Source organism: Ambystoma mexicanum, chromosome 13 (assembly GCF_040938575.1).
Source record: "Ambystoma mexicanum isolate Mex_15411 chromosome 13, UKY_AmexF1_1, whole genome shotgun sequence".
Lineage (NCBI taxonomy): Eukaryota > Metazoa > Chordata > Amphibia > Caudata > Ambystomatidae > Ambystoma > Ambystoma mexicanum.
The window spans coordinates 56,847,951-56,992,129 of NC_090938.1; the positions used below are offsets into that span (position 1 = coordinate 56,847,951).

The 144,179-nt window shown below is 46.7% G+C and overlaps 1 protein-coding gene across 1 annotated transcript; it reads left to right on the plus strand.

Moving 5' to 3' along the window:
• Positions 1–2,363: 2,363 nt before the first annotated feature.
• Positions 2,364–3,290, plus strand: LOC138520249 (olfactory receptor class A-like protein 1). The gene has a single exon (XM_069632713.1). The coding sequence runs from the start codon at positions 2,364–2,366 to the stop codon at positions 3,288–3,290; it is 927 nt and encodes a 308-aa protein (XP_069488814.1).
• The last annotated feature ends 140,889 nt before the right edge of the window (positions 3,291–144,179 follow it).

Sequence of the window (144,179 nt, forward strand, 5' to 3'; positions counted from 1 at the left end):
TCCCGAGTCCTCTAGGTGCAGTACAAGGAGTGACTGAGGCAAAGTGCAGCAACTACTCCTGAGTCCTCTAGGTGCAGTACACTGCTCCTGAGTCCTCTAGATGTAGTACAAGGAGTGACTGAGGCAAAGTGCAGCAACTGCTCCTGAGTCCTCTAGGTGCAGTACAAGGAGTGACTGGGGAAAGTGCATTGTGCAAAGTACACCGCATATGTCACACTCATTAACACATGTTCAGATGCAATTGTGTTTTCTTTGTGTAAAATAGCAATTCATTTTGTAATTGCTGTAAGGTAGTAATGTCTTGGACATGGTTCGTAGTAAGTCACAGAAACACTCAGTTTCCACCTCTAATGGTGAACTTTGTGATGTGGGCATTTAAAGCAAATACTACACGACATTCATTTATACAGAAGTCCACCAGTTCTATTCTAACTTCTTGTGCCTGGCAGGCGCCTACTTGGGTCATTAATGGCACACACATATACCTCCCTGACAGGATTCCCGGCTCTGTCCGTGGCACCTCGAGCCACTCCTGCTCTTTGCTTCCAATTGCATGCTGGAACTTGTAGTATTGTTTTTTTTCCCATTGCAAGGTTGGACCTACAAGTCTGAGCATGCAGTGTGAGAAAAAGAAACACAGGCCTGGCTCAAGGATTCTGCATGGAACTGGGAAACTTGGCAGCTATGCATACAAAATAAAAAGTAGAAGGAGCTGGTTCTTATTGACTTACATAAAAAATACTGTACATTCCCATTGCCTCCTCCTCTTCAGCACCTTGCCGTCCTCTAACCACAAAATGAGGGTCTAGGTTGGGTGTAGATAAATGAGCTTCCCCTTGTGGAGGAGTTGTCTGCAAGTTGCGCGCTGTCCAAGCCCCGGAGAAAGGCTTGACTCGCCTGCTTTAATGGTAGGGCAGCACGAGGTAACCAGGACGATGGTCAGGGTCACACCATGATGACAAATACAGAAAGACTACAGGATGGAACATTCATCGTTACTCTAGAGCAGGAGACTGCAACCTGTGTCTGTCCAGAGGTTTTGGACTACGGCTGCCACGAGGCCTCACCATTTGCTGTGCTGACAACCGCTGATGGGAGTTGTAGTCCAAACCAACTGGAGAGCCCTGCACTAGAGATTAAAAAGTGTTTGGGAAGCAAAATAAGACACTTTAAAGAATATTCTGGATGGATCCCACAGAGTATTTGCAATTTTGGTCTAAGGGAGATTGAGGTGTTATGCCCCACACACCGCGAGTAATAAATAATAAGCAGCGCTCAGATGCTTGAGGGTTCGTAGCGCTATATAAATGCAAAATTATTATTATTATCATTTATTCTTATGGACAGGGAGAGGGAGAGAATGTGGGTGTGTGTGTGTAGGGATTCTCGTCGATCTTAAGGGCAGTGACCTGCTCAAAGGGAGAGGTGTTACGCACCTGGCTGTCTTGAAAAGGCTTCCTTTTGATTGGATGGCAGTTTGGTCACATGGAAAAGGCTCTGGTCCGCACCAATCAGGAATGCCCCATGTAGGCCCTGAGAGTCAGAGGAGCCAATGGTGCATCGTGTCACATTTGCCCATTAGAACCTTTGCCTCTAAGTACGGGGCCAGGCGGCGGAATCCGTTCCCCTCTGCCCCCTTGGCAACCCTTCAAGCCGCTAAACTGTTGCGCCTATTTTCTGTAATCGATTTTTCTAAACCTCTGCCACCAGAGGGCACAGAAGAGCCCTTTTGCTTTAGGGACCCCCGTCCCCATCATTCCAACTGTCTTTCAAAGTCCTGCTGTTTCATGACATTTTGTACTGCTTATTTATTTAATTGTATTTATTTATTTATTTGTAAAGCGCCGAAAACCCGCAGGCACAGGGCGCACAGGTACACAGTGGGAAAAACATGAAGGGAAGGAGACAGGGGGAGGCAGCAAAAGGTAAAGGCATACTATGGGCGTCGGCTTCAACTGAAACCCCTCTTGGCGAATTCTTCGTGCCCGCCCCCATTTCTTTGGAGGTTGAAGTTATTTATATTTGACCAATGGGGACATGCACTGCTTGGAATGAAACGGGTTGTCTTCTGATGTATTCAGTTGGGACCCGAGGACTCATTTATATCTTTGTATCATTGGAAATCTCGAATGAAAACTTAATGAAAAGAAAAATCATGGCCGGCAGTGCATAATCCAGACCTGTTAATTCCAGAATCATAAACGGAAAAATCCTTGAATTTGAGCCCATTATTTTATTGATTGAAGATGTCATTGACTTTTGTGAGGTCTGTTGTTGCCCAGCTGACTTTTTCAGTTCACTTTTAATGTCTTCTTTCATAGATGGATCTTTATAGAGCCGCCCAGGGGGGCATCTATTTCCTGATGGCGGCCCTAGGAAGTCTGAGCAACTTCTCCACCCTGATCTGCCTCACCCACTGCATCATCAAGGAAGGCAAGAGCTGCATCCCGGAAGTTATCCTGGCCCACATCTCTGGTTCCAACCTATTGGTTTTCCTAACCAGGGTGTTGCCTTCTTCGCTTTCGGCCTTCGGGTTCCGGGACCTCTACACGGACGTGGGCTGCAAGATCAACATTCTCATTTTCCGGACTTGCCGGGGCGCCGTCATCGGCTTAACCTGCCTCCTAAGCTGCTATCAAGGGATCACCCTCAGTGCAACCAGCTCAAAGTGGATGCGTGTCAAGGCACGGCTACGGGCCTACATGCCCATCATTGTGTATATCTGCTACCTAGTCAACATGGCGTCCAATTTAGACGTTGTATACTACGCCGTATCACTCGACAATCGTAGCATTGTTCCATACACCTATAACCTACGATATTGCCTGGTCATCTATCCAAACAAAGTGATATTTGAGGCCATGGGACTACAAATCTTTATCCAGGATCTGGTGCCCGTGTTGGCCATGGCCGCCGCAAATGCCTACATCTTGCTGGTATTGTATAGGCATAAGAAGGTTCTCCGGGGCCTCGTGCAATCGGATCGTCAGAGGGGCAAAACAGCCGAGTCTCAGGCGACCAAGACTGTTGTCATCCTGGTGACGCTCTACGTGACCTTCTATGGAATCGACAACGCCATGTGGCTATACCAAACGGTCTCAAACGAGACCCTCGCTCTCGTGACCGATGTCCGCATTTTCTTCACCATGTGCTACGGCTTTGTCTTTCCCGTGGTTACGGTGGCTTTCAACCCAAAATTGAGGAACACCATGAAGGTCCTGAGAAGGGAACGCGAGCAAACACCACAAAATCATGACATGGGCACGTCCAGCTGTGCAAAAACTCTTTAGAAGCCTAAAATACCCCAGATGATTAGCCGTGTAACAACAATATCGAGACCACCAGCTTCTGAAAACCAACATTGGCAAAGCAAAACAGTTTTGCTTTTTTGTGTGGCCGTGATAGTGGCATTTTCCAGGCATGGCCACAGCAGAATTACCCGTCCAGAACATGCAAAAAAGTGATTACCTACGCACGTGACGTCAGTGCCTGGCAAACGCCTATCCAATGCTAGTAAACAACCCAAACCTGTTGGCTTGGCTAGTTCTTTTGTAGATCAGCTTTCGGCTTGATCCGCCACTTGCCATTACCTACACGCCCCGGATTATACCATCACATTCTCGATGCCTACATTTCTCATCTCTTCCCTCCTTGGTAGTGCTGGGCATCGCTGTCCTATCCCCACACCTTCCTCTCCTCCGTCACTATAGCCTGGTTTCTTTCTTCTTCAGCCACTCACTGCAGTCTGATTACCCCACGAGAATGCACAATATGCCAAGGAACCGGCGCCGTTACACGGTTCTATGTTCTTTCATCGTCAGGCAATATTACGAATGCCTTTTAAACGAGTATAACTCATTTTTGTATTGGGGGTTACCAACCAAACCCCTCCTACTCCACTTATTTTTACCTATTCCATACCCCCAACCTCTTATCTGCCCTTTGCCAGCCCTCCCAAAAATGCTGTTTAGCTTTTTCGTAATTTTGTACACGTTTAAAAGCCAGTCTTAAAAATGACTGCCGATGAAACGACGTTACACCCGTTACACCACTGTGGTGGTGGTTGGTGCAGTAATGAAGCTTTTTAACATAACTGCTGTAAACACACCCTTTCGCCTTGTGTTATCAATAAACCTCTCACGTTAAGAAGTCATTAGAGCATGCTTGGTGTTGTGCCATGTAGTGTTGTGAAAGTCTGGTTGTGCACTTGTATTTTACAGTGCACTCAGTCAGTGGGACTTTGAAGGAGAACAACACTGTGTCCATTATCTATTTTTCCCCTTCCAATCCTATGCACACACTTTGATAGCCTTTGCACGAGTGAAGGAGTGTAATAATTACATTTCATGAAAATATATGGGTAGGAGAGTAGAGTTTCCATGTTTCTTGGCGGTCATGGCTTCTGAAGCAAGCAATCACTGTAAGTGGTGGCGTGTTGCTAAAGGTACTATGCAGGCACATTGTGTCGACCCTAGAGCTGTCCATAACGCAGTAGTCTACAACCTTTGGATCTCCAGATGTTTTGGACTACAACTCCCATCAGCCCCAGCCAGCAAAATCAATGGCGGAAGGGCATGGAGTTCAAATCGAAAACACCTGAAGTGCCCAGGTTGCAATGGGTGTCTATCCAGAATGCTGTTTAATGCTAGCGACTGTAGCTCACAAAATCGACATATGGGAGCTACCCCGCAAGGGTTATGCATCGCAGAAGAGTACCTGTCCAAAGAGCGCGAGCAAGTGGTATATACAAAGTTATCAACAGAACCTTCGAATGCCTCGGACGGATGAAGCGGGGCACTCACAGGTCAAGCGCAAAAACAGAGATGGAGACTTGGTGTACAGTTTGCAGCTGTGGCAAACTGTTAAATAGGCAGACAGGAAATTGCTGAAAGTTTGCTCTGCCATCAATAGCCTGGCATCTAGGAAAGGAGATGGCTGTGCTGCACCTTGATGAGGGGGTAGGCAAGCTCCATAGGGTCTTGGCTTCACCCTCAGCCCTGCCCCCACCATGGCTGCCCAGATCACCTGGCACAGCACTTTCTAGTGACTTGGTTTCTGTCGGGCAATGACTTCAGTCTGAATCCACTCCATGTTTTCAGGATAACAACGCAAAATGCATGTGAATCTACATTGGAATCATTGACCCAGTCGTTTACCCTGAGGGCCCGGTTCTTAAGTTGGCGCAGTGAACGTGCTAAAGAGCACGATTCACTGCCCCAAAGCAGGACGCCCAGGCTCCACCACTATTCTCAAGAGGGTGTGGGCATCCTCGTAGTGCTCTACAGTGCAATGTCAGAACAGATCCGTTATTTTACAAACATGCTGCTGAGACTAGAAAATGTTTAATATGGTGCCACTTGGGAAATTATTTCCAGGGCCTCTCAGTCCATCCATGCAAACCTATGTTAAGGAATTGCATTGGGTCAGTTTATCGTAATATATAGCAAAACGAGCTCAGGGGTGCAGACATGTCTCCATTGGGATACGTTTCAATATTATTATTCTATTTGCACCCGTGAGTTCTTTTTAGCTTAATCCAGTGCTATTCCTTAACATAGGTTTGCATGGGTGGAGTGAAATAAACATTTTCTGCCATCGTTGAAGCAGCTTACCTGTACTGCGACCCGGCTTCTTGTGGCACTCCTCCAGAATAACTGTACTGCGACCCGGCTTCTTGTGGCACTCCTCCAGAATAACTGTACTGCGACCCGGCTTCTTGTGGCACTCCTCCAGAATAACGGCACCAAAATGGTACCGTATATGTGCGCGACTTTAGCGCACATATAAAACTGGAGGAGTGCCACAAGAATACCAGTCTAAAGTGGCAGGTAACGAATGTGGCGGTTGCTAGGAAATTCCAACACATCCTAGCAACTGCCACATGTATTCATGAAAGTGCCGCATTCCTACCGACTTCGGAAGAATGCGTCACCTTCAGAATAGGTCTTAACCACCGAAAAGGTCGTTAACGCTTTTAACAACCTTTTCGGTACTTAACACCCAGCTGAGAATCGGGCCCTCAGTGTGGTAGGAGAGTGTTGTTATGTCCAGAGGTGACGTTGGAGAGAGTCAGCCAAGGTGGAGGTGGCTTTTTGAACGCTGTACTTCTGAAACACTTAAAACAAAGAGGAATGCACCCAGGTAACAGAGTGGTTATCCGGAAAGCCTGGCATTCTCGGGGCGCTGGAAGGCTGCACTTTTTGTAGGCCCTGTTATTATACCGCGTACCACTATGCCACAATTCCACTATTTACACATCAAGTACAGCCGTGTGACACCGACACACAAATGGGGACCTTTTGAACACATTAAAATGTCAGTGAAGCAAGATGCATTTTGTGTTTATTTTTAGAATTCGGACAATGCAATGACAGCAGCCCCAGGTGCTGGCCGTGCGTCTCTGCAACGTGAGGGCGCAAACTGTCGCAAGTTTGCGGGTCACCCATGTTTTGATGGAAACGTTTGTGCTTGTACGTTACATCTAGTGCTTTTAGTGGCACGCACACTGGAACCAGGGCTCTTAGGGGGCATGGTCTGGCATGGGGGTCGGTGCCACAATTAGGAGGCAACACTTTCCTCACCTGAATGCTGCCTGTTGCCACAGTAAGAGCCCCGGCGAGTGTGCCAAAGGGTAGGGGCTGCGGCCGGCCTAACAGTCACCATTTATGTCTGGTGTTTCCTTGCCTTTTAATTGTGGCGCTGAGCCCCTGCCAGACAACCCTTTCACTGTAGATGCAGGATGAACACCCTCTCACCTGCGTCTCAAATGAAAGGGGTGACTGGCATCGGGTCAGAGACGCAATGAAAAGCAAGGATTTTTTTCTTTGTAAAGCTGAAGTTCTCTCTTACACGTGAGAGCTTCAGACTTGGCAAAAAAGCCTTGCCTACTACAGCCTGGTGGGCTGGGGTAAGTAGAGGACTTCAGGGGCCCCGGCAGGACCGCTGTCTCAAATACAATGTTCAGAGCCTGCCAGAGCTCTGCCCTGGCTAGCCCCAGCCCACTTAAAGCCCTGGTTACATCATCAGTATGCCAGTGAACTGAGGCAATCCCCTTAGGGTGGGAGGGGCAAAGGATGGGCAGCACCACCTGAGCAGTGCTTGGGCTGGTCTCTGATATCTGGATTCACCCCTAGAGCTCTGTTCATTTGGCCGATGTTATTAATAATTGTAATAACGTGGCACCCGGTCTGTTCTGGAAATGGTGATCGAAAGCATTAACCAATTGAAACCACAGAAAGCCCCTGGCCCAAAGGCGCCCGTGTTGACCGTTACAAATCTAAACTTGAGCTATGGCTTCCTGTGCGGCTAGCTGTTCCAACAAATATAAACATACCCCTATTTGGTATATAGGTGCAATTGTTCCTATTTTTAAAAGAGGCAATCAGGCTCACCCAGTTGTTATCGAACTATGGCCATAATGGATGTTTTCCTTACGACCTGAGGTAAAATGGTGTATAGAAAGCCACCTGACTGGGTGTATTCAGGTAATATTTCACCGGAGACTCAACTTGGGTTTGCCCCCCCAGATTAGGTACAGTGGAGCAAAGTTTAAATCCTTCCTTATTGATCATTAGTACCCCGGTATGATGTGCCAGCGTACTAATGCCAATATGACCCTCATGGGGGGGCATTAATTACTGGTCGGGTAATGACCCTCGGGTTCCGTTAAAGCCCTCGCTACACTCTGGCAACTAACTATGTCCCCGGAGGGGCATTACCTTACTGGTAATGCCCTCCTTCTTTGGGGTCATATTGCCTAAATAAGTATTTCTTTGTTAAGAAGTGGAACCTCTACAGAGTTGTCCTGGATCTTTAAATAGCGTCCGATACAGTGGATCGATCGATTTCTTGGTGTCATCTACGCTCAGTAGAGAGCAGATAGATCAATTCCTTGGTGTCATCTATGCTCACTAGGAAGCCTTATGGCCCTCAATTCTTCTTTTATCGCATTCAATCCCTTTATGGTGGCATTGACTGTCTGGAGCAGCTCCCATCTGGTGATTTGTAACCATCTGGCGTTGGCAGCAGTCTGAATCCCATGTATGAACATGCATGTGAACAACACTGCAGTTTTACTGAACAATTTGTGCTCATCAGGAATATCGTCAAAAGCTTGTTTTGATTTTGCTTAGAAGTAATTCTACCTCTTTCTTCGCCAGAGTTCTATTGATCTTCTTCTTCTCAGGTGATCATCTACTTTTGGGAACACTTCAATCTTCAGGTGACTCTGTGAAATCACCGACGCTGGAACATGGATGTAGACAAGAGTGCACACTCCACCCCAATTCCAAGGTAACTTCATATATGCTCTAGATCCGCACGCCCAAGTAACGATCCATTAGGACAGCCACCCCTCTCCTCATTTCTGGAAAATCCATGGTTTTTGCACACCCCTTATTATGTCCAACATAATTCTTTCCCTTGCTTTGAAAGCACATAGTCGCATGTATTAATGGGACTATGGACACTGGCCCTGCTTCATCCTCCTCCCATGATAGCAGTTTAGAGTATTTAGACCATGACTTCAAACACTCATCGTTCACCTTCTGTACTCCTTGCACTGCTTCTTTTCTTAGTATATGAGCTGCACAGTACATCATTCCATCTTCCCATGATTTACAGGTGTGTACTCGGCGATAGATCAACAGCTGTGACAGTTTGCAGCATCCAGACATTCCAGTCTTCTGTGTCATGTCAGAACAGTTCATTCTCTTCATTTCTTCAATGATCACCTCATCCTGCCCTGCAGCAGGGTGCACAAGCATCCTGTCTGTCCATCCAGGTTCCTTCTCCACTTGTGTTGTTTTGATATAATCATCGTGGTATGAAAACGTTTGTCTTCATCTCCATCGCAATGTCGCCCATCTCCCTTGGAACTGTCCTCTGGTAGTATATGCCGCCAGATGACTGAGGCAATTTGCTTCCTGTGCTGGCATTTCTTTCTAAATGAAAGCTTTGACAGTATTCATGGCATAAGGGATGAGAGAGCAGACATAGCAATTCTAATCAGATGCTCTTTCCCCACCTTGTTCATGTGCTGATACCACATAGTATTCCCCTGCATTATCAAGGTAAGTATACATTCCCTGATCATCATCTTCTGCACCTCTCTTATGTCATTTAACATGCTCATAGAGATTAACAAAATTGGCATCATTTGTGCCTGCACTGGGAAGTATCATAGACAATCTTTTTTCAATTTTATCAGTAGGAAAATAGATTTTCAGAATGTAAGATACAGAAAGATAAAGAGAATACACATGCATATGTATATCACGCATAAAAGTCTGTAGAACCATTTGTTGTGATATCCTAATGCATGCTGAGCTAATGCTCTCTCTACAACCACGTTGCCCTCTTCTGATATCATTTTTACTGTAAGTATTCCATTTTGCAGCTACAATTGTACGATGTGCTCAAAAATCGCTGTCAATAATCTCCTTATCACTTGACCATTCTTGGGATTGTGTAAGAAGGTGTGAATATCAACGTCTCTCCTAACAAGGATAGCGTAGGATTGAAGTAAGAACACAAAAATAGCAACCACAAGACTGTTTGTATTAGTGCCAACGGGTATCATGTATCTTATTCATTAAAACAGATATCCTCCCGAAAATGAATCTGGATATTGATCTCTTTTCCAATTTCTAATCAAAAACCGACGTTTAGGTATAATACTGATGTATTTATTAATTTCCTCAATATTTCTAAAAGTTCATTTCAGCCTCTGGAATTCTTGTGCACGTCTTTGCACTTCCTGCTAAACTATATACCGAGTGTCCACTGAATTCCATACAATAAAAGCATGTGCTAATCACTTGCTGCTTTATCGTCCTTCTTCTTGGTCATCGATCGTGTCTACAAACGTGGAAATTCTTCTTCTTGTCTTGCTTCTGATTCAGCAACTGTTGAAGGGGGGGGTCTCACCTTTATAAACCTTCATGTCGCTCAAATGCAGCCAAGCTTGTCTTCCTGATACCTTAACTTCAGACGGGGAGACGTCCTCAACGCAGAATGGTCCATTATATCTAGGTTAGTGCCACCTTCTGGTAAATTTCTTTATCAGTATTAGGTCCCCAACATATAACTTTGGTGGTGGCAATAGTTCACTTGGATTGGTCAATGGATGATCCTCTTCTGTGTTCTTAGACCTCTCCCCTCAATGCTTGACTCGATCTGAAATTAAAGAAATACTGGTGGTCATACATGTCCAATAATCGTGCATTTCATCACCTAGAGTCTTTGCTACACTCTGGGCATCACTCCTAACCCTCGATGGAGGAGGCGTTCTCATACAGCGCCCAGTCACTAAATTCATGCAGGGGGAGGGGTGGTCAGAACCTGGCTTATTACGAAGGGCATGTAAGGCTAGAGGTAGTCAATATAGCCACCCCTTCTTAAAAGTCAATTTAATCTTGGCAATCGTTTCCTTGAGAAGCCTGTTTAGTCTCTCCTATATCCCATTTACTTGTGGGTGAAAAGCAGATGAAAACCTATGTTTTATGCTTAATAGAAGTCCTATCTGTTCAGATAACTAATTGACAAAACATGGGATATTATCGGGTCTTAGTACTTCCCACACACCACATCTTGGGAAGACTTCACGCACTAAAAGCTTTGCTGTGCAAGTGGCATCAGGGTGTGCACATGGACCGGCTTCGATCCACCTGTAGAAGAGACACACCACCACTAATAGATACCTGTAGCCATTACATGTCTGCCGCATAGCGACATAGTCGATAGGTAAATGCTGGTACGGACGACTCGGTTGAGGTATTACTCCTCTAATTGTTCTTATTGTATGCCCAGCAGTAAACCTTTGACAAACAATGCAATTCACCATGAACTATGCAATGTGTTCCAACAAATTGGGAACAAACCAGTCTTCTGCAATAGTGGCAGCAAGACTTTCTCTGGTTATATGCACAGGGTAATTCAGTTGCTCAAGTGTGACTTTCAATAATGCTGTCAGCATTACTGGTTTTCCTGTGCTTTCCTGTCACCATAATGCTTTTGTGGGGATACAGAACACCCTGTTGGTTTCCATAGCTCTTGCTCTTCCTGTGGGGCTCTTCCCTACATTTCTATTAATTGGGTAATTGATAACATATTAAACCCTTCTCGTACAAACATGGTTCTAGTTAAACCCTCCTTAATATCTTCAGTATCGAAACTTGAAATATCTGTGGAATATGCAACTCTATTGGCTTCTAATGTCCGTGGCTTTGTTTCCGCGAGAGATAAAGTCTGTTTGTTTAGTATGGGCTGCGCATTTTATGACCGCTATGGCTACTGGGAGTCATAGTGCCTTAATGAGTCTGTCCAATAAGGACGCCTTGTTGTACTGGAGAGCCGTCTGCGCTGAGATAGCCCCTCCTTTTCCAATGTGACTGCCTTGCGTATACAGTTGACGTCACATAGGCAGAGTCACTGTACACTGTCACTTGCTGTCTTTCATGTTTCTCGAGTGTGACAATAAGTGGTACTAATTCTGCTGCTTGCACTGAAAAGTGAGACGGTAGTCTTGCACTCGCCACTACTTCAAATTCACCATTTAATCTGTGTCTTACTACTGCAGAGCCTGAATGCCTCTCCCCACTATTTTGGTCAATTTTTGAAGAACCATCAATAAAAAGAATTCTCCTCCTCCCGCCAAAACATTTTCCTTCACAGTGGTTATTTCATTGAATTCAACATAATTTGCAGTCATGCACATGATCACCTTCTTTTACAGGTTCAGTTACAAATGTGGTTGGATTCACTATTTTGCATCTTACCATTTTTTTACTTGCTGGATTTGAAATCATTCCTTTATAAGCAGAAGCTCTTTGGGATGTTAACACACCCATGGGTTTCTCTAAAATGGCAAATAAGGCATGCTCTATGTAAAGAGTCATAGAATAGCCCTTGACAATACTTGTGGACTTCTCAATTTCAAATGCGGCAGCCTCAAAGATTGTTCGCAAGGGAAGTGTCCTCTCATAACTTTGTCTAAGATCCCGCTGTAATATGCCAAAGGTTTGTACCCCAATGTTGTCCTTTGTGTAAGCACTGCTGCCATGACTGCCCCATTTGTGTGCAAGAATAAATAACATTTCTGTATCTGTACACATTTCTCTTTACAACTCCTCAAATCCTTCCTCCATTTCTTCAGTCCCTTCTATCTTTTCCTTACCAACTGTTAAAGATAGCGTCACTAGGGCGCTGCGTACCTGTTCGTCCAATTGAGCGCCTTGAAGATGATGCCAGGCTGTCAAGAGTCCTGTAGAGATGTGGTGGATGACGCGGGGAACCAGCCCAGCTCCCGCCAAATGGGGACCGGGTTGGAGGTGAACCAGCTCCCAACGCCACGGGTGCGCTCTCCCCTGATTTGCGTGGTGTCAGGACAGTGCAAGCACTGACAGGGGGAGCCTCTGTAGTAGACAGTTCAGAATCCACTGAAGACAACTGGATCCGGATAATGGAAGGACTGAAGATCAGATGCTAATAGTTGTTGGGTCTCCAAGGTAAGGTATCAAGGCAGAATGGAGGCAGAGGAGGCAAGAAGGCAAGGGACAGCAAGATGGAAACGATGACCCAAACCAACCAAGTGGAGAACACAGGGGAACCACCCCAGAACAGGAATGGGATCCTGGGAGGACAGCTAGAAGGAGGGGGAGCCCCTTCCCCAGGACAAGGAGGAAGGAGGGTCAGGACAGCACAACCAACAGGTGGGTGACAAGAGGGTACCAGGAAAAAGGAAAAACGGGAATCAGGCAACAGGTAAGTGGAACGCAAGGAACCGGCGTGGAACAAGGATCCAATTCAAACCGCGTTGAGACGCGGTTTGAATGAATGGCCGGGCTCCTTATATGTGGCTACCAACAGCTGGGAGGCTTGGAACGCAAGCCATGCTGTCTCCCAGGCGTTGGTATGCCCAAAGAGAGGCTTGGACCGCAGGTCCGTCCAAACCGAGTGCCCTGTGCACCACGCATGCGCGGAGAGCGGGACACGGCCGCCCGCGCATGCGCAGATCAGCGCGTCCCGAGAACCCGGAAGCACCCGAGACCCAAGACAACCCCAGACCCCCCAGACAGAAGCACGGGTACATCCTCCAGGATGGGGCGCGCCGCTTCAGGTAAGGGGACCCCGAGGCAGGCGGTGTGACACAATGCCCCCTCCCAGAAAGGCCCAGGGCCCCAACCTTCCAAGGATAACGAAGGAAAAAGTAACGGACAAGACGGGGTGCATGCACATGACAGCGCGGCTCACAAGTGCGATCACAAGCAGGGTATCTCTTCCAATCAACCAGAAATTGGAGCACACCCCGATGAATCCGTGAGTCATATATTTCCTGTACTTCAAACTCAGGGACCCCTCGCACCTGCACAGAGGATGGACGTGGACAGGAGCGCCCAAAGACATCCTTCACAAAGGGTTTCAAAAGGGAGACATGAAACACAGGATGCACTCGCCAGGATTGGGGCAACACTAACCAAAAAGCCACTGAGGACAAGCGTTTTGAAACCCTGAAAGGCCCATAGAATCGGGGTGCTAACTTAGTGGGCAAATTGCGTACTGGCAGGTTCTTGGATGATAACCAAACCAAATCACCCACTTGGAAATCAGGTTCTGCGGTCCGACCCTTATCTGCTTGCCTTTTCATGTGCTCTCGTGCCTCCGCCAGGGTACTCCGGGCCAAGTCGTGTTGCTTCTGGATGTCGAAGACCAACTGATCTGCAGATGGAACAGTGCTGGGCAGTACAGGACAAAAAGGAACCAGCTTGGGATGTTGTCCTGCCGAGCAAAAAAAAAACTGATGCCGGTGGCAGCATGGGTTGCATTGTTATAAGACACTTCAGCCATATCTAGATACTTCATCCAGTTGGATTGAGTGGCATTGGCATAGCAACGTAGGTACTCATCCAGGGTTTGATTAGTTCTCTCTGTCTGACCGTTAGTGTGTGGGTGATAACCAGAACTCAAAGCTTTGCGGATACCAAGATGATTGCACAACTGATGCCAAAATGAAGAGAGAAACTGTGATCCACGATCAAAGATGATCTTCTCCGGCAATCCATGTAACCGATAGATGTTGTGTAAAAACGCCAAAGCCATCTGGGAGGAGGTAGGGATTTTAAGAAAAGGAATAAAGTGTGCATACTTCGTGAAACAGTCCACTACAACCATAATGCAAGTGTAACCCTCAGAAGACGGAAGCTCGACAATAAAGACTGTGGCGATGGTATGCCATGGGTAGGGCAGTGTTTCGGTAGGTCGAAGAAGACCCAAAGGCTTTCTCCTGGGTGTCTTAGTCTGAGCGCAGATAGGACAACTCTCCAAATACTGTTTAACCTCCTTGGCCCAACCGGGCCACCAGAATTGTCTGGAAACCAGTTCCTGGGTAGCCTTGATGCCACGATGGCCACCAACTTGCGAATCATGGAACCCATGAAGTATGTCCAAACGAAGGGAGCTTGTTGGTATGTACAATCGATTCAAAAGGAACAGGAAACCATTGCGTTCTGTAACTTGTGGTTGTTTCAGAAGGTTAACTCGATCCGGGTCAACCAGAGTTTCTTGCAAGATTCTCTGCAGGTGAGGAGAAATCGTCAGAAGAAAATATTTGGGGGAAATCAATGGGGTGTTCAAACCAGTATCTTCCTCTTCTTTCTCCAGAGAGCGAGATTAGGCATCAGCCTTCAGGTTCTGAGCATTGGGAATGTAAGTAATGCTGAAGTCGTAGTGGGAAAAGAAAAAAGCCCATCGGGCTTGACGGGCGGTACAACACTGCAAAGATCGCAAAAACTGCAAGTTGCGATGATCTGAACGGACTTCTACAGGAAAACGGCCACCAAGCAAATGATGCCTCCACTCCTCAAATGCTGTCTTGATGGCCAGAAGCTCCCTTTCTATGACTGCGTAGTTCTATTCACTAGGAGTACATTTTCGTGAGAAATAGGCCACAGGGTGTTCTTCGCCAGATGTAGGATGCTTCTGCACGAGAACCGCGCCAACAGCGTAGTTGGAAGCGTCAGCCTCAACGATGTCGGGCATCTCATCGTTGGGATGACGAAGAACGGGAGCTGTAATGAACGCCGTCTTCAAACAGTCAAAAGCAGCTGACGCCTCCAGATCCCAAAGGAATGGTATCTTGACACTGGTCAAACGCGTCAATGGAGCTGTGACACGTGAAAAATGTGGAATGAAGCGCCAATAAAAATTGCCGAATCCCAAGAAACGCTGAAGAGACTTCAAGTCGTGAGGTTGTTTCCAGTTTCGGATTGCTTGAACTTTATCGGAATCCATGTGTATCCCTGCATTGCTGATCACGTATCCCTGGAACTCCACATCATTTTGATGAAACAAACATTTTTCAGCCTTGGCAAACAACTGATTTTGTAACAGACGTTGAAGTACTTCTCGGACATGGGAGACATGTTCCTCCAGATTGTCGGAAAAGACCAGGATATCATCCAGATATTTCCTAGACCAAGATGCCAATCAAGTCACTGAAGATGTAGTCCATAAACCGTTGGAAGACGGCCGGGGCATTACACAACCCGAAGGGCATTACCCTGTATTCGTAATGCCCAAATGGAGTCTTAAAGGCCGTCTTCCACTCATCGCCCTCTTTAATTCTGACCAAATGGTAGGCTCCGCGGAGGTCTAATTTGGTGAAGACTTTGGCAGATCGTAAGGACTCCATGTTGTTCCGAATCAAAGCTAATGGGTACCTCTCCTTAAGGGTGATGTCATTCAGTTGGCGATAAGCAATACATGGCCGTAAGGTGCCTTCCTTCTTCGACACAAAAAACAGCGGGAAACCCGCGGGGGATTTGGAAGGTACAATGTATCCTTTCTTGACACAATCGTCAAGGTAGTCCCGGAGTACATGTCTTTCGGACTGAGTCAAGGCATATACCTTCCCAAGAGGAATCACTGCACCCGGGATCAGATCAATGGAACAAACGAAAGATCTGTGAGGTGCAAGGGGTATGTCTCCGGGCTCAGAAAACACTGTCCTCAGGTCAGCATACACGTGTGGAATCTGAGACAAAGAACACAGACCAGATGAGTCCCTACCGGAAGTAAGAGGGGTTGAGGTCGGCGACTCCAAGGATGTATCGGAACTGCAACATTCTTGAAGACAAAGAGCGGAGGTAAGCACAAGAGTGTGTGACTCCCAATTGATCGTGGGATTGTGTTGCAGAAGCCAAGGTAGTCCTAACACCACTTGATATGAAGGTGACTTGATAATGTCGAGAGCAATTCTTTCCTCATGTCCCTTGATTCGTAACAGTATACCGACCGCATGCAATCGTATGGGGCCGGAAGTCAAAGGAGTGCCATCAATAACCTCCACAGGTATTGCAGTTTTTCTGGCAAGCAATGGTATGCCGTTGTTGGTGGCGAATTCCTCATCCGTATAATTTCCGGAAGCCCCATAATCCAATAATCCATGGATCTCAACTGTTTTATTAAGCCACAAATTGATCTTCAAGATCATCAAGATAGCCGGCTGCATGGGTGGAAGCACAGGGCTGGAACGGGAAAGTCTGGAAGCAAGAAAGGACCTGTCGTAGCCTTTCCAGTAAATGACAGGTCTCCTAGTTTCCCCCTTTCTTGATAGAGCGCAAAGGACAGGTACCCAGATAGTGACCAGCAGCTCCACCATGTAAACACAGTTGCAGACTTCTCCTGCACTTCTTTTCTTCTTCAGATAATGGGCCCCTTACTGCACCCAATTGCATAGGCTCTGGAGTAGAATCCGAAGGTGCTGGCACACCAGTTGGTAGATTCGGCGGCCTGGGGTACACCTTCTAAAACCGATGTCTCTCACCTCTTCTCACGGCCAATCTCTGGTCTATCCTCAATACTTGTTCAATGAGTTTCTGAAAGTTTTCAGGTTCGGGCATGTGTAACAACTCGTCCTTGTATTCCTCTCTTAATCCCCGGCGAAACAGAGTCTTCTGTGTTAGCTCTGGCCATTGGGAATCGGTTGCTAGTTGACGGAAACGACCGATATATGTGATTATATCGGTATTGGCTTGTTGTATATCCATCAATTGGTTCTGCACTGCAGAGGCCAGATAAGGAGACTGGAAAACTTCCAGGAATGCCTTTTCAAAGGCCATGAAATCACTGAGAAGGGGACTGTTAGTAACAACCAGGGGTGCAGCCCAAGCAAGAGCGTTTCCAGACAAGTTGCCCAGTATGTAGCCGATCTTGGCCTTATCATTGTTGAAATAAGTTGATCGGTAAAGAAAATGTATCCGACAATGGTTGCAGAATTCACCCACACGTCTGGGATCACCATCAAACTTAATCAGTGCGGTGTGAGCCATGGTGTTTTCAGACTGTGGAATAGCTCCAATGTTCTGCGTCACTGTTTGGCATAATGTTACATTCTCCTGGCGGAGTGCTGTCATCTCAGCGTGAAGAGCTTGCATCTCATTACGAAGACCCGGGTCCTCTTCCATCTCAGAGTCCGAAGAGACCGAAGGCTGGTGTCTCAATCTGTTAAAGATAGCGTCACTAGGGTGCTGCGTACCTGTTCGTCCGGTTGAGGGCCTTGAAGATGATGCCAGGCTGTCAAGAGTCCTGTAGAGATGTGGTGGATGATGCGGGGAACCAGCCCAGCTCCCGCCCGAATGGGGACCAGGTTGGAGGTGAACCAGCTCCCAACGTCACTGGTGCGCTCTCCCCTGATTTGCGTGGCGTCAGGACAGTGCAAGCACTGACAGGGGGGGCCTCTGTAGTAGACAGTTCAGAATCCACTGAAGAAAACTGGATCCGGATGGTGGAAGGACCGAAGATCAGATGCTAATAGTTGTTGGGTCTCCAAGGTAAGGTATCAAGGCAGAATGGAGGCAGAGCAGGCAAGAAGGCAAGGGATAGCAAGATGGAACCGATGACCCAAACCAACCAAGTGGAGAACACAGGGGAACCACACCAGAACAGGAATGGGATCCTGGGAGGACAGCTAGAAGGAGGGGGAGCCCCTTCCCCAGGACAAGGAGGAAGGAGGGTCAGGACAACACAACCAACAGGTGGGTGACAAGAGGGTACCAGGAACAAGGAAAAACGGGAATCAGGCAACAGGTAAGTGGAATGCAAGGAACCAGAGTGGAACAACAATCCAATTCAAACCACGTTGAGACGGGTTTGAATGAATGGCCGGGCTCCCTATATATGACTACCAACACCTGGGAGGCTTGGAACGCAAGCCGTGCTGTCTCCCAAACCGAGTGCCCTGTGCACTGGGCATGCACGGAGAGCGGGACACAGCCGCCCGTGCATGCGCAGATCAGCGCGTCCTGAGAACCCGGAAGTGCCCGAGACCCAAGACAACCCCGGACCCCCCCAGACGGAAGCGCGGGTACATCCTCCAGGATGGGGCGCGCCGCTTCAGGTAAGGGGACCTCAAGGCAGGCGGCATGACACCAACGTGTGCTTTCTTTAGTGCTTGCAAAAGTGGCTTGGTATATGTGCTGTAATCAAACACCCAGGCTCTGCAGCAATTGCACAAACCCAGGAACTGCTGCATCTGTCTCACTGTGTTTGGTTTCGGTTTTTTCATAATTGCCTCAGCCCTTTCAGATGTCACCTTTTTTCCCTTCATGTGAAATTAACTGGCCTGTGTCAACACCTCTTCCTAGCAATACTGTAATTTTTTTCTTGTCCAGCTTATATCCTTTGCCAGCTTAAATAAGAACTCGTTGGACAGAGTCTTGCCTCTGTTGTACTGCAAATCAATATGTCATCTACGTACTGTATCACTGCACTTTGAAGATAGATATTGCCTAGATCCATCTGTAGGACCCTGTTAAAGATTGATGGCGACTCACATTACCCTTGAGGTAAACAAGTATGTTTTAGTCTTTTTTCTCTAAACGTAAAGGAAGTCAGGTCTTGTGAGTCCTTATACAGTGGGATCGAGAAAAACACATTTTTCAAATCGAGCACCATGCCTCAACTGGGATGCTGCACAATATTGTGGGAGGATTAGGAACAAAGGGAAACACTGCCTCTACAATCTGGTTAAGAGGTCGCAAATCCTGGATACATTTCCATGACTCCCCTTAAGATTTGTTTATCGGATACACTGCGGTATTGCACGATGACTCCAATGGCACACTCATCCCCTGATTCATCAGTGTTGAAATAGTCTGGAATATACCTTCATCAGCTTCTCGGGACATGGGGTACTGCTTTGCTCTGAGTAAAATTGCTTCTGGTTTCAGCTTTATTTTAACCACCCCTATCCTCTTCAATAAACCTACCTCATAGGGGCCTGTGGTCCAAAGGACACTTGGCCCCTTTTCTAGATCTTCCTGAAAAACTGCTGGTCATTGCCACCCTATCACCATTCGCTGTGGATTTTCTCTCTTCTCGATCCTTATCCAGTATGTGATGCTCATAAAGAACAACACTTCATTATCGATATGTTCATCTCTGAACATATCTTCATCTGTTATGTCAGTCGATCTGTACCCTTCTTCAAGAATGATCACTGTTCTCCATGATCTACCTTCGTCATCTATCCCTTCAAGCATTTCTATCTCAGCTTGAACTATAGCTGCTTCCAACTCTATAGGGATAGTCTATCCATCTTCCTCATCTATAGGTATTCGTGGTCTAAATAAAAATACATCAGGTATCCTCATAATCTTCCCTACCAGACCAGGTAGCCATGTAAGCAAAATGCTTACTCCATATAAAAAGACTTCTGGATCTACCGGGAAGCCTCGCAGAGCTTCTTGCTTTGTGAACGCCAGTATATACTCTCTTACATTTAAATAGTGTATTGCAGGAGTGGAGCACAATATTCCTTGATCGGTAAAGGAAATCATCATGTTAAGTTTTGTCATCAAATCTCTCCCCAAAATGTTAACTGGTGTCTGTCGTGAATATAACAAAGGAACGGACATGTCACATTCCCCTATAGAGACTGGTAATTTGTCAGTAAAAGGAGTTAGATTCGTAGCTCCAGAGAACCCTTGAGCATTCATGGCAATACCCGACATTGGGTATTTTCCCTCCCGCATGCACAAGCAAGTTGCCCCAGTGTCTACAAGAAAAGAAATGGATTTGCCCCCTATCGTCACATCGACCTTTGGTTCCTCTTGGGGGTCTCGTGTCACAGATAGTACTGAACACATCAAGTCACCCTGTGAGCTGTCCTATTGAGGATACAAGCTCATCCCGTCCCCGTGAAAGTATTTCCTCCTACCACAGCGACAGCTCCTATTTTAGGTGTCAATACCTTTCCTGTGTTTGCATATTGTTCTGTCTACATAGGTGCTTGTTGCGATTGCCCTTGTGGTGGGTGCATTTGTACTTGTCCCTGCTTTTGCATTTGCTGTATTTGCAGCGACTGTACCTGATAGTATGTGTGATCCTGGGCAAAGCCCTCTCTTGTTTGTGTGCTATATGGCAGCGGAAAAGCTTGCCCCTCTCTTGAGAACTGCCCATTTTGTACACTCCCTCGGCTCCTGCATGCGCGCGCAATATGCCCTGTTATCCGCATGTTTTGGCAGTATCTTACAAAGGTGCATGAGAGGAGTGTCTTTCACAATGATACGTCTCAATTGACTGTCGATACTTACCAGATTGTTAAATAAACCTTTTATTTTACCTCAAATCGCCACCTTTTAATGTTTTAAAACAACAAATATGAGCAAGCATCACCAATCGACACACAATCCTCCTTTGTTTCAATGACCTAGCTATCTTTTGATTGGCGCCAATTGTTTACTACACCTTAACTTCAAACACTGTTACTTTTACAATCTTTCACAGTTCTATTGCTCCTTGACACTTCACACAATAAACAATATTTAGACTAATCACACACTACACATTAATAACCCCTGTGATCACCTTCCCTTCATTATTAAGCATTTATAATAAAGGGTATACTTCTCCCGCCTCTACTTATTTTACCCTATACAGGGTTTACGAAATCACCTTTCACGGTGCTGACAGCACGTATTCTCTATTTTATCCCTATTGGAGTTTGAAATGTCTTCTTCCAATTCCCTTGAACTAGGATTTCTAGGTGCTATCTTTGTCTACTCAACATTTCCCAAGACTCAAAATATCACAATCCCGCCCCTCTATATTGCCATTTCCCTTAGTCTACTTGCATTTGTTAATTGACTCGAGGCCTTCGGTATCGACTCCTCCTTCAATCCGACTACTTCGCCTTCCATCTGCAGAATTCCTGTGGAAACCGAACAGGGATTTTGTTCAAAGGGGGACCTGCCCACCGTCTTGATTCTTCTTGCAAGTTTATTTCTATCAGCCGCTTACCACAGGAAACTGCGATCTTCCTGCTAATGGCAGAGGATGCCCTATCGTCCAAACTACTGGAGCAAAACAACTTTTGATCTTTAAACCATCTGCACTACTACCACGTGAGCATATGGCCTTTTAGGTACGTGCATATTTAATGGATGGGATCAGACCAGAATAATTCTGAGTCCAAATAACGGGACTAACTCAGAAAGATGGCAAAGTACTGTTTTATTAGCAATTATCTAAAACAGGGAGGTTACACCGAATTCAACGGACGTACGCTCAGTCTCTCAATGATCTCTACACAAAATATGTTATTTATATGAAGAATGCATCAGAGTGACATCATACTACATGGCAATAATGAAAAACCTATTAAAGGTTGGTATTGGTTAAGAGAGACATCTAAGTATACTCTCCTATAGGAGATAGGATTGTTATTGGTTGTCCATTATCAGGTGAACAACTTATGACTATCTCTAAAAAACATGTCATTTCAGAAACATTAGATACACAGTTTCTCGTTGGTCGTTGAACTGTAAGGTACTTCGTTATATGGACTAATACAATTGGCTGGCATGGCTGTGCCATGTCTGGAACATTCCGTTAATTTAGCAGCACGTGAGCCAAGACCCAGGTGCAAGGAGATGAGATATGAAGCTACCCCACCAGCCAATTAGCCCAACATCTCTCATCGCCCAGGACTTCTGCCATTATATTGTCTTTGTACTTGGCCTTGCAGAATATTCTTGTCTTTGAGAATTCATGGGAGTGAGGGCACTCGCTATCGTGCCTGGGACTTCAAGTTCAAGCTCTATTTCCATCCTTGGCTCACGTGACGTGATACCACGATTTGGTCAGTTTTGCAGCTTTTAAATGCTCTAAATGAATTAAAGTTTGGCATCCTTTGCACCTTAATGCGAGAAGGTTGATCCTCTGCATATTCGTTCTTCTTCAGAATAGATAACTGACCTTTCTTCTTGCATCTTCACTCCAGGCCAGGCTGCCTTGCCATACAGTTTCACAAGCTTATCATTCTTGCCGCGACAGTTTTCCATTCCAGCCTCATGGGTTATGACCTACTGAATTTCATGATGCCAATGTCCAGTTTCTATACAATGGTGGCATCACCTGCATCCTATTCGCTACTCATAGCCAGCTTCTCTGATTACTTAATCTACCTTGCGTTTCAGCCACTGTACATTTATTGAATGGTTGTTTTTCTACAGCACTTTCTGCACGTGTCATCTTCCTTTTTTAGATTGGGAAACTCACTGGATTCTCTACTTCGCCATTAGTTTCTTCTAGGACCTAGGAATATATGCCGCAGATAAGGACCCAACGGAGCCACGCCTGTCTACAGAACAGCACCCATACCAGGACCAGGACCCCACAGGGGGCTAAAGACCTTTGACAATAGCCTTGATAAAGACCCACAGGTCAAAACAGATGTCGGCTGACAAACAAGGCGCACAATTGCCTATAAGTGTATGCGATGCTTATCAATTAAATGTGGAAAACAACCCAGCACTAGCACAAATAAAAGCAAAACTTGTATCGCATTAACTACAGTGTTAGAACTATTATTTCAACCACTGAAGCAAGATAACCAGGAGAAAAAACTTCCTTCTTCTCTTCTTGAAGCAGATGGCAAGACAATATTGCCTTTGGAGCAGGCAGCAGGCCAGTTTGTCAGAGGGTGCACCTGAGGCCACTTCTGCACAGCAGCTTTGCACTTGCACATTAAAGCTGCCAAGTCAGAGTCATACCAAGAGTTGCCTTTGGAGGCAGGCTTCATGCGGATCCTCATGACAGAGGCAAAGGTGTCACGGGTGTTAGAGATAGAGAGATGAAGGTTAGCCAGAGCAGAGTTGGAAGGAGAGTCAGAGGCAGGGGCAGGACGAGGGATGAAGGTAGAGGCAAATGCGGCGACTGACACATGCTTCATCAGTCAAATGATGGAGAAGGAGACTTGCAGTGTGGGCAGAGGCATCATCAGGGGAGAGGGGAGCTGAAGATGGGAGGAGAGGAGAGAGTGGTCAGACCATTAGAGAGGGTTGGTTAGAAGGTTGGAGAGAGGGATGTCTGTTGAGATGAGAGATTCCAAGCTGTCCCCAGCAGAGTGGGTTGGGCCAGGGGGAGGAATATTGATGGAAAGAGAGTCACAGAGGTTGCTAAGAGTACAGTGGAAAATTCGGAGAGTCAAGCTGGATGCTAAAGTCCCCAAGGAAGAGAGCTTTGGTGGAGGATGCAAAGAGAGAGGAGGAGAGGTCCGCCAATTCTGAGACGAAGAAGGAGCTGGGTCTCTGTGGCCTGTAAATGGTGGCAAGAGTAAGGGAGATGGTAGGAGAGGCAGACAGCCTACAGAGGAGGCCTTCAAAGGTTGAATAGGATTGGGTGGGGATGATGGTGGCAGGAACTCACTCAGGGAAAATCAGAGCCACTCCGGCACCGCCCGGGAAGGCCTGGGACTGGACAGGATCTTGTATCCCTTGGCAAGAAGACTGCCAAAAGCAGTGACAGAGCTGGCCATGAGCCACATCTCAGTAAGTGCAAGAACTTCAAGGTCAAGGTCTTCAAGGAGGAGACAGATGTCAGAGGAGCGTTTGAAGCAGAGCGAGAGTTGAGGGTAGCTAAGTGAAGCTGGTTGCCCCCTTTACATGTTTTCTGAGGGGAGGGCACAGGGCAGAGGTGCCACCAGTGAGGAGGGGGGGTGAAGGGTGGGTGGTAGATGGGCAGGTGGCAGGTGGCAGGTGGCAGGTGAGGGGGGTAGTTGAAAAGAGAGGGAAGATGCCTGTCAAGAAGGAGGAGGCTGGGCTGAGAGCCTTGGGCATGACAGTGCCACTGCGATAGAAAATAATGATGCACCTGGAAGATGCGAAGTGAGCCAAGAGCACTTCCCATCTGGTTCCACCATGAATGGGTAAGGAAGGAAAAGGGGAGAGGACAGATACCATGTGGAGAGTCCATAAGTCAGGTGGAGGAACAGCAAAGAGAATGTCAGTGATTGTCTGGAGGAAGCATTGACGTAGGTGTCGGCAATGGTAGGTGTCCTCAGATTAATTTGTCCATACTTGAGTGAAGGAAACTGCATAACCGTTCCAAGAGCAACCATACAGTTCAGATTGGATTATGGAAATGCACTACTACTCAGAGCCAATAAAGGACAAATCACCAAATGTCAAATAATTCAAAACAACGAGGTGAGAATTATAAAAGGGAAATTCAGAAAAGAACATATCAGTGGAGAAAGGAGAAGCCTGCACTGGTTAGCAGTGGACAATATGGTCAATTTCAAGGCTCTAACCTTGGCACACAGATGTATCTTATGGGAATGCCCCATTATACCCCAAAGGATGATAATCAGCTACACGTCAGGGCGCTCTCTTTGATCTGCGACACAGGGCCACTTGATGATTGTTAATTTCAAGAAAACCAATGCACTTTGAAAAGCATTTCACATCAAGGCCACAATAAATTGGAACAATCTCCCGACACAGCTAAAACTGGAACCCTCCTACACAATTTTTAGGAAGCTACTTAAAACACACCTGTTTAAATAATTGCCATGGGAATTAAAATAACGGTCCACTGACTGCGTGTTTACTGTTTATGTCATGTAGTCCGTATTGGAATTGTATCTTTGTATAAATGTTGCGCCCAGATGCCCACAGGCTTATGGCGCGGTATAAATAAAAAATAAAAAAATAAAAAAATGGACAGACCAGGGTTGGAGAACAGGAGTGCCCTCTTAAATTTCTTCCTTCCGGACTTCGAGAGGGAGGGAGGGAGGGAGGGAGGATAGGAGATGGAGAAGCAGTTAGAGTAGAGAGGAGAGACGAAGAGCACCATCGGGACAGAAAAAGGGGGGTTCAGGAGGATAACCGTGGAGCGGGAGGGACAGAAACACATTGCACAGTAGAATTCACCTTGCGGCCTAGCAGATATGAGGTACGAGACAGTCAATAGGTATCGGGCACAAGTCCCACATTCAAAAATCATTTTGCACACTAAAATGCCTGAAATAAAAATTAATTTAGCATATTAAAATGCCCAAATTCAAAAGTCATTTTGCACAATAAAATGCCCAAGTTTAAAAATCACTAGGTACAGTAAAAATGCCCAAAATCTAAATTCTTTTGGTACAGTAAAAATGCTTCAAATCAAATTTCACTTGGTATAGTAAAATGCCCCAGAGCACGAGGGCCAAATGTCACCGTGAGATTATGAGCTACAAGAGTTAGGAGATATAAGGAGATGTCACAGGTTTAGAATGTAGCATGGAGGTAGACAGGGACTTCAGGAGGGAAAATGCAGTCTAGGCAGAAACGTGTGGCCAGGAAGGATGCAAATTGCTCAAAGATCCTATCTGCTGGAGCAAAAATGTAAAGCAGGAACATGTATGCTGACAGACAGCGCTCACCATGTTGTCAAGTGGGCCAGAGTGCCATAAATTGAACCAGCAAGGAACTGCAGGGCGGCAGGGCAGACAGCATGTGGACCAGCGGCTTCAGACATTTAGGCCGGACAGGCGAGACAGGGGAGACAGGGGCCTTTGTGTGGGCCTTCATGCTGGGGCCGGCTCCCTAGCCTGCCAGCTCCCGGTAGGCCAAGTAACACCAAGGGAAAACCAATCAAGAGCCTTGTGACTCAGGCTCCACGCCAACCCTCGGAGGCACTCCAGTACCGAGGATGAAGGCGGCCATTATGGAAAGGTGTAAATCAACTGCGTAAGTGCTGACCACACGTGTTGTTGACGAAATAAAAGCAGGCAATATAGTACATTTCCATCATGACGTTTCTTTGCAGTCTGCTGCTGCATGTAATTTACTATGAAACAGCACACCACAATGCGTGCTGTCACCCAAATGGGCTTACCTGCAGGGGATGGCGCTGCGTAGTAATCCGGTGCACAGGACAATCTGCTGGGTCAGGGGGGTGGGGTGAGGCAGGCACCCACACGCTCCAGAGAATAGCAGGATCCATGCCCGGCTTACTCCGGTTACTTAGACCTGCTTGGGAGTACTGGATCTGCTTTGCAAAAAGTATGAAATTCATATGTAACTTTTATGAACAATAAGATAATTAAGGTAAATCTATCTAAAACACATGTTATAATTTATAAGAGAAAAAAGCACCCATATTTTATTATTTAATGTTGAGTTGTCTAGGGTGAAGAATTTGTATTATTTAGGTATCCGATTTTCAGACACAAATTCTTGGTGTGCTCAAGCAGCGTGCGCATCTTCCCGGTTGAAACAAGCCAATATGTGTATCCTTCGATTTTCCTCTATGTCTGATATGATATGATTGGTTATTTATAATGCAATTAATACCCAGAGGTTTCTAAGCGCGGACCCGGGGATCGAACCTGTGGTCCTCCGTGTCGTCTTGCTTCCAAGGCAACCACGTTGGCCTCTACATGAACGGTTTATGAAGCCCAGTGTGCGGGTACTGCACTTTGCAGTGCAGGCGTATGGGCGATAAAGTGCTTCAGTCAACTTGCTCGAACAGAGCGCACATTTCTCGATGCAGTGCTTGGCGGTACTCAGGCCACTACCGAGGAGCTTATTCATTGTAAGAGCACTGTAACTTCTCTGTTTCACAAACTTCAATATGTGCTAGTTCAATATGGACTATATTGTGGTCCAGTGATAACAATATTTTAAATAAGGCCATCTTTATAGATATCTCAAAATTGCAGAAGTCCCTGGATATCCCAGGGCTGTGTTGACCTAGGATGCAGTCCTCTATCAACCAGAAATGATAAAACAGAAACAACAGTAATCAGCCTAAAAAGGTGATTTAGACTAAATCAGATTTAATTTCTAACTTCCCAGGTGATTGTAAGCTTCTGTGCGAGCTCGTTTACCTTTTCAGTCTATTTCGCACGACTGTACAACAGACAACAATGTCCTTAGTGAGGATAGAACAGATGGAACACACTAAACAGATGGGAAGGATGAAGTAGATCAACAGTTTGGATGGAGTACTTTATGTAGATGAAGGATTGAATGCTGGAATGGACGGAAAGACTAGTAAACTAAATGATGAACCAGACGAAATGTATGAAACGACGAAACTGAGTGAACGGACAGAGTGAATAAAACAGATAGAATAGATGGTACAGATGAGCGCTTGATCTCGAGCGCCTTACTGAAAACCACCATATCACACTACCACGCTTACTCTCTCCTATACACCACCACTCAATCAGAACACAGTGATACTATGACACATTCAGTAAAGCTGTTCTCATACTAACACCCCCCCACATACTCCGCATCATCCTAATTAAACACAGCTAGATGAGAACATACCGCTAGCCTAAGCATCTCCTCAGGCCTAACGCAGCCAGAAACCAGTCTGGATATCAACCCACCAGAATGAACACATATTCCTGACCTCCCAACAACCACACTTACCGCTAAGAAGCAGCTATCATACAACTGCCACACCAGCTGCACACATATCCAGTGCACACACGCACCTTATGACTCTCTCTCTCTCTCTGCTGACTTGAACCTCGTTTCTCGATGGCGTTCAACCTACCAGCGCTTTGAGGTCATACCAATGATACATAAGGCGCTATATAAATGCAAAGTAACATAACATAACATAAGTTGGCGAGGAAAGTGGTAACTCGCTTTGCTGTTCCTTCAATTACTGTTATTTTGGAATGCACAAACCTGGAATGAGTATCCTACAACGTTATTCTTCTGTGTTAACGTATCAATTGAAAGAATTGATTGGGTTGCTACAGGTAGTCATCCGAACCCCTAATTTGCTGTTTAATAGTAGGCTTCGAGTTTTCATTAGAAAATGCACTCATCGTCGAGGTGAAAGAGCAGGTGATGTCAGTTACTCTCAAGTCAAGGGTCAAACAACATCACTTCTAGTTATGTCACTGACGAGTCAATGTTACTTCCTGCATCCAATATGATGCTATCAAAATAACCTCTGCATGATATCACTTCCTTTCAAGTTACTTTTTTATGGACTGCATTTTTGTCACTCTATTTTTCATTTCCTTCCACATGGTACCATCCTCCTTCCTTTAATAAAAGTACTCACACAGGAGATTGTGGTACCAGTTAATGCTGGTTTGTATTTTTATGCAAGGTTTCCCATTGTTGGCACTCCGGCTGCTTTAGACTACAACTCCCATCAGCCAGATTCAGCATCGTCAATGGTAAGGAATCATGGTAGTAGTAGTGCATAACATCTGCAGAGAGACCTGTTGCAGACCCCCTGTTCTAAGTTCTGTGACACAGCCGCTTGGGCTACTGTGTATCATGGGGGCTGTCAGCGCTTTTTGGCGGAGGGCGATTTTGCCAGAGGTTCCTTTGAGCAACCTTCCAGAAGCACGTAGAACACCTCGAGACAATAAGGAACAGCTTGTGCCTGGCCTGTGTGTTCTTTGTAACCTCTGATAGTGTAAGTTACTGCCCTGTTACTCGTTTCACCTTTCACTTATATTGTTTCTTGCTCCAGATAAAATCGTGTTGCTTCTTGCTTTGTAGGATAAAATCTCCTTGCAGTTCCCAAGGCTCTTTGTGTAATTAAATAAAGCTGTGAAGAGAAACAATATTTAAATGATCCAATCCATAAGCAACCGCGCAGTGTGACTTTCCATGGTCTGTGCGTGGGATAGTCTTGAAAAACAGGACGTGGCTGCCATCATAGCGCTGCAATTCACTATTTAGGAAGGAATTGCCAGCCAAACGTTGCCTTACCCCCCTGTCCTGCCCCCTACCCCCCTCTGAGGTGCGATTCTTGTGTATTTCTGTGCAGTGTGCCTGCATTTATTTGAAGAACAGGGATGGTGATTGTGATCAGGAGTGGCATACAATAACACATTTACAGATGGCTGAGGCTGTGCAGGAAGCAGGCCCGTGCAGTAGCACACACATGAAAACAAGTGGTAAGGCCGTTTACGAGGGCGTGGACAAATATCGACAGCTACCAGGTTACTAAAGCCAAACAAACGATAAAAATATCAGAAACAGACGACTAATGAAGGTAACATTACCCTGCGGGCAGGGCCGGGGCAGGTCCTTAGCTTAGCACTAGAGAGTACTACATTTTTATGCTGCACTTACGAGAGTGGTGGGGTCAAGCAAGGAGGATGGGGAGATGGAGTCTTCACTGATCCCCAGACTGGGATCTCTTCCCATGTGGCCTGGGGACGGCAGCCGATACCTGATCCTGACTCTGGGGGTGGTATTATGAGGGAGGATCTCATGGAAGGAGATGGATGTCGGGGGGATGTGGTGACCCCATTAGGAGAGACGCAGCATTCTTCCCTTCTATGTCAAGAAGATCCTGTAATTCATAAATTCCCGATGACATGTTGTCATTATACAAAGGTCTCATTTATAAAACCCTAAAAACCCATCTTGCTAAACATTCTAGGCAGGATAACATTCACACCTCAGATGTACACACACACACACACACACACACACACACACACACACACACATGACACTTCCTGTCTCTGATTTTTTCGCCGACTAAAAATAACAAACAAAATCACATCAAAAGTCCCATAAGTTTTATGGACTCCAACTCCCATAAAACCTCCAGTACTGGAATGAGGAAGAGGAGAAAGGAGTTAATGTGGAGCAAAAGAAACACTAAACTGGATACGCAGGCTAGTTGTCATGAAGAGGTTCCACTATGCGGGACATTTAAAAATGGGGTCTGCTTTTATCGAGGAGAGAAGTCGGACGGAGGAAGAAGGAAGTGAATCCCCAGGAGAAGGCACAGGCTCGAGAGCAGATTGCGCTGGTGGGAACAGGTGTTCCCAGGTTGCTGTTTGCAGGCAGTGCTCACCAGGGAGGTGCTGGGCCATGGAGGAAGCCACAGGCAGTGGCAGAGGACTACTGGGAAACTTGCAACAGTGAACAAGCTTCCAGCAGCGTGGTGAAGTGTTGGAATAGCAGGCTTACCGGCAGACGAGCGCACAGTAGACGCCATCCCAAGGGGAAAGCTTCACTGCAGCAACGTGATCAGAGGCAGTGCCAGACACCGGCGAGTCTGCCCAGAGATGTGGGGGGCCCCGGAGCATTCCTACAGGCATGTGAACCATTAAGAAGGCATTTTGAATCTCGAATAAGCAGAAACCAAAGACAGAATTTGTCCAAGTCCTCATATGTGAGATGGCAATACAGGGAATGTTGGAGCAAGGGTTTTCACAAGCCAATAAATGTTAACGAAGGAATTGAAAGACCAAACATGAACACCTCTCCATATCTGAGATATCAGTATGGGGAACATTGGAGCAAGTATTGCCAAAAGCAGATGGATACCATCAAAGAAGTAAAAAGATCTAACTTGAATAAGTCTCCATAAATGAAATGTCAATGTGGGAAAGTTAGGACAAGTAATGGCTTAAGCCAAGAAAACATATGCAGTGAAGGAATGCAACTGTGGTATACTGCGAGACGGCGAGAACATTACAGAGAAGCTCTGGTGAAAGAAAAGGCAGTGGACAATTGGGGGAGAAGATACCTGGCAAGACAGTATACCAGGGTATCTACAAACCCCAGAAGGGGATTCCTTGAAGCAGAGTAGACCAAACAATCCATTTAAGTTACTCAGAGATTACAAACACTGTGAATAGATACCTGGCAGGAGAATATACCAGGAAATCTGATTAACTTACTAGAGGGTTCCTGGCATGGGAATATAGCAGGAGGGTCTTTGTAAGAAGTGGTTGTTTTAAAATAGACACTTTCATCATTTAAAGAAACTACTGTTAACATCTTGTGCAGTGTCTGGCTGAGCTTGTAGAGGCTTTCAAATCTTGCCACGAGGGCTTATAGGATCCATGGAGACCTGCAAGCTGTCAGGCAGAGGTGTTGCAAGGGGAGCCCTGTGGGGGGGGGGGGCTATAGCCCTGGGTCTTTAGGTTGTAGCTCCAGATAGAAGCGCAGGGGCTACAATCAGAAGGCTATCTAGTCCTGAGTCCCAACATAAGCATAGCCCAGATCTTTTCCAGACCTAGCTATACCCCTGCTGTCAGGTACTGGATTATAATAAGAGATGGCTTGCCATTGGAATCCTAGAAATCAGAGTTTATTGCACAGATGAAATCTCAACCAGTGGCTCGAGCATGTTGCTTCACAACACCCTGCCAGTGGGCTCAAACTGTGCTCCATGCCAGTGCTGAGTGGATTTAGGCTTCAGAGTGGTAAACACGGCTATTTCGTGAATGGTTAGCTGGCATGGCACACATTTACCTCTTAACCCAGGGATCTGCAACCTGTGGTTCTCCAGATGTTTTAGACTATGACTCCCATGATCCCTCACCATTGACCAGAGGCGTTTCTAGGGGGGAGCTAAGGGTACTAAAGCCCCGGGTCTTTTGGTTGAAGCCCCGGTTAGATGCTCAGGGCCTGCAACCAATAGGCTAGCTAGCCCAGAGTCTCGACAGTTGCGACATTAGCCTAGCCCTGGATCTTTTCCAGACCTAGCAACACCCCTGCCTTTGACTTTGATGGCTGGGGCTGATGGGAGTTGTAGTCCAATATGTCTGGGGAGCCAAAGGTTGCAGACTCCGGTCTTAACCACGCCACTAAGACTGCTGTTACAGCCACCCCTATATACCCCACTTACATAAATCATATGCTTAAAAATCATATAGGTTAGGTTGATTACATCAATAAATGTAACATTTTTAAAATATAAATAATTCACATGCAACTGTTCCTTTAACAGTTTAAATCAAGTTGTGACATTTGTGTTCTCCTGAATTTGCAAAAATCGTTTTGTAAACAACTGAGTGCGTTTTATTTCTCAAGATAGAAAGTAGCATTAAATGTTATAATGTTGTAAAAATACTCTTAAATTACTTTAATGCATTTTAAAAAGCATTGGTCGTGCCCACATTTCTTGAAATAATGTCCTTGTACTAGAGATATGACAAACTTTAGATAAAAAAATGCGCATACGGTGAACCCAGACCGTAATGAGTTTTCAACAACACAAAATTGTCCTTGTGGGTGGGACAATGCTCCTCTCCCACACAGCCCTGGTTGGGTGTAAAATGTAACGTTTTGCACAGGATGAGCAGACTTCCCGGTTTTGCCGGAACTGTCCAGGCAATTGGGTGCTCTGTTCCCCTTTGTCAAGATTATGTTTCCATTGGAAACTGCAGGGGTCCCGGTTTTTGATAGTAGGTCTTCGTAGCTGGCAGGCACAGCCTGCACAGAAGAAATGCTGCATTTTACAACTTAAGATGGTGTTCGTTTTTGATAAATGAATTGTGATATGTGTTTCTTTGAAGAGTACCACTTAAGCCCCCTTCTCCTCCAACCACTACTGAGGTGTAGACCCTTGGCAGCCACTTTCAAGAGTTAGACCTACTTTTATGTTAGTTGCCCGTCCCGGTTTTTTACTTTTTTAAATCTTCATCCTAGTTTTGGAGCATGAGAAAATGAACACTGAGACCCAAAATTGTACTTTCTGTTTAAACGATGCTTAATTGTTATAACAGACATATATTGACAGAATCTCCCTTGATGTCAGCCCACTGTGCTCCCCTGTTGAAACCTGCTGTGCTACCTTGCAACTTTCTGCTGTGGGTCCCCCTGCCACTATGCTGTAAAGAATTCAGCATTGCCGTTCGACCCCTGCTACTGCTCAAAGTCACTGCATGATCAACAGTGCAGTTCATGTGCACTGCTTAAAAGCCACTCGTTTCATCCCCTGCAGCACCGAGAAGGCGTTCAGTCTCATTTGGGAAGTGCAGTCGGCAGCTGAAAAGTGTAAACATCTATACAGGGGCAAAGTGTGGCTTCTGCCTCTGTTGCTAAAGAACTGAGAGATGCCTGCGCTCTTTGCCCCTGTACTAAGTGCTTATGTGCGTGTGTGGAAGAGGGAGAGGGAGAGGGAGAGGGAGAGGGAGAGGGAGAGAGAGAATTAATTAATACAGGACGTTAGGATTGTCATATTTATAATGACCACAAGGGGGCTCTCTGGTAACATTTATGGCCGGGTGTAGTAAGGGTGGAATTTGAGTGGGGAAAAAGGATGTCCCAAAAGAATGAGTGCACTGTTGTCTGTCTGATCATCTAGGGATCATCACTTAAGGACAAACATGTGCAAGCCAGGTGCTGATTGGAGGAGGCTACTTGACTGGCAGACACATGGAGAGAAGGCATATTCTATTGAGGGTGCAAAGGGAAGGAGAGCGGAGAATGCCCGATGCATGGCAGGGCTCTAAGGTAAAATGCGGCCTCACAGCTTTATCTGTGCTGCAGCACTTTTGAACCTCAGTGTCAGAGGTCGCTGTGCAAGAGGACCTCAAGACTGTAGCCTCAGGCAAGGGAGCAAGAAGGTCAGGCGGGGTGGAGATAGGAGGGGGAAGGATGCCATTGGAACCCGGGAGAAAGATGACTTCCGTTTTTTTGAAGAGTCCAGCATGAGGCAGCGGAGAGCCTTCCAGTGAAGGGAAACAGTTTGTAATCCATTCCAGAAGGCTGGAGAAAGGCTCCGGGATGCAAACACGGAAAGGCTGCGGTCAGAAGTTTGTGAGTTGTAGGAGATTTAAGGATTACCCTTCCAGGTAGGAGGTGATCCTGGCAAGAGCTGATTTGTGAATCCCAAGGTCCTGGAGAGTGAGGATCCGAGAGGAGTGGTTGACAATGTCAAAGGTCACAGAAAGGTCCAAAAGGATGACTATAGAAGGGTTTGGAGTGGTGAGTATTAGCGAGACAGTTGTGGACATGTATGAGTGCCTTCTCAGTGGAGTGTTTACAATGGAGGTGATCTGGTTGAAGACCAGCCACTCAAAGACTTTTGAATAATGGTGAAGGAGAGAAACTGGGCAATAGTTTGCTGGGACGGTTGCCTAGCCAATCACAGTGCTTCAGATTGTTTCAGACTTGCAGGCAGAATCTTGGATGTTGTAGGCCCAGAGAGCTTTGTTTGGCAGGTGGGTCCGTCAAATGGTGTACAGGGTCTCTGGCAAAGCAGGATAACGCCAGACAAAAAACACCTCTAGTTGGTCACATGACCATCTGGGAGCCAATCACAGTGCTACAGAAGGCTTCAGACTTGCCAGCAGAATCCTGGATGTTGTAGGCGCAGGGAGCTTCAGTTTGCACGCGGGGGACCCTTATATGGTGTACAGGGTCCTCTGGAAAACCAGGATGTGACCCAAAAAAGAAGCTCCCGTCAGTCACATGACCCTCTTCTAGCCAATTACAGAGCTCCACATGGCTTCATACTTGCAAGAAGGGACCAGTATGTTGTAGGTCCAGGGAGCTTTGTTTTGCATGTAGGACCCTCAGATGGTGTACAGGGTCTCTGGAAAACCTGGGTGCCTAATTGGGTGAAGCACGTCGAAAGGAGGCTGCTGCATTCTACATCTTAACCAGAAGAGGGATGTGTGATGGCTGCGTCTAACGTTTTGTATTGCACAGATGCCTTCTGATGCTATACAAGAAACCTGAAAAAATGATTGCACAAACAGAAGAGAAAGATCATAAAGGGAGAACAAACGATAATATCCTTCACATTTTCCACCTTCAGACCAATTCAATTTCCCAGCTCCTGAAATTTGATAAAGGGGTTCTGTCGACGGGGCAATCACGTATATAGAAGTCGGGGCAGCACCAAGACTTGCATGAAGGGTGTGGGTTATCTTACCGGGGCATTCCTTGTGCAGTCTACTTTATGTTGGGGGGCACTGGTGGTCTCCCCTGTGAAGAGAAAGACAAAGAGCAAAATACAACAGGAGAGCTAAAGTGGAGGTGGCAATGGCAAAGAGAAAGCATGCGGTAGGTTAGCTGTGAAAACAATTATGCGGTCCAATGACCGCAATCCGAATAAACAATCTCTCGCTTTTCCTGATCGATCTGTACAACTCCTTCCAAGGTGAAATCTACTTCCTGATGGTGGTCGGTGGAAGCTTGAGTAACTTCTCGATCCTCCTCTGCTTCGCTCACAGCCCGAACAATGAGCGCAGGTTCCCCGTCCCAGAACTCATCCTGTCCCACATCGTCGGATCCAACCTGCTGGTGCTCTTGACTCGTGCATTGCCGGCCTCGCTCTATGACTTTGGATACTGAGACCCCTATAGCAATTTGGGTTGCAAGCTCATCTGTGTGACCTTCTGGACCTTTGGGTAGATGACCATCTGTGCAAGCAGCCCGATGACCTTGCACTGCAAAGATCTCTTCCAGAAGTACCTCTCACTGTCCATTCTGTTCTTCTGCTTGGTGAATATGGCGTCCAATATCGACAGCTGCTTGTTGAACTTGTCCTTCTCGAACCCAAACCAGCTAGCATTAGAGGCAGTTAGCCTGCTCAACTTTATCCAAGATCGTATCCCTTTCTTGGTCATGGCTGCTGCAAGTCTCTAAATTTTGCTGATATTGTACAAGCAGAAGAAGAGTGTCCATGGACTCCAGAAATCGGAGAAGCCTGCAGGACAATCGACAAAGTCTCAGGCCACCATGACGTTGGTTAAACTTGTCACTCTGTATGTGAAATTCTACAGAATTGGCAAAGCCATCTGGCTCTACCAGACCTTCTCCAATGCAACCCTGACCATCGTCTCTGAGGTGCGAATCTTCTTCGCCATGTGCCATGGTTTTGTGTTCCCCATCATCACCGTAACCTTCAACCCCAGGTTTTAAAGCATGATCAAATACAGGAGAAGAACAGAGGAGAAAGAGAGTCCAGAGGAACCCTCTTCATGCCATAGAGGGAACATGGGACGGCAAAATAATTTAAATTCCCAGAGCAACTCACGGGTGCCTGTCAACTTGGGGGCTCAAGACCTCTTTTAGGTTTAACCAATCCTTTCCATTTAGAAATCACAAGACATGCCTTTTCATGCAAATGTCAGTCCTGAATTTATAATTTCACCTCTAGATGATGTCAGCTGTTTGGTGGAGTTCAGAGGTCATCAAGGAATAAGACCACTGTTTCCTGCCAAGCTGCACCCCTCCTTCTACTCGTGGCTACCACCGCAATCAAGCAACAAGTCCAATCCCATAATGCTAGGCCCAGCAACACTTCCTCATCAAGAATGCATCCAGGGGTGTTGCTAGGTCTGGAAAGGTTCAGGGGCTAAGCTAATGTCAGGACTGGTGGGACTCGGGGCTACCTAGCCTTTTGGTTGTAGTCCCTGAGCTTCTATCCGGGGCTACAAGCAAAAGACCAGGGCTATAGCCCCCTCAGCCCCGCCTAGCAACGCCTCTGAATGCATCCCACCCTCTTTCCCAGCCCCGCTCAAACACTAATGCAGGTCTCCAAATGTTTTCGACTACAACTCCCATCAGTTCAGGCCAGCATAGTCAATGGTGAGGGACCATGGGTTTCGTAGTCCAAAAGGTGTGGTGAGCTACCGTTGCAGACCGCCTGCTCTAATGTCTTTGTTGATTACTGGCTATTGGCATTCCTTGGTTATTTCTTTCCAAAAATAATGACATTCCTTGTGGGAAATTAAGAGCACAAGTCTTTCTTGCCGCATCATAGTCCCAATGATGAGATAGCAATGTCAAGAATTAAAATATTGCATCAGTATTTAAAGTCAAACGCTCTTAAACTCAACAGTGCGCACCTGTAGCAAGTACTGTTTAAGTACTGCTTGGCTGCCACGGCTGCTTCGCTGTCTTTCTGCCTCCCTGCAACTTTGCTGTTTTGCCACGTTGCTGCTGTGCCGCTTTGGTGCTGCTGTGGACCTTTAAGGAGAGCTCCTCCTCGAGTTGGCTCGGATTGGTGTGTGTATTCAAACTATTCTACACGCGCACCCGTGCACGCGCACCTGTAGCAAGTACTGTTTAAGTACTGCTTGGCTGCCACGGCTGCTTCGCTGTCTTTCTGCCTCCATGCTACTTTGCTGTTTTGCCACGTTGCTGCTGTGCCGCTTTGGTGCTGCTGTGGACCTTTAAGGAGAGCTCCTCCTCGAGTTGGCTCGGATTGGTGTGTGTATTTAAACTATTCTACACGCGCACCCGTGCACGCGCACCTGTAGCAAGTACTGTTTAAGTACTGCTTGGCTGCCACGGCTGCTTCGCTGTCTTTCTGCCTCCCTGCAACTTTGCTGTTTTGCCACGTTGCTGCTGTGCCGCTTTGGTGCTGCTGTGGACCTTTAAGGAGAGCTCCTCCTCGAGTTGGCTCGGATTGGTGTGTGTATTTAAACTATTCTACACGCGCACCCGTGCACGCGCACCTGTAGCAAGTACTGTTTAAGTACTGCTTGGCTGCCACGGCTGCTTCGCTGTCTTTCTGCCTCCCTGCAACTTTGCTGTTTTGCCACGTTGCTGCTGTGCCGCTTTGGTGCTGTTGTGGACCTTTAAGGAGAGCTCCTCCTCGAGTTGGCTCGGATTGGTGTGTGTATTTAAACTATTCTACACGCGCACCCGTGCACGCGCACCTGTAGCAAGTACTGTTTAAGTACTGCTTGGCTGCCACGGCTGCTTCGCTGTCTTTCTGCCTCCCTGCAACTTTGCTGTTTTGCCACGTTGCTGCTGTGCCGCTTTGGTGCTGTTGTGGACCTTTAAGGAGAGCTCCTCCTCGAGTTGGCTCGGATTGGTGTGTGTATTTAAACTATTCTACACGCGCACCCGTGCACGCGCACCTGTAGCAAGTACTGTTTAAGTACTGCTTGGCTGCCACGGCTGCTTCGCTGTCTTTCTGCCTCCCTGCAACTTTGCTGTTTTGCCACGTTGCTGCTGTGCCGCTTTGGTGCTGCTGTGGACCTTTAAGGAGGTGAATCGAGCACTTTGTGGATTGGATTGGACTTTGTGGACTTTACAATTTGCCGTTTGCTGAGGTCCTCTGTGTTTATTTATTAATTGTTTTCTTTTTTTTTTTCTTTTCAGAGCTCCTCCTCGAGTTGGCTCGGATTGGTGTGTGCATTTAAACTATTCTACACGCGCACCCGTGTGCGCGCACCTGTAGCAAGTAGTGTTTAAGTTCTGCTTGGCTACTTAGCTGCGCAGCCACCGGTGGCAAAGCCCATTGCAAATTTTTCCCATTTTTTTTTCACTTTAATATTTGCCGTCCGTGTGACAAACTATAAGTTTTCTTTTTAAGTTGGTGTGCTATTAACAGCAGTTTCTTTACAGGTTTGCTCGTGCACCTTACATCTACACACACGCTCATGGCGTACTCCTTAAAGACAGGTATGCCTACAATGTTACAATAGAAAGGGCTAATTACCACTCTTGCACTTGTTTCGTGCTTATCCCACAAGACTATCACTCTATCCCCGGTGAATGCGGTGGCCTGCTCCAAAAGTGCAATTATGTCAGTGCCTCCATGCATAAGTACCGAGGCTTCACACGCTGCAAGAACTTTCTTTCTATGTGTCCCAGTAGTATCCTCTCAACCAAAGCTTGATTCAAACTTCTCAGCGCTCCCCCTATCGGATAATACCTCTTCCTCGCCTTACTTCTTCCAGCAAAGGTGTCAAACATATAGTGATGACACAAACTTCCTCCCCCCACACTGATCCTGATCTTTCATTGTACGCCAGCCAATGTGAGTCACCAACCTCTATGCTAATGGGCCATAATGGGCCATAGAACTCACTTCAGGCTCAGAATCTTCCACTACTTCCCCGTCCATATCTTTCGCTTACCCTACTCCCAGAAGGGCGCGTACTCGGGATATACAGACTTCATCCGTCCTGTGTCCCAATGAAGATTGTAATTCCCTGAGTCTGCATACTTCTCCTGTGTCTCGCTCGCTGGATGCCACAGCAGCGGCATTACCCGCCCCCCCTGCTGTGCGTGATGTCACCTTAGCCGCCATGCATTTAAACCTCCAAAGTCTCTTCAAATTATATGAAGGTCTTGATGCAAAAATTGCTGAACAATCCTCTCAGTCTCGTGAAATGCTGTCTCTACTAAACACATTGGTTCGACACTCAAAATCGTTTCCGCATGATGTCTCGACCACAGAGGATGTTCCAGCAAACGAGGTTTCCATCATCACTATTGGCTCGGCGGGACCTCCATCTCCCAGCCACCTGCCTATCCTAGCTTTACCAGCGTTTACTAACATCATCATCCCAGAGGTCGGAGCTAGTGTCCACACCAGTCCTGTCCCCTCGAATGAGTCATGGACTAGTCTCCCGCCCTCTCCAGTTGTCTCCGCTCCTAAACCAGCCCCTTTACCAGTCATGAATCCCCCCAAGGAGGGGAACAATACTTCCATTCATCCAGTCCCCAGAAGAAAAAAAAATGGCTTCGAGGGTCGCTCGCCCTCTGCCTAAAAAGAATTCAAATCACTTCACACTGAGACTTCCGAAACAAACGATGAAAATATTTTTTCAAACACTGAAACCAAGCACCGAGCCAAATAATGTGGTGGAATCCACCCGGTGCCCAGTACCCCTGCCAGCTTCCTTACCCACCAGGCCACTCAGTCCCCATCCAAAGGCAGCCAGCTCATTTGAACAGGCACCAGTAGTGCCTTTAATAGTGGATTTAGTGTCACCATCAAAAGAGAACCCCCCTGCCTTGCCACCTAAACTGGTATCTTTGGAGGCGTCCTCCAAGCCTCATGATCCTGATGTGCCCCCAACACCTACCACAGCTGCGGCTTCAGCATACCCACCGTTGGATGCCCTCATTCGTGAATTGGATCTTGCAACTACTCAAAAACACTCTGACTTTGTTAAAAGCATCATGGGACAGGTCTCGCAACCCAAGATTGTAACCCCCATTACCATTCTGAGAGAAAAAAGGCCTGCGAACTTACAACAACTCAAATACGTGAGGCCGTGGATTCTTATTTAGCTTCTTGCATTCAGCCCCCTTCCTCCAACCCGATTCAAAAGCCCCACGAAGTGAATGATAATCTGCGCCAATGGCTTCTACCAAGTCCCTTTCCTATGTGTGCAGATGGCCCTTCGCCCTCTTCTTTACCCAGCAACCTGCCTCAGCCGACTGCAGTCCGACATAAGGAAACTCCCTCATATCCATCATCAAATGAAGTCGCCCAAATTGCAGACGCTAAAACACAATCTGCTCCTGCACTGAAAACTAAACCCCATGTCCGAGTCTCCCGCAAATGTCACTCCTTAATTTTAAAATGTCGGGGAGGTAGTTTTGGCACCTACGATCTTAATCAGCGTAGTGTGCTAAACATCTTTTCAGAACTGGTGGAACTTGAAGATATATGTTCTAGTGACATCGAACAAATTGAATTTATCTCCGAATCCACGTGTTCAGTGGTGCACCTGTGGATTCCCTCAGGAATTGTGTTAAACACTGTGTGGAAATCAAAAATGCAACTGTTTAACATGGGTTTTTTATTAGCGCAGGATCCAGCACGTATGAATGCGGGAGTGGATGTAACACGACTGGCTCCATATATCAATGCGAATGAAACAACAGTGAAATACAGTTATTGTGATCTGCACCGCATGTCATAACCACCAGTACCCCCAACTGAGTGTCCCTTTACTATTGTAAACTGGAACACAAGAGGTCATTCCCATTTACAGACTTCTATCTCTGGTTTTCCTGTAGCATATGATATAATAGCACTTCAAGAGACTTGGCTTTTGCAAACCCCTGCTTGGAATAACTATGAAGTCGCTCTACTTCCAGCTATGGCAGGCCAAAAGGGTCGACCATCATCGGGCCTGATAGTGGGAGTAAACATGTCTAGGGGATTTGCCATTCAGCCCTGGGCCTCGGTATTTGTCTTTATACAGCTGGTAAAAATCACATGCCCATTGCACACAATTGCATTGATTAACATTTATCGCAGTCCACTTGGGGTGACTGATACTGCATTTTATGTAGGCCTGACTAAACTTTTAGATCTTGTACTGCTTACTCCGGATATAACAGATACCTTCATTGTGGGAGACCTCAATTTAGACTGTCTTCATCGTAAAGAAAAACTACAATTGACAAGGTGAAACGATGGTCCTCATTCATGTTGGAACGCAATTTCCACATGACCAATGGCTCTATACAGGGTGACATTCCAGCTCACCCAACGTGGCAAAGAGAATCTGTATGTACCACAATTGATTACATGTACATTCATTCCAATCTAAATGCGCAGATAAAGACCTTTCAAGTTATCCCCCAGGTACACAGTGACCATCACCTGCTTGTTCTTACAATAAACTGGAACTACGTACCTCCGCATAAGTCCTATTATGTGAACCATCTGGTTGCTAACAATGCTGGATCTCGTTTTCGATGGTCGGATTCCAACTTACTAGCCTTGTCTCAATTGATCACTCACAATAATAATTCCATAAACCCAACACAGTACACCAATCTTCTAATCACATTTAAGAATTCTGTGAAACGTGGTAGTCACTTAGAGTTCTCCCACCAACATTCCTTCAATCCTCTAGTGAAAGCTAGAAAGACTGAATACCATTGTGAAAAAAGGTCTATTTGTAAATTCAACCAGCCAACCCGCAATTAGCAGTTGAGACCAGCCAAATGCAGATATCGCAATTGGATGTGGCAATATCAAGCACACCTCTTACAAGCAGATAGTGAACATATGCTTAGACTAATAGCGAACAAAAACACAGCTGAAACATGGACCATATTCAATCAGTGTGCTCACCAGTCCCAGTGTGCTATGCAGATCTCTAGCGTGAATGAGGCACAATGGATCGAGCATTATACAAACCTATATGCAGACCCGACTTTTGCCAACCTGGCTCACCCGCTTGATAGCCAAGAAATCTGGTCTCTTGAATGCTCTTCATCTATCCTCGAAGATTTCATTAAGCATATCAGTTCCTCCAGAGCCATGGGTCCTGATGGCCTTAGTAATTTCATGTTCAAATCGAACCCCTCAAGGTGGGCTAGAATTTTGAACAATCTCTTTCAACATATCATTGCTTCCCGTGTTATTCCCATCTCATGGAAAACCTCTATCATAGTACCGATTCACAAGAAGGACGATCATACCCTTCCTTGTAATTATAGGCCTATCGCACTTTTGGATGCCCCTGGAAAGCTCTTCTCCAAACTCATCCTTCGAGACTTTAACTGGGCTAAATCTTCCCATACAGGAGACCCCTTCCAGACGGGCTTTCTTGCAAGTTTAGGCACGAATATCAACATGCTTTGCCTCAATGCAATTAAATCTCAAGCACAAGCTTCAAAACAAGCACTCTATTTCGCCTTTGTGGATCTCCACACGGCCTTCGATGCCATTTCCCGTCCTCTTCTTTTTGCTAAATTCACCAGAGATAATTGCCCTTTCACATTACAGCAAATCATCCAATCATTGCATTGTGAAACATCAATTCGCATCAGATTAAACCTAGAAGGGTTATTATCAATGGCTATCCCTAAAGCCCGCGGCCTAAAACAAGGCTGCCTTCTGGCGTCCGCAATTTTCAACTATTTTATGTATGATGTACGGCAGGTTTTTGAGGCAATGCCATCTGACTCACCCTTAATAAACAATTATAAGATCCAGACTCTCATGTATGGCGAGGACTTGGTCCTAATTTCAAAGACCCAGTGTGGCCTACAAAATGTATTGGATGGCTTTAACGGCTACATTTTGAAGAACGAACTGCGGGTTAATACTTCTAAAACCCAGATAGTCATTTATAGACCCACTAACTCAGCAAGATTCAAACCTAGTTGGACTATTAACCACATAAACTTGGCGACAGTACCGAATTACGTTTATTTGGGCATGGTTTTCGATGGTAGTGCCTCAGTTACTGCCCATTTAGATGTTGTTAAGCGTAAACTGGATTCAGCGATTTCACAGACTAAGATTATCATGCACCGTTATGGTGCGTTTACCATGAAACCAGCATTGCTTTATTGGAAACAAAAGGCCATCCCGTGTATATGATATGGCCTCGAGTCTCAATCCACCTGGCCGGCAGTAGTCTTGGATAGGTTGGAAGGCAGACTTTGGAAGGCGATTCTTCACCTTCCACACTGCATTCCAGTGGTGTGGGTGCGTACGAATTAGGGCTCTCCTCTCTACATGCGCAATACCAGTGGAGAACTTGTGCCCTTCTTCGAAAATGCCTGATGCCTAATAGCGAAAACAATATTCTGCAATTCCTGTCAAACTACATATTCCAAACCACTCATCTTTTTGTTAAACATTGGCTACGTGCCATCTATAACATCTTAGGGCAAGCAGATGCCTCCCTTAACATGCTTTTGACCAATCCTGATAAAGTAAAACAACTAATATATCGTCATGATTGGATCAAGACTAGATCTAGATGCCTTCAATACAAATCTGCCATACCTGAAAAATGTAGACACAAAAGTTTGGGGTCTATGGAACCGTATCTCCCCAAGTTCCCGTGGAAAAAATTACGATCTGGTATCTTGAGAATGTGTTTCAATTTATGGCACACGCGTGAACTACTTGCTCAACGCAAATGTAATGAGGGGGAATTAGTCTCTTGTCGGTTTTGTTTGGTCCCCAAGGTTACAGAATCCTTGCAAAATATTCTGTCCTTGTGTCCAGCTTTAATTCAGGAGTGTTTGACATTTTTTTTCAAGTCACTGTAGATATCTGGGAAATCTGAATCCAATTCAGAGATGGTCTACTATGCTGTACACTACAAATGTCGCCTTGCAAATTGTGATAGTCAAGTTTCTTTATGCAGTAAATTTAACTTGTTGAAGAATTTCGCTGTTCAATTTTTTTTTGGTTCTTCGAAAAGTTTTTTGTTGTGCGCCTTTCTATACTCCTAATTTGGTTTTGTTTAAAATTAATTGAAACTTTTAACAACTGTTAGTCTGGATCTACTAACTGTGTAATTGTGTAATTAAGACCTATGTTTGTTTTACCCTATATTCATCGTAGCTCATGCTTTGTTGTTCCTTATTTATGAGCATTTGAATGTAAAGTTTATATTGATTTGTTTCAACTATATCAATAAAAAAAAATAATAATAATAAACTTAACAGTGCATGAATTAGGCAAAACAAAATGCTAGGATTACTTACTAGTAATCATCATAACTCCAAGTCCTAGCCTTTCTCGTCACACTCCTTACTCATGTCAAAAGGACTGTGACGAGGACGATGGATGAAAAGGTAATATCTGTATTAATTACCAGCAATCTTAAATCCCACCAATCCATGTGAAAGTGTTTCCTAATTCCTTAAGGGCTTTACATGAGAAAGACAGACCCGGAGGTAATACTTAGATTAATTATTAGCAATATTTATTACTCCAAGCCCCAGCATTCCATTTTACATAATGACTGTCAGGAGAAAGATGAAGGAGGAGCCAACACCTGCATTAATCACCAGTAATCTTCATTACTCCTGGTCGCAGTCGTCCTCGTCACAGACCATACGTACCACGCCCATGCCTGGACTAAGCTACACTTCTCAAGTGAGAGGTCAACATGGGCGATGAAGAAGTTGCTTTAATATCGTCCATGGTATGGCAAATGCTTCTCCCATTTTCTGGCTGGGTAAACCTCAGTAATTGACTAATTAAATGGTTTAAACGGTTGTTAGAAGCAGGTGGGTGTGACTGGTGCAATTTAAACCGGTGTGCTCTATGGCTGCAATGGGCCTTGACCCCGATGTTCCTCCTTTTGCTTTGAGTCACTTAAGTTACAATTAAGTTAATCTGCTTTTTATTCATAATATCGCTACAAACGCTTCTGAAATTTTCTTAAAAGATCGCTTCAGCTGTTCTCCCATACTCCTTCCTTCCCTCTCTGATAGGCAAAGCGCTTCGACGCCATAAACCGTGGCAGAAGGCGCTATACAAATGCAAGATAACATAACATCAAAAGCACAAAACAGGTCTTGAAACTTTTTATGAGACTGACAAATCCTACACTAAGATGGTTCAGATACAAAAGCTTTGGAAGCGCTGTTTTCTAAAAACGACAACATGGTGAGAGAAATGGAAACCAAAACCACTGGGGAGAAAAGCTTTGAGCCCAGAACCAGTCGTTGGGGTAGGGGTAGCCCAGACACAACCTAAGTTTCTGTAGGTTCAATAAAACGTATCAAAGCCTGTAACTGTGGTACTCGTGTGTGCATTAGTGTGTGATCTAGTGGCTGCATTGCACGCTCTACGACTACGATGACGTTTTTGTGAAATGAATGACATTCAGGAACTTGTGTTCTCTGGTGTAAATGTCTTTTGACTTTTGCAATGTTTCACATTGGCATATAATCAACGTGTTATTGTGCCCAGCTATATGTGTTAGGGAGATCAAGTGAGGTGTCCAGGATCACACAAGAGGGTTCAGCTGAGAAAGTCCAGTTTAGAAATGCTCTTGAATGCACAGCCAGGAACATAGCTGTGTAAGTAGACCCTCTTTATTAGGGATGCTGTATGTAATTCACAGCCCAGGGAATGGTGGCGGATGGGGGTGGGGAACACAACCTGGATGTGTAGTGGAGAGTCGAGGGGTTGTGGTGTGGACACTTCGCTCGTTAAAAGCGATGGAGCAACAGAGGAAGGACACATCTGAATGCTAGTAGGGCAATGTGTTGGGTCAGGGATGTTGTCACGTGGTCGCTCTGAAATAGAAGGCTTCTGCCTGTAGCACGTCATAAAACACCGTAAATAATTGGTGGGTGTTCTTGGGAGGATTTCATTCCTAGCCCGAGCCTCGGTGTCATGCCACCATCATCAAACCTCAGCGTGTGTGTATTCAAAACTCCAATGGCCATGTTTGGGCTGTGTGCAGCTATTATGGAAACTGACATATAGTGAGGCGCTGCAGGAAATGCGGAGCCTCAAGGTGAGGTAACCACTTCATCTTCTGGGTGGCCTCACTACTGCACCCCTCCACTCCCACCACCGCCGGGGCTACCCGTGCAGGTCTCTGTCTCCCCTGCTCCTTGCCATCTCAATGTCCTATTCCTATACTGAATGGCTGTGTCCTCTCGAGGTCAGATGATAAAGGGTTTCTGGGGAAGCGATTGCTGTTACTTCTGTAGCAGGTGTGATTGTGAGCAGAGGCGCTGTCCAGGACATTGTCAACTGAAAGCCCCCACACAGCTGATATGACATAAAAACCTCCGCCTCCCCTCAGAACATTCAAAGTGAGTAACATGGGGTTCATTTCCAAGCAAAAGGCACACACTTTCGGATTTTAACAAATAAAACCATACAATGTGATAAAACCCCTTAAGGGCTAAGGACTTTTTGCACAGTTTTGCGTAAGGCTCAGCGGTTATTAATGGCAAGAAGGCAGCTCTTATTTAAGTCATCTGAATGCCAGCCTTTGCATCTGAGGAGAGTGCTTGCTTTGCCTTCAGGGACTTGCACTTGGTCACATGTATGTGTTTACATCCCGTCAAAGCATTCTTTCTCCAACCTTTATGCGTTGTTATGCTACGTTATGTGATGTTAGGCTAAGTCAAGCTACGTCACTATGCATGGCACAACTTCAGAGCCCACAATTTGTGGTCAGTTGCCCGGGGACTCCTTTCTGACACCTCAGAGACACTCAAACCGTGGCAACATTGCATCTTCAATGGGATTATGGTACATGCAGATGGACAGGCACAATGAACTAGCAGTTTAGAAAGTCAACCACATACCACATCCCAACCACAGCATTACCATGTTGACAAGTACCAGGTGAAACATTCACAAAGAACTAGTAGCTGACCAAGCCAACCAGACACCACAACCCAACCACAGCATTACCATGCTGGCATGAGCCAAGAGAAATCTGCACAATGAACTAGCAGCTGAGAAAACGAATCACACACCATATCCCAACCACAGGATTACCATGCTGGCAAGTACCAAGAGAAACATGCACAATGAACTAGCAGCTCAGAAAGTCAACCACGCACAACATCCCAACCACAGCATTACCATGCTGGCAAGTACCAGCAGAAACATGCACAATGAACTAGCAGCTGGCAAAGCCAACCACAGCATTACCATGCTGGCAAGTACCAGGAGAATCATGCACAATTAACTACTAGCTGACCAGGCCAACCACATACCACATCCCAACCACAGCATTACCATGCTGGCAAGTACCAGGAGAAACGAACCCAATGAACTAGCAGCAGACCAAGCAAACCACACACCACATCCCACCCACAGCATTACCATGCTTGCACAAACAAATAGAAATCTGCACAATGAACCAGCAGATCAGAAAGTCAACCATGCACCACATCCCAACCAGAGCATTACCGTGCTGGCAAGTACCAGGAGAAACATGCACAATGAACTAGCAGCTGAGAAGGTGAACCATGCACCACATCCCAACCACAGCATTACCATGCTGGCATAAACCAATAGAAATCTGCACAATGAACTAGCAGCTGAGAAAGCCAACCATACACCACATCCCAACCACAGCATTACCATGCTGGCAGGTACCAGGAGAAACATGCATAATGAACTAGCAGCCGACAAAGCCAACCACAGCATTACCATGCTAGAAAGGACCAGGAGAAACGTGCACAATGAACTAACAGCTGACTTAGACAACCAGACACAACATCCCAACCACAGCATTACAATGCTGACACAAACCAATAGAGATCTGCACAATGAACGAGCAGCTGAGAAAGTCAACCACACACCAAATTCCAACCACAGCATTACCATGCCGGTAAGTACCAGGAGAAACACACAAATGAACTAGCATCTGACCAAACCAACCACAGCATTATCATGCTAGCAGGTACCAGGAGAAACATGCACAATGAACTAGCAGCTGACCAAACCAACCACAGCATTACCATTCTGGCAAGTACCAGGAGAAACATGCACAATGAATTAGTCGCTGAGAAACCCAACTACACCCCACATCCCAACCACAGCATTACCATGCTGGCACAAACCAAGAGAAATCTGCACAATGAACTAGTAGCTGACCAAGCCAACCACAGACTACATGCCAAACACAGCATTAGCAAGCTGGCAAGTACCAAGACAAAAATGCACAATGAACTAGCAACTGAGAAACTCAACTACATAACACATCCCAACCACAGCATTACCATGCTGGCACGAACCAATACAAATCTGCACAATGAACTAGCAGCTGAGAAAGCCTACCCCATGTCACAACCCAACCACAGTATTACTGTGCTGGCTAATACTAAGAGAAACATGCACAATGAGCTAACAGCAGACCAAGCCAACCATACAAGACATGCCAACCACAGCATTACCATACTGACAAGTACCAATAGCTACATGGACAATGAAATAGCAGCTGAGAAAGCCCACCACACACCACATCCCAACCACAGAATTACCATGCCAGCAAGGAGCAAGAAAAACATGCACAATAAGCTAGCAGCTGAAAAAGCCAACCACAAACCATATCCCAACCACAGCATTACCATGCCGACAAGAAGCAAGAGAAACATGCACAATTAACTAGCCCACACACCACATCACAACCACAACATTACCATGCCAGTAAGCACCAAGAGGAAAACACATATTGAACTAGCAGCTGTCCAAGCAACGCACACACCACATCCCAACCAAAGCATTACAATTCTGGCAAGTACCAACAGAAACATGTACAATGAACTAGCAGTTGACCAAGCCAGCCACCCACCACATTCCAATGACAGCAATACCATTCCGGCAAGTACCAAGAGAAACATGCACAATGAACTAGCCGCTGTCCAAGACAAGTACACACCAGATACCAATCACAGCATTGCCATGCCGACAAGTACCAAGATAAACATGCACAATTAACTGGCACTTGAACAAGCCAACCATACACCACATGCCAACCACAGCATTACCATGCCAGCAAGCACCAAGAGAAACATGCACAATGACTAGCAGCTGTCCAAGCCAAGTACACACCAGATACGAAACACAGCATTACCACGCTGGCAAGCACCAAGAGACATATGCACAATGAACTAGCAGCTGTACAAGCGAAATACACACCAGATACCAACCACAGCATTACCATGCTGGTAAATACCAGGAGAAACATGCACAATTAACTGGCACCTGAAGAAGCCAACAATACCCCACATACCAACTACAGCATTACCATGCTGGCAAATACCAGGAGAAACATGCACAATTAACTGGCACCTGAACAAGCGAAGAATACACCACATACCAACCACAGCATTACCATGCCAGCAGGTACAAGAGAAACATGCACAATTAACTGGCACCGAACAAGCGAAGAATACACCACATGCCAACCACAGCATTTCCATGCCAGCAGGTACAAGAGAAACATGCACAATTAACTGGCACCTGAACAAGCCAACAATACACCACATACCAACCACAGCATTACCATGCCGGCCAGCACCAAGAGAAACATGCACAATGAATTAGCAGCTGTCCAAGCGAAGTGCACACCACATACCAACCACAGCATTGCCATGCTGGCAAGCACCAAGAGACATTTGCACAATGAACTCGCAGCTGTCCAAGCAAAGTACACACCAGATACCAACCACAGCATTACCATGCTGGCAAGCACCAAGAGACATATGCACAATGAACTAGCAGCTGTCCAAGCGAAGTACACACCAGATACCAACCACAGCATTACCATGCTGGCAAGCACCATGAGAAACATGCACAATGAACTAGTAGCTGTCCAAGCGAAGTACACCCCAGATACCAACCACAGCATTACCATGCTGGCAAGCACCATGAGAAACATGCACAATGAACTAGTAGCTGTCCAAGCGAAGTACACACCAGATACCAACCACAGCATTACCATGCTGGCAAGCAACAAGAGAAACATTTTTTAACCTTTATTTTAGGGTTTTTCAACTTGATACAAACATTCTCACCCACGTTAGGGTGGATTTAACTGTGTGCTGTCCCCACTCCCAATCCCCCACCTCCCCCCTCCACTCCACTTCGTCTCACGATTCAATGCCTCCATGGGTTTGTTCTCCACCTCTGCGTTTCACTCTTTCGAGGAGTTAAATCGATAGATTGGGCTGGTTACCAGTTCGTGCCCTGCATTCATTGGGTACTTGATGGAGAGGGAGTGGATTCCTCGGCTTCGTTGATCAGGAATACTACCACTGGGCCCCAGATGCATGTTGGGGCAGCAATTCTAGAGGATGTCCTTGCGCCAATTGGAGACTGTAGGGGGGGTCCACGACCCCAAGACATGGCGACTCTCCTGCGGGCGAGTGTTAGCAACAGTCCTGCAAGTTTTCTTATTGGCGGCGAGAGCAGTCTCGTCATCCCCAGCAGAGCTGCTGTCAAGATGGGTTGTATCTCCTCTCCCACGATTGCAGCTGTAGTCTCCAGAACTTGGTTCCAGAATGGGGTCAGCTTGGGGCAGTCCCATGCAAGGTGGACAAAATCGGCCGCGGGGGTCCCACATCTTTCGCATTTTGAAGAAGACTTGGAATGGTGTTTCTTTGCCTTCGCCGGTGTGAAATAGGTTTGATGGAGGTAATTAAAATGAATCAGCTTAAAGCGTGAGTTGAGAGCTATTTTTTGTGTTTGTCTCAGGATGAATGTCCAGGCTTCATCTGGGATGGTTATTTGCAGGGACTTTTCCCATCTTGCTTTTACGCGAGCGTTGGTAGGGGTAGTGTCGGTGATGATGGATCTGTAAATTTGCGATACTAGTCTGCCTTCCCCTTGCACCTGAATTACGTTATGGAGCAGTCGCCAGGTCGGAGGTTGTTGTGGAAAGGTGGGCAAAAGTGTTTGTAGTGTATATCTGTTTCTGAAATAGATGAATGTGTCGAGGGCGGTGTCGCCTCCTCTTAGTTTTGCTTGCTGGAGGGTCATGAAACTACCCTCGGTGAAGAGTTCGCCCAGGGTGTTTATGCGCAACTTCTCAACCCATTGGTGAAAGACCTTCTCTGACGTCAGCGGGATTCCTGGTATAAATTTGACGGGGAGGAGGGGTGAGTAACGTATTTGCCCTTCCTACTTTTGGGCGATTCTCTTCCAAATCTTGTATGTTGAAAGCACTATGTTCATGGTATTGTTGGGGACCGGGATCTGGCCGATGATGACTGCTCTCAGCAGATTGGGTGTTGCCAGAGCTCGCTCTACTTGTATGTGAGGTCTAATCATTTGCGTGGAATACCAAAAACTGAGGAATTGTGCCTGTGCCATCCAATAGTATTTCTCTGGGTCTGGGAGGGCCGGCCCTCCGCTTGACACCAGGAGGGTCAGTGTTGAGTGCGCAACTCTGGCAGGTTTGCCCACCCATAGCAGCTCGAGAACCATGCTTTTCAGTCTCTTTAAAAAGGATTGTGGTAGCAAGATAGGGATGTTGGTGAATAAGTACAAAAGCTTCGGCAGGATTACCATCTTAACCAGAGCAAGAGAAACATGCACAATGAACTATCAGCTGTCCAAGCGAAGTACAAACCAGACACCAACTACAGCATTACTATGCTGGAAAATACCAGGAGAAAGATGCACAATTAACTGCAAACTGAACAAGCCAACCACACACCCCATATCCCAATCACAGCATTACAATGCCGACAAATATGAACAGAAATGTTTGATCCTCAATCCTAAATCTTATCAAGGTTATAGGCAATATCAGTGGGCTGATGACCTTTAAATTGCTCCATGTAATGCTAGCTTGCCACTAGTTTCCACGACCATTGCTTGGTGGAGAATACCCCCCTCAAGTAAGATTGCCCCATACAGTCTCTGGAGGTAACCCCTTCCACTCAATTTGAACAGTTACCCCTTCCCCCCACTCCCAGAGGTTTCATTCTACTTGTGCCCCTGTATCAAACACCCATGATTTCTGGCTCCCATATGCCTGTGGCATGTTCCCCGTCTAACCCCAACTCCCCAACTCCTGAAACTATAATTAGCGGAGTGAAGAAGCAGAGAGTGGTCTGCTGTGGCATTGTGAAAATAGAGTATTTTCTTCATTATTGTGGATGTGAGGTGGAGCTGCATTGAGGCTTGTGAGAAACCTTAAAAACCGCCCAGTTGCGCAGAGCGCGGAGTGGAGAGCAGATGCAGATTTATTAACACTGGATCAGTGACTGGGTCCCAGGCGATTGCTCCCTTGGCTGCTCCTTGGTAAAGGAACCCTCGATAGCAGCAAAGTCACTACTGGGGACATGAGCATAGAAAATGCCCCCCTTTATATTGTTGGTGATAATTTGAATATGGCCATTCACATAGAGGAGGAGCTGGTCCAGTTAATATGTGTAGGTCTTAGAATGGTAACTGAGTCTTAAACTCAGACCGCGGTGCTTATACCTTCTTCATCGAACCATGACCGAGACCTAAGAATGGGTCCCATCTCAGTAACAAAGCCATTACTGAACCTTAATACTACTCCTATCGCTGGCAAGAAGATTACAGACTTCTTCCCCCACGCTGGAGCGAGTACTGAGATCAGACGCCCAGAACTATTGGTGGCGCAATCGCGTGTGCAGGTGGACAGCTTGTCCGATGGTAGCTTCCTGGAAGGCATAGCTACTACTGGATGTTTTGCCATGGGAGCTGTGCAATTGGACTCAAAAGATCCCGAAGAACAGAGAGAGGCCCGGATTGATGCAGTTGGACAAATAAACATGTCGAATCTGGAGGGCTCCATATCTGCAATTGATTATGATTCCTATTTGGGAACTCCCTGCTCGCCTTCTCAGGTAGTTGATGTATCGTCCCCTAAATCATTCTTAGGCACAGAGGCTCATAATTTGCATCCCTTGCACCACACTTTAGAAGAACTAGAGGACCAGATCAAGCTGTCATCCCCGTCAATCTCCATTCTTAATTCCACCTTGAGCGCCTCGGTGGAGCTCTAAGATAATATTCGAGACGAAATGAAGGCCAACAATCTTATTTCGAGAGAACTTAATGTGAACTTGGATATCTTAAGTAATTGGGTCCTTAACTCCAAAATTGTTAAAACATAATTGGTAGATAAGCAGGTGGGGGCCAACAGCAATGTGTTTGTGTCCATAAATGATGGTGTCCACGTGGGTGCCCACCAGAGCAAGAGCTGCGTAGAGACTGTGAAGGTGAACAGGGGGCAATCGTGCCAAGGCACAGGGGAAATCTAAAAAGGAGAGGAAAATCCAGAGAAGACGCAATTTGAGAAAGTTCCTTAGGAACTTACATTTCTTGGAAGAAGATTAACATAGTGCCAGATCTCCCTCTACTATTTCAGAAGAACCAAAAGAGGCAGCTATTGATCAATCCTCTACTGTAGCTGTTGTAATTGTAATTGGTTATTCGTAACGCACTTAATACCCAGAGGTTTCTAAGCACGAACCCGGGGATCAAACCTGTTTTGCTCCACCTCGTCTTGCTTTCAAGGAGAGCGCGTTGCCCTGGGCTGTACTCCCGGACCGATCCCGGCTGTTGAGGTATTGGATGGTCACCAGGAACCATTATGCAATATAGAAAGGCCCGTTCAAACTAATGGCCTACTATAGGATATATTGACTTAAGTAGACCTCAAGACGCAGCTGGCGAGAAAGTCAAAACGCGGTCTGTGGGGGTTACTGCTTCCAGGGCTACACAAAACATAATTTTGTGGCAGCCTGGAGGATTTATCGGAAGAGGAAGCTTCAACACAACAAAAAATTGATAAATCGTCAAAAGGCGGGGGGGAAATGTGAATACCTTGATAGCAGAAGTTGCAGATTACATCACGAAGAGGCAGTTCCCAGGTGTTCTCGATGGGAGCCTATTTTTAATATAACAAAGAAAGCCCAGTGCAAAACTAAAAACGATGAGGTCAGGGTGGATACAAAAGATGGCACTGCTGGCCCTTCCCCCGAATCTAAGGTAATAGAAGTCCAAGCACAGATTGTGATGGCAAAGTCTGTCGCCATCCTGCCATCAAATACTGGTAAGAATGTGCAGGAGGGAGGCGCAAAAGAGCGGCTAATTCATGTCTTTGGGCTTCAGAGGAACATTGTTAAGTTCACCGGAGGCCATCAGCAAGAGTGAGTGTCACCTGCTACTCCTCGTTTGTTGACTAGTGGAGATCTTTCATCAAACAAGGAGCATAGAAAAAATGTGGGAATTGCGGTAAGGAGGGTATTTCTTGAAGTTAAGCCTCATTTGAATTTGCAAATTGTGTTGAACCGCACTAGTGCTTTGAAATTGCTGCAGTAAATCCCAGCGCTAGATGGACACCTGAGACATTGATTATATTAGCTTCCCTGTTGATGCCTGCACAGATTTGGTGGAGGTGGTCTTACATGCAGCGTATATTGCCAGATCTATACTAGCGATCAAGGATGAGCTAAATTAAATTTGGCTTTTGATTTGTGAAGAGCTGGAGGACGAGAGAACCACGACAGAAAACAGTGCAGATGAAGCCGTGAATTCATCGAGTGGGAATAAACTAGTAAAGAGGACAAAGATTGAGACCAAGAGGGTTGGGCTTGGTTGATGAACATTCTAAAACAGGGGTTTGCTAAGCACAATGAAATCTCGACAACCCTCCGATACCAACTCAAGTCCAGATTTGACTAGAGGTTCCTCTTTAAATGTATCAATGTTCGACTTCTCCAAGGCCTTTGATACTATTAGTCATGGAAAACTGTGGCAAAAGTTGAAGTGCTGGGGAATTCCACCTCCATTACTGTCTATATTGGAGTATATACATGAGGACACCAGAATATAAATCAGGATGGATGTGGGGGGATATTTGACTGATGCAATTAGGACAATTAGAAGTTTAATTAGAAGGGTGCATACTGGCACCCTGTCTCGTTAACTTGTAATTGGCTGATTTAGATGTTGCATTAAAAAAGGTGGATTTTATTAGTCCCAAACTCAGCGGCAAAGGCATCAGTTGGATGGCATAAGCTAATAATGTCCACTTGTACGATTCAACCCCGATTGGCCTACAAAGAATGTTGGCCGCCTTAAGGGAATATGCTAAAGATAATTAATTGATCATCAATAAAAAAAATCATGCGTGATCCATCTTGCTAAATCTTTTAAAAGAGGGGGCAGTTTTAAATGGTCCATGTGACAATGAGGCAAAATAGGCGGTTAAAGGGAAAGAAAATGTTGGTCTTTATTCAGATTTAACCAAATAATGCTGGTTAGCAAAATTAAGTTCTTTTCCCCGAGTCCTTCTGGGTGTTCGTTTTGTGGAGCAAATGTGTTCCTCTGTTTTCTTGTAGGGCACACTATAAGGACCTCTGGCAATCTTCTTCCACTTAGTCCTCATACGCCCAGGTGCTTCCTGTCGTTCCGGAATCCAGGTCTGATCGGCTCTGCAAGGAGAACAAGAATGAGCACCCCTCTTCCAACTATCTGGCTCTTTATATAGGCAGGTAAGGATGGGCCTATCAGGGTCTACTTCCTGTCTTGGAGCATAAAAACCCCCATAGGCCCTGCCCCATTTTCCTTGTGAGCCACCCTCCGTGTTCTTCCCTGACCCTGTTCCCCTGAATGTCCTGCTGCCGCCCAGGTAAGTGTCTGCTGTTTTGGTTGCCCCCCTGTTCGGGCTATGTATCCCGGGTAATAGGACTCCCCCTGTGGGTCTGTGTCTTTGCTGAAGCGGATCGGCTTCCACCAGTCTGCGGGACATGTGGTTGGTGTCCTGCTCGCGGTTGCAATACACGCGGACCGCGTCTCCATGCGGAGACTGGGCTTCTTCTATCCGGCAGCCGGTTGTAGTCAGCTCCTCATCGCGGCTACAGTTTCCTTCCTCCCTCCTGCTGGTCGTCAGTGCCGCTCTGACAAGGCGAGTCTTCCCCGGCTGGACTCGGCGTTCTGCTTCTCGCTCTGAGAACTTGGGGGCTTCGTTCCAGCGGGGACGGCTATCCTTCCGTCTTGCCATCAGTGTCGCTCTGGCAAGGCGGGACCTTTCCGGCTGGACACAGCTCTCTGTCTCTCGGCCCGTGTAGTCAGGGTTTTCGTCCTCGCGAGGACGTTTCGGTAACCTCGTCTCTGCGGGCAGACCCATGGTCGGCTGTTCGGGGTTCTTACCAAGCACTGATGTTTGGTTCTCCCACTCATTTAGATCCTCTGTTCGGGGTACATTGGGTTTGCCTCTGTGTTCCCACCACTCGTCTTTCATACAGGTCACGTTTGATTCTTTTTCCAGCCCGTATGTCTCCCTTCCATATTCCTGGGTTGTGTGGTTCCCCATGACTGGGTCCTTACATACACCCCCCGAAGAGTTCAGCCGATCGGGCTGATCAATGCTTCTCAAAAGATAGTCAGGTACCAGCTGGAAGGCAGCCGGTTTGTGTATGGTTTCGAAACAAAACTCCTGAAGTGTCAGAAACCACCTTAACACACGTTGGTTGGAATCTTTGTGCTTGGCCAACCATTGTAGAGGGGCATGATCCGTGAAGACAGTAAACTTACTTCCCAATAAATAGTATCTGAGTGTCTCGATTGCCCATTTTATCGCTAAACATTCTTTCTCAATGGTAGAATATCCTATTTCATATGGCAAAAGCTTGCGACTGATAAAGGTTGCAGGATGTAGGTCGTCCTCAACTCCTTGTGAGAGTACGGCTCCTAAGCCTATTCCTGAAGCATCCGTTTGTACAAAAAAACGTTGGCAAAAATCTGGACATCTCAGCAAACAAGTTTTCATGGTAGGTCAATTTAAGAGCTTCTGTTAAAGGGCTGGCTATAGTTGAGAAATGAGGTATAAACTTCCGGTAATGTCCAATAAACCCTAGGAATGCTCTAATCTGTTTCTTGTTGCATTGCATGGGTAGTTTCTCAATAGCCTCTATTTTATCGAGTTGAGGTCTGATAGCCCAGTTTTCAACCAGATGTCCCAAGTATTTAGTTTGATTGGTAGCCAACACTGTTTTCTTTGGATTGATATTGAGACCAGCTTTTTTGAGTGCTGCGACCACTGATATGAGATGTTCTACATGTTCACTCCATGTCCTGCTGAAGACCACTATGTCGTCCAGATATGCAGCGCTATACCGGTGATGGGGTGCCAACACTTGGTTCATAAGTGCCTGAAAGGTTGCAGGTGCCCCGTTAGCCCGAATGGCAAAACCGTGAACTGGAATAGTCCGGACGGGGTGGAGAAAGCAGTTTTTATCTTGTCTTCCACCCGTAGAGGTATCTGCCAATAGCCCTTGGTTAGATCTATAGTGCTGATATACTGGGCAGATCCTAACTGTTCAATGAGTTTGTCGATCCTGGGCATGGGGTACGCTTGGTATGTTGATATGGAGTTTAACTGTCTGTAATCCATACAGAATCGAATGCTTCCATCGGGTTTAGGCACCAACACAATGGGAGAGGACCAGTGGCTGCAGGAGGGTTCGATACTCCTAGTTTCAACATTTCTTTTATTTCCTCTTGTACTACCTCCCTTTTTGATTCTGGAAGGCGATAAGGCCGGATTCTTACTATTTTACCCACTTCGGTTTCTATTTTATGTTCCGTTAAATGGGTTTTTCCTGGAAGGTACGAGAACACGTTTCGGAATGGGTGTAACTGTTCTTCCATTTCTCGTCCCTTCTGGTCGGTAATTTGTTTTCCCCACTGGACGGCCGAAAAGGCTGAATCAGATTCTTCCTGCTTCATGATCTGAATGCTAGCGGTACTCCGGACCGATGACTTCCATTCCTTTAGGTGGTTTATATGGTAGTTTTGTAGCTTGGTTTTCCGATCAGGTTGTTCTATCATGTAATTGACTGGGCCCAATACTCCCGTCACCTTGTAAGGCCCCCTCCACTGGGCCAACATTTTGTTATGGCTTGTGGGTAACAGTACCACTACTTGGTCACCAATTTTGTACTGTCTGATTCTGGTCCTTTTATTGTAGTACTTCTCCTAGGCTATTTGTGACCTTCCCAGATTTTCCCTTGCGGCTTCTCTGAGCTTGGTTAGGGTTTCTCTCATTTCTATAACATAGTCTGTTAGAGTAGTGGTTTCTTCCTGTTCCTCCCACTCTGCTCTCGCAAGGTCTAATACTGTCTTTGGTTGGTGTCCGAACAGTAATTCGAAGGGTGAAAACCCAGTGGAGGACTGCGGGGTGTCCCGAAGTACCATAAGGACCCATGGTATCGCTCGGTCCCAGTTCTTCCCGGTGGGTGCTGTCACCTTCTTGAGCATTAACTTGATGGTTTTGTTATAACGTTCTACGAGTCCGTCAGTCTGAGGATGATACACCGATGTGCGGATCTGTTTGATATTCAGTTGCTGACAAACTTTCCGCATTACTCCTGATACGAGATTCTTGCCTTGATCCGTTATGATTTCTGAAGGTATTCCCACTCGTGAAAAGAACGGAACTAACTGGTTACATACTTGCTGAGAACCAATACCCCTCATGGGAAATGCTTCGGGATATCTCGTTGCGTAATCTACGATCACCAGCAGATACTGGAATCCATGACTGCTGGGTTCCAAAGGTCCCACGATATCCATTCCAATCCTGAAAAATTGTTCTTTTATAAGGGGAATAGGCTGTAGAGGAGCACGTGGAGACTTATATGGGTTTATCTTCTGGCAAGTGTCACACTCATCACAATATTTGGCCACTTCTCTGTAGATACCGGGCCAATAAAATCTTTTTAGTATTTTCTCTAGGGTTTTTTCCCGAGCCATATGACCCCCTGTTTGGTTGTCATGTCCCATCTCCTGGATGGACAACCTAAAACTGTATGGCACTATAAGCTGTTCTAGGATTTGATCATTCTTGATCTTGGTGATCCTATATAGTAACCCCCGCTTAAATGCGAATTTTGGATATGAATGTTGACTGTCTGGGTCCTCCACTGCTCGTTCTCTGGCATTCTTTAGGGTTGGGTCTGAGAGGGTTTCGCTTCTAAAGGAGACCCTTTTATCTTCTGGTATCCAGTCCACTAAAGCATTGAACCTTTCTGTCCATTTTCTTTTTTCTACCCTCACTTCTCTTCGGGTTTTCCTCCCTGATCCTTTTTGATTTCCTGCCACCTCATAATCGGCAAAGGGAGCTGTGGATAACCATTCTCTTTCTTTGATACAGTCTTTTAAGTTGGGTGCATCCGTGCCTACTAACACTTGTGTGGGTAGGTGTGGCATGACGGCTACCTCCATTGGTGTGATAACCCCGTTTACCTCTAGGGTCACCTGCTCTGAAGGGTACAACCTGACATCCCTGTGTACACATTTAACCGGTATCTCTTCACCCCTTTTTCCTGATACACTTACTTCTGGACGTATGGCGGTTTGTTCACTGTCAATCAAGCCTTGGCGTGGTACTCCGTCAACACGAACCTCCACCATGTAGGGATCCCGTCTTCTTTGGTATTCCCGACTCTGTGTGAATCCGATCTCCCTGGGTTCCAGTCTGTTTTTCCTTGGGCAGAACCGGGCTATATGCCCCCACTCCCCAAAATCAAAGCATTGGGGTTGTTTGTTGGACGGGTCCAGGGGGTTCCTTTGGGTTCCACTCGAGGGGGCTTGGCAGCCACGACATCCGGAGTTCGGGAAATGTGTGGTTTGGGCATTTCTACTTGTCCGAGTCTGTTTCCTCCTGCCTTTTGGAAGGCGGAGGCGATATCTATGGCTTCATTCAGGGTGGGTCTATGGTGTTGTCTGACCCACCGTTGCATGGCACTCGGAAGGGCGTCCACAAACTGTTCGAGTTTCACTTTTTCGAGGATTTCCTGAATTGAGCTGCTGCATCATGTACTCGATAATACAATTGCCTGGGGGTCTCTCCATTGCGAAGTTTGGTTTCTCTTAATTTCTGTCGGTAGGCTTCCTCGTCTACCCCCATCCTTTCTAGTATGGTTCTTTTAATTTCTGCATAGGCGTGGTCTCCATTAGGGTTAGCGGCCTGGTAGGCGCCTTGCATAGTTCCGGTTAGTAGTGGCGCAATGTAATGACCCCATTTGTCTGCAGGCCACTGGGAATTTCTGGCCACTCTTTCAAAGTTTGTAAAGAAGTATCCTGGATCATCTCCGGGTTGGTATTTTTGCAAGATGTTGGAAGGGGCTGGCGTAACTCCTCTATAAGCCACAACCGCTTCTGTTACCTTCTTTAGGGCAGGGGTGCACAACTGATTTTGACAGAGGGCCGAAAGTACCTTACATGAGGGCTATAGTGGGCCGAAAAGTAAAAGTGGGCGGGGCGGTAGGCGGGACATGTCAGGAGGCTTTTTCAACCCCCAATTTGTATTAAACACATGGAAAAAGAATATGTTTTTGAGGGGTAACTATTTTTATTGCATTTCAAACTTACATTTTGTACTACACATTTTCCATTGTTATAATTTATTTCGATTTAGTTATTGCATGCAAACACTATGCCCCCTATCCCTCACCCCCCAAGCAAACACTATGCCCCCTGTCCCTCACCCCCCAAGCAAACACTATGCCCCCTGTCCCACACCCCCAAGCAAACACTATGCCCCCTGTCCCTCACCCCCAACCAAACACTATGCCCCCTGTCCCTCACCCCCCAAGCAAACACTATGCCCCCTGTCCCTCACCCCCAACCAAACACTATGCCCCCTGTCCCCCTCACCCCCCCAAGCAAACACTATGCCCCCTGTCCCTCACCCCCCAAGCAAACACTATGCCCCCTGTCCCTCACCCCCAAGCAAACACTATGCCCCCTGTCCTCACCCCCAACCAAATACTATGCCTCCTGTCCCTCACCCCCCAAGCAAACACTATGCCCCCTGTCCCTCACCCCAACCAAACACTATGCCCCCTGTCCCCCTCACCCCCCCAAGCAAACACTATGCCCCCTGTCCCTCACCCCCCAAGCAAACACTATGCCCCCTGTCCCTCACCCACCAAGCAAACACTATGCCCCCTGTCCCTCACCCCCAACCAAACACTATGCCTCCTGTCCCTCACCCCCCAAGCAAACACTATGCCCCCTGTCCCTCACCCACCAAGCAAACACTATGCCCCCTGTCCCTCACCCCCAACCAAACACTATGCCCCCTGTCCCTCACCCCCAACCAAACACTATGCCCCCTGTCCCTCACCCCCAACCAAACACTATGCCCTCTGTCCCTCACCCCCCAGGCAAACACTATGCCCCTGTCCCTCACCCACCAAGCAAACACTATGCCCCCTGTCCCTCACCCACCAAGCAAACACTATGCCCCCTGTCCCTCACCCACCAAGCAAACACTATGCCCCCTGTCCCTCACCCCCCAACCAAACACTATGCCTCCTGTCCCTCACCCCCAACCAAACACTATGCCTCCTGTCCCTCACCCCCAACCAAACACTATGCCCCCTGTCCCTCACCCACCAAGCAAACACTATGCCCCCTGTCCCTCACCCCCAACCAAACACTATGCCTCCTGTCCCTCACCCCCCAAGCAAACACTATGCCCCCTGTCCCTCACCCCCAACCAAACACTATGCCCCCTGTCCCTCACCCCCAAGCAAACACTATGCCCCCTGTCCCTCACCCACCAAGCAAACACTATGCCCCCTGTCCCTCACCCACCAAGCAAACACTATGCCCCCTGTCCCTCACCCCCCAACCAAACACTATGCCCCATGGCTCCCACCCCCAACTTTACACTATGCCCCCTGTCCCCCTCACCCCCCAAGCAAACACTATGCCCCCTGTCCCTCACCCCCCAAGCAAACACTATGCCCCCTGTCCCTCACCCCCAAGCAAACACTATGCCCCCTGTCCTCACCCCCAACCAAATACTATGCCTCCTGTCCCTCACCCCCCAAGCAAACACTATGCCCCCTGTCCCTCACCCCAAGCAAACACTATGCCTCCTGTCCCTCACCCCCAAGCAAACACTATGCCCCCTGTCCTCACCCCCAACCAAATACTATGCCTCCTGTGCCTCACCCCCCAAGCAAACACTATGCCCCCTGTCCCTCACCCCAACCAAACACTATGCCCCCTGTCCCCCTCACCCCCCAAGCAAACACTATGCCCCCTGTCCCTCACCCCCCAAGCAAACACTATGCCCCCTGTCCCTCACCCACCAAGCAAACACTATGCCCCCTGTCCCTCACCCCCAACCAAACACTATGCCTCCTGTCCCTCACCCCCCAAGCAAACACTATGCCCCCTGTCCCTCACCCACCAAGCAAACACTATGCCCCCTGTCCCTCACCCCAACCAAACACTATGCCCCCTGTCCCTCACCCCCAACCAAACACTATGCCCCCTGTCCCTCACCCCCAACCAAACACTATGCCCTCTGTCCCTCACCCCCCAAGCAAACACTATGCCCCCTGTCCCTCACCCCCAACCAAACACTATGCCCCCTGTCCCTCACCCCCAACCAAACACTATGCCCCCTGTCCCTCACCCCCAACCAAACACTATGCCCTCTGTCCCTCACCCCCCAAGCAAACACTATGCCCCCTGTCCCTCACCCACCAAGCAAACACTATGCCCCCTGTCCCTCACCCACCAAGCAAACACTATGCCCCCTGTCCCTCACCCCCCAACCAAACACTATGCCTCCTGTCCCTCACCCCCAACCAAACACTATGCCCCCTGTCCCTCACCCACCAGGCAAACACTATGCCCCCTGTCCCTCACCCCCAACCAAACACTATGCCTCCTGTCCCTCACCCCCCAAGCAAACACTATGCCCACTGTCCCTCACCCCCAACCAAACACTATGCCCCCTGTCCCTCACCCCCCAAGCAAACACTATGCCCCCTGTCCCTCACCCACCAAGCAAACACTATGCCCCCTGTCCCTCACCCACCAAGCAAACACTATGCCCCCTGTCCCTCCCAACTCAGCTCACACACATGCACCCATACAGACCTGAACCCCCCATCCCCTCCAACTCAGCACACAAAAAACATTCAAATACAAACATTCATACACATCCAACACCCCCCACCCCCGCATCTCAACATACACTCAAAATACATTAACATTCCAACATTCATACACATCCGACACACCCCCACCCCCGCATCTCAACATACACTCAAAATACATTAACATTCCAACATTCATACACATCCGACACACCCCCACCCCCGCATCTCAACATACACTCAAAATACATTAACATTCCAACATTCATACACATCCGACACACCCCCACCCCCGCATCTCAACATGCACACAAAATACATGAACATTCCAACATTCATACACATCCGACACACCCCCACCCCCGCATCTCAACATGCACACAAAATACATTAACATTCCAACATTCATACACATCCGGACCCCCCCCACCCCCGCATCTCAACATGCACACAAAATACATTAACATTCCAACATTCATACACATCCGGACCCCCCCCACCCCCGCATCTCAACATGCACACAAAATACATTAACATTCCAACATTCATACACATCCGACACACCCCCACCCCCGCATCTCAACATGCACACAAAATACATTAACATTCCAACATTCATACACATCCGACACACCCCCACCCCCGCATCTCAACATGCACACAAAATACATTAACATTCCAACATTCATACACATCCGACACACCCCCACCCCCGCATCTCAACATGCACACAAAATACATTAACATTCCAACATTCATACACATCCGGACCCCCCCCCCATCCCCGCATCTCAACATGCACACAAAATACATTAACATTCCAACATTCATACACATCCGGACCCCCCCCCCCCACCCCCGCATCTCAACATGCACACAAAATACATTAACATTCCAACATTCATACACATCCGGACCCCCCCCACCCCCGCATCTCAACATGCACACAAAATACATTAACATTCCAACATTCATACACATCCGACACACCCCCACCCCCGCATCTCAACATGCACACAAAATACATTAACATTCCAACATTCATACACATCCGGACCCCCCCCCACCCCCGCATCTCAACATGCACACAAAATACATTAACATTCCAACATTCATACACATCCGACACACCCCCACCCCCGCATCTCAACATGCACACAAAATACATTAACATTCCAACATTCATACACATCCGGACCCCCCCCCACCCCCGCATCTCAACATGCACACAAAATACATTAACATTCCAACATTCATACACATCCGACCCCCCCACCCACCTCCGCATCTCAACATGCACACAAAATACATTAACATTCCAACATTCATACACAACCGACCCCCCCACCCACCTCCGCATCTCAACATGCACACAAAATACATTAACATTCCAACATTCATACACATCCGACCCCGCCCCCACCCCCGCATCTCAACATGCACACAAAATACATTAACATTCCAACATTCATACACATCCGACACACCCCCACCCCCGCATCTCAACATGCACACAAAATACATTAACATTCCAACATTCATACACATCCGACCCCCCCACCCACCTCCGCATCTCAACATGCACACAAAATACATTAAAATTCCAACATTCATACACATCCGACCCCCCCACCCACCTCCGCATCTCAACATGCACACAAAATACATTAACATTCCAACATTCATACACATCCGACACACCCCCACCCCCGCATCTCAACATGCACACAAAATACATTAACATTCCAACATTCATACACATCCGACCCCGCCCCCACCCCCGCATCTCAACATGCACACAAAATACATTAAAATTCCAACATTCATACACATCCGACCCCCCCCCCCCCTATCGCAACATACACACACAAACATAAAGTAAAACAGACCCGACACACAAACACAAACAGACCACTTACCGGAGACGTGCTGGAAGGCAGGCAGGTAAGCGGCAGGTAAGCTGGAACGCTGGAATCGTACTACGGCTGGCGTGGCCCAAGGCTGAAATGCCTTCCGGCATCAAGCCTTATGGACCACGCCAGCCGTAGTGCTGGCCCTCCATTGGGTCAGCACACACACACTACGTGGCTCGTAGGAGCAACGTGGTGCATGTGTGCTGAGCGAATGACGGCCAGCGTTTTGTCCGGCCCGGAAGACAACAAAGACTTTCCTAATGGAGGGCGGCCGCGGGCCGCCCTCCATTAGGAAAGTCTTTGTGCCTCGCGGGCCGGACAAAAGAGCATGGCGGGCCGCAACTGGCCCGCGGGCCGTATGTTGTGCACCCATGCTTTAGGGCATCTTGACTTGCAGCCTGAAGTTGTAGGGCCTGTTGTAGGGCCTGCCGATCTGCTTGAGCTTGATGCCCTTGGACTTTTACCAGTTGTTGTAGTTGTTGTTGTCCATCGGCTAGTGCCTTGATGATTGCCTCCATGTCGTGTTTCTGATCCCACCGCTGCCACCAAAATATGTGACAATGAGGCAAAATAGGCGGTTAAAGGGAAAGAAAATGTTGGTCTTTATTCAGATTTAACCAAATAATGCTGGTTAGCAAAATTAAGTTCTTTTCCCAGAGTCCTTCTGGGTGTTCGTTTTGTGGAGCAAATGTTTTCCTCTGTTTTCTTGTAGGGCACACTATAAGGACCTCTGACAATCTTCTTCCACTTAGTCCTCATACGCCCAGGTGCTTCCTGTCGTTCCGGAATCCAGGTCTGATCGGCTCTGAAAGGAGAACAAGAATGAGCACCCCTCTTCCAACTATCTGGCTCTTTATATAGGCAGGTAAGGATGGGCCAATCAGGGTCTACTTCCTGTCTTGGAGCATAAAAACCCCATAGGCCCCGCCCCCTTTTCCTTGTGAGCCACCCTCGGTGTTCTTCCCTGACCCTGTTCCCTGAATGTCCTGCTGCCGCGCAGGTAAGTGTCTGCTATTTTGGTTGCCCCCATGTTCGGGCCATGTATCCCCGGTAATAGGACTCCCCCTGTGGGTCTGTGTCTTTGCTGAAGCGGATCGGCTTCCTCCAGTCTGCGGGACACGTGGTTGGTGTCCTGCTCGCGGTTGCAATACACGCGGACCGCGTCTCCATGCGGAGACTGGGCTTCTCCTATCCGGCGGCCGGTTGTAGTCAGCTCCTCATCGCGGCCACAGTTTCCTTCCTCCCTCCTGCTGGTCGTCAGTGCCGCTCTGACAAGGCGAGTCTTCCCCGGCTGGACTCGGCGTTCTGCTTCTCGCTCCGAGAACTTGGGGGCTTCGTTCCAGCGGGGACGGCTATCCTTCCGTCTTGCCATCAGTGTCGCTCTGGTGAGGCGGGACCTTTCCGGCTGGACACAGCTCTCTGTCTCTCGGCCCGTGTAGTCAGGGTTTTCGTCCTCGCAAGGACGTTTCGGTAACCTCGTCTCTGCGGGCTGACCCATGGTCGGCTGTTCGGGGTTCTTACCAAGCACTGATGTTGTGTTCTCCCACTCATTTAGATCCTCTGTTCGGGGTACATTGGGTTGCCTGTGTGTTCCCACCACTCGCCTATCATACAGGTCGCGTTTGATTCTTTTTCCAGCCCGTATGTCTCCCTTCCATATTCCTGGGTTGTGTGGTTCCCCATGTCTGGGTCCTTACAGTCCATTAATAATATTGAAATCCCCCCAATAAGTGAAGTGCCATATCTTGGTTTCTGGATCCTAGCGCAACCTAATGTTTCACTTATAGTAGGTAACCTCCAGAAAAAGGTTCACTCACTGGTTCATCAAATGAAGAAGATTTATAACAAGTACTGCAAGCTCTCATTAAAGCCTTTGAAACAATTCTACATAGGAAAAGTGGTACCATCGATTCTGTATGGCTCTGAAAGAGAACCAGTCTGTTATAGGACATCTTGGGGAAAATTAAGATGGTGGAATCTGGAATCGGGCGTTAAATCTTCCTCTATCTGTCCCTATGTCATTGCTATGATTTGAGCTGGTCTTGTTATCTCTTCAAGCCTGGTTCTACTGGTGGAAACTAAAACCTTATGCTAAAATAATTACTCCTATGTCTGGTTCTGAATATATGAGGATTTGCTTAATGTCTTAACCAGTAAGTATTGTAATTTTATGACCTGCATCTATCAAAAAGTGGAAAGCATTTAGTCTAAAAATGAAATAAATATGCAGGATCTCATTTCTAACCCATTATGGGTGAAAAGTTTCTTGCATACAATTCACTGGATCCAAACAGTGGACAAGACAAGCAGCTTTCGGCAACATTTTTAAGTGGTAATAAAGAACGGATCTGCGTAATTCTACCGAACCCAAAGGATTGACTCCTAAAAAGTTCAAATTTTTATTTTTTTTATTTTCAGCAAATATATATATGGGGGGAGACCCCCACACCCTCCCTCCTTACCTCTATACATTTTTCATACACTTTACCCCCCCACATATATATATATATATATATATATATATATATATATATATATATATATATATATATATATATATATATATATATATATATATATATATATATATATATATATATATGCAGAAAATTGGGGCCACACATTTGGGAGTCAAACTTTTGGTATTCGGTCCTTTTGTACAAAACCATAAAGAACAGGGGGTGTTGCCAAAAATATGGAATTGGATCCACGTGCTTTCTTCCGAGAACAATTTCTCAGATTTCGCCTAAACTTGTTGCAGACTAGGGAGGTTTTGTCAGCTCGAACTTCTGATTCTAATCTCCACCAAGCTTTATGTGGGTTCTGCAAAAAGCGGGACAGTGTACAAACACAAAAACATACATTAGCTGAATGTTTTAACCTCACTGATATGAGAACCAAATATTTGGGCCATTTGTTTATAAGGAGTGTTTTTCTTTCTCCAGATCATGTTTGGGAATGGTTAAATGCTGGAAGGGAAAACATTTTAACTACAGAACTATTAAGGATGCCGGAAGATATTGGTCTTTCTAGTTGCACAAATGAAAATAAATAAGTGGTTTTACAAATGCTGACGGCTCGCTTTTCAGATGGTTTTATTTGTTCCCTCTTTGAATGTATTAATATATACATTTGTATGTTTTAATCATGATTTGCAAATTGTAAGTGTATTCTTTGTTGTAAGTTTATTTGAAAGCTTTGAAAGATCAGATTGTGATCAAAGCAAATAAATAAAAAAACGATAACATTGCAATAGTTCCATGTAATATACTTAATTCCTTACAATTTGAAAATTAAATCACACATTTCCCAAGGTTTTGAACATTAACCCATATACATAAGAAGACAGATATGTAACAGGCATTGCAACCTCTCCCTTGAAATGTAAGATAGCTCGGTGAGTGAAGCGCTTGCCCCAGGAGTCTGTAAGCAACCCAAAGTTACAGGTTTGAATTCCAAAGTGCTGACTCATCCTTTCACGTTTTCTAAGGTGATTTACATAATTCAAGCCAAATATACTGTGCAATATAACACCTCTTATTACAGCGCTTAGTAGCACTAAGAATGCGGCTTGATCTGCTATGCAGGAATTTGATACATTTACTACAATTTATTGGTGAAACTTGGCACCCCGCTGCCACTGCTGGTAAATCGTCCCCCAAACTTCATCAAATTTACAGCGATGGAAATACTGCTGGAAAGCCAATGAAATCCCTGTGAACTCCAACAACATGGATAAACAGCGATCCTTCAATAAACCTCTGGGCCCAAGTGCAGGGATGGCAAATGTGTTTGGCAGTAATTCCACAGAAACACTTCTGAATTACCACCAAACTCGTAATGAGGCCTACTCTCTTGGACCGGTCTCTGTTTCACCAGCCACTCACTCCATATACATTGACTCAGAGCAAACCAGAGCCTCATGTTACCCATACAGCTACCAAGCAAACATGCAGCCTGCCAAGTATGGATCCCCTGTGGGGTCAAGACCGGTTTCAACCATTTCAGACAGGCTGCATGTCTCATGTGGTCACAACAGAAGGACATGCATGAGGGTTGACACCTGGATCAGTTAGCAAGAACTCAAACTATGTGAAATGTTATACTTCCGCCGTCCTTGCACCTGCAATGCAGGTAGAAGCAGAAAATTGTGGCACTTAGAATAAAGTTTGTCTAACTGGTTTGGGTACGAGAGATCGAACGATCGAGCTGAGATTTTACGTTGCGATCACCTATATTTGCCCTTGAACAAGCAGCCCGCCCCTTTTAAGGCCGTAGAATCCATGATGCAACCTTCACCACCTGTCTATCTCCCGAGATGACCTTAAATGCCTGGACCAAGGCAGCCTATCAGCTTTGGAGACACTCAGCGCTTCTGCCGATTGATGCCTGTGTGAATCTTCCAGCTTCTTCACCAGGTGCACATATAATGGGGCAGGGGTCTCCAGCCTACTGATATGCCTAGTCACACAGACCGAACTTAGAGTATAGAAGTGATGTAGGAGTTGTAAGGAAGGCATGTATTGAAGCAAGACAGACACAAGTGACCGCAGCTCAGGGGCGTTTATTGAACTTTCAAAGAGGTGTGATAAACGCCTATCTAAACGTAAATCTAAGATGGGAGCAAGCTACGACCATCGAATAATAAAGAATGCAGTCCTAGTGGAGTTCTGTCAAAATAAAAGGGCATAAACTAATTAACATATTGCCAATCCTTACCGCTACTTTACAAATAGTGTGGGGATAATGTTCATGAAAATCAAAGAAGCGTTCACAAAATGATAAATCAGGATGTTCAGGCCGTTGGCCTACTTTCCCCATGTTTTCAGCAAGGGGCAAGGCGGTTCGCTCGAGCCCGACACACACCCTGGCATCCTTAACATGAGGATGCAGCTCCAATTCCAGCATCAGGGCCTTTTATGCTCAAGTCTCTTTTCCGCCAAAATCTTTTGATTCGGAGGGCCTGATATACCAAACAAAAATACAAAGTTCCTTTCTTCTCGAATTAAATGATTTGGATGTCTCTCCCTGGATCCCCCTCAGCCGTGTTCATATCCCTTTATTTTTACGATTCCAAAAACATTCCTTCTCGGGTGGCTCACGGTTCACCAGGGGTCAAGTCGAGGGTACACGCGGGTGGACGGAGGCCACCCACCTTTTTCAGAGGGTGGACGCAGTCCCTCTGGCTATTTTGGTGGTTGTGTGTAAAATAAGAACACTTGACTGTCTTCCTTGAATTTATGCTAAACTGCAGATTCGAGCCACAGTCGCCAGGTTCACAGGCCATGCACTTCACCCCTGCACCATATAACCTGATGAAAAACACAATACAACTAAAGTTGAAATGACAAATCCCGGGACTGCATGTTCCAGGAAAACATTGGTATTGATTCTTGGAGTTTAAAACATACACACCTTTTAACATTTTCAAACACTATTAGAAGAAAATATCCTCTCTTCATTTTTGGTGGGTGTTGATTTTATGAAAGGCAAATGCCATTCGTCCTGTGCAATTTGTATGGTTATGGAAAACCAATCGAATGAAATTTGCATATGTCACCTTGATATGCTAATTTCTGGTGACATCACACCCCACTACGTGTGGTAAAGAGTCCCCACCCATTTTTATTTTTAGGACTTGGCCTCTGCTGTTCACCCCGGATCCCCCTCATCTTGGCTCAGATCCCTTCTTGACATCTAATTGGTCTCCCTCTATTGGGCTCAGACCAATTGCAGTTCACTTTATACTTATGAAAGACTTTCGAATGTGCACAGGCTTTGGCTTGACCCGTCGCTGGACCACTTTGATACAAAGCTCCTTATTTTACAATGCAGTTACCACTCAGTTGGAGACCTTCGAATGAGTACCCACTTGGCACCGGACCCCTCTGTACTACGTATCTGATTTGCCTTTTTCAAAGTACATTCACTCCTTTAGTTTACACTTGTTTGCGCCTCTCATCACATGCACTTCAAACACCGTCTTTTGTGGATTTCTTCGTACAATGTTGACGTTTGCAACCTTGGTTCAAACACAAGCAGATTTCCTATTGGTCTCTACGACTCACTGGCTGTGCTGCTTCTACTTGCGCAGCTTTGTTGCAGGAGCCAAGGACAGTTCCACAGCGGTAATCGCTCCTCCCGGCTGGGGTAATCGACACAGGAGTGCCCTAGATACATTTGATGCACAGTGTAGGTTTATTCAGCTTAAGTTCCCGGTCTCAGGCTTCTCACTTTCCAAGGCTCGTAAAGATAACAGTTTCTAGAAGTCAAAGGTACATTCCTCGTTGCAACCCTCTCCGTTCTTGCTGCCTTTCTCCTCATGTTAAATCGCCACATTGGAACTTCTGCATCCTCGTGTGCTTTTCCTTGCTCCGTCTTTTATCCGTGTGGGGACGTGTGATCAGAGTCAGCTGTGTGTAATGATTAGTAATTGCCTGACCTTGATTGACCAGGGTGTTGGAACATGTATTTATTTATTTATTTATTTACAATTTTAAAGTGCTCACACAGCCTGGGGACATCGAGGTGCTGTTACAGGAATATGTCTTAGTTGCATATTTATAACGCGCTTAAAAGCAAGAGGTTTCTAAGCACGGACACGGGGATCAAACCTGTGTTGCTTCGTGTCTTGTTTCCAAGGCGAGAACGTTGCTGCTGAGCTATCCGCCTGGGACATGCCAGGTATAGAGCTCTGGTGTTAGTCCGCTGTCACTCACGATGAACTGTCCATGAGAAAGTGTTTGTGTTGGGAAAGGGGGGTTGAGCTTCTCGGTATCCTACCTAGTAGGATGGGGGAAAGGTGATACAGGAAAGGGGATATCGCATCTCACCATCCGTGTCCCACTTCCACTCCTCGAAGACCCCTCACCCAAGTGATTCTTCTGCACTGGCACACCCCCCAGGAACTGGATCCAAAAGTGATGGCTGTGTCCTGGCCACCTGGATGACAGATCCCCAGCGACTACCAAGTGAGATACCTTCAGGTTTCTCACAGATGGACAAATAATATCTGGCAGGTTGGGGAGGTGTGGCACAGCACAGGAGCACTGAGGAGGAGGCAATGCTATCCCCCTCATAAGCCGCCATGTAAGCAGTGAATGTAATGCCACCCACCCCTCAAAAAGCCAGCAAAGCATTCTCTGTCCGCACCCTGCTCCGCCACCCCACTCTCGGCACACCAGACCGCTTTCCCGGAAATGACACACCGCGTCATTGCTATTCGCTGGAAGGCAGGCTGGGCCATGACTAGCTGCCTAGGCACAGGAATGCCTGTGCTGATCCGCTGGTCCAACCCGATTGCCCCTCAATTCATGGGGCTTACTTTCATGATCCAAATGTCATCCAGGGGTAGTTCTATTTAAGTGACTATATGGTACAGGCAACAAAAAACAAAACCCAGCAAACACTAATACCAAAAGGATGCAGCGATCCAAGAAATAAGATATTGATTTATTTATTGTATTGTATTGTATTGTAGTTGTCATTTATATAGCACCTTTTCCCGTTTGCATGGCATCAAAGCGCTTTGTGGTAGGAACTCCCTCATAGACCGAAAGTGCTGATATGGGAAAATTCTCAGTAACAGGCTTAAAGTGCACATGTTTGCTCCAAAATCATCAAAAAAAGCTCAGGTATGTGGACGGGTGCTGAGGGAGGTCAAGACAGAGCGCTAGTGCAAGTGAAATGATGTGTGACCTGCTAGACCGAAAATTGTCGTAGGTTGTTGCTGTAATATGGTGGCAGGGGTGCTGAGGCAAGTCTGGCGTAAGGGTAAAGCCTTTGTGTGTACAGCTAGACCGAATTTGTCGTAGTCGTAGCTGCATTCTAAATGGCGTGGATGGACAGCCGTGCCTGCGGCAGATGTCCACCGAAGTGGTGCGTTTATACGTACCTTAAGCTCAGGTGGAGCTTCCTTATAGTCTTACTTTATATCTTCTAAGTTTCATAATAGGCTAACATCGAGCCTCTTCTAGTGCAGTATCGAGGATACCTGCATATATCATTACGAGCTACAGTGGCCGACTTATAGATCTTCTCATTTCAAAGGATAGGTAACCATCATATATCTTCTAGCGCAATGGATGGGATAACATTATAAGGTGCCGCCAAAGGGTCCACTCCCAAATATATTCGGGTGCAGCACCTAGCTCGCCCCTCAATCCATCTATGCCTCACAGAGCATCTGAGTGAAATACTTGTGCTAACCACCCCAACCTCCTCTAGAGCCACACACGTGCAGGTCTTCACAATTCATAAAATGTGCCATTGACTTTGAAGTAATTGCTGCTATGGTCACCTGAAGGCTGCGTTATCTCTGGATTGGGAAAGGGCATGTTGGCTTAATACATCTTGCAATTGAAATAGACAGGTTATCGTCCATGCGCTTGTGATTCCCAAATTCAAGAACATTCTGAGCGCTTGTTGGCAATCCCCTTAGATCATTGACATGAGAAGGGCTATCAGTATGGGTCCTCTAGGTGTGCAGCCGAGGTAGGGTATAAGGACGGGAACCGAGTGCAAATTCTGTGCCCTGGGTAGTTATCCTGATACTTTCATTGGAAACCAACCAGATACCATCAGACTGTCAAGAGGTATATTCAGGTAGCTTGAGCGCATCAGTCAAAGAGAAGGAGGGCAGGAGGGCTGATGTGTGTTCGAGTACAGTGAGTGGTCTGCAGGTTGAGTGAGCAGGGAGGGCCACTGCAACAACAGTCGGCATCTGCTGCAAACGTGATTTTTGGTGCTTTAGTGTTTCAAGGAGAGTGAGGCTAGTGCTTGCCAAAGAGGCTGTGGTTATGGGTGGGTAAAGGGTGGGTAAGAGGGTTTCAAGTTGTCATAGAGAATAGCCAAGTTTTGAGGGCCTTTCTGAAAGAGAGGTGGTTATCAATGCAGCAGATGTGGAGAGGAAGCGAGTACCAGATGGCCAGGGCTTGGATGGAGAAAGAGGATCCTCTCAATCTGGTGGAGTTGCATTTGGGGATAACAAGGAGAAGAGCAGAATCAGATCTGAGGTTCCTGGTGGGTTGATAGTGTGTGAGTTTATCCTGGAGGAATCTAGGTTTGATGTACATGGCTTTAAAAGGTAGTTCATCGACAGGGTCGGATTGGCCCCTCGGCCTTTCGGCCCTGGCCGGGCCAAACTCGTCCCTGGGGAGTGGGGGCCGGTTTCTGGCCATGCCAGGGCCGGTTTAGAGGAAAAAGAAAATGAAACAAAAAGATTATTTTCTTTCCACTTTTTTTTTTCTTCTCAAAAAGCCTTTCATCCTTCTTACGTCGACAAATGAGTACCAACGCAGGTTGGATGATATTGTATGCATATTTGTTCTATAAAACAAGAGCTTAAGCGTAAGTGCTATACGATAACATATTATCATTTGGCCTTGGACGTCTACTTTGATTCACAGTAATTTAGTGTACTTAGGAACAATGCTATTTGATGCCACTTCCTGTTTTGTCAAGAATGTCGCCTTGGGGTGGGGGTCAAATGACATCACTTCCGGTGATGTCATCAGAGGTCAAGGGTCATGAGGCGAGGGGTGGGACACTTTTTTGAGGCGAGGGGTGGGCCAGTTTTTTTGGGTGACCGGGCCTATTTCTTGTCCCAGTCCGACCCTGTCCATCGACCGCTAGGATGCCAGTGTAGGACTTTAAGTGCAAGGCTATTATGTTCTCTAGGTGAGAGGCCAAGGAGGAGACAGGTACCAGTATTTTGGATTCTTTGGAGTTTCCAGAACTGGAATGCCAGAGCCCCTCGGTAAAGGGAGTTTGCATAGTTTGTGCAGGAGAGGATGATGGCGAGGATAGCAGCGATTCGGTCTGGGTAGGTGCGGTACAGGAAGAGTCACCTGAGGATGAGTAGGTGGAAGAAGGTTCTGGATACTGAGTTGGTGTATTGGGAGAGGGATAGATTCAAGTCCATCGTGCATCTGAGTTTTTTACAGAAGTAGATGTTGCTGGGCAGGGGGGGTCCTAGGGAGTGTGGCCAGGGGATAGGTTGAGGAAGAATAGCGGATTTGTTGCATACTGAGAGTTTCGTTTTGTCAGGGTTCAGGAGGAGTGGTTGCTTGTCATCGAGTGGTTGATATCAGAAAGGCAGGAGGAGAGGTTAGGGCGGACACCGGCTGGCGATTTTGGGATCTTGGGGATGATCTGGGTGTCATTGGGAAGTTATAGAAGATGCGGTTATGAGAGCAGATGAGTGCAGGGAGAGGGCTAAGGCAGATAGTGAAGAGTAGGGGAGACAATGAAGCTGCCTGCAGCAGCCCTTTCAGCACAGGGTGAGAGAGGGAGAGGAAAGGGGCCGAGGAGCATGATTTGCAAGCAGTTTGAGGAGGAGAGAGGATATAAAATATATATAATGTGCCTGTACACAATTGCTTCTAGGCACCACAAGACAAGGGAGGGGAGACAGAGGGAAGAAAAGACAATCAATCCTACTAGGCCTTGTGACATTGGGATTGGGCATGTGCGACGAAAACTGCAGGGGAAGGGAGAGGGGCAAGTGCAGGGGAAAGGTAAGGGGGAGTGCGATCAGGGCAGCACAGCTCTGAGTAAGTGCAGGCTGAGCAGCGTGGCTCTGGGTAAGTGGAAGCAGGTAGGGGGCTGTAGGGGTTACACTTAAAGCCCCTTAGTGCGCGGCAGGTCAAGAGGCAGTGTATGAAGAGTGGTCATGGAGGTGCATAGTGCCCAGAGAGACTCTCAGGGAACCAAGCAACCGGTCAGCACCGTAAGTTAAGTTAGCAAGTAACGAGGAGAGAGAAGGCAGAGGGGAAAAGGAGGGTCCTGAGCCGCTGCTGGAACTTTAGGTTGTCCGGCTCGAGTTTTTGAGGGGCAGGGAGGCCGTTCCAGAGGGAGGCATTTGCTGAGGAGAGTGTTGTAGTAGAAGAAAGGAGGCTTCTGCATAGCAGGGTACTTCATATGTGGTTTATTGGTCATCAAGTAATCAGGTTTCATCAAGACATTTCAGTATCAATAATGAAGGAGCTATGATGATTGTGGGAGAGCCCACTAGCTCCCACCACCCTGGCTACATCGCCATCCACTGCCTAGGTCACAACTCCAACCCACATAACCTTCTTCTCCGTCACACAGGGTTCCACACTGACATCATCACTCAGGTGAAACATGCATACAGGGATAAAAGCCAAACACAACACAGAGAGGCCTACCCCACTCTCTGCTTGGAGAAAGGTCTGACCCTCAGAGAGTTAGAGGTAGCTGAGCGAAGGGCTCTAGGAGGAAGGTATTTAGGCAGAGCGAGTTGGATATAGTGAGGATATAGTGAGGTCCGCAGAAGGCCTTGTGGATGATGCAGAGGGTCTTGAACTTGATCATTGCTGCCACCGGAGCGATTGGAGAGATTGCAGGGCAGGAGAGATGTGGTCCCTGGGCCTGAGGCCAAGGATAAGTCCTGCAGTCCTGTTTTGGATTAGTTGCAGGGGGCGAAGAGTAGAGTTATGAAGATTGAGAAAGAGGCTGTTGCAGCAGTCCACCCTGGAAAGAATCTGGGGAGAAGGTGGAGGTCAGATGGGCCAAAGGGGTCAGAAAGACATTGAAGAGCCAGGGTGAGAGGATAGAGCCCTGTGGGATACCACATGTGGAGAGAGTGGTGGTGGAGAGAAAGGGTAAAAGTTGGACCTGGGAGGGTTGTTACAGAAGCAAGAAGGTCAGCCATGCCATGGTCTGATCTGTGTTGCCCAGGTTCTCACAGAATTGTTTGATCAGAGTGGCATGATTGACCATATCAGAAGCAAAGGAAAGGTCAAGGAGGTTGAGGATGGAGGGAGAGCTGCAATCAAGATTAGAGAGCAGATCTTCACGGGTGTTCAGGAGAGCAGTTTCCATGCCTCTGGTGGCTCTGAAGCCAGACTGGAGGCTCCCAACAGATTCAGTGTGTAGAGTAAGCTGGGAGGTGGCCAGCTTTTCTAGGAATTTGCCCAGGAAAGGAGTGATAGAAATAGGGCAATAGTTTGCTGGACAGGTAAGATCAGCAGAAGGCTTTCTTAGGAGCGGGTGCAAAAGGAAGTGCTTGAGGTGAGAGAGAAAAGAAGCAGTGGAGAAAGAGATTACAGAACTCAGCCAAGGCTGGTGCAAGGGTGGAGACGTGGTCCTTAATGGTTCTAGAGGAGCAGGGGGGCACCTGTTGGGACGACACTTTCAAAGATGGGTCTTGTCTGGAAACATCATCAGTTGTTGTCAGAGAGAAGGAGAAAGAAATAGGAGAGGAAGAGGTGGCTAAAGGGGGCCTTCGAGAGGTAGAGGGAGAGAGAGAGAGGAGGAGGAAACCGAGGACATGATGTCCTGAGTTTTAGCAGTAAAATGAGATACCAAGGCCTTGCAGAGGGCCTGGGAGGGAACAGGAGAGGTGGAGACTGCTATAGAGGAGAAGGTGGATGCATTCTCCCTAGTCAATGCCCCATCACCCCCACCCTATTGGAATGACCGATGAGGAGCCACAACTGGAAAACCATGCAGATGTTTATGTGACAAGTCCATACCACATCGACTATAGAAAAGACGATATGCACTCAGGCAGCCATTCAGAAGATACCCTCACATTGAAACCGTGGAGAAAACCTGCCAAGAAGGATATCCCTTGCCAGGTTATCAGAAAGCAGCCATGAATAAAAGGGTGTGTGACATGGATGTATGTTAAACAAAGTCTAATAGCAGCAAATGAATATCCCAACGTATGAATCTTTGCTGAAACGATTTGAACATACTTAAGAATGACGATGTAACTGAAGCATTAATAGAAACATGTACCCCATGATGCAGTATTCATGAATACAAATGGAGCCATTACCAGCAAACTCCAAACCCTCCAGAACAACGCTCTTAGGGCGGCTCTAGGCCTCTCTAGAAGAGAGCATATTTCAGCATACAGTCAACAGAGTAACTGGCTTACTGCCAATAACAAAATCATCCTCAAGACTGCCTCACTTAGCCCTCTCCCTCACACAAATCCTCAACAATGACGCCCCTATCTATCTTATCAACAGATTCCATAGACAGACCTCTCTGAGACCAACAGGAATACTGTATAAAGACTGCCTCTCTGTCCCAAATTATAAACGCTCCACCATAGGCGGCAACAGTTTCCCAGTCAAAGCAGCACAACTGTGGAACTCCCTCCCACAACCCTTCAGAATGGACCTGCACTATCAGAACCTCCGGGCGAAGGTCATCTCATGGCTGAAAACGTAGGCCCACCACTACAGCTAGCCACCTAATCCTCCCAGACTCATCTTTATTGCACCTAATGATGCCCACCTGTGCATTTGTATATATTCCTGCTGTTATCGTATATTGCATATTCTGTTGTATTTTGTTCTTTTGTCGTAACTAAGCTTCGCAATCTCTTGTAAATGCTGCGCACCGTTACCCTAGGGTATGGATTGCGCATTACAAATAATAAACAAACAAACAAAGAAGAATGAAGTGACTAACTGGTCAATAACTGTAAATATGCTGAAAAGCAAGATAGAAAGAATACGTAGAAACTTGCTTGTGAGAGCTATATATTCAATGTTTTGGACGACTATTAGAAGAAGATGGACGACGGCTTATGTCAATCAACCCAACTACCTCAAAAATACAAGCCCAGGATCTTAAACGTGGAGAGACGATGCAGAAGCTGGTTTCCTTGCAAAATAAGGGAGTACTATTACTTCAGGGGTACTGTGAGTCCCTTCCATCTTTAACAGAGTCTGACTCAGAAAATATTGAGCTCGAAGCACCATTATTCAATACGTGGATGACATTTTAGTGTGTAGTGAGACAGAAGAGAGATGCAGAGAAGACTCAATCAACCGTATGATGATACTCATAGCTGGGGGTAAACACGCCGGAAAAATGCCAATTTGTGGTGCAATTACTGCACGGTAATACCGCTGGTAGAAATTTCACTGAAACTCCCCATTAGGTCCAATGGACACAATGGGAAATGGAGAATAACGTTTACCTCCCAACCCGTGATTCGGCAGTAATACCGCTGGACGGGTGGGCGGTAGTGCAAATAAAGTTGGCCAGTATCCCAGTTGGGATACCACCCAACTTGTGATGAGGCCCAATGTAGACAAAGACAAATGACAGTACTGTCAAGAAGAAGTATTATACATAGGACAGTTAATATTGTTTGAAGGGGCAAGAGTGTCACCTGAAAGAGCAGAAGCCATTAAGAAACCTGTGCGGCCAAACACAGTGAGACAAATGCAGCAATTTTTAGGTCTGTGCAATTACTGCAGGGCTTTGGTCTTTGACTACTGTACATATATCTACCTACTTTTAAATGTGCTTAAATAAGCACAGGAAGCTAAAACCAAATTGGTATGGACAGAAGACATGACTGAAGGAGTTAATAGATAAAAAAATATGAGCAGCACAGCTCCTTTGTTAGGGATCGCAAATTACAGTGAAGAATTGTACTTATTTTCCCATTCCAATGGAGAAGCCATGACAGCAGTCCTTTACACAGAAGACAACATTAGGACAAGGTCATACACTATTGGCTTACTATAGTGGGATTGTAGACCCAGTTATGAGAGGAAACTATCACTGTGAACAATCTTTGCGGCTGCTGCTTTTGCCATAGAAAAGGCTTCAAGTATAACCATGGGGTGTTCCGTAACTCTATTTGCAGAGGATGCATTATTTGCAATTCGAGAGAAACCCAAAAGTATGTTCACCACTCAAAAAGCTCCAGTTGGTGCTTGACAGTTTTGATAGATGAGGTGGATTGTGTACCATTTGGGGCTGGTGCCCGGTCTCTGAGAGGTGCATATCATTGAGTGAGGGGGACGAGGGCGCCGGAAAGTCAGTGATCGAAGAGTTCAATGGAGGGTCCCTTCCTGGAGTGAGAGTGTTGTGAGTGAGTTGCGGGGGGGATGGCTAGATCAGGGTTAATTATGACTTTTATTCCAGAGAGAGGTTTTAGAAGGGAGTGGTAGGAGAGTGTTCCCACAGGGGCTTGCTACATTTTGAACGCAATGCTTGAGAAGGGTGAATGTTAAAGGGCACCAGGATCCGTTTGACAGTTGATTCAACTGTGAATATGCTGGAGACTGGATATGCGGTTCCACTGGATCGGTTCGATCAAGCGCTTCAGGGGGTGCTGATTATTAGGACCACCAAGGTCAGTTCAACAGGGAAGATGCTGGAGACTGGATACGCAGTTTGGTTCAAGTGGGTGGATGCAGTGTCTGATAATCCACCAGGGTCTGTAATTGGCAGCGAACATGCTGGCGGTTCAAGTGGTGATAAGAAGGCAGCAGATGCAATGATGAGTGTGTAGTTCGAGCGAAAGCAACAACATGCTCAGAGCTCAATGATACGTTTTGGTCCTTTCCTCATCTCCCAAGCACTTGGGACACTGGTCCATGACCGCATGAGTCCTACAACGCGGTAAAGTCCTGGGTACTGTTCTGGTTGGCAGAGAGGCATGTCTTGTCCCATCAGCATGGTCATCGGAATGGTCCCTGGGGATTAGCAGATTTGCCTTTCAGAGATGGAATTACCCTCATCATTTTATTAAATTACTACAGATCAAAAAAGCCTGGGTTTCAACACTGTTGCCAGATGACAATCCATCGCAACCGCAGAGCCTCATTTTTCAGCCAGCCAAGCCATTACAGAATGAGAAAGACCATATGCAAATCAGGCTTGATGCCACTCTAAAAGGGGCAGTCCAGCCCGAACTGCTAACTGCATCCATTCTGCGCGAAACTATAAGCGACTTGGACACGAGAGAGTGTTCCATCAACAGACACACCCAATACAAGATGCTACATTTTTGGCCTGAGACTTTCATTTACCACCCAAAAGGTCTCTGGGAGTCGTAGTCTTGGTATACTTCAATTGACCCACTCGGGTACAGTTACCAGATTACAATAATTTGCCAAATGAAACCGCAGGCGTGCCCATACAGTCAACTGGGACATGGAGGCCTGCCCCGCCTGAGCTCCTCATGGTCAAAATGAAAGAGGCTCAGGTGGCCAGAGGCGCCCCCTGCAGTTAGCAAGGGCCCTCAAAGCATTGAAATATTCAATTAACAAAGGGCAGGCTGTTCTCTGTATGAAGATAAATGGCAAGCCCCCGTGCACACATGCACGTCATCTATTGCACCACTGTTTGCACAAGAGAATTTCTTATCGCTTTACACTCTATCATATTCCGGCAACCCGCTGGAAACGCACTGGCTCGCGGCTCAGGATGCCGTTAATTTTTAACTTGAATTTCAAAATCCTGTTCGCCCTCAACATCTGCAAATACACAGGCCCTTATGTATCAAATTCTATGCAGGATGAAGTTAGATGTCGGAGCTGGACCCATTATTAGGAGCGTAGAGCGCAAGGCAAACGCAGCCCGCCAACGGCAAATGGGTATACAGCCTGGTATTACTCAACAGATAAACCGGGGGAATATTGTAAATTTGGGAAGATCAAATACTTTATTCAATAAATATTGCAAGTCGAGATAAGTAAATATTGAAATTAAATGTACTGATTGGCCGCTTAAGTCCAGTCTTTCTGTACATGCTCTCTACACACAGACCCAAGGTGGATCTGCTCCGATAATTCTGCAGGGATAATTAAGAGGCCAAACGGCGAGCGTATACAGTTGAAAGACACAATACAGCACTAGCCGTCTCAATTTATGTGCATTGAAGGACATAGAAGGTTCAGTAGTAGACACAATACCCAAGACTGGGTCTAAGGAAGTGACATAAGCCTGGAAAAAGACTTGTGTTCGAAACACGTGTTGGCTTTTTCTTCACTTCACGATTCAAGATTGGGTGCTGTTGCTTGTTAATTATCATCGAAGTGAGGTTGTGTATTCTTAGTATTCAAATACATAGGACTCTTGGAGCATAGGGTCCAAATCGACACGACCACCTGCAGCAAATACACATGATTGTGATTTACAGCATTTAGATCCTCCTGCAAATTACATTCGACAAGCGCTATTGGATCCCAATCGCATGCCCCCCCCCTAACATTATTATTGATTTGTTGGTTTCTCGTGGTTTTCCATTTTGAATCCCTATCACGCTAGCATGAGTCTGATCATTTGATAAGGCACAGAATTAGGGCCAAGAACATCACTTAATGGTGAAAAGAATTGGAAGGACTCCTGAGGTACAGGGGTTTGGGAGCTACTCGTAGGTACCCCATGTATCTAAATGATGTGGGTCTCTCCTTGTTGCTTGCCGACTCCCCTCCGATTTCTTGTATCACCAAAATGTGCTTCGCTGATGGTTTTCCTCTACTTATAATATTGCAGGATGCCTTAATTTTGCCCACTAGGTTATCACCCAATAGACTGACCATATCGGCCGAAGCATTTTAGCTTCTATAACGAAGGGTCTCTCGTAGTATTTTATTTTCTGTTAAATTAGCAAAAACACAAAGATTCTAGCCAAAAGAGAAAATAATTTCAACAAAATGTATCCTCCCCAATTTCATCAAAGCAAAGCAAGCTTCCGTTTGATATACAGCAGGCAGTCTAGGTGTATTTGGTTAGTCGTCCTCGCAGACATTCACAACGTATTTTTGTTGCATTTTTTTGCAATTCTCTTACAATTTACATCTGCTCCTCCGCGACCCTCACAATCACGTGCGCGCCGACAGATCTTCCATTTATGTCGCTGGAGTCAAGATGGCCGCCATCCAGGAGCCCACAGGCGTTGTAGCACCTTAAAGATTTTTTTCATCCTGTGGCCTGCCAGCGATGTCTGTTGCCAAAGCAGATGCACGAGTGATCCCTAGTCACCTACGAAGCTCTTCCTCAGTGGGAGTGACAGACTTTCCATGCGTGTGGGCGTCTGACCTTTGACCTCCAGTTCCACCACCTCATCTAATTTGCCTACCAAGCATCCATCTTCACTGGCCTGGTCAATCTTTTAGCAGGAATGCTCTGGGCACCACCATGGCAAAAGAGACGACCTCAGTGGCTAGGACATTCACATGCGCAAGTATTCAATACCTGACAAAAATCTCAACACAGAATTGTGCTCTTGTCTTAGTTCAAGGAAAGATGACACAACCTAAAATTGAACGCACTTTGCCATCTCAGTAAAATAAATGCTTGAGTGACTAAAAGTATCCCTTTTGGGAGCAGATCCAGAGTGCTCCCAGCAAGGCGGGGCCGTCTGTAACAAGAGGTTTATGAAGCAGGCTGCCAAATGTTGACCCATGTTCGTTCTCAGAAGAGGGACTCCCACACCCTTGCCTAATCACCAAATATTATAGTAAGGACTTAAATCGGATTGAGTGTTCTGAAATTTCCATGGAACCCAAGGTGATTTCTAGAGAGGGCGGACTATAGCCTATTCCCCTCTGAGACTGCCAGACGCATCTAATTGGTCCTCTACCTGGTAAGAGCAGGTGAGAGAATAAATACCCTGAGATCAGCGATTCAGAAAAAAGCTCAAGGAATTCAGAGAATTACAAGGACGCTGAAAGCTACGACATCAGCTTGGCACAGAATGAACCAATGAACTGCCTGAACAAACATATGCCAGGGCACTTTGCAGCCTTCTCAGAGTGGGGCACGCAGGCTTTTGTTGAACGCGTCAAAAAGAGTCCGGCCGACCGCGCGCGCTATTGATGAGAACGTTTACGCCCCAATCGACTCCCCCAGGCCTCCAGAGGCTCTTTAAATAAGGATGTAGCCAATAAGTGGTAGAATCAGTGTAGACATGGGGGAGTGAGAGAGAGAGACGGAGAGAGAAGCTTGTATTTTATCATTATCACAACACCCTGTTTTTCTCCTCCCCCTCCCCCCTCTCTATGTTTGATGATGCCGCTGTCACCCTGCATTCTGATAAGAACAGGCCACCCACCAGCATTAAATACAGACAAAGGTTGCAATTAAAACCTTTATTGCTCCACGTGGTTTCGTTATCGCACCTGTGTGCTATCCGGTAAAACATTGCTTTCCTAAAGTGTAGGCCGCAGATTATTTCATTTTTCTGATGCCCGATAACATTGTTTGCACATCATGTGTTTCTGCTAGTAAAAATGAAAGACCACAAAAGACTATGTTGTCTTTTACTGTGCAGCCTATTTTATAGACAGTATTAATTTATACCTGATTTTTTAAACTGCAGTTTTAATAGATTTGCATAGGAAAACTTCAGGGATGGCAACAATGTAACCTGAACACAAGAAGAACATATCGGAAATAGTAATAATACACTTTGTCTATTAAATAGTGTCTAGACAGAACAGACCGGGCACTAATGAGAATTCGCACCCGGGGCGGGGGAACGCAGCCAATCAGGTTTCACGGATTGCAGGCTGAAATCTCTGATCTCACCCCACGTTCCATGTAACCCGCAGGCTGCCTCCCCCGCCACGGGCTACCATATTTTTTAAAATGTATCCCAGCCCCGCTACCCAGCTCCACTTACCTGATTAAGGCGGTGGCGCCTGCCACCAGCGCATCATCTTTCCTACTTCTCAGTTTAAGGCCGCCATGGAAATGGAAGAGGGGGCTCTGTATGAAGCCCTGCCTTCCATAACCATGGCAGCCATCTTGGCTTTCATTGAATGAAAGTGTATCCGCGAGCATCACATTCTTTAAATGAAAATACTTTTTAACACCCCGGTTTGCCACTTTGGTAACCCGGGTGTTAGTAGCCTTAACACCATGTGACAAGGGCTGAAGCGGGCGGGGATTAACGGTACCCCCCCTTTCCAGCCTTTCGAACGAGGCGCTAACGCTATATTCTATTCAAGTCCTTGCCTGCCAGCCTGTATTGTAATGCAATTGTGTCTTGCACAACTCTGGCAATTGGTTCATATATTTTTGCAGGTCCAAGCAAATATTTACAAGTCTATTAAAACAACCATTCCTTTCAGATCTGCCTCAAACTATCCCTCCATGGATTTGATTAAACTCCACGTTTCGTAGCGGTTCCCCGATTGGGCGTCTATCAATCTATCAACTTCAGATTGATTGGCTAATTCTGGGTATGAGTGACCACCCAGCTCATACAATTGGATATTTAGTAAGCAAGAGACTCTACTAAGCTAGGTGACCGAAGAGGTCCTAATGAGCATTCTCGGTACATGGCATCTACCATGGTGAATTATACCCAGCTCACAGATTAAGGACTCTAATATCATTTGATATAAGTTCCTCTAGTTTCATCTTCCCCACCCTAGCTCCTACCCCATCCTAGCTCCCACCTAAAGTTTCCATTAACTCATATTTACACCTCCAACTCTTGGCACTGATACTTAGGTCTGCTGGCTTGGCAAGCCTTTGTCTCTCCCTAACACGGGATGTTTCTCACAAAACGACCCTGGGGAAATCCTCCACACCTCAAGGGACTGCTTGAGCACCTCTGAAGTCCATCACCTATTCCTAGTACAAGTCTGCCTTTGTTCTAGACATTGCCATCGCTGTAAAGGCTGGCTCCAGAACTGAGATTTAACTTCCCGACATTTCCTCAAACGCTTGGCTGACTATTGATCTATATGTAAGATGCATGCAAGCCTGCTCGCACAACCTTATCCCCTGCCGACACTCATTTGTTCTTTCTGAATTACCTGTATCTTCTACTCCCTACTCCCTACTCCCTACTCCCTCTTTGAAATCACCGCCCCCTCTCAACTCTTCTTCTTCCCTGACCAGAGATCTGTGCCGGAGTGAGCACCCGCGCAGTGGATGGCTGCAGGGGCCGCGCTGTTAGCACGCCACAGGCGCGCTTAAGGCAAGCCCGTCTGTGCCCCTATGTGCACGGGACGTGCAGCACCCTCTGGCTGCTCCACTCACACCTGGAAAGTTATTATCCTCTGCTCCAACCAATGCTAAATGGCCATTAGGTTTTATGACAGCCCTGCCATCAAGAAAGTCACACACCCTGCCATGTTGCAATGGGCCTTACCTAATACACGTTCCCTAGTTACTCATCCCATGGAATGCTACGATCTACTATCTGATAAGGGGTTTGATCTTGTCTTTGTAACTGAAACATGGTTAAGAGACACGTCTGGCCCTGCCATGGTTCAGTCCCTCCCCGATAATTACGCACTAACACATGTGGATCGTGGGGCGGCCCTGATCCATAAAATCAATTACAGGATTTCTAGTCTGGTTCCTAAGCATTCTTTATAAATGGAATGCATTCTGACCCGTATCTCTATTCCTCCCACCTTTACTCTTACAGTTTTACTGGTCTATCGACCCCCAGGCACAGATACTGCATTTTATGCTGCATTTCCAGCATTTGTACTCGAGCTGCAAGTGAAATAACCTGATCTGATCACCATTGGTGACCTTAATCTGCCTGCACATCCGGCTACAGCTAAACTAGTCGCCAATTTAACAGCTCTGATGGCTGATTTAGGCCTCTTTCAGGGGGTTGATGTCCCGACTCACAAATGTGGCAATACATTAGATCTTATTTTGACCCCGCCCTCTTACATTGACATTGCCACTCCTATTCCTATAAGAAATACGGTCAGATCACCTTATAGTGCCCTTTTCCATTCCTCTTAAAGTTCCTTCTCGCGTTGTTACGGAGCCTGCAATTCGCAAAAGCAGCTGGGCCTGTGTGTCCACTCTTGAGCTGATTAGCTCTCTACAAACACACTGTGGCTCTGTGGCAAGCTGCTCCCTGACCACATTGGAAGCCGCCTTTACAACCACTGCGGACATATTGAATCCTTATAAACTGTGTAAAACAGAGCAGCCTTCCCCCAGAACCGTGGTTCTCGCAGGAACATAGGGAAAGCAAACTCTGCTGCAGGCAGGCTGAAAGAAAGTGGCGTCTCAACTACTCCTCAAGTCTTAAAACCCTCTTTTGCAGCACTCCTGCTGCCTACCACATAGAAGTGGTGAATGCAAAAAGAGTCTTTTTCGGTCACACAGTGGAAAGGGCTATTAACAAGCCTAAAGCCCTATTTACTCTAGTTCAATCGCTCTCTACGCAGTGATCGAAGTGGGCGAGAGCGGGCGGGAGCGGTGCGCCTATACTTTTTATTTTTAAGTTTTCCCGTTCCTATACTTTTATTTTAAAAAGAAACCATTCTGGAATGGTTTAGTTTTAAAATAAAAGTGTAGGGAGAAATTGAAGCTTGCACTGCACTGAACATCCCCTTAAATAACAGCTGTGTTTGTTTGGGGGTTTCGATTGTGTGTGGGTGGGGCGCAGCGATGGGGTTTGTGGAGAGCGGGGCAGACCGGCAGGTAACATAGCTCCACTACTTCTTTTCGTACACTTCGACCACTGTCTCTATGCCAAAGATGGGACATGATGCAGTGCCGCCCCCTCAGGAACTATGTGATTCCCGCTCTACTTTTTTTCTGACGAAGATTGCCACTATTCGAGAAAATATAAAAAAAATCGAGGCTATGGCATCTATAGCCGACATAGCTCCGGTTAAACCTCCAGCTGGAGCACCTTGGTCTACATTTCCCCTGTTTTCCTACTCAGATGTCTTGTCAGCCAATCAGAAATTGAAATCTGCATCTCCTGTAGGGGCTATTCCCCCTGGCTCTCTTGCAGGAGGCGTCTGTTGACTTAATTAATCATATTACCTCAGCAGTCAACACTTCATTTGCTACAGGATTTATTCCGTGCTCACTCAAGCATGCTTTAGTTATTCCTCTGCTCAAGAAGCCCTCCTTGGATCCAGAAGTGCTGGCCAAATATCGCCCTATTTCACTCCTGCCATTCTTCATGAAAGTCTTGGAAGAAGTGGTATCTCCCCTTCTATCTACATTTCTGGAATCCTCCCAGTATCTGGATCCTTTCCAGTCTGGTTTTCGGCATGGTAGAGGCACTGAATCTGTTTTGAATTCAGTGATGGACGACCTGTTGTGCCTTGTAGACCAGGGTGGTGTTGGAGCAGTCCTGCTATTAGATCTGTCGGCTGCTTTCGACACCGTCAACCAATCTCTCCTCATCTCGCGGCTCACTGAGGCCGGCCTTTCTGGCCAAGTCCTTGACTGGTTTATAGCTTTTCACGAAGACTGCTCTCAATCAGTTTCTCTCCGCCCTTTTCACTCTGCCCCGGTTTCCCTTTTCTGTGGGGTCCCTCAGGAATCAGCACCATCCCCTATCTTATTCACATTTACATAAGATATCTTGTGTTCCTCATTCAGTCATATGGGTTTCGTTTCTACTCCTACACTGACGACACCCAGATTTTGGTCCATTTGGACCTGACCAAATCTGAAATGGCTAACCGACTAAGAAACTGTCTTGAGGAACTGGGAACATGGATGACATCAAACTGGTTAAAGCTAAAAACGGTAGTAAAACCGAGGTCCTGGTTGTAGGTACTCCAACTCCTCAACTGTTGTGGATGGCTGACTTTTGGCCCACCTCCTTGGGCCTCCTCCCCAAACCGGTTATGTCCGTTAGGAACCTTGGGGTGAGGATTTCTGCCACCTCGGCCATGGATGAACAGGTCAATGCGGTATGTAAAACTGGTCACTTTAAACTCTGTGTTCTTTGGAAGGTTCTCCCTTTCGTTCCAACTGCCAACCAAGCCCAAGTGGTTGCTGCCTTCGTCCTCAGTGTATTGGACTACTGGAACTCACTCTATCTGGCTCAACCCGATTACTTGACTGGGCGCCTGCAGCTGCTTCAGAATTCCACAGCACGATCTATTATCCAACCTCCTTTTGGAGCCCACATGAATCCTTTGCTGAGGCAACTGCATTGGCTCCGTGTTGCTCACCGGATTATGTTTAAGTCTATGTGTATAGTACACCAGGCTTTTTATGGCGTGGGAGCAGAATTCCTCCAGGCCAAGTTCGTTCGCTACATGCCCACCCGCTCTCTTCGTTCACAGGCCATGCTACGGGTGGCAGTGTCCCGCTTCAGGTTAGCCCAGAATGGAGGATGTGCCTTTTATGGTTGCAGCCGCCAAAGCATGGAATGATCTGCCCCTTCCCCTGCCGGAGCTCACTGACCACTTTGCCTTCCGTAGGAAATTGAAGACTCTGCTCTTCTAGTAATAGTAACTCGAAAATACTCCTCTCCAGCACCATGATGCCTTCGGGCGAACATGTACTAAATAAATAGTTAACATAGCATAACAGAGATTTTGGTCTAGTAGCACTATGGTAGGATCGCAATAGGCCATTCCTCAGACTTTTATTGTTTGACTGTGTACAGTTGTTACTCTTGCCATTTTCGCTCTATTTTAACTTTGATTTTAGCCTTTTTTAAACCTCAATCTGCTAGTATTTGTGTTCTTGTTTAATTTTAGATGGCGTGTTGATCGTGTTAGCTAGGCTTTTCATATTGGGAATCACTACATTTCCCATCAGCCTCGTAGTCCTTATGACTACTTATTTGCATTTCAGGCGTGTGCGCGCCGGCGCATGAGGGACCAGCCGGGTCTGTGCTGGTCCATTTCACTTTCGGGAGCACTCTGTTTATTTTCACTCTTCATACGGTGAGACCCTGAAATTAAAAGGCTTTTTGTGCAATTCCTTGGCTGACCTTTACAGAAGGATGTTGTATCAATAATCTACTGAGGGTATGTTAAGATTAAGAACCACTACATGTTGGTCCATTACACTTCGCGCATCGGACAAGATTCGCGTTCTGACTATATGTATCGCAAACACTGGCCAAAATGCAGTTAGAAGCAAGTATTCTCTTTGGGTATTACTTATAAATGCTAGGTCTGCTGTAAAAAATGCTGTCTCACTTAAAGAACTGATTCAAACTTTTCAACTGGACATTCTTTTTGTGACAGAAATGTTTTTTACAGTCAATTCGTTATCATACTTTCACCTGCTAGTCCCGGATGACTTTCAAATGAAATGGGCGAATAGAGAGATGCATAAGGAAGGGGAGTGGAGTTGCTATTCTGGCTAAATCTTATTTAGATGTATTGAACTCTCACACTTTGAAGTGGGATTCAGATTCAAATATTCTTGCTTGTACATGTGGTCTCTCCCCCAATGACTCACGCCACATAATACTTTTTTTTATAGACCACCTGGGTCTCAGAGCAGCTTTTTAAGCAACTTGGATACTTATCTGGACACAGAGGCATTATGTCACAGAAAACGTGTTATTCTTGGCGATCTTAGCATTTGGTGCAACAGCCATAACAATCTCGACTGTATACACCTCGATATGTTACTGTTATAGGACATGGAGGCACTATTCATAGATGCAACCCATTCTGGAGGGCATTGTCTGGATCCAGTCTTATTCAGAGGGATACAGCTCTCCCACTCTGAAAATGTTCCAGGGTCATGGTCAGACCATTTTTTGGTAAACTTTTCCCTTTCACGCTCTGCCCCATCTATTGGTCGTAGCTTGGTTATTAAACCACAACCGATGTACCAAAAGAAGAAATTGATCCTCATCACTAGTGAACAGCTATTGATTAATCTCAACCATGTACAGCCTGATCTCAACTGTGCAGAACTCTATTGTACCATTATGGATGACTTACAAAAGAACTGTGATGAAATTGCACCTATTCAATAATCCAAAGAAAGAAGGAGGAATAAACATAACCCCTGGTATACTGATTCATTGCAAATATCCCAAAAACCCTATCAAAAAGGAGAACAACTATGGCTTAAAACTAGAGACCCTACAAATTGGCTAACTGCCAAGTTTGCCTTGAAAACCTATATCCTTGCTGCAAAGTCTGTTTATATACAGAAACAAATCACTCTGTCAGAATATGATTCCAGAACCCTGATCTCCCCTATTAGAAATTCTTGTACTACCCAGAGCCTCCCCCCCATCGCCTCAAATGGTTAATAATTCAATGTCTTTATTTCTGATAAAATCAATCAGATTTGTATGAATAGCGACTCTCAGCCACCACATAGTCAGGAAAGGATTACTAATATGGAAACTCAATTCTATGCAAAACCCTTGTCTGCCACCTTCTCTTGTTCTCCCGTTAGTTTGCAAACAGTAGCATTACTTATGGAAAACCGTAAACCTACAAACCTTATTTATGATCCCCTACCAGCATATCTGGCTACACGGCACATACCAGCCTCAAGTGAGATTGTCCACTCTCTAGTCAATGCCTCATTGAGTCAAAGAAGTGTCCCGTCTGAGCTAAAAAACACTTGCCTTACCACACTCTTAAAAAAAACATCTTTGGACCACAAAATCCTATCTAATTATCATCCAATTGCGGGCCTACTTTGGCCTGCAAACATTCTGGAGAAGATGGTGACAACACAACAGAACTCCAGAGCTACAAACCAGTCAGGGTTCAGACCAGGCCATGGGACAGAATCAGCTCTGGTCACAGTGGGGGACAATATCTTGATGGCTGCCGACGTGGCCAACATTGGCATGCTTGTCAAGTTGGACCCGTCAGCAGCCTTTGACACGGTCAATTTCAAGACCCTCCTTTCCAGCCTCTCTGCAGTTGCTCATGTATCTGAGTGAGTTACAACAGCTCAAATTGGGCCCATTTCCTTCTGACCTTCTGCCAGTGGTGTGTGTGTGTAGTCCCTCAGGGATCCTCCTTGCCCCCCCTGGTTTTTAATGTGTACATCCGTCCACTTTTGAAACTCTTTTCAAAATGTAATCTACATCTCCGGTTTCCAGAAGCACCTCAAGACCTTCCTCTGCGGCTCTGCCTTTTTCCCTCTTCTCCCCTGCCGATCTGTTCTCTCTCTCGCCACCGTGCACCTGGCCACCCTCTGTCCTTTGCACCCAGGTACCTGCTCACCCTGCCACCCTCCTGCACTGCCTCTGGGCCACCAATTGCCCTGGGGTCTGTATCTGTACCCATACAGTCCACCATCCACTTTTCTTCTGTACTTATCATATATACCCTATCTGACTAACCTAGTACTTGCCAGTTGCTGGCTGCACTACCACTGTTTATCACTTTATTTATTTATTTATTTTTACTTCATATTTATTCTGTTCCTCTCCTCTATTACGCACTTTCCAAATCTCCCCCCTTCCATGCACTTTCCTCCTTTTCCATTTCCCATGCACTTGCGCGCTCTTAATGTCACTGGGCCTAGTAAGTTTGTTGTTTTTGTTCTCTCCTGTTCCCCTCCCTTTGCCTGGTCGCGCTCTGAAACACTTGTGTATGAGCGCGATATAAATAAAACATCATTTCATTTCAATATCATTCAAGTGCGGATGACACACAAATGTATGTGTGGTTAACAAGTACGGCGGATGCAACAATTCTTGCTCACTCTCATTAAATTATTTTTCTTTCTGAGCCAATTGAGTATTCATTTGTTACATTTAGACTGCAATTCTGTATTAGAGTGCTCTAATTCCGTTTCTAGGCACTTTATTTGATCAACTGCATCATCCAAACTGCCCTGCAATTTACTAATTATCTCAGTATCATTTGCTTGCATTTTCAAAGACCGGTGTAGGAGAAACCATAATTTAGCACATGGCCGTATTATACGATCCTTCTCCCCCTTTCGGTTTGGAGTTTTATACAGTCTCATAAGGCACACCTGTGTGATGCTCCCTTCCTCAAAAGATCCTGCAGTGGTTCTTTTTGCACGTCCCCACGTATCCTGTCTTTCCATAGAATCACATCTTCTGAACACCGAACCCCATGGGCATAACGTTTTGCCTCAAGGTAGTTTCGCCAGATCAGAAAAATCAGCTTCAACTTGGGGACACTGTGCACAGCGTTGCACTATCACTTCACAGAATTCATTCACTTTTAAGTGCACCCGATGGCTATATGCCTAACGCAATGCCACGCCCAGTAACTGATGTAAAGTTCCCAAAGGCCAACGCATCAAATACGTTAGATACATTTTCTGAAGAAGTTATTCCTAATTCTGTGGTAGCTCCTTATGGTGGTTCTGATTGTAGCGTAGCACCTTTTGTGATAATCCCCCTTTATGATGTTGGCACTCTCCTCAGAATATGCTCTGACAAATGTCTTCTTTCATTCCGGGTCTTTTGTAATTTCAGATACTGGACTTAAAGGATAGTTCCGGGACTTTTTTTTTATTGTTCCTATGGTTCGGCCATGTGTTTTTAAGCATAAATCGGTAGATCGTAGAAAACTTTCCTATGGACCTTACCCGACTTTTCGTCCATTAACGCACTCGAAAACATCCGCCATTTTATGATAATCCTCTCACTTGCCGCATCGCCCTGGCTCACCTGCTTTTGCGGCACTAAATCAAATCCCCCGCCCCTGAAACAGACTTGATCAAAACATTCATATTCCCCGCCTCTATCCGTGATGTGACTGAGCTGCGTAGGCAAACGCGCCCAGGCGTCTTCTACGCGACTCCACACAGAACCAGGAAATCAACACAGATGAGCTCAAACAACACAGTGCGCCACAATTGGGAATATGAAACTGTACTTTTAAATTAAACCGCAAGATTGTAAATTTGGTAAAGTACATTTATTTGACATAAAATGTTTTGAGAATATTCAGCGATTTGCATTTTTATTTACTCACGTTCCGAAAAGTTCGTTTCGAGGCACACGATGTTCCTTTGCTGTACACAGGGTCTTAGATCATCTCACAATACAGCACCACAATTCGGAATATGAAACAGTGGTTTAAAAGCAAACGGCAAGATTGTACATTTTTGCAAAGTACATTTATTTGACATCAAATGTTTTGAGAATATTCAGCGATTTGCATTTTTATTTGCTCTCGATCCAAAATATTTCGTCTTGAGGCAAGCGATGTTCGTGTGCAGTAGACAGGGTGTTGGTTTACGATAAAATAAGCTCTTCGGTCGCACTGATAATCGCATGGCTATTCCAACAACCAGGCACTAGGGCACCACAACGGTCTGTATGTTGCATCTAGCCGCTAGTACCGCGTAAGGGCATACTTGTACTTGGCGATCGTCCCACAAAATGGTCAGGGTGCTAACGTTGTTCACGCGGAGAAGCAACTGGCGATTGAAAAAGCCATCCGCCGGTGTCTGGTACTCGTGACACATGCAGTAATGCACGATGTATCTATTTGAAAAACATAAAAAAAGGAAATTAGTCTCACCATCAGATCTTTATTAAAATTATTCATTTTATATATTAGGTCTGGAAATTATTTCATAGCTAGGACAGTGCAACTGGGTTTTATACGTCAAGGGGGGCTGTAGGATACTGAGACAGTCCCCCAGTGCAGGGGTTGACAGGGAGTGCAGGTGGAGAGTGGAAGGGCCCAGGACCGAGGTCGCAGACAGTGGACAAGTTGTAGCAGGGGAGAGGGAGAGAGAAAGCAGAAGCAAAGAGGAAGGTTTGGAGGTGCTTCCGTAAAAGGAGACGGTTCTCCCCAAGATAGTGCGCGGTACAAAACAATATGCCACATAGAATGAACAAGTACAACTTAACCCGTCTTTAAAGCTACTGTATAGTAATTAAATTGCGGTATAAACTCATCTAAAGAGTTACTTACATTATATTTGCATTTTCCATTGTGTCTGTGCGTAGGGCAGCCCCGAAATACCACTCCTTCTATGCCGACGTTTTATTTCTTCTAATGACGAACATGAAATGGCTTTCGTTTCTGAAATTATATTCATTATCGTTTCTTACGTGGTCCCGGCCTGTCAAGGTCAAATAACAATAGAACCTTATACTGAGTCGTGGGCCATTCTGGCACTCGAGAAAAAATCAAAGCAGCTGACCTTCACTTTGAACGAACACACATTCCTAGTTAGCTAAATTCAGTGTACGGCCGTTTTACAGGACTTGAAATTTACACTCCATCTTTGCATTTTGTCTGCTTGCTTTGCTGCCCCACAGAACCATAAATACGGAGACATTCTATATTTTTGGAAAAATAATTTATATTACTGTTTGGTTTAATTTAATGCGCAAATGAACAAGGTTCGATATATAAACATATTCAATGGGCCTGCGACATGAGGAGACTCGAGAGAACAGACAATCAAATTACAATCATTTAAACCGTGATGTGTATTTCTCAATGAGCTCTTCTTTAGGTGGACATGGAACAGAGGCAATGTTGGGTGGCAATGCAGTTGTCACCTGCACAGGTTCGTTCACAACTCCATTTATGTGCCTATCTAGGACGTCAACAATAAGTCTCTCAATAAACTCATATTGCATATCCTCAAACACTGGTTTGATCACCCATTGTTTACTTATTTTAGTGAAGGCCTTATTGTAGCGAAGCGTCCCTAAAGTTCCGGTCGTCCTACTTTGTTGACGTCCAACGTTATGGTTATGTGCCAAGACCGCTAGAAGAGTCCGATTTATCATGCCCTCCATGCCAAAATGCAATCGTTTTGGCCTGTACTTTAGGCACATATTGTGGAACACCTCCAAATCTCCTGTGTGGCAGAATTCCGTGAGTCCCCTCAAATCTCTTGTTATAGTTTTATCAAATACAATCTTTTCAATGGCTTTGTGAGTGGGTGATGAAGGAATCAACCACTTCTTCTTCCGTGCCTCCTCTGTGGACAAATGGCCATGTTCACAATTGTGGAAATGTCGGTTTGTGTTCCAACGATGAACGTTTGTGCAGTGTGGCATTACTGACCGCCATTTTTCCAGTAGAATTTCCAACGACCCTCCACATGTTTTTGAGCTCCACCAAAGATGGTTGCTGATTGACTTGGACCACTGTGAAATACCTTGCGTTTCTTTTTTTTTACCTGCAGCAGACATTTTTTTATTGATTGTTTTTGCAAGATGCCAAACGTCAAATTGGTGATTTATATTTTTGTACTCTTCTCTCATTGTCTTGGCAATTGAAACGTGTCTGTCCGTGGCTATCAGGTCGATCACCATTCCCCGCGATTGTAGTTCTTGCAATGATGCTACAAAGCCAACTTTCTCCATGGCCACTGAGGATGTACTTTGTGACACCTGTACAACCACCGAACTCACAATTTTCTTACTTTCCATGTCCTGAAAGTGGTAGGTGCAGTACTTGGCTGAAAATCCTGGGCTGTCGCACTGTCCATCACCGGCTAGCCTGAACCGTTTGCCCGCGAATGTACTATCAATAGACATTTTTTCCATTCTCCAAGCTTCGCTAATGGCTGGAAATAGATAATCGGTTTGGTATTTGTAGAACTGAGTTTTCGCAATGAAACGGATTCCCACAAACTGAAAGAAAGACTCTAATTTTTTAAAACTTGAACCACTAAAAAGTGCAGCCGCTGCACAAAGTAGATTGCCTGCTGGCAGTTGTCCCAGCATGGGTTGTGCAGACCATGAGAAAGGATGATATTTTGTACAGGTGGCATGTATTTTAAGGTTAGTGCCTCGAATTGCACGAGTCACATTAATCAATGGCTCCCCACATACTTCCCCACCTACCGAATGCCCACATTTCAACCGAATAATTATATCAATCAAACAACTATCGAATACAATGAATTTGGCCTCTTTCCTTATAGTGTCACTCTGCATCCCAGCTGGTTCGGCCTGTAACGTTGAGGACATGTCACTCACATGAAAGGTAGAATCTCTGATATCGTCTTCCGCTATGTTCAGTGATATTGAAGGCGTTTCATTGTAGTCCACTTCATTCTCTTCCATTGCAACATCTGTTCCTTCTCCGGCAATGGGTGAATAGGACAATTTCTTCAACTTTCTCGCGGTCTTAGTTTTTGCGGGTGTGGATTCTGTGAATTTATCTCCAACTGCATCCGAACTACCAGGAGGACATTCACTATCAATGGCTGGTGGTGGTATAGCTCCGTTGTCAATCACTTCATATTCTTCCCATTGGCACGATGCATCTCCAGTCTCAAGTCCCTGCCAAAAGGTTTGACAAGCAACATCTCTCGTTCGCTTCACTGTCTGTGTAGATCTAGTTCGTACACCCACTCGCAACTAGAGGACAGATTAGAAAAGGGATGTTCAGTTTAAACACAACTTACAGTATTGAACTATTAACAGTGAAAAACAACATAATATAGTGACCAGGACACTAACCTTCTTTTGCTTTCTTTTCTTTGAAACTTTCTTGCCTCGAACTTCAACATCAGGACGCTGTTGCTCCGACTCGTGTGTGCATGTCTCCACTTCCTCTTGCGCTGCAACGACTACATTTTCATGATAAGCACATCCATCACGCACTGACGCTCCATCGACTCCCTGAAACATAGAACTTTCATTAGTATGTATAATAATATTGAAAACACAAAATGTACTTGGGGACCAATACCCACGTACATCTCAATAGCAAAACACGAATGAACGCTTTGTGTAGAACATTCAAACGACAATTATTCACGCATTGTTGATCTAGTTAGATGGAACTGGCAAGATCCATACCTCGGGCTCCTCATAGACTTCCATTGATGATATTATTGAAGTTGATGCTTCAGTGACTCCCTGAAACACAGTAATTGCATTAGTATGGTTTTCTATTTTGATAAAAAGAACAGAAAGTTTGTGCAGGCGTGAACGGCTCATCTAAATAGACCTGCACAAATGATCAGTTGTCTAAAATAAATAATGGATATGTAAATATGATTCGATTTGCTTGATCGTTGGAAGTGTCACCACCCAGAGATCTGAATCAACTACTAGGGGTGATGTTCTTGTAGAAGAAGCTCCGTCATCTCCCTGAAACCTAGTACTAGCGTTAATAAAGAAGGAAGTATAGCGGATGTAATCACGTCATATGATTTCGCTTGATCGAACTGTCAGTATCCATACCTCGAAATGCATAAGAACATCAAGGGACGATGTAACTGCGGTGCACACTTCTGCAAGCTGTTGCGGCGACCCGTAACTGCATGCTCCCACTTCTTCTTGGACTAATGCTCCATCGACTCCCTGAAACATAGGACTTTCATTAGTAATGAACACAAAATTGAAAAAAGAAGACACATAGGAGGGCGACGGAACTGTCCTGAAACGTACCTCGAGCATCTGAGTGACATCAACGGTAGTCGTCAATACGTTGGACTCCTCAGCATCTCCCTGAAAGACAGTACTTGCGTTATTTTGGATAACAATAATTATAACTGAAAACAAAGACTAGAGGACGAGTACAAGGGTGTACCATTAGGTAACATAATTACACGATAAATTAAAACTATTGATTTACATGCCTAAAACAAGTCAGTGGCAGAATAGCCAAGTAAGATTACCCGATAGGCGCTTGAAGTGGCTGATGACTGCAATAATGACACGGATGGAGAATCTTCCGCCTTCATATTGAGTGGATACATAAATGGGGAAATTATTGTTAGCTAATGCTACACACTACCGCAAGGCCAAGAGATAAATACGTAAACTTGACTCACCAGTGGAGGGATGTGGACGAATAGAGTGGGAATAGCGGTTGAGAGCAATTTTCGCCTCGCTCGCGGTGTGTTCTTCTTTATTAGCAATGATGTGGAGTACATGTCAGAGGTAAAGTGCCTGCTGCAGATGCGGTATCGATCACCCCTCTTGTCCGCAAAGACCTCTAGGACTCTACTTTCAAGCTCAGACGGTGGATATCCGCAATATCGGACCCATTCTCTTATCTGATCTATTGTCTTAGGGAAAACATGCATTATAGTACCTTCTGATTTATTATGGGTCTTCGAAGGACAACCGCCAATGGAACAGGCAGGCATTGTGGAAAGTTCTGAAAAGAAAAGATCAACAATTCTCTATGAATACCAATGTAAACTCAGAACATGTGACTAGTTCCTTGCATGTACTGTCTTGAACGAAAAGAAATTGGACGCAAAATGATTATGGTACATGGCCTTACCTTGACGAACAAACAGTTAGATGCAGGGATCAGAGTAGTTTCTTGTCGTAGAACAGGGAGCAGTTCACAGGTTGCAAACTGACGAGTTTCCTCGAAGTGGTCACGGAAGTTCACAGAGACGAAGAGCAGATAACCAGCACCTTCACGGGTTGACTAGCAAAGCGCAAAGAAGTGCTCATTAGAAATATGAAGTGGGTTATAAAGAATTCGAAACAGGGGTGTGTTTGTGAATGAATGACGTGTATATGTCGTGGCATTATGTGGATTGCAGGGGGCCGTCCAGCGTGAGGGGGGATGCTTGGCAGGAGACACGGGGTCTGGAGGTAGACATGGGAACAACAACCCATGCTCTGTAGACCACTTTGAAGTGTACATGGTCTTTGGCACCTCTTGGCCTTTATCGCTCCCTGACTGCTCCAGTTGCCAGCACAAGTACCCCGGTGCGAACTGCCTTTGATAGGGCGGGGGGTGGATTGGGGCGGTGGTCGTGCAGACAAGACACAGGAAGACTCGTGAATGGAGACACACTTATGTGGATTGCAGGGGGCCGTCCAGCGTGAGGGGGGATGCTTGGCAGGAGACACGGGGTCTGGAGGTAGACATGGGAACAACAACCCATGCTCTGTAGACCACTTTGAAGTGTACATGGTCTTTGGCACCTCTTGGCCTTTATCGCTCCCTGACTGCTCCAGTTGCCAGCACAAGTACCCCGGTGCGAACTGCCTTTGATAGGGCGGGGGGTGGATTGGGGCGGTGGTCGTGCAGACAAGACACAGGAAGACTCGTGAATGGAGACACACTTATGTGGATTGCAGGGGGCCGTCCAGCGTGAGGGGGGATGCTTGGCAGGAGACACGGGGTCTGGAGGTAGACATGGGAACAACAACCCATGCTCTGTAGACCACTTTGAAGTGTACATGGTCTTTGGCACCTCTTGGCCTTTATCGCTCCCTGACTGCTCCAGTTGCCAGCACAAGTACTCCGGTGCGAACTGCCTTTGATAGGGCGGGGGGTGGATTGGGGCGGTGGTCGTGCAGACAAGACACAGGAAGACTCGTGAATGGAGACACACTTATGTGGATTGCAGGGGGCCGTCCAGCGTGAGGGGGGATGCTTGGCAGGAGACACGGGGTCTGGAGGTAGACATGGGAACAACAACCCATGCTCTGTAGACCACTTTGAAGTGTACATGGTCTTTGGCACCTCTTGGCCTTTATCGCTCCCTGACTGCTCCAGTTGCCAGCACAAGTACCCCGGTGCGAACTGCCTTTGATAGGGCGGGGGGTGGATTGGGGCGGTGGTCGTGCAGACAAGACACAGGAAGACTCGTGAATGGAGACACACTTATGTGGATTGCAGGGGGCCGTCCAGCGTGAGGGGGGATGCTTGGCAGGAGACACGGGGTCTGGAGGTAGACATGGGAACAACAACCCATGCTCTGTAGACCACTTTGAAGTGTACATGGTCTTTGGCACCTCTTGGCCTTTATCGCTCCCTGACTGCTCCAGTTGCCAGCACAAGTACTCCGGTGCGAACTGCCTTTGATAGGGCGGGGGGTGGATTGGGGCGGTGGTCGTGCAGACAAGACTCGTTTGCCGCAGGGCCTCACCAAGGAGAGGCCATCTAACTGCATGTAAGAGGCTGGCTGCAGGATCTAGTACATGGAAGGCAGGGGGGTGAGTTTATAAATACCTCACCCTCCCAGGAGAATATATGGGTGCAGTTCACCCTGGAGACCCTGGATGCCTAGGCAGTTAGTCAGCAGCAGGCTGGCCTGTGGTGGCAAGGCGGCACGGGCCAGAGGTGGTCATCTCTGTACCCGGTGACCAAAAGGATGATTTATTATGATCAACCATATTTACCTATAACCATGTTTTGTATCAATAAAATACAACGGCCTTCCTTTTATTGCCAACGCTTGAACAAATCAAAACAACCATTGTTAAAATATATATTGGGTTTTATTTTGGATCTTAATTTCAATTGAACATAAATAATAAACATTACACATTGTAAATTTGCGGTTGCAGCACATCCAGGGAAAATCCGCGGTATTGTCCACTGTCGCTGGGGAAATGTTGTCTAATGGCAAGTACCGCACAGGCAGGTATTACTCTCCGAACGCGGTGTCCGAGCCTCCCGTGAAGCCACCAAGTGAAGCAACGATAGGCCACCAGCCTGTACCACCTGTGAAAATGAAAGATGCAAACTGTATTAAAATGACAAAACTTTCTTATCACTGTCGATTCAGGTAAAAAATGTCATTCTGCTTTGAAAAAAATTCTATCTAGAAAATGCACAATATGGAACCAATTTACATGCATTCGAATGATATGTAGATGTAATTTTATATGTGGCAGACGACCATGACATAGTAGTGGCATCACTGACATCACAACCAGAGTATACTTACTCGTTACTCGGATTACGCGGACGAACAGTGCCGCGAAGTTCGTGCATAAGCACCATCATCATCCTCAACACGGTCCGTGAGAGGCAGGCTTCCCTGAACTCTGGCAGCTCGGTGATGCATTGCGGACTTTGCTCGCCTTCCTGCAGACTTTGCTCGCCTTCCGAAATGTAGGCCAGGCATCCCGAGTTTTCTCGGCAGCAGCAGTTCTCCTCCTCAGTTGGCATTAGCTCGCACCGATTGCACGTGCACCAGGTGGAGACGCCGTCCATGCGACATGGTCCAGGCTCTTCATCCGTTGACTGGTCCTCCCAACTGCCGTCCGAATCCCCATCGTTTTCGCGTGCTTGCCTTTCCAGTAGTTCTTCCTCGGTGTACTCGGGCTCGTACATATACGGCATTATTGTAGCCATTATGTGGTAAAGAAAGTAAAATAATTTATAGCGGTGGTACTGGTATCTGTTCACACGGGCTACAATCAACGAGGTAGCTGACCAGAGCACAGAAACGAGTCACAGAATACTCAAAGTAACACAGAGAGAGGAATGGATTCGAAAATCTGCTGCTGTGTGTTGTGAAACGGTCTGTTTATACTTATTGAGGAAAGAGGCGTCCTGCCATTTCCATGGCGACACTTCATTAGCTGAGGCGCAGCGATTGTTGACACGAAACGGGAAATGGGCGGTACGCGTCTGCTGATGTCAGGCTCAGGGGCGGGGGATTTGATTTAGTGCCGCAAAAGCAGGTGAGCCAGGGCGATGCGGCAAGTGAGAGGATTATCATAAAATGGCGGATGTTTTCGAGTGCGTTAATGGACGAAAAGTCGGGTAAGGTCCATAGGAAAGTTTTCTACGATCTACCGATTTATGCTTAAAAACACATGGCCGAACCATAGGAACAATAAAAAAAAAGTCCCGGAACTATCCTTTAATACACTTGGCTTGGGCGGTACATTTACCGTTCAGCAACTTATCTACAATGCTGAAAAATGCCGCGATGGCAGATCTGCACAGATGTAAACATGCAAAATGATCCCACTCGCTCACTTTCTAACTATAGAATTCACATCAAATCATTCCCATGAAAGTATTCACTATCGCGCACTTGTCTGAAAGGTCACAAATTGCATCAGGACACAAAGTCATTTTTTATAATGTATCTTTATTATGACAGATAAACTTACCAATTACACATGGTAACAGCTGTGAGTGGAATACATTTGCCAGCGCGAATATGAAAAAAAAAACAATTCGAAAAAAGGCACATCTCAAGAATAGAATGACCTGTAATCAGCCCCGGCAACCCAACCTTGAGTTAAAGGACTTGGCAAGAGTCACACTTTGTGAATATTCAGCTATAAAAAAAAAACGTATGAATTCAGAACTGCATACATTTTTAACACTGAAACATTACACATGAAATGACTCCTTCCTGACTGACTGTCCGACAGGCAAATCCATCACCACCTCACTTAGAACCATAATTAAGCAATATGCCCCGAGCGGTGGGGGCATTACCGAGTCAGGTAATGCCCCAGGGCCCATAGTTATTAATGAAGGTCCCAGGGCATTACCAGACTCGGTAATGCCCCCGCCACGAGAGGGGGATATTGCTATTAGTACCCCGGCCTGCAAGACCGGGGTACTAAAAGCATTTTTTTCTATCTCGAAATGCTGCACCGTTTCGGGACAGAAAAAAAAATATGATAAAGAAAATGGCCGCCGGGAAAGGGAAAACAGAGTCCGTTGTCCCTTTCCATGGCAGCCTTCGGGAGCGGACATGCTGGGAACAGGAAAAAGGAGAAATCAGAAGGTAAGTGGGGTTGGGAGGGAGAGGAGGGGGAGAAGAAGAAAAAAACATACCCGAGTCCCCAGCGGGGAGCAGTGTCAGCTTCTCAGCCATGTGGAGGCTCGGAGCAGGGCTAGCCCTGCTTCGAGCCTCCTCATTGGCTGAGGGGCTGCCACCCCCCACCGGGAACAATGGCCGTGGAATCTTGGCCGAGGTAATGACACGGAGAAAGCCAAACAGAATGTGTTTCTTTGTAGTGTGGCTAGCCCCTAGTCACATCTAGTTGCGTTGGTTATGTTGGAGGAGCAGGGAGGAGAAATGGGTTAGTAATTTGGTCGGTTTGGTGACGCCTCTGGTGTGTGTCTTTGGTTGCCGCCTAATGGTATCTTCCAACCTTCTTGGTTGTGGTTCATCAGCCCATCTCACCTCCTATATAGGTGAGGGCGTTGACTTCCCTGCGGATTATGGTTGCATGTGGATGACTGTCCCTTAGTGTGGATTAGTCGTGGTCGTTGGGTGTGGACCCGATGTTCTCACGGTTGCCGAAAGGGTGTGCATCAGGAGTTAGAAAGATAGAGGGGAGGTGCTTGGCCGGGCAGCCATAGTTATAGGTTAGCAGGTTAGGGAGGCCCTAGTTGTGGGTGGGCAGGTTAAGGTGATGCTTGGGTTTTAGTGGTTTACCTGTCCGAGTTTCCTTGGTGTGTAATAGCACGCAGTCTTATCCCTAAACCTGTCTGTTGTTCGGGCAGCATTCTCTTCATTGATCACCCTATTAGTTGGGCATGGTTGGGATCGGGCGGGAGGTGGGGGGTGCAGTGCTCTGGACCTCTAAGATATTGCATCTGTTATCTTTGACCATATCCCTTAGACAATTTTTATTTTTATTGCGATGTTATTGCTGCCAATGACCCTTTGCAGTTATCATTGTCTGTTGAATAACCAGGGTTTTCCTGAAGGTGATGTGGTCTTCTGTGATTCTAATTTCTTTGGGCATGGAGTTCCAGAGGTCAGCAATTAGACATGAGAATGCGGTCCTTCTGAATTTCCTTTTTTCATATTGTTGTCTCTATTTGTAGGTCGTCGCTTGATCTTAGGTCCCTTCTTGGCTGGTAGCAGCTCATCTTGGCTTGGAGGAATTCCGCTCCTTGTCTGTGTAAGGCTTTGTGGGTGTTGCAGAGTGCTTTGAATGTAATGTGTTTATTTCATTTTTTGCTGGTAGCCACTGCAGGCTATTCCGAGCTGGAGTGCTGCTGTCTCTTCTGTTTAATCTTAGTAGAATCCTGGCTGTGTTTTACACCCTTTGGAGTTACTTGGTGAGTCTTTCCAGCATTGCTAGGTAGAGGCTGTTTTGCGTAGTCAATTCTTGCAAGTATCAGGGATATGATTGTGAGGGTTTTGTGAGGAAAGGAGATAAATGCGGAGTAATCCTTTGTGTAGTTTTTGGAGGAAGAAGCATTTTTTGGTCATTGTGGTAACTTGCGGTTCCAGAGATAGTCCATTGTCCATGAGTATTCCAAGGTTATTTACTACTTTCGAAGTCTCCAGCTGTGTTCCCTTGACAGCCAAACAGTCCAGTTGTGGGTTGGCTGTGTTGATTTCTGTTGGTGAGACCATTATAACTGTTTTCGGCGGGTTCAGTTTGAGGTTGTTTGTTGTCATCCAGTTGTAGATGTCTGTGAGGCAGTCATTGAGGTAGTTATTTTCTTCCTTGTACTTGGTTCTCTTCACAATCAGTTGTGTGTTGTCTGTCTAGTTGTAGGCGGTTAGTCCATGGATTCAAATAATTTTATCAGGGGCACATGTAGATTCTGAAGAGCAGGGGGGAGAGGCCTGATCCCTGTAGAACTCTGCAGGAGATATCTTTGGTGTTCTTTTGTTCGGTTTGTGTGGAATGAGGTAAGCCACCTTAGTGCGGAATCCTGTATGTCACATTCCACCAGTCATTTTATTAGTGTTACATGGCTTATTGTGTCAAAAGACACAGATATGTCCAATAGTAAGAGGGCTGATTGGGCGTCGTTGTCTGCATTTATTTTCAAGTCGTCCCATATCGATAGAAGTGCCGATTCTGTTCCTCTTATCGGTCTGAAGCCAACTTGTGACAGGTCAAGTATTCCGTTTGTTTCAACATATTTAAGCAGGATCTTATACACATGGTTCTCCAGGATCTTCGCTGGGTAGGACAAGTTGCATATCGGTCTGTAGCTGCTCAGGAATACTGCGCTGATTCCTATTTTACCAGTGGTTTGATGTATGCTGATTTCAAGGCGGTTGGTACAATTCCTTTTTCAAGTTAGGTTCCAGAAATGTGTCGCTGGGGTCCTGTGGTTCAGGATTTCTTTGAAAATGTTGGGGATCCTGCAAGATTGGTGTCCTTGATCAATGTGGCAAAAGTTTCTTCTGTGATTGGTTCTAGGCGGGGTGAGTTTTGCTGTAGTCTGTGTTTCGCCCTTTATCTGTGGTGTGGCGGCTAGCATTGTATTCGCCCGGGCTGTGTTGATGTTCTGATGGATGTGTATTTTTGGTCACGGGTGGTTGGTGATGCCGTAGCAAAGTACTTGTGTTGGGATGACAGATGTCTTGCAGGATGAGGGGTTTTTATCTCTTTGATAATTCCGAAGAGTTCTTTCTGTGGATTGTTTGCTGATTCAATTATTGTGGGGTAGCATTGTTTTTTTGCTTGGAGTACAGTTGATTAGTATAGTCTGAGTAGTCTTTAGTATTCTATTTTGTCCTGTTGGTTGTACTGGTCTCTCCATGTTTTTTCCATTTTGCGGTTAGTTTTTCTGAGTTCTTTCAGTTTGTCTGTGAACGTTTTGCGGCCGATTTCTTTGGTGGGGCTTTGAAAGGTTTTTAGGGTGCAAAGTGGTCTAGGGCCTCAGTGATCCAGATGTTGAGGGCAATTTCCACTGCTTCTAGGGTTGTTTGGGTGGGTTCTGTGGTGTTAGGTAGGGTAGATTCTAGTAAGTTTGTTAATGTCTCCAGGACTAGGTTCCTCCAGTTTCTTGTCTTACTGGCATGGAGAATTTCCTTTCCGGCCGGTAGACAGGATTGGAGTATGATGTAGAATGTCAGGTAATGGCTGCTCCATACCATCGGTGTCATTGGGGCAGATGCGCATAGTCCTTCTCTGTAGAAGGTTGTGCCCAGGGTGTGTCCGGCGTTGTGGATGAATCCATTTACTATGTGATTGAAGTGCGATATTGCCAGGAGTGTGTAGAGTGAGTTTGCTTAGGTTTTCATTTTCTATTTTAAACCAAATGTTGAAATCTCCCAGTATGATTAGTTTGTCGTGGTAGGCTGAAAGAATGGCAGCAGAATATGTTAATTTTGTTATGAATTTGGTGGTTTAGGATGGTGCTCTGTAGATCTGGAGGAAAACTATGTTGCTTTGGTTGTGGAGTTTGATCTTGATGAGGAGGGATTCACACTCTTGTATGTCAGTTGCGTTGAGCAGAATGGCTCAGATGTGTTCTTTGTGTATGATTGTGATTCTGCCTCCTCTTCAGTTTTCTCTGTTGGTATGTATTCTTTTGAAATTGTCTGGTATGGCTTTGTTTGCGTTGGCTTTGTAGTTGTCACATAACTAGATTTCAGTAAGAAAGAGCATGTCTGTGCCTCCTTCCATTAGAAGGTCATGGATTTCTGTTGGGTGTTTGGCCATGGATTTAGCGTTGAGCAGGCTGCAGTGTAGTTTGCTTAATTTCCTGTGTGGGTTGTTGTCAGTTCGGTCCGATGTGTAGTCGGGTTTGCGTTGCTGGTGGTTCTCTACTGCGTGTGCCTGTTGAGAGGAGTAGTTCTTTGGTGGTAAGATTGATTGCAGGGTTGTTTGGTTTTGTTTCGTTCTGGCTGGTGAGGTGTGTTGGTGCCCATCATTTGTTCCATTCTCTGGTGATGCAGGGTGTGTAGAAGGTAATGGATTCATGATTGGACCGGATTTGTGTTAGAGTATTGTCCATGGTGTTCTCCGGGCTGGGGTGGTTCATTTATTGTTGTGATGCGCTTGACGTCCCGGTAGGGGATGTATTTGTTTAGTCTTTTGCCTGTGGGTTTGTTGCTGGTAGTTTGTCTTGTCGTATGCGGAGAGGTAGCGAGCAATGTAGTCTGTCTTTACTCTGTTCTTTGTATGTTTCGCCGGGCCGTTCTGCCTCTTCATCACCATATTGTTAGGAATTGTAAGATCTTGCTGGTCAGCACCTTTCTGTGCGTCTGAGGATTATTCTTTTTCCTGTTGTCCATTCTAGCTTCTCTGTCTTTCTTGTGGTGAGGCATGGTCTCTGTTGTGGGTAGGTTTCCTTTGAGCCTTTGTCCTCTTTGGATTGGCATGTTTCCTGGTCCCTGGGACTAAGTCTTCAACTGTTTGTGGTTAGTTGTAGCATGAAATTGATGAGGTTATGGTTGTGGAAGAGGGGTCGTTTTTGGTGTCCTTTTGGGAGAATAGCGTGGTCCTTTGGTTGTTATTGCAGTGTCCCCTCTGACTTGTTCCTAGGCTTTGAAATTGGTGAGTCACCCAGTGCTGTTCCATCTGACTAGGGTGGTTGGGTTTTGTGTGTGGTCCAGTGAGTAACCATTCAACACCTCTGAGTGATGCTAGCTGGGGCAGTGGTATTTTCAGGTAGGCTAGGGAGTGTAGTTCATTTTGATGCTTGTTGATTAATTGGCTGCAGGCAGGAACGGAAACGGACTATCTAGCTAGCTATCTGTTGAATTGGTTTAAGACATTATGGTTCAAATGAAGCAAGAGAGGGGCAACCCCTATGATTGGGACAACAGATTGGATGGGCAACCCCTGGGTTGGGGACGCAGCAATTGGGGGAAGCAGCTAGGATTGGAACACAGTGCTTGTTGGAGGATACCTGGAGTAGGAGGGATCAGGGATGGGTGAAATATGAAGGTACTACAATCAATGCAGGGACCTAGGTTTGACACACCTAGGGAGTGGGAGAAGAGCCTGAATTGGAGACACAACAGTAAATTCAGGACACCTAGATATGAGGTATCTGAATAGAGGGGAAAAGACCTAAATTGTGGACACAATAGTAAATACAAAACACCCCGATATGAGATATCTGGATAGAGGGGAAAACGCCTAAATACGTGACACATCAGTAAATGCAAAACACCCAGATATGCGATACCTGGATAGAAGGGAAAACGCCTGAATTGGGGACACAACAGTAAATGCAAAACACCCAGATATGAGATAACGGGATAGAGGGAGAACGCCTAAATTGGGGACACAGAAGTGAAATAAGTAAACAAAATAAATGAAGCCACCTAAAGGTTGGTGCACCGCAGTGATTGAAAAGTTATTTACTCGCTAGTTGACTTTGGTGTGATATGTTGTGTGTGTAAGAACAGTGGTAGAGCTTTTAGAATGTAGTAATTGCTCCCCACCCAGGCCACACTTACCTTATCAGTCACTGCTGGTTGACAGCTGGCTTCCCAGGTGAACACGGGCAAACACTGAGTGGAGCTGCTTATTTAGGAGTTGCCCTTTGCCATGGGACCCTTAGCTGACGGTCTGCCCTGGGCAGTACTTCTGAAATAGGGCTACCAGGCCCAATTACATGCTTGGGGGCTTGTCAGGAGGCGGGATAGAGGAGAATCTAGGAAGCGCGCGAGAGGGAGAGTGAATGGTTACTCAAACACCTAAGCAAATCAAGAATGCCCCCAATATATATTTTTTTAAATGTCAGCGGCTGACAAATCAGGATAATACCACACCTCTGCGATGTCCCGTTTCTTACTCCACTCTTGTAAATGGTCCTCCTCACAATCCTGAAACAGATTCTTAAATCAGTGTACAGTAAATGTATATTTGTATTTAATTGAACCAATGTCCTACGTTTTAACAGAAACCCTTGCTTATCAACAAAGGAGCCTATAGGCCAAACGTTTCTTACCTGCCGGTGAACTTTGAAATTCATCCACCAATTCTGTCCATCATTTCATGTGGAATTCAGCAACCATTTTTCCACTTACGTCTAGTGGGGATAATGTGCTACACAATTTGCAAGGGCTTTTCATTTATGACGTACGTGGCATAATCCATGAAATATTTTCGTCTGCGGGCATGGAGTGACCCTAATCCGATGGAAGAAGATAGTTTAAGAATAGTTTCACGTCTGACTAGAGCCCACCATTTTATTCCTTGGTCTACACTATGAGGGTTAAAAGGTGTCGCAAGAAGAGCTATCCCTCTATCAAAGATAATATTCATCTACCTAATTATATATTTCTTTCCCTGCCTCCAGCATCCACCCCCGCCCCAACTCCCCTTACTGCTTGAGAATGGGACTACATGTTCCATGATCGCTCACTACTGACTCTTCTGGCTTGGGTTTATGGGAGCTGTAGTTCAAAACATCTGGAGAGCCAAAGGTTATAGAGCACTGGCTCATACCGTTCATAACATGTATATGCAGATATGTCAGTAGTAAATGCATAACAACATGGCAACATTACATCCTAATTGGTAAGAGAGGCAAACTCGGATTGTCATAGAATGTATAGAATGTAGACATGCTAAGTGAACCTAAACTAGGATTCATGGTTGATAATATTCTTAGATGCACACCTTATCTGTGTTACTCTACGTGTCCGGTCAGGTATCAGACAGGGTATGTCCTTTTGGGCAGACACCTTGATCTCTGATGGAACAGAGAGAGATAGAGTGGCGTCTCCTAAGGGCAGAACCAGGTCTTTGAGGAAAACCTTCAAAAGGGAACAAAAAACCCACAGGAGGCTGAAGTGAAGGAGCAACAACTGGAGGTGAAAGCAGGTCGTGAAGAGGTCTTCAGTAAGGAGGAACAGCTCCAGGCCAGCAGGAAGGAAGGAGCCAAGGGATCATGTAGCATGGTAAAGGAGAGCAACAAGACGAAGAGGCAAAGGAGAAACAGGAGGTACAAGTGGTGTGGCAACAGGGTAGTGTGTTACCGCGCCTCAGGGGTGTCGCTATGTCTGGAAAAGATCTGGGGCTATGCCAATGTCGGTACTGCCGAGATCCAGGCTGGCTAGCTAGTCTTTTGGTTGTGGCCCTGGAGCTGCTATCCACAACCAAAAGGCCCGGTGCTATAGCCCCCCGATCCTCCTTCTAGCAATGCCTCTATGATGCTGTAACATACTGGAAATGCGGCTTCTTGTAGGTTCGGTATGGTCAACGAATGTCTCAGGCATTCTGTGCCGTATTTTTGCTGCCGTTGCCTGGCCGTGGCCATCTTGGAGTGGGCAATATGTCAATTTGTGGCCGCCATTTTGGAGTGGGCGCATTCCGCCGCCATCGGGACCAGCGTGAGAAGCAAGGCTGCAACCTGACAAATATGTCCAAAGTTTCTATAATGTAGCTTCTTCTTAAAATGGACTGTTTCATATTCCATTGCAGAGGGAAAATGAACAGTGTCCATTGTGAGCACATCACAAAAGGAGGCTTGGAATGCAGTCTTTACAGGTAGCTAGAGCCCCCATTCCAAGCTGGCATATTGGCTAGAGAGCTGGACACTATTATAAGATAGGGTGACCAGACCAGTAGACCGTCCGGGGTTTGCATGGTTGGGTGTCTACGGTAATTAAACTTATAATTATTTTTCACAACACTTCCAGAATTTGAAGTTGGAGGTGTGGCTCGAACCCCGACCTTTCAGATACAAGTCACAACACTTACTGACTGTGCCACAGAGACTGGCTTGGAAATGGTTGTACAGCAAGCCATGTAATATCAATGAGAGCAAACTCTTTTGAATTAACATGCCAAGATTCAAAGACAAAACTGCACAAATGAGATCATATACACTTTATAAAAAGGAGAAGTGCTGGAAATATGATTAGGTGGTGGTTGTGGCGTCGTGTTGGGGGATGGGCGTGGTGGGCTGCGATAGGGTTGTCCCTCTTTTATGTTATTGATCGTCCTTTTTTTTGTTGGAAATCTGGTCACCCTATATAAGACCAAAGGAGAAGCATGGAAAGCAGCCTTTTATTGCTGGTTACAGCCTGGTTTCCACACTTTATGATTGTCTGTAGAGAACAAAGCATGCTCTAATACTGCATAATCACTTGTTCTGTGGACTTCACCAAGCGGTAACTGCCCAGGGCCCAAATTATGAGCATCGTTGCTCTGACCAAGCCAGTGAACCACACTGAACGGATGATTATTGATCTTAACGCACCAAGGTAATCCACTGGAGTACTAAAAGCAATTGTCTTTATAAAAACAGCTGCGCTGCTTCAGCCACTGCGGCCGGGGGAGATATGAGGCAGAGTGTGGTTACAATGAAAAAGGAAGGCAGGGCTGTGCTCAGAGCCCTTCTTCCATTTCCATGGCTGAATCGGCAAGCCAGAGCGTTGCAGGACTGATGGCTGAGAGGAGCCGCGTTAAGGTGAGGAGAGCGGAAGCAGTGGTGTTGAAGGGCTTGAGCTGAGATCAGTGGGCAGCGGGAGGCAGGAGAGGAGGGGGTACAGATGGCTGGATGGAGGGCACGGGTTGCCACAAGCCCGAGTTTGAAGCGTTAGATTTATCCCATGGTTGGAGCAACCTAAATGACTGACACACCTGCTGAGGGGACTAATGGAACTTGGAAAACTATAATTCGAAAATATTGAACGGAACTTCTACCAGAGAACATTGGTGATAAGAGATTTGAATTAAGAAAAAGTGAAGGACTTTGGATAAATAAAAATAGAGCCCTAAAATCTGATCCGAGCCAGCACCACGAATCGCAACAGTTCCTGGTTTGTCCGTACAACGGACTTCATCACGAGTTTGCCAATGTGGGCAAAAACACTGTTACCACTGCATTATCGCCACGTTATGGCACCACCGTACTGTTGGTTTGCCGGTAAGGTGGAAGATAATTCACACTGTAGGGCCCAAATTCCTATGGTCGCGGATTCTGCTTACACTCCTAGTCGATCACGGTGCTCAGCTAATAAACTTCTGCTACATGTTCCCAGATTTTCTTGTGCCAGATTTGGAGGCAGATCCTACTCTGTTCTTGCCCCTACCCTTTGGAACACTCTGCCTTTAGATTTTAGCAAACTTCATGAGTTCCTCCTTTTCCGAGACGCTCTAAAGACCCTTCTATTTTAGTTCTTTGACTTCCCCCTCTCACTCGCCTCAGTGCCTCGATACCTCACGATCTTTGTGTGCTTTTTAAATATCATATATATAAATAACCCCCAGAAAAATGCTGGCGATAATACCGCCACTTTACTGCCCAAAAATTCCAATTTCTCCCAAAATCCACAAACAGTCCTATGGACTCCATAAATGGGGCTAAACAGCACCCTACCGCCATTTGTAATCTGGCTGTAATCCCGCCAGACCAAGTGATAGTAACAATAAATCCACGACTGTAGAGAAAGAAATCGAAACTGAACAATGGCTTGACCTGGGTGACATCGAAGATATAACAGATGTCATCGATAAACTTAAGCCATCAATAGCACCGGGACCGGACGGCATAACAAACAGCGACCTTAAACAGCACCCAGAGGAATGGGCAATCTTTATTAGCGCAATCTTCAAAAGATGTACGGAGTCAAAGTCAATACCAACATCTTGGACCTCATCCGTCGTCTTTCCAATATTCAAAAAGAGATGCAAAGAGGACCCAAGAAACTACTGTCCCATTGCGCTACTAGACGTGATTGGTAAGGTTTTCGGGGCCCTCCTCTTGAAACGATTTCAGCTCTGGGCGAGTACTGCATCATGTCCCGATCCATTTCAAACAGAACTTACAAATGACATTGGGACCCCCTTTAATATCATGTTCATGAGTGCACTGAAGAGCAAGATTCTAAAAGGGGCTCCTCGGGTCTTTATGGCCTTCATTGACCTGGCCCAAGCCTTTGACCAGGTCAATCAAGAAATACTATGGAAGAAATGAAGTGCGTGGAAATGCCCATCCGAAATCCTCCAACCCATTCGTGCTCTCCATGAGAACACCAAACTGAGGGTACGCTTAAGCCAACAGGGTTGGCTCTCTGAGGAAATACCAGCAGCAAGAGCAGTTAAGCAGGGCTGCCCCTTAGCGCCCGCTCTCTTCATTGCGTTTATGGGCGACTTCAAAGACACTGAGGCTACTATAAGATATTTTCCGCCCCCAATGGGCTCAACAAAAACCATGCACCTGCTGTACGCCGACGATCTGATACTAATGGATCACACACCAATCGGCTTACAGCGCCAACTTGATAACTTGGCCAGCTACATACGCGTGAATGATCTGCAAATCAACGTCAGCAAAACAAAGGTCTTGCTCTTGGAAAAATCCTAAAGGAGAAACGAAAGACTGAAATGGTTTCTTGAAGGTTCAGAACTTGAGAAGGTCCACAAATTTAAATATCTCTGAGTGACTCTCGATTCCTCAAAAACAAACACGGCCATGCAACAAGCTCTCCTTGATAAAACGAGAAAGCTGACTGCCCAAGCGAGAGCACTGGATAAAAATACGCTCGCTTCTCCTTAGTTCCTGCAATCAGATTCTACCAATCGAAGGTGGTTCCATCCTTAACCTATGGTATGGAGGCCATGCCTCAAACATCTGAAAAACTATGGATCCGTCTTGAAGGTTACTTTTGGGGATCTATGTTAGGCCTCCCGAAATGCTCATCTATGGTGTTAATCAGACGGGAGCTAAGCCTCCTTTCCCTGCAAGCTTCTATTGAAAGAAACAGCATGATGCTCTACAGAAAAACACTGTTGACCAATTGTCTGTGCATATTAAGCATGATCAGAGCAGAAACGATGGGAAACAGGTGCAAAGTTGCAAGGCAAAGCTGAATGAAATCCAAACAAATGAGGCAGAGATGATTCAAAATGCTACGAAAATAAAAAGGAAAATGGAAGAACTAGACTGGATAAACACCTTGGCCTCCGCTACAGAGTTCAAATCGACATCTCACCTTCCACCACAGTCGAGGAAACTAAACTGTGTTCAGAACTACTTTAAAAAGTTCCCAAACAAGTCTATAAGGAACACCTTCTTGAGAGCTCGTCTCCACCTTCTAGAAACTAATGAGATCCTGGCAGTTAGAGGCCTGGCAAGCTCGAACAAGTGCCGTTTCTGTAAAAAAGACGATCAGATCGAAATAATACGGCACCTGCTTCTCACATGCCCTGGAACTAAGACTATAAGATCAAAATATCTGTTGGCGCTCTTGACCTCTACCTACACTCAAGATGAAGATGTGTGGTGGGAAAGACTAATTGGCGGGGAAAAAACAACATGGGTAATCGCAACTGTGCAGTTACTGAGACACATCCTTGTTGCAAGTAACCAATAAGCAAAAACTGAACTTGTGTCCTGCGTAGATAGTGTTTTTTGTCTCTTTCTCGTGCATCTGTAACCTTGGTATTTTTATTTTTCTCTCTTTTTACATTGTTATTTTCGTTCTTTTTTTCTCCTAAAAATTGCTAATCTGATTAAAGCAAGTAAATAAAAAATAACAAAAAATATCCATTTGGTGGCATCTCAGTGGATTTCCCGCCGATATACCACCAAACTCAGAATGAGGCCCAATATGACTTCACCCTATTGCAAATGTGTTTTTGTGTTGATTTGTTGGGATCTTGTGGATTTGTTGTTCCCACGCAGGATTCATTCCTGCTTGTGCTGAGTCAGCATATTAAGCAGGTCGGTTCAGATTCATATATAGCGGGCCAGGGAGACTGCACAAACAGATCCAGAACCACATTTTTGTTCTGGACGAGACTAGATTAACTGGCTTCCATGTTGGAGAGAGCAGCTGTTTTTGGAACTCACTGGACGCACCTGCAAAACCTCATGCCGGGGATCTGAGTCCCCGCAATTTAGGTGCAGCCTCAGAATGAAAGCTAGATTTCTCAGGTTGCCCAACATTTCCTTCAAAAAATGTCTGCGGTCCAAGTCACCACGCTAGATTCATGTTTTGTTTTCTCACTAAGGAATTAGTGCTGAATGTGAAATGTCTGAAAGTGCAAAATGTGCCAAATTCGCATCTCAGAATTGCAAAAGCATTTGTTTTTAAGATTTGCAAGTTTACACATTGTCACAAGTTTGCACCAGGCTCTCTTTGTAAAATTACATTATCTTTGCCCATCAAATTCGTGGCCTTTACTGAATTTACTGTCAGACTTGTACATTCCAGCTTTGTGAGATGGTGAGACTCTGCGCCATCATCACTCTATGCGTGAATCTGTCAACCCCCACCCCAACATTTCGAAGTAAAATCGAAGCACCTTATGTGGGTGTCAAAAGTCTCGAATAAACAAACTGAGTGAAAACAATATTCCTGGGCCCGCGAAAATGCCCTCGTCTTCTCTACCCATCAGAATTCATAACGAGACTGTCATGTGCTTTCTGTGCTAGGAACTGTGCCCACATGACTTCAAGAGCTACAGAGCATTGCAAGCAAAATGTATGCTCTGGTGACTTTGTGCATCAGAATTAATGTGCCCAAGATTATGCGGTTATAATTTTCTGTATAATCGTCTAGGCGTATCGAAATTACTCTGTCAGTGCCTTATCAAACCGAATTCATGAGCTGGTAACTATGCAATGTAAATTCCTGTGCTAGGGACTATGCTAACTGAATTCATGTGCTAATTGTCCTACCATCAGAAATCATGTGCTACACACCATGCCCATGTGCATTCGTGTGCCAGACGCAGTGCCCATCAACAGCCAAATGCCCATTACAATACTACTACCAGCAAATGTACCCATCAGAATTCATGTGCAAGGAACTATGCGATACAAATTCCTGTACTAGAAAACAATCACTGTTGTGTTAGCCAAAAGAGCCACCACCACCAAGAGTGCTGGTGATGGTGTTTGATGTGTTCTATGTAATTGCCGAAACATTCATTTATTTGCATACTGACCAGGTTGAAACATCTTTCTGACCCTGGTGAAGGCGGCCATAAGAGTTGCCGAGTGCCGAAACTAGTTGGTCTTTTGTCTTCTAATTGACTTGTCGGGCCTCTTCATGGTTCTGGACAGACTATATTATATATTTTATAATGACTGGTTGTTGTATAGTGATGGTGGCTTTATAAACTCACGCAATGCTCATTGTGTTCTGCGATGTACTGCAAATGTGCTTAAAATTGGATACACTGCCGCATGACTCCAACATTTGATGAATTGCGTGACCTGAATTGACCTTATATCTGTAGCTCTACAAGTGCAATCGTTAATACGTTTAAATAATAAAAACAATGTTGATCTCCACACCATTGGGAGCTGATCACTCATTGCCCCCTCAGGTACACTGTGTAATTTGTGACTCATGAGCACATACATTATACATGTATAAGTTTAATGTATGATATACCTACCCTTGATTAGGTCTTTTTTCGTCCGGTCTTCCAATAGCATTCATGTGCTGGAGACTGACTGCAACCTTCTGAAGTCCGCTACAAGTGACGTTACCCATAGGAATGCATGAGCTAGTGACTACACCCATTATCATTCATGTGCCAGAGACAAGACAATATGAATTCCTGTGCACTATAGCCTTCAGATATCATGTGCTATAGTGAGCATGCGCATCAGCATTCATGTGCCAGAGACTATGCAATGTGATTTTCTGTTATAGGAACTATGCCCACCTGAATGCATGGGCTAGTGACTTTACCCAATATCATTCATGTGCCAGAGACAAGACAATATGAATTCCTGTGCACTATAGCCTTCAGATATCATGTGCTATAGTGAGCATGCGCATCAGCATTCATGTGCCAGAGACTATGCAATGTGATTTTTTGTTATAGGAACTATGCCCTCCTGAATGCATGGGCTAGTGACTATACCCAATATCATTCATGTGCCAGAGACAAGACAATATGAATTCCTGTGCACTATAGCCTTCACATATCATGTGCTATAGTGAGCATGCGCATCAGCATTCATGTGCCAGAGACTATGTAATGTGATTTTCTGTTATAGGAACTATCCCCATCTGAATGCATGGGTTAGTGACCCTATGCAACAGAAGTAATAAGCCATTTACTATACCCGTAAATGTCATGGTCTAGTGGGCATGCCAAGGACTATGCCCATTAAAATGATTGTGCCAGGGATAGTGCCAATCAAACCTCATGGTCCAGGAAATATAGGGATCGCAGTGCCCGTGCCCCTGCCCATCAGCCTTCATGAGCTAGCACCTCGGCAAATGGGCATCCAGGTGGGCGGGGGGGGGTGAGGTGGTGGAAACGGAAGGAGGGTAAATGCGTTCAACTGCAAATGCAAGCAATTCTAGCAGTGTGGGGTCCCTGGCGCTGCTACTGGGCTCAAGGAATGTCTGTGCCCACCAGATTTGATGTGACTGGCATTGCAAGGAATGGACTAGTTTGCTGTGCCTGTGTAACCACCAGACTTGATGTGACTGGCAAGGAATGGACTAGTTTGCTGTGCCTGCGTGCCCAACAGAATGGGTGTGACTGGCATTGCAAGGAATGGACTAGTTTGCTGTGCCCGTGTGCCCACCAGAATGGGTGTGACTGGCACTGCAAGGAATGGACTAGTTTGCTGTGCCCATCAGACTTGATGTGACTGGCATTGCAAGGAATGGACTAGTTTGCTGTGCCTGTGTGCCCATCAGATTTGATGTGACTGGCATTGCAAGGAATGGACTAGTTTGATGCGCCTGTGTGCCCACCAGAATGAGTGCGACTGGCATTGCAAGGAATGGACTAGTTTGCTGTGCCTGTGTAACCACCAGACTTGATGTGACTGGCATTGCAAGGAATGGACTAGTTTTCTGTGCCCGTGTGCCCAGCAGAATTGGTGTGACTGGCACTGCAAGGAATGGACTCGTTTGCTGTGCCTGTGTTCCCACCAGACTTGATGCGACTGGCACTGCAAGGAATGGACTAGTTTGCTGTGCCCATCAGACTTGATGTGACTGGCATTGCAAGGAATGGACTAGTTTGCTGTGCCTGTGTGCCCAACAGAATGGGTGTGACTGGCATTGCAAGGAATGGACTAGTTTTCTGTGCCCGTGTGCCCAGCAGAATTGGTGTGACTGGCATTGCAAGGAATGGACTAGTTTGCTGTACCCATGTGCCCACCAGACTTGATGTGACTGGCATTGCAAGGAATGGAAAAGTTTGTTGTGCCTGTGTGCCCACCAGACTTGATGTGACTGGCATTGCAAGGAATGGACTAGTTTGCTGCGCCTGTGTGCCCACCAGAATGAGTGTGACTGGCATTGCAAGGAATGGACTAGTTTGCTGTGCCTGTGTAACCCGCAGAATTGATGTGAGTGGCAAGGAATGGACTAGTTTGCTGAATTGATGGGACTGGCTTTGCAAGGAATTGACTAGTTTGCTGTGCCTGCGTGCCCACCAGATTTGATGTGACTGGCATTGCAAGGAATGTACTAGTTTGCTGTGCCTGCGTGCCCAACAGAATGGGTGTGACTGGAATTGCAAGGAAGGGACTAGTTTGCTTGGATGTGACTGGCATTGCAAGGAATGGACTAGTTTGCTGTGCCTGTGTGCCCACCAGACTTGATGTGACTGGCATTGCAAATAATGGACTAGCTTGCTGTGCCTGTATGCCCACCAGAATGGGTGCGACTGGCATTGCAAGGAATGGACTAGTTTGCTGTGCCCATGTGCCCACCAGACTTGATGTGACTGGCATTGCAAGGAATTGACTCGATTGCTGTGCCCATGTGCCCACCAGACTTAATGTGACTGGCATTGCAAGGAATGGACTAGTTTGCTGTGCCTCTGTGCCCACCAGCCTTGATGTGACTGGCATTGCAAGGAATGGACTAGTTTGCTGTGCCTGTGTAACCACCAGACTTGATGTGACTGGCAAGGAATGGACTAGTTTGCTGTGCCTGCGTGCCCAACAGAATGGGTGTGACTGGCATTGCAAGGAATGGACTAGTTTGCTGTGCCTGTGTAACCCCCAGAATTGATGTGAGGGGCAAGGAATGGACTCGTTTGCTGAATTGATGGGACTGGCTTTGCAAGGAATTGACTAGTTTGTTGTGCCTGCGTGCCCACCAGAATGGGTGTGACTGGCATTGCAAGGAAGGGACTAGTTTGCTTGGATGTGACTGGCATTGTAAGGAATGGACTAGTTTGCTGTGCCTGTGTGCCCACCAGACTTGATGTGACTGGCATTGCAAGGAATGGACTAGTTTGCTGTGCCTGTATGCCCACCAGATTTGATGTGACTGGCCTTGCAAGGAATGGACTAGTTTGCTGTGGCTGTGTGCCCACCAGACTTGATGTGACTGGCATTGCAAGGAATGGACTAGTTTGCTGTACCTGTATAACCACCAGACTTGATGTGACTGGCAAGGAATGGACTAGTTTGCTGTGCCTGCGTGCCCAACAGAATGGGTGTGACTGGCATTGCAAGGAATGGACTAGTTTGCTGTGCCTGTGTAACCCCCAGAATTGATGTGAGTGGCAAGGAATGGACTAATTTGCTGTGCCTGCGTGCCCAACAGAATGGGTGTGACTGGCATTGCAAGGAATGGACTAGTTTTCTGTGCCCGTGTGCCCACCAGAATGGGTGTGACTGGCAATGCAAGGAATGGACTCGTTTGCTGTGCCTGCGTGCCCACCAGATTTGATGTGACTGGCATTGCAAGGAATGGTCTAGTTTGCTGTGCCTGCATGCCCAACAGAATGGGTGTGACTGGCATTTCAAAGAATGGACTAGTTTGCTGTGCCCATGTGCCCACCAGACTTGATGTGACTGGCATTGCAAGGAATGGACAAGTTTGTTGTGCCTGTGTGCCCACCAGACTTGATATGACTGGCATTGCAAGGAATGGACTAGTTTGCTGTGCCTGTGTATCCCCCAGAATTGATGTGAGTGGCAAGGAATGGACTAGTTTGCTGAATTGATGGAACTGGCTTTGCAAGGAATTGACTAGTTTGCTGTGCCTGCGTGCCCACCAGATTTGATGTGACTGGCATTGCAACGAATGGACTAGTTTGCTGTGCCTGCGTGCCCAACAGAATGGGTGTGACTGGCATTGCAAGGAAGGGACTAGTTTGCTTGGATGTGACGGGCATTGCAAGGAATGGACTGGTTTGCTGTGCCTGTGTGCCCACCAGACTTGATGTGACTGGCATTGTAAATAATGGACTAGTTTGCTGTGCCTGTATGCCAACCAAAATGGGTGCGACTGGCATTGCAAGGAATGGACAAGTTTGCTGTGCCCATGTGCCGACAAGACTTGATGTGACTGGCATTGCAAGGAATGGACTAGTTTGCTGTGCCTGTGTGCCCACCAGGTTTGATGTGACTGGCATTGCAAGGCATGGACTAGTTTGCTGTGTATGTATGCCCACCAGAATGGGTGCGACTGGCATTGCAAGGAATGGACTAGTTTGCTGTGCCCATCAGACTTGATGTGAATGGCATTGCAAGGAATGGACTAGTTTGCTGTGCCTGTGTGCCCATCAGACTTGATGTGACTGGCATTGCAAGGAATGGACTAGTCTGATGTGCCTGTGTGCCCACCAGTATGAGTGCGACTGGCATTGCAAGGAATGGTCTAGTTTGCTGTGCCTGTGTAACCACCAGACTTGATGTGACTGGCAAGGAATGGACTAGTTTGCAGTGCCTGTATGCCCACCAGAATGGGTGTGACTGGCATTGCAAGGAATGGACTAGTTTGCTGTGCCCATCAGACTTGATGTGACTGGCATTGCAAGGAATGGACTAGTTTGCTGTGCCTGTGTGCCCATCAGACTTGATGTGACTGGCATTGCAAGGAATGGACTAGTTTGCTGTGCCTGCGTGCCCAACAGAATGGGTGTGACTGGCATTGCAAGGAATGGACTAGTTTGCTGTGCCTGTGTAACCCCCAGAATTGATGTGAGGGGCAAGGAATGGACTCGTTTGCTGAATTGATGGGACTGGCTTTGCAAGGAATTGACTAGTTTGCTGTGCCTGCGTGCCCACCAGATTTGATGTGACTGGCATTGCAAGGAATGTACTAGTTTGCTGTGCCTGGGTGCCCAACAGAATGGGTGTGACTGGCATTGCAAGGAATGGACTAGTTTGCTGTGCCCATGTGCCCACCAGACTATGTTACTGGCATTGCAAGGAATGGACTAGTTTGCTGTGCCAATGTGCCCACCAGACTTTATGTGACTGGCATTGCAAGGAATTGACTAGTTTGCTGTGCCTGTATGCCCACCAGAATGGGTGCCTGTATAACCACCAGACTTGATGTGACTGGCAAGGAATGGACTAGTTTGCTGTGCCTGCGTGCCCAAAATAATGGGTGTGACTGGCATTGCAAGGAATGGACTAGTTTGCTGTGCCTGTGTAACCCCCAGAATTGATGTGAGTGGCAAGGAATGGACTAGTTTGCTGTGCCTGTGTGCCCAACAGAATGGTGTGACTGGCATTGCAAGGAATGGACTAGTTTTCTGTGCCCGTGTGCCCACCGGAATGGGTGTGACTGGCACTGCAAGGAATGGACTCGTTTGCTGTGCCTGCGTGCCCACCAGATTTGATGTGACTGGCATTGCAAGGAATGGACTAGTTTGCTGTGCCTGCGTGCCCAACAGAATGGGTGTGACTGGCATTGCAAAGAATGGACTAGTTTACTGTGCCCATGTGCCCACCAGACTTGATGTGACTGGCATTGCAAGGAATGGACAAGTTTGTTGTGCCTGTGTGCCCACCAGACTTGATGTGACTGGCATTGCAAGGAATGGACTAGTTTGCTGTGCCTGCGTGCCCAACAGAATGGGTGTGACTGGCATTGCAAGGAAGGGACTAGTTTGCTTGGATGTGACTGGCATTGCAAGGAATGGACTGGTTTGCTGTGCCTGTGTGCCCACCAGACTTGATGTGACTGGCATTGTAAATAATGGACTAGTTTGCTGTGCCTGTATGCCCACCAAAATGGGTGCGACTGGCATTGCAAGGAATGGACTAGCTTGCTGTGCCTGTGTGCCCACCAGGTTTGATGTGACTGGCATTGCAAGGAATGGACTAGTTTGCTGTGCCTGTATGCCCACCAGAATGGGTGAGACTGGCATTGCAAGGAATGGACTAGTTTGCTGTGCCTGTGTGCCCATCAGTCTTGATGTGACTGGCATTGCAAGGAATGGACTAGTCTGATGTGGCTGTGTGCCCACCAGTATGAGTGCGACTGGCATTGAAAGGAATGGTCTAGTTTTCTGTGCCTGTGTAACCACCAGACTTGATGTGACTGGCAAGGAATGGACTAGTTTGCTGTGCCTGTATGCCCACCAGAATGGGTGCGACTGGCATTGCAAGGAATGGACTAGTTTGCTGTGCCCATCAGACTTGATGTGACTGGCATTGCAAGGAATGGACTAGTTTGCTGTGCCTGTGTGCCCATCAGACCTGATGTGACTGGCATTGCAAGGAATGGAATAGTTTGATGCGCCTGTGTGCCCACCAGAATCAGTGCGACTGGCATTGCAAGGAATGGACTAGTTTGCTGTGCCTGTGTAACCACCAGACTCGATGTGACTGGCAAGAAATGGACTAGTTTGCTGTGCCTGCGTGCCCAACAGAATGGGTGTGACTGGCATTGCAAGGAATGGACTAGTTTTCTGTGCCCGTATACCCAGCAGAATGGGTGTGACTGGCACTGCAAGGAATGGACTTGTTTGCTGTGCCTGTGTTCCCACCAGACTTGATGCGACTTGCATTGCAAGGAATGGACTAGTTTGCTGTGCCCATGTGCCCACCAGACTTGATGTGACTGGCATTGCAAGGAATGGACTAGTTTGCTGTGCCCATGTGCCCACCAGACTTGATGTGACTGGCATTGCAAGGAATGGAAAAGTTTGTTGTGCCTGTGTGCCCACCAGACTTGACGTGACTGGCATTGCAAGGAATGGACTAGTTTGCTGCGCCTGTGTGCCCACCAGAATGAGTGTGACTGGCATTGAAAGGAATGGACTAGTTTGCTCTGCCTGTGTAACCCCCAGAATTGATGTGAGTGGCAAGGAATGGACTAGTTTGCTGAATTGATGGGACTGGCTTTGCAAGGAATTGACTAGTTTGCTGTGCCTGCGTGCCCACCAGAATGGGTGTGACTGGCATTGCAAGGAAGGGACTAGTTTGCTTGGATGTGACTGGCATTGCAAGGAATGGACTAGTTTGCTGTGCCTGTGTGCCCACCAGACTTGATGTGACTGGCATTGCAAATAATGGACTAGTTTGCTGTGCCTGTATGCCCACCAGAACGGGTGCGACTGGCATTGCAAGGAATGGACTAGTTTGCTGTGCCCATGTGCCCACCAGACTTGATGTGACTGGCATTGCAAGGAATGGACTAGTTTGCTGTGCCCACCAGACTTGATGTGACTGGCATTGCAAGGAATGGACTAGTTTGCTGCACCTGTGTGCCCACCAGAATGAGTGTGACTGGCATTGAAAGGAATGGACTAGTTTGCTGTGCCTGTGTAACCCCCAGAATTGATGCGAGTGGCAAGGAATTGACTCGTTTGCTGTGCCTGCGTTCCCACCAGATTTGATGTGATTGGCATTGCAAGGAATGTACTAGTTTGCTGTGCCTGCGTGCCCACCAGACTTGATGTGACTGGCATTGCAAATAATGAACTAGTTTGCTGTGCCTGTATGCCCACCAAAATGGGTGCGACTGGCATTGCAAGGAATGGACTAGTTTGCTGTGCCCTTGTGCCGACAAGACTTGATGTGACTGGCATTGCAAGGAATGGATTAGTTTGCTGTGCCTGTGTGCCCACCAGGTTTGATGTGACTGGCATTGCAAGGAATGGACTAGTTTGCTGTGCCCATCAGACTTGATGTGACTGGCATTGCAAGGAATGGACTAGTTTGCTGTGCCTGTGTGCCCACCAGTATGAGTGCGACTGGCATTGCAAGGAATGGTCTAGTTTGCTGTGCCTGTGTAACCACCAGACTTGATGTGACTGGCAAGGAATGGACTAGTTTGCTGTGCCTGTATGCCCACCAGACTGGGTGCGACTGGCATTGCAAGGAATGGACTAGTTTGCTGTGCCCATCAGACTTGATGTGACTGGCTTTGCAAGGAATGTACTAGTTTGCTGTGCCTGCGTGCCCAACAGAATGGGTGTGACTGGCATTGCAAGGAAGGGACTAGTTTGCTTGGATGTGACTGGCATTGCAAGGAATGGACTAGTTTGCTGTGCCTGTGTGCCCACCAGACTTGATGTGACTGGCATTGCAAATAATGGACTAGTTTGCTGTGCCTGTATGCCCACCAGAATGGGTGCGACTGGCATTGCAAGGAATGGACTAGTTTGCTGTGCCCATGTGCCTACCAGACTTGATGTGACTGGCATTGCAATGAATGGACTAGTTTGCTGTGCCCATGTGCCCACCAGACTTGATGTGACTGGCATTGCAAGGAATGGACTAGTTTGCTGTGCCTGTATGCCCACCAGAATGGGTGTGACTGGCATTGCAAGGAATGGACTAGTTTGCTGTGCCCATCAGACTTGATGTGACTGGCATTGCAAGGAATGGAAAAGTTTGTTCTGCCTGTGTGCCCACCAGACTTGATGTGACTGGCATTGCAAGGAATGGACTAGTTTGCTGTGCCTGTGTGCCCACCAGACTTGATGTGACTGGCATTGCAAGGAATGGACTAGTTTGCTGTGCCTGTGTAACCACCAGACTTGATGTGAGTGGCAAGGAATGGACTCGTTTGCTGAATTGATGGGACTGGCTTTGCAAGGAATTGACTAGTTTGCTGTGCCTGCGTGCCCACCAGATTTGATGTGACTGGCATTGCAAGGAAATGACTAGTTTGCTGTGCCTGCATGCCCAACAGAATGGGTGTGACTGGCATTATAAGGAAGAGACTAGTTTGCTTGGATGTGACTGGCATTGCAAGGAATGGACTAGTTTGCTGTGCCTGTGAGCCCACCAGACTTGATGTGACTGGCATTGCAAATAATGGACTAGTTTTCTGTGCTCGTGTGCCCAGCAGAATGGGTGTGACTGGCACTGCAAGGAATGGACTAGTTTGCTGTGCCCATGTGCCCACCAGACATGATGTGACTGGCATTGCAAGGAATGGAAAAGTTTGTTGTGCCTGTGTGCCCACCAGACTGGATGTGACTGGCATTGCAAGGAATGGACTAGTTTGCTGCGCCTGTGTGCCCACCAGAATGAGTGTGACTGGCTTTGCAAGGAATTGACTAGTTTGCTGTGCCTGCGTGCCCACCAGATTTGATGTGACTGGCATTGCAAGGAATGTACTAGTTTGCTGTGCCTGCGTGCCCAACAGAATGGGTGTGACTGGCATTGCAAGGAAGGGACTAGTTTGCTTGGATGTGACTGGCATTGCAAGATATGGACTAGTTTGCTGTGCCCATGTGCCCACCAGACTTGATGTGACTGGCATTGCAAGGAATGGACTAGTTTGCTGTGCCCATGTGCCCACCAGACTTGATGTGACTGGCATTGCAAGGAATGGACTAGTTTGCTGTGCCTGTATGCCCATCAGAATGGGTGCGACTGCCATTGCAAGGAATGGACTAGTTTTACTGTGCCCATCAGACTTGATTTGACTGGCATTGCAAGGAATGGACTAGTTTGCTGTGCCTGTGTGCCCACCAGACTTGATGTGACTGGCATTGCAAGGAATGGACTAGTTTGCTGTGCCTGCGTGCCCAACAGAATGGGTGTGACTGGCATTGCAAGGAATGGACTAGTTTGCTGTGCCCATGTGCCCACCAGACTTGATGTGACTGGCATTGCAAGGAATGGACTAGTTTGCTGTGCCTGTATGCCCATCAGAATGGGTGCGACTGCCATTGCAAGGAATGGACTAGTTTTACTGTGCCCATCAGACTTGATGTGACTGGCATTGCAAGGAATGGACTAGTTTGCTGTGCCTGTGTGCCCACCAGACTTGATGTGACTGGCATTGCAAGGAATGGACTAGTTTGCTGTGCCTGCGTGCCCAACAGAATGGGTGTGACTGGCATTGCAAGGAATGGACTAGTTTGCTGTGCCCATGTGCCCACCAGACTTGATGTGACTGGCATTGCAAGGAATGGACTAGTTTGCTGTGCCCATGTGCCCACCAGACTTGATGTGACTGGCATTGCAAGGAATGGACTAGTTTGCTGTGCCTGTATGCCCACCAGAATGGGTGCGACTGGCATTGCAAGGAATGGACTAGTTTTCTGTGCCCATCAGACTTGATGTGACTGGCATTGCAAGGAATGGACTAGTTTGCTGTGCCTGTGTGCCCACCAGACTTGATGTGACTGGCATTGCAAGGAATGGACTAGTTTTCTGTGCCTGTGTAACCACCAGCCGTGATGTGACTGGCAAGGAATGAACTCGTTTGCTGAATTGATGGGACTGGCTTTGCAAGGAATTGACTAGTTTGCTGTGCCTGCGTGCCCACCAGATTTGTTGTGACTGGCATTGCAAGGAATTGACTAGTTTGCTGTCCCTGCATGCCCAACAGAATGGGTGTGACTGGCATTGCAAGGAAGGGACTAGTTTGCTTGGATTTGACTGGCATTGCAAGGAATGGACTCGTTTGCTGTGCCTGTGTGCCCACCAGACTTGATGTGACTGGCATTGCAAATAATGGACTAGTTTGCTCTGCCTGTATGCCCACCAGAATGGGTGCGACTGGCATTGCAAGGAATGGACTAGTTTGCTGTGCCCATGTGCCCACCAGACTTGATGTGACTGCCATTGCAAGGAATGGACTAGTTTGCTGTGCCTGTATGCCCACCAGAATGGGTGCGACTGGCATTGCAAGGAATGGACTAGTTTTCTGTGCCCGCGTGCCCACCAGAATGGGTGTGACTGGCACTGCAAGGAATGGACTTGTTTGCTGTGCCCATGTGCCCACCAGCCTTGATGTGACTGGCATTGCAAGGAATGGAAACGTTTGTTGTGCCTGTGTGCCCACCAGACTTGATGTGACTGGCATTGCAAGGAATGGACTAGTTTGCTGCGCCTGTGTGCCCACCAGAATGAGTGTGACTGGCATTGCAAGGAATGGACTAGTTTGCTGTGCCTGTGTAACCCCCAGAATTGATGTGAGCGGCAAGGAATGGACTAGTTCGCTGAATTGATGGGACTGGCTTTGCAAGGAATTGACTAGTTTGCTGTGCCTGCGTGCCCACCAGATTTGATGTAACTGGCATTGCAAATAATGGACTAGTTTGCTGTGCCTGTATGCCCACCAGAATGGGTGTGACTGGCATTGCAAGGACTGGACTAGTTTGCTGTGCCCATCAGACTTGATGTGACTGGCATTGCAAGGAATGGATTAGTTTGCTGTGCCTGTGTGCCCACCAGACTTGATGTGACTGGCATTGCAAGGAATGGACTAGTTTGATGCGCCTGTGTGCCCACCAGAATGAGTGCGACTGGCATTGCAAGGAATGGACTAGTGTGTTGTGCCTGTGTAACCACCAGTCTTGATGTGACTGGCATTGCAAGGAATGGACTAGTTTGCTGTGCCTGTGTGCCCACCAGAATGGATGTGACTGGCATTGCAAGAAATTGACTAGTTTGCTGTGCCTGTGTGCCCATCAGCATGGATGTGACTGGCCTTGCAAGGAATGGACTAGTTTGCTTGGATGTAACTGGTATTGCAAGGAATGGACTGGTTTGCTGTGCCTGTGTGCCCACCAGAATGGGTGTCTCAGAATGGGTGTGACTGGCATTGCAAGGAATGGACTCGTTTGCTGTGCCTGTGTGCCCACCAGACTTGATGTGACTGGCATTGCAAATAATGGACTAGTTTGTTGTGCCTGTGTGCCCACCAGAATGGGCGTGACTGGCATTGCAAGGAATGGACTGGTTTGCTGTGCTTTTGTGCCCACCAGAATGGGCGTGACTGGCAATGCAAGGAATGGACTGGTTTGCTGTGCCTTTGTGCCCACCAGAATGGATGTGACTGGCATTGCAAGGAATGGACTAGTTTGCTGTGCCTGTGTGCCCATCAGCATGGATGTGACTGGCCTTGCAAGGAATTGACTAGTTTGCTTGGGTGTGACTGGCATTGCAAGAAATTGACTAGTTTGGTGCGCCTGTATGCCCACCAGAATGGGTGTGACTGGCATTGCAAGGAATGGACTGGTTTGCTGTGCCTGTGTCCCCACCGGAATGGATGTGACAAGGCATTGCAAGGAATGGACTAGTTTGCTGTGCCTGTGTGCCCATCAGCATGGATGTGACTGGCCTTGCAAGGAATGGACTAGTTTGCTTGGATGTGACTGGCATTGCAAGGAATGGACTAGTTTGCTTTGCCTGTCTGCCCATCAGCCTGGGTGTGACTGGCCTTGCAAGGAATGGACTAGTTTGCTGTGCCTGTGTGCCCATCAGCATGGATGTGACTGGCCTTGCAAGGAATGGACTAGTTTGCTTGGATGTGACTGGCATTGCAAGGAATGGACTAGTTTGCTTTGCCTGAGTGCCCATCAGCATGGGTGTGACTGGCACTGCAAGGAATGCACTAGTTTACTGTGCCTGTGTGCCCACCAGAATGGGTGTGACTGGCATTGCAAGGAATGAACTAATTTGCTTGGACGTGACTGGCATTGCAAGGAATGGACTAGTTTGCTGTGCCTGTGTGCCCACCAGAATGGGTGTGACTGGCATTGCAAGGAATGGACTGGTTTGCTGTCTGTGTGCCCACCAGAATGGGTGTTACTGGCATTGCAAGGAATGGACTAGTTTGTTGTGCCTGTGAGAATTCACGTGCCTGTCTAGTGGCTGCATTGGGAGGAACCAACCTGCGTTTACAGTTATGCCCACTTCTACCCGGTTGACCCACAAGTGAAAGCAGAATTTTATATTTGTAATAAAACAATACTTTTATTTGCCCAACCGAATAAATATTTGCCTCAATTAAAACAAAGAAAGGGGCGTGGAAGTTGACTAGACCCACAGCCAAACCTTTCCTTGACTTTGGGCGACCCTTCAAATGTGCAGAGAGTTGCTCGGATCTTAGGAGCTGTGGGAAACGCGGGGCTCTAGGCTGGCACGCGGCACCATGTATCTACAGTAATAACACGATAAGCTTGTTTCTATCCCAGGCCATGTTTTCTCTGGAAAGAGTTCGCCGAGGACAGAGAGATAACACGACTTGCCGAAGATCGCGGGAGGTGAAAGGGTCCGGCCAGAATATGAAGACGCGACTTCCTCAAGTTAATCCAAAGTCCAGAATCCATGTGTTTACCCATCAGCGAGTTTCCTTGAACCCATCCCAAAACCCACTGCGAACTAATTGAATTACGCCACTGCATCTAGACTCATTCCTAAACCCACCCATACACACACACACGTAAACTCACCACTGAGCCTTTCCTTGAACCACTTCCCAAACCCATCCCTGAACGCGTCCTTGGATCTCCTGCTTTTTCAGCCCCTGAAGTTGGTAGGTTGTGGGGTGCAGATTCCTGTGGGCAGATTCCTGGGGGCATCAAGACTGTGGCATTCACAACAGGGGTGTGTGGTTGACTTCATGGTCACGAGTTCACTCATCCATTCATCCTTCCAAGGTCTGAAAAGGAGTGCCATGAGGGTTCTGCAACCTCTGCGCTCTAGATGTGTGGGGCTGCTACTGCCATCTTCTCTCGTGTGCCTATTCAATGGTGAGGAATCATGAGAGTTGTAGTCCAAAACCTCTGCAGACACAGGCTGCAGGCCCCCTTGAGTAAGCACCCGTTTTCTGTCTTTAGTGTCCATGTGCTCCTCTGGAGCAATACACCGGTGGTGTTATACTGATCTCAAGTAGGGGGTGGGGGGGGGGTTGCTGTGTGGTAGGGATGTAACAGTGTTACGGTAAACCGTTAAAGATACCGTGAACCAATTAATTGAACAATAATAACCGTTGCATTGTTTATACCGTTCATACCGTTAAGTGTGCTTTTCAATCTGATTTGGAAAGGCTGCAGTAAGCAAGTGCTGCGCAGTCTTGGTCTTGCACTGTTGGATGTGCCGTCTGCCAAGTAGTTTCAGTTTGAGCAATTTTTAATGCCATTCCATAAACCACACGTGCCTGACACAAAATCAATATGTTAGCAATAGGAAGAATACAGTGCCAAGGAGGAAAAGGGTTTGCTTTTTTTTTATTTATATATTTTTTAAAGCGCTCACACAGCCCGCAGGCATCGCGGCGCTGTTAAAGAAATTGTTTTTGTTTATTTAGTTGTGTAATTGTTTTTGTCTTAGTTGCGTATTTATAACACGCTTAAACACCCAGAGGTTTCTAAGCGCGGACCCGGGGATCGAACCTGTGTTGCTTCGTGTCGTTTTGTTTCCAAGGCGCGCACTTTGCCGCAGAGCTATCCTCCCGGGACTTTGGGTTGGCGGCTTTGGGGTTTATATATTTATAATGGATAATGTTTTCTAAACATATGACAATGGGGGATTTCCCTGGTCCTATCATTGAATTTACATATAATAAGTCACACTGCGAAATTTAATCATCTCTGTGGGTATTCCCTGCTGCCATACCAAAGGGTAATGTGTCCGTGATTACTGAACACCTTTTGGCCCGGAAGTAAACTAAAGGCTGTAACGTAACGAGAGTGTGTGTGCGTGTGTGCGTGTGTGTGTGTGTGTGTGTGCGCACAGTCTTATACTACCATAGGACTCCATTGATCTGTGGCATGCAGGTTATCAAGATGGCAACATGTTCATCTTCACCAGTAGCCAGTGGGGGAGCTAAAAGCCTAAATGACCACTTAAGAAAAGCTTTTCAGTTTGCTTTGCCAGTTGCAGCAGGCCTCCACCCACCCCCTCCTCTCCACACGTGTGTTTGTGTTTAGTGGAAGCAAGGCATTTCAGTGGGAAGTATGTTGAAAAGCCCAATTCTGGCCCTGGATGCCTGTTTTTGTTTGTGATGATACATCTGTCAATTTATGACCTTTTAGAAAATATTTGTTAAGATTAGTTAACTCCACCTGCTATACCGCGATAACCATGATATACCGTCATTTGGCAAGAAGGTTATTGTACCGTCATAAAACTAATACCGTGACACCCCTACTGTGTGGTGTTGGCCTCTGTGGCCCTGAAGTCAAGCTGGAGGGCCTGCTTCAGCGTAAGTGGGGCAGCTGGAAGTTCACATACAATGCCCATGATAAAATGGACCTCGCCCAGCCACTCCTTCCTCCCAACAGCAGGGCTTTCACCAGGGTGAGTCCCACTGCGCCTCGGGGGCAAACTGCGAGGCCTGAAACATTCGCTGAGCATTAGGTCCAAGCTGGCAAGTTCCAACCAGTTGGGAGATGACAGTGTGTGCGGAGAGGTTAACCTCTTCCTCCCCATAACGAAGCTCAAAGTACTTGCAATTATGCCCAGCACTTTGCATGCGAATGGCTTGCCTACGTGCCTACAGCTACCATCCTGGGGACTGCAGGTGAAAGGCTGCCTTTTCTTTTCTTTGGGTTTGAGCACGTTCCCTTCTTTGTGGTAGTAGCGTGCGTGGCGCAACACAAAATATGGCGCGGCCCGTGATAGTCCTGCGACTCAGAGAAATACACAAGCATTGTGCCAAAATGGGCAGGATTTCTCATGGGCGAATTACCACCGTTGGTAAATGGGTCAAATCCCTGATGCAGTCTTATGGACTCCAGGAATGGGGGATTAATACCACCATCCACAACTCCGAATCTGGTGGATTTCCTGCCAGACCGAGTGGTGGTAACACTAAATGAGTGTCACGGTATTTCTCCAGGAAAAGCCGCCAAAATCCCAAGGAGGCCCTTCCAGTCAATTAACCTCTGAAGGAGTAAGGGCCGAGTGGCTGCTACCAGATTTCAAACTTGTGCCCTGCAGGCTGAACCAAGCTGCGGCAGGAGAGCACAGTGCATGCTGAGCAGTCTTACCAGATAAATATATTTATTGATTCATAGATTTTCTTTTTTGTTGCAGGCCCTGTGCCACAATTTACCACAGAGCACGAGATCATGGTGCCTGGGAGACGAGACGGTGGGGGTAACAGAGAAAGAGTCTCTACAGTGCTCCCCCATTGCTACCCTACTCCACCCAGACTGAATACGACAAGCACACCCTCTGCTCCTGGCCTGTTACTCTCTTGGTATTAATGGCACCTCGAAAGAAAACTGGCGGTGCACCAAGTGGCTGCAGTGTGCTTTCACCAATCAAAAAATTAAATCAGTGGACAAACACTTGTCCCAATAGCCGTATGCCCCTAAAAAACATTGCCTGTCAATCCATCTTTCCACATCTGGCCCATACTGGTGCAGCCATGTGAGCTATCCCTACAAAATGAAAGAGACCCATTTTTTCGATTGACTTTTAGAAAGTAACGCTGCTTTATATTTGTAAGTTATTTAGTGGCCAATGTAGAAGGAGCATAAACAAGTTGTTTCCAAATAGTTTATGGTGCACCCCCGATTGGGTAAAATCTTTGCTGTCAGCCCCCCAAAAAATAGCAAAAGTCTTACATTTTCTATTAAATCCAGTTACCACTTTCCCATTTGAAAGAGCCTAAAGCCTCTCCAATAACGTCCCCCCTCCTCCCGAGAGGGACAGCTAGGAAGGGTCCTGTGTGTGTGTGGTGTGGGGCACAAGATCCAACCTTGCGGAACCCCTACCTTTTGGAAATCTGATGCATCACTGATTTGTTGACTACTAGATGATCTAAACTTTTTTTAATTTTCATAAAAGTGCCTAGGGAAAAGTTCTCCTAGTTTTGATTAGCAACTTCTCCAAGCATTTACATCTGCCATGCTGGCACTTAATAAAATATATCTTTCAAAAAGTAATTACTTGTGGTACCCAGAATTCTTAGATTAATGTTCTGCTATACTGGGAGCACACCTTTTCTTTACAACAAGTCAGGCCTTTAAAAAGTCACCCAACTTGTATCTGAGATTCAGACAATGGGTCAGAACCAATTTAACGACTTCCATTCTTTTTATGCGGAGCAGATGGGGGAGGGGCTAAAGCCAGAGGTCAGGGGTTAATCACTTGGGCAATGTAGACCCACTCCAAGAAGGAACAAGTCACAATGAAGAAGTCTCGAGAATTGGAAAGCATTCCACCAGGGTTGCAAGCAGCCACGCTACGGAGGTGATGGCTACTGGTCGCTAGACCTTCATCAACGCGTGCGGCTTCGGTGGTTGGTCCAGAGTATTGGTCTGCTCTCAGAGTGGCGGAGACTTATTATTTCTGTCAGTACACCTCCTCCGGCACGTAAGCTGGACACAATAATAAAATCAGCCTCTACAGGGTACAAACGGTTCCTTTGCTCCGTCAATGGAGGTGTATTGAAGCGACTGCGACTATACGTCAGTCCTGTACCCACTTCAGTCCACGGTCCTAAAGCAGATTCCTCCCTTTGACAGATGTATAAATCAAAAGCAAGAACTCGTTAACGATGCTGAGACTCAACCAAGACATCTTCATTTGCTTGCCTTGCGTTCGAACAAGCCCTGGTCATCTCCCACCTGGTGGCAGCAACTGGGCGCCCTCAAGAGCACAGGTGCCACCTCAGCCCCTCATGCTATAGCACGCCTCACCACAGGAACATGAACATCCAGTCACATCACCCCGATCCTCAAGCAGCTACACCGCTTCCCCTTCAAGCATGCATCATGTTCAAGACAGCTTGCATCTCGGGAGGGTACCACAGGGGCAAGGTGCTCGCCTTGGAAGCAAGACGACAGAGAAACACAGATTCGATCCCGGGTCCGGGCTTAGAAACCTCTGGGCCAAGGCGTTGCTAGGGAGTGGCTGAGGGGGCTATAGCCCAGGGTCTTTTGGTTGTAGCCCCGGATAGAATCTCAGGGTCTACAACCAAAAGGCTAGCTAACCCCGAGTTCGACAAGCCCAACATTAGGTGGATAGACTCTCAGGGTCTACAGCCAAAAGGCTAGCTAACCCCGAGTTCGACAAGCCCAACATTAGGTGGATAGAATCTCAGGGTCTACAGCCAAAAGGCTAGCTAACCCCGAGTTCGACAAGCCCAACATTAGGTGGATAGAATCTCAGGGTCTACAACCAAAAGGCTAGCTAACCCCGAGTTCGACAAGCCCAACATTAGTGTAGGCCCGGATCATTTCACGACCTTGCACCCCTGCCTCTGGGTATTAAGCGCGTTATAAACAACCTATCATATCACCTAGAAAACACCACCCCACCTGGCCAAGAAATGCGCCAATTCTGGAGGCGCCACCACAAACCACAACATCGCCAGGCTGGAAGCAAAGCGGGGGGGGGTGATGGACCCTGTCCTGCTATGCACCCTGAAAGTTACCAATGCAGAAAAGAACTGACCCCAGAACAGCTCACCAAGAACTCTGGATTCGAAAACATGCAAGAAGGTTGGGGGAATCTATTGGAGTCCAAACTCCACGCACTCCACCCCTCCGCCCTCACACCCCTTGCTCCTGCCCAGGGAAATCGCATGAACTTCACAGAGAACGCAGGTACAAGCGCCTCTGTTATCATCACAATTCCCGTCTCCCTTTCAGTCTTAAAGGGGTTAAGTCGCGGTGTTTGTTCGCTGTGCCCTCTGAGTTACAGGCACACAATTGGCAAATGTCCACAACAACGTCCCGGGGGAGCCGTGACACAAAGACACCTTTGTCGGTGCACAACTCCTGCACACATCAGAGAGAGATTGTGGGAAACAGAGCCCGGCTCAGTTTACAAGCAAAGGCTGCAGAGTGCGCCTGTGCGTCAGCCAGGGCTCACCCAATGCCGGACGTGCCTTCATTGTGCATTCATGCAGTCATGTATTTATTGGAAGTTTCCTCATGCGCTCCATGCACGCCAAAGAACTTCTAGGCGCAACTGGGACCAAAAGAGGGGGGTGGATTCTTTTGATATGCTATTTAAACTTGTATACAGTGCCGGCCCTAGCTAGTGGGTCTAGGAGCGTGTAGTATTATAATCAGGTCACTGACAGCTTGGAGTGACACTGTATTTGCCTTAACATTTGCAATGGCCAGTAACACTGGATAAGGTCCATCAAGTGTCCATGCTACTTGGGAGCAGGGTGCAGAACCTGGGGCACCAGGTCGGCTCTAGTGGCTGTGTGGCAGACTTAACAGTGCCAGGCCATTATGTAAGTCTATGCAAAAAGGACAAGCATACTCGTCCTTGGCACTTAAGCCCTTTTTTAGGAGGAGCGCCAGGAGCACGTCTGCACTGTGCCGCAGGAGCTGTACTGTACTGTACTGTGTCCGTTTGGCGCTTCGCGCGGCTGGGCACGCTTCCATACAGTATCTCGTGAGAGTACGGCAGTGCCGCGTCATTGCGAGCTTCCTACAGAGCGCTTCACAAAGTTCAAAGGGAGGAGTTGAAGAAGCTCAAATGCGGTCTAGAACAGGATTGACAGATCAGGATAGACAAAGAATAGTGAGGGAGGGAGGGCGGCTGGATTAGTCGGGCAGGCTGTGTTTCTTTTTGCAGCAGATTTACTGTTCAGGTATCCAGTGGAACATTTACTCAACAAGAAAATAACTCAAGTACGGCCTTGGAGACCGATCAGAGTAGGGAACTCAAGCTGTGTGTTCCTGGTATTGGTGGGATGGCCTAGAGCCAAGCCAGTGCTGAGCCGTGGGTCTTGCTTGAATCCGAGCCAGCCAAAGTATGGACAAGACAAGTGTGCAGACAGAACAAGCTTTCTAAACACACTCAAAACAGCACGCCCTACTAGACCTCCACTGGCCACCCAACCCCAGCTAAAGACCCCTCCTTGGATTCCTGCCTCACAAAACCCCTTAAAACAAAAGGCTACCTGGCATCCTGCCTTCCCTTTCTACGCAAGCAGGACTGGCTGCAATGAGGTTTGGTACAAATTCAATTTTCTTTGTTTTGGTTTTAGGGGAAAGGAGTGAATGATAGAGCAGCCTGCCTGCCCTGGGGTTGCTGCCTACCCTAGGGTTGCTGCCTGCCCTGGGGATTCTGCCGGCCCCGGGGTTGCTGCCTGCCCCTGGGGTTCTGCCTGCCCCGGGGTTGCTGCCGGCCCCGGGGTTGCTGCCGGCCCCGGGGTTGTGGACCCTAAAGATCTGCTCGCCTCCTCTGGCCACTTTCTTTTGGCTGTCCTTATGAGGTTATTGTCCATACAAGTTCTCCATTGTGAGGGCTTTCAGAAGGTTGGTGGCACAAAAGAGGCGTTGCAACTCGCCTCCCAGAAACTTTATCTCGCATCCCCAGCACCGATTTCATGCCAAGTTGCCCTGGTTGGGAGAAGAAGTCAAGAAGACATCTGCAAACTGCCCGTGTGTTGGCGCTATTTCTCCTGCAGTAGTGGTGCAATGAGATGTGGCTCAGCCAGTGTTTTGGCTGTGTAGTGGCTCAAAAATCAAGCCGAGCGAGAGCCTTCCACATGACCTTTGTGGTACTGGACCTCAACGGACTCTCCGGCTCTCGTTTTTATTCGGTTTTGTGGGGACCGGGGTGGTTTGTAGTAAAAAAGTTAAGGATTGATGCAGGGGTGGACTGGCCTATAGGGAACTTTGGAGATTTCCCGGTGGGCCTCTGCACACTGGGACTCTTTTGAGTGGTATTTCCAAATGTTTCCATAGGAAAAGCATTGGGCTTGCTGAAAAGGTGCCATATGGGGCCACTTTGAACATTATTTCCAGGGCCTCTTTTGCTCCCCAGTAATTATTTCCAGGGCCTCTTTTAGTTCCTAGTCCAGCCCTGGATTGATGCTCATATTTGGTCAGGATCTGGAAGGTACGCACGGACGCGCAATGACGCGCGAGGGAGCCGAGGGGCAGACCTCCAAGCGGTTGGATGCGATTTTATCATGAAAACAAAACGATGTTGGGGAAACGATACTTATATGGACTCAGTTAACACCCTTCGCAACTGACACAATTATATAAACAAACTCCAGTCCTAGAATATGTGGGAAAGGGTTGGATAGTGGATTAAAAAAAGAAATATTGTTTCCTCAACAATGTTTTTTTTTCTAAGGATAATATTATTTGTTACCCTCCAAGCAAATGCCAAACTTTCTCACTTTGCTCTGGGAGGGGAGGCGTGCGGAGCAGTAAGTCCGTCAAGGGCTTTTAAAGGAGGGCAAAAGCTGCCCCACAATCCTCTCTCAAGAGCTTCCAAAACAAATGAAATAACTTTGTGAGAAGCAGGAGGTCTGAGCAGATTTTTATTAGCTCTTGCACAGGTGACTGGGGAAAAAAATCAGGATGCTTCTGCCATGCGTCAGACTTTGTGGGGCGGACCTGGTCCGGCGGGGCTCGGCGGAGCCTCCTATAAGCCGCTGGATACATCTTGAAACTGAAACTGCAGATTGCGGTTTATTACACCTACTAACAGGGATTTCGCAACAAATAAGAAAAATCGACATGACACGTTGAAGGCAACGCCTATAGGTGTGACCACAAGGCACAATGGCGCGCAACAAAGAAAATACCAGATTCCTCGTGCATGGGATCACAGGGTCAGTGCGGGGTTAAATCAGATCCCTTTACTGGGTCAATGAGCAGAAAACAGAAGAAAGAGTACACATAAAAACCAGAGAGGAGGAGAAAGCAAGGGGAAGTAAATGGATAATCCAGAGAGCAAAATATTGCAGGTGATCGGAGAAGTAGGCAGTTGGCGAAACTTCTTCAGGGTCCCACAATCCTGGAATCCATGCAACAGGAAGCAGACTTTTCAGAATGCTGCTGTCCACCTTCCCATAGAAAGACTCTAGAATTCCAATAGAAGAACGGAAACTCAAAATCCAGACATGTGCAGTCGTTCCAGATGTCTTCAGGAGTCGGTCAACGTTTGGCCAATTCTCATTCATGATCTGATGGGCAAGCGAGAGGATAAGACAAGCAGCAGTAGCTGGAGATTGCAAAGGGCAGTGACCGATGCAGGGAAAAGGCCTAGAGCTCACCCAGGGGGAATGAAGAGAGGAAGGAGGGGATGACGGAAAGGAAATAGGAGAAGGTTTGGGAGGGAGGCACAAAAGAGGGCACGGCAGAAGAAAGACAGACCGACTTCAACAGAAGAAAAGGCGACAAATTAGTTCCAGCACAAAAAGCAGAGAAGTTAGGGAGATGTGGAAGATGGTTAGAGGAGCGGAAATAGTACGGCATTCCTGGATATCCAGAGGGTGGTAATGGGAGGATGAAAAGCACAAGCGCAGGCGCATCCGAGGAATGGGCAATGGTGGAGATTGGACGCAACCCACTTATTTTTTTTAGTTACCCACAGTATGCACCATTGTGGAACGCGGTGGTGAGCGCAGGAACAAGCAATGAGATGGTATTGGAGGAATAAAACGGAAGAAAAAAAATGAAGACAGAAAAGAGAAATGGTGAGAGAGAAGCCGAACGGTGGGAAGAAGAATGATGAATAAGACCGGCCTTAGAGGATGAGGACGGATGGGAAGGGACAACGCGGCAGAAGAAAAGACAAAGAGGTGGGTCAGAGAGTAAGAAAAGGTGGCAGAGAGTGAAAAGAGGACAGAGAGATATCAGACTAGGAGACATATCAGACTACGGAAACAAGTGCAACAGAAGGGAAGGAGGAAAGGGGGATAGGAAGATACTCCATTCGGGTGGAGTGGTGAGGGAAAGCTCAGCAACACACCTAATGACCCTCAAGAATGTGACATGCCAGGCGTATGGAAACAGCAGGCACTGTTCGCGGTACGGGAATGGTGCCATTTCAGATGGCATCGCCATAAGTCGTTTGAGGACACCAGAGAGAAGTTGAAAGAATGTGTGGTTCCACGTTTTAACCACAGTAGTTCCAAAGCCTCAGGTTAGTTGAAAGTTCCTCTGGTCACCCATATATTACGCAAGTCATGCGATTCACACCCAGGGTGGCACTCTCAATGGATCCCTACCGGGTGCCGTCCACCCCTTATCTGTTGTCCTATTACCAATAACTTCAACGCAAAGGTTACAAGAGGCAGAGATACAGAGCTTGAGCTTCCTGCACCATTAGACAGAACATGCGAGGCAAGGGGTTTCTACCCTCAGTCGCCAAAGCACCACGTAACCCTTAGTTGAAGTTTGATGGTCACACGTCCATCCTACACATGTATTTTCCAAAACAACATTTCATGAATTGTTGAACAACTGGTTCAAATTCATTAAAGCTAGGTTTTTAAAGAGGGATAACACTTAGCAGGATTATGTGGCAACCTTTTAGCTGGCCTACTACTGGCCAGTAACTGTGTCCCAGGCTTATGACCCACTCCTACCAAAACAAAAAAAAGGTAGGATGAAGACATGACTTTCTCACCTTAGACTTAAGAAGTGGTGTGGAAAGCCCATTCTAAAAAAAAAATCAGCTCTTATCTCGAAATGGCGAAAAAGGTGGAACTGGTCAAAGTGGGAGAGCTCTCCAAGCGGGACTATGAGTGGTCAGGACTTCCCACCCTTTTATGTAGGGAAAGTAAGCCACTAGAGGCTGGCTTGGTCCAGCCGCTATACAATGTGCCTCCCAGAGCTGGGGTTGAGGAGCGACCCCGCTTCCCCAAGCGACGCAGGCGACGCCATCCCCAAGAAATTCCTAAGACCAGATACTGTCAACGTTCAACTCATACAGATATGTGGCAAGGAATTTGCCTAGCTCCTGAACTGAAAGCAGTGGTCCCTAGACAAGGAGGGTACCACCGTGGAAATGTCATTGAGCCCACTGGTTTTAGCAGGGACTCAGAGTACCAGAAAGCCCGAGACCATGTACAACTAACTCTGGGAGTGGAGCAGCAGAATAATGAACCAGTATGGACTCTCAGTTGCTCCGCAGAACAGGATACAACCAATGGGAGAAGCTAAAAACTCTTAGTCGATAGGCAAAGAAATGGAGAGATGTGAAGTTGTGTGTGTCCAGACCCAGCCCGCTGAGATGCGGCCCACAGACTAGAAAGCGATGGGAGAAACTGAACATGGAGCTAGGTTCTCTCCAGGCTTTAAGGTTGCATTTACAAAGGAACCTGACCATTAGTGAGGAAATATCAGCACCGAGAAGACCCATTGCTGGCAAATGCGCAGCACGCGCCTCACTGGACACAAAGTGAAACTGAGGAGAAGATACCCACCTGGGAGAAAACCGAACGCTTGAAGACGCCGAGAGATACAGCTACCTGGAAGAGGCCAGTAGAAACCATCAAGACTTCGAGAAACCCTCAAGGAGTGGCTGGAGAACCCAAGGAGGGGTTTGAGCCTAGAGCAACTCTTGGACCTAGGGGGATTGGTTTGCCAGGTCCAAAGGATGACCACAGGTAACCCTGGGAAAGTAGAGTGAACACTTGACCCTTGACCGGAGGGTCACTAAAAAATAACTGTCTGACAAGTGCACTGAACCAGGGTCAGGGGGAGGTCCCATTAAAGCAAACCAAGGTCCAGGAAAGAACTTTTGAGAATCCTACCAAGGTCGAGGAGAGACCTTCTGGGAATCTTGACAGTGCCACATTCCAGGAGGAACCTGATGTGAAGTCTGACAAAGTGACAACCAAAAAATGAGAGTTTTGTGAGCATCCAAAGCATCCAAGAATGAACAAACCAGAGAGAACACTTAATAAATCCAACAAGCTGAGGAAGGGGAGGAACCCAGTCCTTGAAAGCCACCATGCCAGCGGATAGCCTGCAAAGGTACAGGAGTGTAATACACTTCCCAGAGGAGGTCGAGGAGTCCGGAGATGAAGACGTCCAGACTGAGGAGTCTTACTGGAAATGTTAGAGTTTTTGTTTTGCTGAATTAGTATAGGAACAGACTTAAAGGTTTCGAGAACTATAGAGCCTGTAAATTCATCTCATTAGCCAAGGCTGGGCACAAGTCTAAAAGGTGGAGTATGCACCTGTTGGCCACTGCATTGGTACATTACTTGGTAAAATAGGGGGTCACAGGAGGGGGCAAGAACTTTAAGACCAAGAGTTTTCAACTTCATGATTTTGAGGAAGTAAGGTGTAGAACACCTGGAACCCCCAATTTACTTTAGTCCAGCCATGGCCCTTTTTCCCTTAGAGTCCCTTTATCATATATAGAGAACCCCAATAGTTCACTCATTCATTGTCTGAACGATTAATAAAACCCACTCTTCTGCCAACTACCCCAATGGCGTCTAATGCGCCTTTGCTCAGCCTAACCAGAATCTTAGGATTTAGCCAGAATTGATGGAATGCAAATGTGTTATTTCAATTTTTTTTTATTAAACTTGCTTCAATTGAAAAGAAAAACAATGTTTACAGGTATGGGAAGGAAAAAGATTGATGACATCCTCCTCCCTACGTTTCCCCAGTCTTTCTAATCCTAAGAATGAAGTAAAACCATTTCGGCTTTAATAACTTTAGTCTTTTCTATTGTTCCTCTGGTCATTTATAAGAAGATGATATGTTTTGTTTTTTTAGATGGTGACGTTGAGCTTTTGCCATCATCATGATCCATGATCTTCGGTGTGATTCAGTCCCGAGTTGTAGGTGTAGTTTTTGTCAGTCTGTTTAAGCCGAGGTTTTCAAAGAAACCCACTACAGCCATTACCCACTTCGTTTTCTCGCCACTCATCAACCTGTGCCACCATTCCTCTTCGTCATAGTGATCCGAATTTTTGAAGAGATGGCCCAGATGGATCGTACGAGCTGAGATGGTCCCTGGGCATGTCAGTAGTCGGTGTCTTATAGTTTCTATATCCTCGGGCTGTGCACAGAAGCGGCATGTGTTGGTTTGTGCTTGGTTTCTTCTTGCAAGAACTTCTTTGGTGTAAAACAAGTTTAGACAAAGTCGAAGAAAGTTTTCCCATATTTTTATGTCTGGGCCTTTTGCCAAAAATGCTTTGATTTGGTTTAATTTCGTCATATTCGGCAGCAAATGTGCTGTCAATTTTGAAGGTCCGGCTTCTTCCAGCGTTCTGATCCAGTCTCTTTCAGGAATGTGCTTTGGTACTTTGGTAGGGTTATTAATTAGTTCCTCTTCAAAGCTATCCACCCAATCTAAGAGGAGTTTATTTTTTATTGACCGTTCCTGCAATATTGTGCAGCTGGGCTGATTCCGAGTCTTGAGGTATGAGACCACATCACCCCTGGTCTCAAGGCACTCCTATAGTTATGCATCAAATACTGCAGCTCCTTTAAAGCGCCTTGCATAAGCCACCTGGGGTCAGTTTATCAGCAATTTGCACAGGTGCAAAAAACTGGAGGAAATTGAATTCATTTAGCACCGATTTTACTGGTTAGATAATTGGAAACGCAGAAAACCGGTTTAGCCTTAATTTGCATTACCCAAACATGTTTTCAGAACGATAAAAAAAAGGGGAACAGACGATTTTATTTACTATGTTTGATGAGTAACATGAAAAGAAATGTAGTTTATGCTGATTTATAAAGCGCAACGCTACCACCCACGGCTGTCTACAGGTGCTCGCGTGGCTCTGCAAGAGAAGAGTGCAGGGTGTGTCTGTGATGATGGGATAGGCTCAGAACCAGGAGAAACTGGCTTCTGCATGCATGGCCGTGCCTGTGGGAGATGGTCGCGGCCCCGCTTGCTGTGACCGTAAGACTCAGTGCCTCAGATGTGTACTAATGGTTTATGCTGGATGTGTGGGTTGTATGAGGTTAGTTTTGGGTTACGATCGAGCGCACTGGTTAGTTGCATCCATGAGGGGTCCAGTGTCACGGATGTCTGTTAGGGGTTTGATTAGTTGTGTTGGTGTGCTTTTGTGTAGTGTCCATGGATTTATGGACTATATACATTGGTATGTTCCGTCTAAGGTTATTTCCAGAGTCTCAGAGTATCAAACATATTTCTTTTTATGTTATGCAGCAAACATAGCACAAAGCAACCATAGGATTTATTTTTGCCCCAGTGCAAGTGTTTTTTGATAATGTGTATTGTGAAACTGGATTGCTCCATTCTAGGTAATTAAAGTATTTGCCCACTTTTTACAACTTGGGCAAATGTTGGATAATCGGGCCCATTGGAATCTCGAAGAAAAGGCCTGGTTACATTTCATCCCTTACCCCCACCCGCCAATTACCAACTAAATTCCTTGGTTGCAAATAACCTTTGCATCCCCTGAAATCAGAAGACTTCTTCACCCAGGGGGTGGGAGCCTGGAGGGGGAGGGAGGTAGGACTTTCCCATGGAATGCCAACATATACTGGAATGATCTGCCAAAACCGCAGAGAAAATTACCTGAGGTTTAATAGTACTATCAAATCTCATCCAATCAAAAAGGCTTTCCTTGATCGACATAATTCCAACCTACCACCCTTCACCTGCCACAATTCCAACCTACTGCCCATCCCCTGCCATAATTCCAAACTACCCGCACCCCCTGCCATAATTCCAACCTACCGCCCTTCACCTGCCATAATTCCAACCTACCGCCCTTCACCTGCCATAATTCCAACCTACCGCCCATCCCCTCCCATAATTCCAACCTACCGCCCATCCCCTGCCATAATTCCAACCTACTGCCCATCCCCTGCCATAATTCCAACCTACCGCCCCCATCCTTTACCATAATTCCAACCTACCGCCCTTCACCTGCCATAATTCCAACCTACCGCCCATCCCCTGCCATAATTCCAACCTACCGCCCTTCACCTGCCATAATTCCAACCTACCGCCAATCCCGTGCCATAATTCCAACCTACCGAACATCCCCTGCCATAATTCCAACCTACCGAACATCCCCTGCCATAATTCCAACCTGCCACCCTTCACCTGCATAATTCCAACCTACCGCCCATCCCCTGCCATAATTCCAAACTACCCCATCCCCTGCCATAATTCCAACCTACCGCCCTTCACCTGCCATAATTCCAACCTACCGCCCATCCCCTGCCATAATTCCAACCTACCGCCCTTCACCTGCCATAATTCCAACCTACCGCCCATCCCCTGCCATAATTCAAAACTACCCCCATCCCCTACCATAATTCCAAACTACCCCCATCCCCTACCATAATTCCAACCTACCGCCCATCCCCTGCCATAATTCCAACCTACCGCCCATCCCCTGCCATTATTCCAACCTACTGCCCATCCCCTGCCATTATTCCAACCTACTGCCCATCCTCTGCCATAATTCCAACCTACCGCCCATCCCCTACCATAATTCCAAACTACCCCCATCCCCTGCCATTATTCTAACCTACCGCCCTTCACCTGCCATAATTCCAACCTACCGCCCTTCACCTGCCATAATTCCAAACTACTGCCCATGCCCTGCCATAATTCCAACCTACCGCCCATCCCCTTCCATAATTCCAAACTACCCCCATCCCCTACCATAATTCCAACCTACTGCCCATACCTTGCCATAATTCCAACCTACCGCCCTTCACCTGCCATAATTCCAACCTACCGCCTATCCCCTGCCAGAATTCCAACCTACCGCCCACCCCCTGCCATAATTCCAACCTACCGCCCATCCCCTGCCATAATTCCAACCTACCGCCCACCCCCTGCCATAATTCCAACCTAAAGGCCTTCACCTGTCATAATTCCAATCTACCGCCCTTCACCTGCCATAATTCCAAACTACCCCCATCCCCTGCCATAATTCCAAACTACCCCATCCCCTGCCATAATTGCACCCTACC

Excerpts from the sequence above, each read along its gene's own strand:
- LOC138520249 (XM_069632713.1), top strand. The coding sequence starts at position 2,364 with ATGGCGGCCCTAGGAAGTCTGAGCAACTTCTCCACCCTGATCTGCCTC.